Source organism: Podarcis pityusensis, assembly GCF_964106645.2.
Source record: "Podarcis pityusensis genome assembly, chromosome: 3".
Classification (NCBI taxonomy): domain Eukaryota; kingdom Metazoa; phylum Chordata; class Lepidosauria; order Squamata; family Lacertidae; genus Podarcis; species Podarcis pityusensis.
In genome coordinates, this window is record NC_138026.1 from 31,572,707 (window position 1) to 31,694,602 (window position 121,896).

The 121,896-nt window shown below is 44.0% G+C and overlaps 1 protein-coding gene and 1 long non-coding RNA gene across 2 annotated transcripts in view; both read right to left on the reverse strand.

Annotated features, from left to right (window-relative positions):
* LOC308472857 overlaps positions 1-3,340 on the reverse strand; it is a 19,123-nt gene extending 15,783 nt beyond the window's left edge. Inside the window, exons 1-2 of the long non-coding RNA XR_013983781.1 lie at positions 1,466-3,340; positions 1,108-1,219 (exon numbers count right to left, since the gene is read on the reverse strand). This is a non-coding gene — a long non-coding RNA (uncharacterized lncRNA). The remainder of the gene's footprint in view (positions 1-1,107; positions 1,220-1,465) is intronic.
* Positions 3,341-38,996: 35,656 nt separating this feature from the next.
* CYRIA (CYFIP related Rac1 interactor A) lies at positions 38,997-107,135 on the reverse strand. The gene is given in 15 exon segments (XM_080998058.1): positions 38,997-43,037; positions 43,686-43,756; positions 45,637-45,763; positions 47,447-47,526; positions 47,654-47,770; positions 48,686-48,763; positions 48,892-49,028; positions 50,025-50,130; positions 51,819-51,940; positions 58,589-58,654; positions 58,657-58,668; positions 58,847-58,926; positions 71,891-71,926; positions 76,703-76,753; positions 106,873-107,135. Coding segments are annotated over 12 exon segments (1,050 nt in total). The 5' UTR covers positions 58,917-58,926; positions 71,891-71,926; positions 76,703-76,753; positions 106,873-107,135; the 3' UTR covers positions 38,997-42,973.
* Positions 107,136-121,896: the final 14,761 nt, after the last annotated feature.

The window sequence follows — 121,896 nt, forward strand, 5'->3', positions numbered from 1 at the left end:
GGGGACAAGTTCATTATGCCTCATGACACATTCGGCTTTAAGCTGCAACAGAGAGAGCAGAAATGTGTGTGTGTGTGTGTGTGTGTGTGTGTTGTTCACATATATCAGTAGCAATAAGCAAATAATTTCAGTTTTTCATTTTGATTGCTCTTGCACTTTGCTGTAACTGCAAATCTTCAAATCCTCAGATTGATGTTTGTTCGGATTCAACAGTAAACAGCAAGTTTTCCCAGTGAAAGTGGAAGGAGAAGGGGGAAAACCTCTCTGACCATGCCTAAGAATCATGGGTCAAGCAGAATAATTCGTGGATGAGCCTGTGGAGATTTCAGCCAGTTGTATATTTCATTCATATCTCTATCTATCTATTTGTCTATCTATCTGTCTGTCTGTCTGTCTGTCTGTCTATCTATGGCGATTATTTGTGATGACTATTCACCTGAGACTAATCTCACTATCATACACCAGAGATCTGCGGATGCCAAGATGTGACACTGAATCAAATCAAACAAGGTTCTTTTAAAACATTAAAAAACCCACCCTGACAACAGGAAGGATTTTGATCTGTGAGCTTATAGGACAAACGTAAAGGGTCCTGGGACTCAAGCCATAAGGAGCTGCAATTTATCTAAAACACATTTCCTGCCTTTTAAAGGTATTAATATTTAGCCTACCCAAGTGACTCCAGTGACTGTATATTTAACAATTCAATTAGTCATTCCCAAGTGAAGCATGCTAATTGATTACTTTGCAGCATCCAGTGGTGATAAAGTTAATGGATGTTTTTGTCGAGTAAATTGGCTTCCGCTCTTAATATCACTTTCTTGATATCTCAACCTCCTAGTAAGTAGCAGGGCATATTTCTATAAATAGACCAATGGCTAGCAAAAAGAAAAAAAGAAAAACCCAACGTGCCAAGGATTTCCTGACAATGCAGGTTTCAATTCCCCTCTAATCTTTGCAAATGTACACCTCTTGAGCCAAAATTATACAATGGGAAATGGGAATTAAGAGACTGGGCAGAAAGCACAGAAATAGAAACGCATAAAAATCACCCCAGATAAACATCAGGGCTTTTCATTTTGGGAAACTCATTTTCTGCAAAGTGACTTATATGGATATATTCCAGTTTATGTGCTGCCAACAGTGGATGTGTCCTTCATTCTGTTGGGAAATAACTGAGGGAAGCTTGTTAATCCCAAAGTCCCATGTGTGTGGCAAACTGCAAAAAGAAAAAATGGATGACTATTTGAATTCAAGAAGCATGGCTTGACTCATTCTCTAGCCAAAAGTGCCCCCAACAGAGTTTTAAAAAGAAATATGTGCAGTATTTGCAAAGTGCAGGAAATACAGGTTGTTAGACTTTAAACATCCGAGTGTTAAGTGTTCCCAGCTGTGTTCCCCACACCTCTACCCCTCTCAGAGTAAATAGACCACAACTTTAAGTAAGTTTAAATGCTTTACTTACAGAAATCAGAGTTCTCACACATGCATTGTCCAATGCAGAGAAACAACACAGGGAATGTATTCTTGGTTATAAAATACTGAAGTTAGTCTTAAACAGCCTCAAACGTCTGTTCAGTTACATAGTTGAAAGTGAGGAGAGAAAGAGAGAACAGGAAAAGAAAGCTTTTCTTCCTCCCTCTCCAATTCGAGTCTTCTCTAGCAGTTAAGAACTCTGTGATCCCTAACCCGTTACTCACTGGCAATTCTGCACAATTGAGGTGTGCACATTTTGGACAGGCGTCGCACGTGTGCAGATTACAGCACCATTGACTGTTCAGTAGTGCTGCAAATGCAGGGAAACAAATCAGGTAATGCACATCAGGGAAAGACATCCCCACCACCACCGTCACCGCCTTCTGGTGTGTGAAATGTGACTTGAAATGCAGTGGGGGGAAACCTCTCTGCATTTCAAGCCACTAATGTGTACATAGCTTCAGTGGTCTCGTTCACACACATGGTGCTGTGGTCTAAACCACTGAGTCTCTTGGATTTGCTGATTGGAAGGTCAGTGGTTCGAATCCCTGCAATGGGGTGAGCTCCCGTTGCTCTGTCCCAGCTTCTGCCTCCCTAGTAGTTTGAAAGCATACCAGTGCGAGTAGATAAATAGGTACTGCTGTGGCAGGAAGGTAAATGGCATTTCCGTGCACTCTGCTGGCAGCTGAATCTGGCTAGGTAGTTTTCTATGCTCCTATGTTGTCTTCCAACTCTTCCTTTTGCCTTCCAGATTTATAGCCAGTTCCACATGCACTATAAGATATCTCCCCACCCCCCCGCCGCCGCCCCAGGTCTTGAAAATAAATATTGCAACTCTAGAGACAGTGGCACAGAAAGTGATAAACCAATTCCTAAAACCACGAAGAAGGAGTAGGGGGAATTTAGTTCCTCGTTTATTTTGCTCACTTTTGAGGTTTCTTTTATATTATTATTGCTTTATGTTTAAACTAAACTATATACACCAGTCGTATTTTGATGGGATAAATCACTTCGCCCAGTTCAGCTCTCTAGCTCGTTACCTCAGAATCGCGGAACATTCTAGCATTGAGTTGTTATATATCTTCCCTTTGTTTGCCAATAAGCTAAGCTAACAGGCACGGGAGGAGGAACAGCGGGTTAAAAAGGAAATAAAGCCAACAGAGAAATATTGCGGCACTTGCTCAAACATGCAAAGAATTCCGGCTCAACAGAGAGGAACAACTTGAACAATGTGCGTGAACAAGTTACCTCATTCCAGAAGTGAGCTCGGATTGTGTGTGGTGATTAATATATTGGGAGTGCTGACACTCACTTCACGGACTGTGTCGGGGTCATATTTTCCAAAGGAAATCGTTGCTGTATTTATTTATTTTCTGTGCAAGGAACTCTCCAGCCTACTCCTGTGTTCCATACATGTGGTTAACAATTGGACTCCATCTCTGTGTTGGTTAAAAAAGGCCTGCTTTCTGCCATGCGAACGTACACACAGACTGTATACATGCCCTGCAATTAAAACACATTTAAAACACACGTACCCCTCTAAGAATCCAGGGACCTGTAGTTCACCCCGCCCCACAGAGCTACAATTCCCAGAACCCTTTCTGGGTTTCTTTGAAATCTGCTTTAAATATATGGTGTGTATGCATTCGTATGGCAAGAGCATCTGCAAAGGCCATGCTTCCTTGCTGTCTGTGCAGTCAGCTGGTGTGTGCGAAGGAGCTCCGTGCACAAAGCGATGTACATGGATAGATTTTATGCAGTTCTATTTTACAGTAAATGCTTACACCGGTCCTGAAAGACCTGCATTGGCTCCCAGTACGTTTCCAAGCACATTTCAATGAGTTGGTGCTGACCTTTAAAGCCTTGGCCCAGCATACCTGAAGGAGCGTCTCCACCCCATTGTTCTGCCTGGACATTGGGGTCCAGCGCAGAGGGCCTTCTGGCGGTTCCCTCACTACGAGAAGCAAAGTTACTGGGAACCAGGCAGAGGGCCTTCTCGGTGGTGGCGCCCACCCTGTGGAACGCCCTCCCATCAGATGTCAAGGAAATAAACAACTATCTGACTTTTAGAAACAGGTAGGTAGCCGTGTTGGTCTGCCATAGTCGAAACAAAATTTAAAAATTCCTTCCAGTAGCACCTTAGAGACCAACTAAGTTTGTTATTTGTATGAGCTTTCGTGTGCATGCACACTTCTTCAGCTAACTCTTAGACTTTTAGAAGACATCTGAAGGCAGCACTGCTTAGGGAAGTTTTTAATGTCTGATGTTTTATCGCTTTTTATTATTATTATCATTAATTCTGTTGGGAGCCACCAAGAGTGGCTGCGGAAACCCAGCCAGATGGATGGGGTATAAATAAATACGTTGTTGTTGTTGTTGTTGTTGTTGTTGTTGTTGTTGTTGTTGTTATTATTATTACAGAAAACTGCCCTGGGATATATGGGATGCAAATGCCTAAACTAACAGATTACTCTTTGATCATCCTTCTGTCCAACTATTATTGATTGATTGATTGATTGATTGATTGATTGATTGATTGAATTTAAATACCGCCCTATGCCCAGTGCCCAGTTCTGCCTCTTGGCTTGTCTTTTAGCTCTGACTTGCCTGTGAAAGAGGACAAAGACCCTGTGCTTGCCACCAGGGGATGGCTTTTCCCACCTGCTCTGCGCACCCCTTCTGTAGCCTTTAGAGCCATTATAATGGATCCACTCAGTGCTTTTTTAAAAAGTAAAAAAGGTGCCAGTTCACACCAAATAGCACTATTTAGTGGGAAGAAACTGCAATGATAATTCTCATTATTACATATTTTACATGACTGTTTTTGTATATATTTTAAAATTTTATATATTGATGTTTTATGTTGGCCTATATTTGCAATGCCTAATAAAGGTTCGGTGAGGTAAGAAGTAAGTACAGTGGTACCTCAGTTTATGAACAGCCCTGTTTACGAACAATTCGGTTTACAAACTCTGCAAAACCGGAAGTAGTGTCACGGTTTGCAAACTTTACCTTGGTCTAAGAATGGAATCCGAACAGTGGAAGGGCACCGATGGCCAGAGGCCTCATTAGGGAAAGCGCGCCTCGGTTTAAGAACAGTTTTGTTCCCCCCCCCAAAAAAACAATTATTCATTTTATAACACAGCTAAACAACACAAACAGAAAACCAAACAATACAAACAAGTACTTGTCTTATCCTTATTTTTTCTAAACATTGTTAGGTGGGCTACCCCAAGTCCCCCCCCATCTGATTTTCATTTTACCTCATCTTTAGCAGTTTACATATATCATAATTTTTAACCATTTTTTAATCACGCTTACTTTTACCATAAAAATCTTCACATTTTATCACTTACAGATAATACTGTTTTAAATTACACTATCTTCTACTTCTAACCCTACAGCCTATATCCACTTCCAAAGCTATTCTAAGATTTAAATATTAACATATTTTTTCAAATATTCTTTAAACTTCTTCCGATCTTCTTCCACCATCTCTTCTCTCTGGTCTCGGAATCTCCCAGTCAGTTCGGCAACTTCCATAGAGTCCATATCTTCATCTGCCATTCTTCGATAGTTGGTAAATCTTGTTTCTTCCAATTCTTCACTAGTAATATTCTCGCAGCTGTTGTGGCATACAGAAAAAAAAGTAACACCCTTTTGGGGGATTTCACCCCCCCACTAGAACAGTTTTTGTTTAAGAACGGACTTCCAGAACGGATTAAGTTCGTAAACCAAGGTACCACTGTATGTAAATAAATTGACTGTAAATAAATAAATAAACTGTATGTAAATACACTGTATGTATGACTCTTTAGTCACCTTAGACCTCAGGCTCAGCCTTGACAGGATTCTCTACGTGATGACTATATAGGAGGAGAGGGACTCCAGAGTGCAGATTGCTTCTTGTAAATGTTTTATGTGGCGGCTGTTCTTCATCCACACCTAAAAGCTTCTCTGGCTCCCGGATGTGCTTGTTTTGTCATGGTGGGATGGCTGCATTTCTAAGCAGCCTCTCTTTCATAGATGTTGCTGGGAACTACCATCCCCAAGAGGCATTGTGATCAGGTGCATGCATACAGCGTGATCAATGTGCATGCAGCATAATCGATGCGCATGCGCCAACATTACAAGTCCGAAGAGAAACCTCAGAAACAGATCTTCTCCCCCCCCACGCCCCTCCCAAATGCTCAGTAATAAAACTTAGAAATACGAAATCAATTCCAAATCAGGGATTATTTAGCTATATGGGGAAGGGCCACAACTCTCCAGAGCATCTGCAGGTTCAACCCCTGGTAACTTAAGGTAAGTCCTCCATCCGAAACCCTGGAGAGCCACTGCCAATCAATGTGAGCTGAATGAACCAATGGCTAGTCCCAGTAAAAGGCAGTTTCATATCTTGTATTGCTATTGCAGCTAGGAGAAATACGTGATCCTAACAAAGGAAATCCATTTAAGTGAAGGGGTAGGAAAGAGCAGAAATGGATGCTAAATGGAATAAAGATGGTTGTTTAAAAAAATGCATTGATAAATAATAGCCATTGTGCCATTTAGTATTATATGTAAAGGCAGCAGGGGCGCTGATTTGCCCCCACATTGAGGGGGCCAGGCGTTGTGTAATGTCATATACACATCATGTGCAATTGGGATGTGTGCAAGGCAAGCTACCCCCACAGATATTCCTATATCGCCCTGCCAGTGGCAGGAGCTGGCGAGCACAGATAGTAAAGATCACCCTTCGCGTTGGTGGTGGGGGACAGGGAACGCAGAGGGTAATCTTCACCTCCTGTGTGTCAGGCCAGCGAGGGATGGGGAGCGCGGAGGGTGTGTTTGCAGGGGGGAGGCCAATCTGTTTGGGGGCACCTCAATATTGCGGTGGGGACTTGGCTCCCTGCCCCCAAATATTGAGGGGCCCAAAGCCCCTTCCACCCCCTATAGCTGGCGCCCCTGAGAGGCAGGTTCACCACTTCAGACTTGATCCAAGTGCTCCAGATGGGAATCTGGGAGCTGGCAGTGGTTTCTCAAACAGCTTGTTCATGCACCCATCTGTGTATGTGCATCGAGGGAAGGAGCGATGCAAGGATCCAGTGGCCCTGTGAATCTGGCTCATTTCCCCATTTCCCTGCGCCTGTTTTGTACATAAGAGAAACAGGACGTCGTAAGAAAATGGAAAGGAGAAGTTAAAGCCGCAGTTCCACCTCTACAGTGACCCTTCTTCTGCCCATCCCTTTCCTTTTATCTCCTCCACCCTGCTCCCTCCCTGAATAAACACAGGGCTTCCGCATCTGCAGCTATTCACTGATGCCCTTCAAGGTATACCGAGTATGTGGGTGTAGATTGCATAACAAAACAAGCAATTCCAAGCTTGAACTGGGCAGGAAATACAATCCGACAGCACTAAACGCTATCCTTGATATATGCAGCTCAGCCACCCGCTCTGTCTTATCAGCAGAATATCGATTGTCACATCTTACTACCGCAACAACAACAAAATGGCCTTTGTCGATGAAAGCAATGCAGACACCACCACCACCTGGCCAGATGGAGGAATGGGAGGGAAAAGTTAGCTAGCTGTAACCACTGCTTCTGAAATAACAAGACTGGTGGGTTCGTGGTGTTGCTTACTGCCTTCCTCACACAGTGGTGATACACAGTGGACCAGACACTGCGTCTTAAGGTTTTTCCATCTGGGGACTGGAGCCTGTGCGGCTAAAATGTATATTTACACTTTGGAAGGGGACTGCTTGAGATTCGCAGGCAAAAAGAAGCAAGAGAGACAGATAAAGAATCACCAATTCTCCAGAGAGGGCTTTAGGCAAACTACCCAGCACTATGTGGTCCAAGGGTTTGTTTTGCTGTATGTTTCAAAATCAGGGCAAATGCATGCTCGCATTCTGCTCCAAGAAAAAGCAGCATTTATAAGCTGATCGCCAGAGAATTGATGCTTTTGAATCGTGGTGCTGGAGGAGACTCTTGAGTGTGCCATGGACAACTGCTCCTTGGGAGAAAGGCGATAGCAAACCTAGACAGCATCTTAAAAAGCAGAGACATCACTTTGCCAACAAAGGTCCGTATAGTTAAAGCCATGGTTTTCCCAGTAGTGATGTATGGAAGTGAGAGCTGGACCATAAAGAAGAAGAATTGATGCTTTTGGATTATGGTGCTGGAGGAGACTCTTGAGAGTCCCATGGACTGCAAGAAGATCAAACGTATCCATTCTTAAGGAAATCAGGCCTGAATGCTCACTGGAAGGACAGATCGTGAAGCTGAGGCTCCAATACTTTGGCCACCTCATGAGAAGAGAAGACTCACTGGAAAAGACCCTGATGTTGGGAAAGATGGAGGGCACAAGGAGAAGGGGACGACAGAGGACAAGATGGTTGAACAGTGTTCTCGAAGCTACCAGCATGAGTTTGACCAAACTGCGGGAGGCAGTGGAAGACAGGAGTGCCTGGCGTGCTCTGGTCCATGGGGTCACGAAGAGTCGGACACGACTAATCGACTAAAGAACAACAAAAAGTTCACTGTTAATGATTTTTCAAAAATGGAACATGTATGGTTTCTTGTCTGCTTTTTTAATCGGTGGTAGGTGGTGGCTCCCCCTTCCTAAAAAATGTAGCACTGTACTTTGGCAAGAATGCTACTTGTCCCAAAACAGAAAGAAGCAGAAGTCCCAGTGTAAAGGAAGAATGCATACAAAAACTTATGGAATATGCAGAAATGCCAAAACTTACCGGAAGAATAAGAAATCAAGTTAACAATTTTTTAAAATAAAATAATGGAAATGGTTCATTGAATATTCACAGATAAATTATAAACAGGTGAATACATTGGCAGGATTATTGCAACAACCTACTGTTTTACAAGAGTATATATTTTAAGAAGATGAACAAATGAGCAAATTAATGCAGAAGAAGAAATTAAAAATAAAATTTAAGGAACTGCTGAAAGAGGGGGATGGAAGCCAAGTTTTGAAATGTCAAAATGAATGTAAAATTAGTGAAATGTATAAAACTAGTGAAATGTATAAACTTGAAAAGTATGTATGTATGTATGTATGTATGAATAAATAAATATTGTAGCACTGCAAAGGTTACTTTCACAGCCTTGTTCTCATCTTCCCTCTTCCCTCGTCGCATCCAGGTAAGTTGCCTCTCTGGAGGATGGCTCTGTGGCATCACTCCTGAGGGAGAAGCGTGTGGGCTCCAAGTCATCTTCCTGAACGCCATTGACTCTAACATGTAAGACCTGTAGTCCTCCATTGGTGATGGGGATGGAGAAGGCCCTGCTCATAGTCCCCCCCAATGAGCCTGGCTTATGGGATATTCATACCTGCAGCAGGACTTTGTGATGATTCTCCAATTGTCGAATTGACAGAGATCCAACTATTTCCCATGCTATTTTCCCTCAGGCAACAAAAAAATAATTTTGAGGCGTTTTTTTAGTCCAATTATTTGCCATCTGCTGTCTTGTTATTGTAGTTCATTACCGTATTGTATTTTTTGGTGTTATATTTTATTGTGATTTTGCATTCCTTTTACTGCTGAATAATTACTTGATAGCATGCAATCTTGATATGTGGCTTTAGTGTTTTAGGGTTGCCATACGTCTGGGAAAACCAGGACATGTCCTCTTTCGGGGGGGGGCCAACATGCCTCTCTGGGGAGGATTCTTACATTTTAAAGGAAATGTCCAGGGTTAGTTTTGGGGGGGGGGGCGGAGGGGGTTGGGGCTCAAGCTCGGGTTTTCCTCTTTTTTGCTCTTCAAAATATGGCAACCCTAAATTACTTCCCCCCAATGCCTAACTTGTTTCTAATCTTTGTTTTTAATTGGTATTTTAATGACTGTCTATTGTAAACCATTTAGAGGCCTTTGTTCTAGTAAGCGGCATATAAATGTTGATTTAATAAACATGCTGCTGATTTTATCTATGTGTAAAGGTTGGGTTTAAGTGCTAATAATAACAACTAAAAAAAATCAACTGTGGGAAAGTAAAGCGTTTTGCATATTCTCAGAGGCACTCTTATCTTTTCCTGTTTGGCTTCTTTGTGAGATCTGTGTCGTATGAATTACCAACAAGGCTTTTCTGCATCACAACTTCTGCGTGCATCACTTGACCTCCAAACTGGCAATGCCTAGGAGCCATTTCCTGAAAGAAAAGGTGCTATGCAACATGAAACCAGGGTCAGCGCTGGCAAATTCTGCCTGAGTCAGGATTTGGAGCTTCTGCTGAGTCAGAACAATTTTATCAAATTAGGGATGGGGGATTTATAGATTCTGCCTGGTCTCTGTCAGATTCGGAGCAGTTTCCTCTTTACTGCTATGTTTGGCTTTCTTTCTTTCTTTTTTAACATTATGCATATTGGATACCTGCACACATGCATAGACCAATTTGAGCTGCACTGCATCATGGACTTCGTAGTATACAGCTGCTGCTCTGCATGGCTACAGTGTAGCTCTCATGTGGACTAAATTAACTTGGAAATTAAAAAAAATATTTCTCTGCCATGTAAATGGAATTAATTGATCTAGTCTGGGGAGGAACAGACACAGCTGGATTCAAGAATTCATTTGGATGTTTGTTCAAACAATGCGGAATGTGACAACCAAAATCTCATTTGTAGTCTCAGCAGCACAATTACATTCAAATGTGTATTGTCGGCTCTAACCACTCCAAAAGTGTAATATGGATACGATTCTCCTCCCCTCTAGAACTTGTAACACAAAACAGTGCTTAAGGTTTTTTAAAAAATACTTGCCAAGTACTCATGCAAGTGCTGGTTATGACTTAATGAATTAAGGTAACCGAATGCATCCAGATGTGAATGGCACAGCTTAAACAAATAGATTTGAGAGTGTCCCTTCTAGTTTTTAATCATTACCCACCAACATACAAAAAGACAAGCAAACATTGGATGACAACTGTTCAAAGAACGCCTAGCAATCAGGAAATTGATTTTACAAGCAAAAACAATAGAGATCTTTTGACCATCACTGTGCATTTCCAGTATGGAAGAATTACCGTATTTTTCGCTCTATAGGACGCACCCAACCATAGGACACACCTTGTTTTAGAGGGGGAGAACAAGAAAAAAAAAATCTCCCCCGCTCTGCGCAGCGCCCCTTCAGAGAAGCGGCAGGAGAAACGGAGCCCCTTCCATTTCTCTTCCCGCTTAGCTGAAGGGGCGCTGCACCTTAGCTGAAGGGGCACCTATCCTTCAGCGAAAGGAACCCGAAGCCTCCAGAGCACAGTAGGAGCTCCCGCTGTGCTCCGGAGGCTTCAGGCGGCTATCTTTGAAGCCTGGAGAGCGAGAGGGGTCGGTGCGCACCGACTCCTCTTGCTCTCCAGGCTTCAGCAAAAGCAACGCAAAGCCTCCGGAGCACTGTGGGAGCGCTCCCACTGCGCTTCAGAGGCTTCGCGTTGCTATCGCTGAAGCCAAGGAGCCTGCATTCGCTCCATAAGACGCACACACATTTCCCCTTAATTTTTGGAGGGAAAACTGTGTGTCTTATAGAGCGAAAAATACGGTATGGCTTTCAAGTATCAGAGGTGGCATGCCAGTCGCTGGGGAACAAAAGTGGGGTGAGTGCTCGTCTGCTCATGTCCTGCTAGTGAACTTCACGCCAGTATTTGGTAGGCCATTGTGAGAATGCTGGACTAGATAAGCTTTCGGTCTGGGAAAGAAAACAGGTAACGTACACCAGGTAAACAGATGCCCCTCTCCTCTCTGGTGTGCACACCAGTGTGCAAATACAACTTGAAATGCACCAGGGAGAAGCACCCTCACTGCGTTTTAAGATGGTAATCTGCACATAGCCTTAGATCAGATTTAATCTTCTTGTAGGGCTGGGTGAGGCCTCTGTCAGAAATCCCAGAAAGTCACTGTGTGGAGTTTGCCCGTTCGTTTGAAAATGTCTGTACAGGGGGAGAGAAAGAGTTAATAAGTAGACCAATAGAAAAGCCAGAGGCGGAGCCTATCTGTTTATAAAAGGGCTTAGCCTGAGGTTTGGGTTGGTTGGTTTTAGTGGGTTGGTTCGTTGGGAAAGGCAGTTGGGAAAGCAGTTGGCAGACAGTTGGAATTAGAGAGACAGTTAGTGCAGTTGGTTCTTGTGTGAGGGGAGGTAGAAGAGTTAGAGACAAGATAAAAATAAGAGTAAGAAGGTAAAGAGTAACAACGTTTTGAATGCAGTTAAAGTTTATTTGTGTCTGCAATAAACTACCCTCTTCTTTGTTAACTTAAGAACCTGACTGAGACTAAGTGATTTACCGGGGAGGACCTGGTTGGTGGCAGCGGATTAGTGGTGTACAGGTCAATAGTCCATGAGACGACCAGGGGCTCCGTACGAACGCCACACACTGAAACTTGAGGGTTCATGTCAGGGGGCTGTCAGGGGGAACAGGTTCCTCAATAGATCAGAAGGGAGACTCAAAGTAAAGTTAGCTGTTCTATTTAGGAAATCAGTATACAACCAAGATCTCACAGGGCATGGCTGCCTCCGTGAAGACATTGCCAAGGCTGGCTCTGGACGCTTGCTAGCGCTTCTCTTCCAGATGTCTTCCCAGCAGACGCAAACTCTGGCAGGAAGGAGGTGGCTCCCCGCTTGGGTTTTTCTAGCTTTCCATTCAGCTACATGTAAAGTTCTGCATGACATTGGAGTCAAAGGGGGAGGGGAGCTCAATGCAGAGGGACTGGGCAGCTGCTGTGAGTTGTCGCAGTGTCTGGCCCCTCCCTGTCCTGAGATCCTGAGCTTGAAACATGTCCCATTGCACCCAAGTCCTGTTCTTGGAGGGCTCCCTGCCTCTGTCTTTTCGTGTTCATTCAAGCCTCCTGTGTCTCCCACCTCCCGGCTTCCTCCCTCCTCTGATCTGTGTCCTGTGTCTGATCTGACCCACCACCACTGCCCTGGGTCTGAGCCTTCCTCTGTGGCTTCCCTAGGAGCTTCCTCAGCTGGATCATCTTACTACTCTTGGTCATCCAGTCATCCCCCTGACCGTGCACAATGAGCTGGATGGACTACTCTCATCATCCCCAGCTGTTGACCACGCTCCCTGGGGCTGATGGGAATTGGAGTCCAGCAACATCCTGAGGGCCACAAGATCCATAAGTCTAAGCTGCCTGGACCCTGCCCATTGAATGCCCATTGCAGTGCTGTGGCTTGAGATGTTCTAGGTACATTGCATTGCATCCCATCCTATCTGTATATGACAAGCAGAAGACGACGAAAAAAGGGGAAAACTGAAGTTGGGGGGATAGGAATAGGGTTACATGGCCACCTGGCAGGCTACATTTTTATTTTGTCTTCTTATTGGCTTATGTGTCACAGAAAGATGTGCCTCCTCTCTGCTCCCCCCGCCACAACCGTTCGGCTGAGGAGGAGCCTCCGAGACGGATGCATTTCTTCATTTCCTCACACACCATCTGCCTGTTGTTTATTCGATCTCCATCTGTTACCTGAGATTTTGCTTCTGCGTGTTTCTAAAGGCTTATTACTAAACACAAGCACGCTACAAACAGCAAAAAAAAAAAGAGAGGTCTATTTAGCAATGAGGTTCTTTTAGTCTCATCTTAAAACCTCCCTTTCTTGGACAAATGTTGTTGTTGTTGTTGTTGTTGTTGTTGTTGTTGTTGTTGTTGTTTTTCCTCCCCCTCCCAAGCCCACCATCACTCCTCTTCAGCCATGATTATTTAAAGTCTGCCATGCAGTGTTCATCTATAATTTATTTATTTGTTTGAATATTTATGACCCTCATAACATATATCGAGGTGGCTTACAGAATAAATACTCATCAACAGGTAGCTGCAAATTCTGATTTTAAAACATCAGTAAAACAGCAAGAGATGTGTGTTGGCTAAATGGCAGGGGGGAATCAAATTGCGAAGGCGTGTCTAAAAAGTACCGTTTTTTAAGAAACGTCTGAAAAAAGGCAGGGACTGTTCCTGCTGAACCTCTACTGGCAGGGAGTTCCATCATCATCATCTTCATCATTTTATGTGTATGCCGCCTTTCCATAGTTAAAACAGTGCTCAAGGTGGCCTACAACATGACAAGATTTACATAATTACCAATATAACAAAAGTCATAAGCAATAAATAAAACACATCAAAAAGTATGCAACCAAATGGAAAACAATTTCCACATAAACCATAAAATCTAAAACTAAGAATACAACATTAATATCAATCACCATTTAAAATGACATAGATAAAAAATAAAAGCAATTTAAAAAACAAAAACAAAAATCGGAGCCCTCTCTGCCCAGCAGCAGCAGCAGCAGCAGCAGCAGCAGTCCTTTATGGAGCCTGTCAGCCCCCCTCCCCCGCCCCAAGCCAGGTGGAGAGAAGAAGGGCAGGGCCCTCAGGTTCCCGGCAGGTCAGTCCTCAAAGGAGGCGTCATTGCAGAGTATGAAATTTCTGATTCAGAACCTTATCAAGAAAGTTGAAGTCAAAGATGCAGCCACCTCCTGGAACAAAAGGAAAACCTTGAAAGCATTCAGATTAAAGAGAGCGAGCATTTCCAGGAAAGAGAAGCAATGTATACACAAAATGTCCGACCTGCACCCCTGAGGCACCTGCCGCTCGGGTCTCGCTGAGGGGCCGGTGAGCGCGTCACTCCCTGCCTGACTCTCTTCCTTCCCTCAGGTGAATTTCGGCACTGCCGGCCCCTCCCCACCCTGCACTTCCCGGCATCCTCTGTGAGAGAGAGACTGAGGTTAGCGAACAGACGCCTTCTGTCACAGGCCCCGCCCACTTCGCGTGCTTGGGTTCTGGAACTCTAGGGAGGGAGGACTGTTGAAGAGGAGTCCAAGTGCGTTGGATGACTCAGAGAGAGACGGTTGCCTGTTTAGATCAGGGGTTGTCAACCTGGTCCATACCACTCACTAGTGGGCGTTTCAGGATTCTGAGTGGGTGGCACAAGCTGAATCCTCCTTCCATTGTACACTGGTGGGCAGTAATGACATTTTACCATCAAAAAAGATACGTTAGTGGGCAGTAGGTATAAAAAGGTTGACTACCCCTGGTCTAGATCCTTTTCGAAATGGGCTGTTTCTTGTCGAGAGACTGAGAGAGTGAGCAACTCCCCATCACCACCAATCTTTTTCTGTAGCTCTTCATTTTGGGGGAGGCATTCTGTTTTTCTAGTTCCTCAACTTTCCTTTTAAGTACCAATATTTTTCCACGACTTGCAGCTCTCTTTTGCTTGGATATTCCTTCTTGGATTTCATCTCCTGGTAATTGCTTTTTGAGTTGTGTTGTTAAGGATATTACTTTGGCTTTGTTTTGCAGCTTTAATTTGGAAATCTTGGTTTTCAGTTGCTTCTTTTTCTTTCTTTAATTGTTGTTCTTTAAGGCATAACTCATTATCCTTTTCCCTGACAAGTTCTTTTGAGTCATGCTACCAGCTGTTCATTTTGTACCAGCTTTTCTGTCAAATCGGTCACTGACATGCTTGCTGCTTGAAATGGGCCATGAGCTCCAGATTTAGTAGCTGAAACATCACCGTTGCCCCTTTTCAGCATAGTTTTAAAAGCATAGTTCCAGAGGGCATGGCCTGCCACAAGAAAAGCTCAGTCCCTAGTGAAGGCCAGCTGAACCTCAGAGGTGTGGGAACCACCAGAGGTGCCCCGTGAGAGGATCTTGGTGATCAAGGTGGGAAATACAGGATCAGACCGTCCTCAAGGGATTGCTCCAAAAGCAATTATTCTCTTGGGATTGCATGTGAAACGTGGGGAATGCAAGGAACCTCAGACCAGAAGGCTGGACCTTGGGACACCTTCCAGGCCAGTGATGGCCAAACTTGGCCCTCCATCTGTTTTGGGACTACAATTCCCAACATCCCTGACCACTGGTCCTGTTAGCTAAGGATGATGGGAGTTGTAGTCCCAAAATAGCTGGAGGGCCAAGTTTGGCCATCACTGCTCTAGGCCATACACGCTCCCCTGTCATGAACCAGGAGAACAGCACCATGAAGGTGAAATGACCTCCACCTGCAGCTAGTCAGCCTTCAAGGACACAGAGGAGAAGGCGCTGATGAGAACCAGCTGGCTTCAGCCTTCTTAAGCAGAGCTCCCAGCAGCAGACAGATGCTGGAAACAACGCCTGTGGTTCCCGGTTCTACCTTGTTGCTTCTTGCTCGCCATCTGGACCCTTGGCTTCATGATCATCGGATTCCCTGACCGCTGGATTGTCTGACTATGTGGATTGTTGTTTGCCCAACCCTTGGAACAGACTTAACATTGCATGCCGACTCTGCCAAACCTATATCGGAGACTCTTCTGTTTGTTTGGCCTCACACACTGCTGAGTTCTACACACTGTTGCTCAAGCATATCCGGCACCGTGGTGCAAAGATCCCCCCGCAACTCCAAAACAAGGGAGGGGGTGGTGGTTGGCACTTGTCGTAGCTTCCAAATCAGGCACAAGAATAGCCCCACATGCAATGCATTACAGTACTCCAGGTGTGAAGTTACTAGTGTGTGGGCTGCTGTGGGAAGGCTATTCCTGTCCTGGACTGGCCATAGCTGGTGAACCAACCCAAGCCACCGGCTGGGAGTAATAGGTGGTCCAAGCCACTGATGTAATCATGTGGTACAGAAGATGCCTTTCCTGAAGGAAGACTTTGGATTTGATATCCCACTTTATCACTACCCTAAGGAGTCTCAAAGCAGCTAACAATCTCCTTTCCCTTCCTCCCCCACAACAAACACTCTGTGAGGTGAGTGAGGCTGAGAGACTTCAGAGGAGTGTGACTAGCCCAAGGTCACCCAGCAGCTGCATGTGGAGGAGCAGAGACATGAACCCAGTTCACCAGATTACGAATCTACTACGCTTAACGACTACACCACACTGGGTCCCAGGAAGGTGTGTGCAAGTGGATGCCCCCATACCACTGCTTCCTGGCTGCGAAGAAGTCTTCAGTCTAAAAGTTGGCAACCCCTGTTGTAGATAATACTGAGTCTATAAGAATAAAATAAAATTATTATAAATTAGCTTGGAGATGGTATTTAACACCAGTCAGATTAAATCAAATAAACAAGGAATATTCGATGTTATGTTGGAGGGGATGCCAGGAAACCGGGAATTACGCTCACATGTGGTGGGGGTGTAAATATGTACAATTTTTCTGGCAAAGGATGTTTAAGGAGATAACAGAAATCACTGGGTTAAAGCTGACCGAAAGTCCAGAGGTAGCATTATTATCAGTTTACGATGGAGTGGAAGTTTCGCAGGCTATGAAGGACTCGCTCACAAATTTATTGAAACAGTTACAGATAGGTAGCCGTGTTGGTCTGCCATAATCAAAATAAAAAAAATCCTTCCAGTAGCACCTTTAAGACCAACTAAGTTAGTTCTTGGTATGAGCTTTCGTGTGCAAGCACACTTCTTCAGATACACACTGAAGAAGTGTGTATCTGAAGAAGTGTGCTTGCACACGAAAGCTCATACCAAGAACTAACTTAGTTGGTCTTAAAGGTGCTACTGGAAAAATTTATTGAAAGCTGCACAAATTATGATAGATAGGAAGTGGAAGGGGCAAGCAGAATATAAAATGGCAGAATGGTATAAAGAGGCGTGGGATATAGCTATTAATGGTAAATTAACATGTGTCATTAAGGTAAGATAGGGAATATACAGGAGAAATGGTTTTGAGGAGATATGGAGGGTGTTTGTAGAAGTACTGTTAAAACAGAAAGGGGTCAAACAATCACAAGAGGTCTTGAGGTTTTGGGAGGTTGGGTAGTTACAATGGAATGGTCTTGGGGGTGGGGTGCACGTTTTTATTCTTAATTATTTATGATTAGTACTTTGTCAAAATAAAAAATAAAAACAAAAAATTGGGAGGGGGTGGAGATAATACTGAGCTACATAGACCTAGCCTGTGGTTTGATATAAGGCAGCTTCCTAAGCGCTGACAGAGATTGCACAAAACCATGAATTTGCAAAAGAAGCACAATGGCATTCCATCCTCGTTCTTTGCTGAGCTTTGGGTGTGTGTCTGTGTGTTTTTATTTAAGATAATGCCCCGCTGCTAAACAACAATGGGAGGTGAAAAATAAAGAGGGGAATCCTGTCTCTGATCATTTTCGGTCCACCTCCAACAAATATTTAACTGTTAACATAGCTCTCAGATTATGCCTCACATCTTCAGGAAATGTCAGCTCGCTAGTCACACAGCTGACCTCTCCAGCATTCCTGACATTGCTTCCGTCAAGCTTTCCTGGCCGAGATCCATAAACAGTCAATTTAGCTGACATGAAGAGGGTTCCTCTTGACACCTCAGGTTAGAATTCAGGCAAGGTTTTGCTAATCTAGGTCATAAAACATTTTCTTAGCTTGTTGTTCTTAAAAAGGTGCCCAGAGTGAGCTCCACTTCCCTCCTGACCTAATGATATCAGTCTGTCAGAGCTAAATGGGAAGAGGAGCAGCCCAGCTTTTCCCTCAAATTTCCCTCTGGTTTGTTTGTTTTCACAAATCATCTGTTGTGATTGTGACAGACCAGTTTTTATCTGAACATCCAAGTGTCCCTATTTTCCAACAACATCCCTGATTTAGAGAAGCTGCTCCAGTTTCTGATTTGATCCTGGAATGTCCCACTTTTCCTTAGGATGTCCCTATGTAGGTTATCTGAAGGCAATTCTGTATAGGGAAGTTTTTAAAAAGGTTTTATGTTATTATATATGTTGGAAGCTGCCCAGAGTGGCTGGGGCAACCCGGTAAGATGTGTGGGGTATAAATTGTAAAATTATCATTATGGAATGGGATGGCCATATTTTCGCTGGATAGATGTTGGAGGGTATGAAAAAATATTTTATTATTTGTATCCTACCTGTCTGACTGGGTTGCCCCAGCCACTCTGGGCAGCTTCCAAGAAAATATAAAAACACAGCAAGACACTTAAACATTTAAAAATTGCCTATACAGGGTTGCCTTCAGATGTCTTCTAAAACCCTGTGATAAGAATTTTAAGGTCTTAGATATGTAATAAATGTTCATAAATATACCAAGCAAACATGTACATAAATATATAAACCATATGTCTGAAAACCCCACAGAAAAAAAGGCCTGAACAAACTTACCTCAATTATTTCTCTGCAAGGTCAAAGTGGGAAACCTCCCCATTGTCTTTTTCCTTCACAAATCCTGTCTTAAGGGCATATTTAAGATATGAATAGGGTGTGAGCCTGTGACCTGGCTCAGGAACTAAGTATTTATCATTACAAAAGACTGGCCAGGCTCCCCAGGTGATCCAATCAAATGACCATTAAACAGGTAACCTGGCAGACAGGAGGTAAACAAAGCACTCAGATTTCTTCTGTAGACCACCCTTTCTGTGATGTAGGTATGATGTATCTGGGGGTGTCTTGAGCTACACCCCTTCTGTGATGTATGTATGATGCTTCTGGGGGTGGACTTGATCTACAGGGTGGCAGTTTCAAAAGTCTATATAAGGGCTTTTACACCATTGTTCGAGGTTCCTCCTCCCTCCTGCGTGTGGTGAATGAGGACCCTGTTGCAACTGATCAATAAAGATCAGGCTTACTAGCTGCTTTGCTTCTCAATATTTTCTGGTGCTCTTGGATACCCCATAAGGGAAAAAGGGCAGATTTTTTTGTTTACAATAACCCCAAGAACACTTCATGCAAATTAACTTTAATGGAGCCCATCAAATGATTCACCACTGTCTACGGAACTGTTTTATGCATAAAACTTTTTTTTTAAAAAAAGAAATCTTCACATGCAAGGTGCAAATTGAAAGATGAACTTCAGGATGAGCTAATACACATGTGAACTTGTTTTTTCAGTTATTTGGCAAGGCAGGCCGAAATTCAACTAGTGAAGCTGTTCTCTGCATATACAACTCCCCTATCAATGTGTTGTGATGGACTTCCAACTGCTATGCATAAAGAGTATAGACTAGAGAGCCTTTTCCTGGGAAGCAGGTAGCAAGTAGACTGCTCTATTAAAGGTAAAGGGACCCCTGACCATTAGGTCCAGCTGTGACTGACTCTAGGGTTGCAGCGCTCATCTCGCTTTATTGGCCGAGGGAGCCGGCGTACAGATTCCGGGTCATGTGCCCAGCATGACTACGCCGCTTCTGGTGAACCAGAACAGCACACAGAAACGCCGTTTACCTTCCCGCTGGAGCGGTACCTATTTATCTACTTGCACTTTGAGGTGCTTTTGAACTGCTAGGTTGGCAGGAGCAGGGACTGAGCAACGGGAGCTCACCTTGTCGCGGGGATTCAAACCGCCGACCTTCTGATCGGCAAGTCCTAGGCTCTGTGGTTTAACCCACAGCGCCACCCACGTCCCTAGACTGCTCCATTATCCTGTGCAAAAAACAAACAAACCACTTGTGGAAAGTAACTTGGTGGGAGACAAAGCAGCCAAGAGAATTGGCCAAGAAGGTGACAATAGAGATCAAGACCACCAAGGGAGTCTGTGGTTGAGCTGCAATTTACACCCAGGTCAAAAGTCAACAATCTCTCTCTTCGCCCACACTGGCTTTCTATAAATCATGTTCAACAGACAATTTCACCCTAAGCAGAAAAACATGGATTTATTATTATTTGGGGTGGGGTGGGGGGGTGTAAAATGAATGCTACAGTAAATGAGAAAGGTCCTTATAAATTTGTGAATTGCACCGTCTTGTGTACGAGGGTCTGGCTGCCCAGTGCAAGAGCTGAGGTGGATCACTACTTCGCAAAGTGCTGCTATTATCAAGCTGCTTTAAGGAAAACTGATAACTGGAGAACAAAAGGATGAATAAGATCCATCTTTCCTGGGAGGCGGCAAACCTCATGGCTTTGCTCTGAAAATAGAATGGGTTGCTAGGCAGAGAATTCTGTAATCAGAAAAGCTTCTGATAACTGAAGGAAGGGGGATATTTGGTATAGTTTTTGTTTTTTTTAAAGATGCCTGCAGTGATCCCCTTAAACCAGGGGTGGCTAAACAGTGGGCCTTCAGACATAGTTGGACTACAACTCCCATCATCCTTGCTCATTCGCCATGCTTGCTGGGGGTGATGGGGGCTGGAGTCCAGTGGCATCTGAACGACCACTTACTCGAAGCTTGTGTTGTCACACTCGAACAGGCTAGAGAGGCAGAGAATCCCATCTCCTTGGAACTGCATACCTTCAGGTGCCTCATCGCTTCCTGATTCTGTTTACTGACCTTGCAATTTAATGTGACAGAATCTTAGAACCTTAAAAAAAGAAGACAAAACCTGTGTACACACCGTACATTTAAAGCCACCACTACCCCAAGGATCCTGGGAAATGTAGTTTAAGGGTACTGTGAATTATAGTTTGCTAAGGAGTAAACTACAGTTCCCTAGATTATTTCAGTGTACAAGCAAAGGAATGTGCTTTAAACGTATGGCGTTTATGCAGCCAGAGGAGGTGAGATGTTAGCAATCTAAAACATCCATGAAATTGTTGAGCATCTTCTTTTGAACAATTTAATGCTCAGCAAACATAAGAAAAGCTGTGTTTGCTTTCGGATTGCATTGGTGAGCTAGTAAGCAGCACATAGCCTCACCACGCCGTCGCAAAACAGCAGGTAAGAAAGCTTTCAAAAATGAAATGAAAATGGTAGTTCAAGCATACAGGATACAGCATTGACCGTATTGGTCCCTCGGGCAGGGGAAGGAACGATGCGTGGCAGTTGCCGCTTAGGAAAAATCCCGGGTTAAAATAATACAGGTGAAGAGGAAAAAACTCCACGGGTCACGGAGCCTGAACATGGCTTATGTTTCCAAGCCGTCTTGGCTCTGCGCTTAACGGCACCTTTTGCTGTGTGTGTCTCTGGAACGTCAGAGCTGCTCCCTGTAGCCTCTCAGGAAGTTGCGTGAGGTTCTTTCACAGTCCATCTTTCAAATGACCCCATTGGTCTGGGTGCAAAAGGAAGACACAGGGAGAGACCACATGCCCCCAGCTGCCCTGTTGCTGATGGGGAAGAGATTAAGCTGAGAAGCTGAGCATCTCTGTCTCCTTCTCTCTCTCTCTCTCTCTCTCTCTTTTACAAAATTGCAGCAGTTAAAAGGAATGTTTTCCTTGACAACCCCCCTACTAAACTGGGATTAACTTCAAGGCTGCAAAGTGGCAACAGCTCCAGAGTGACCAGTAATCAAGACAATAGACAATGCTGCTTTCTTTAATCTCAGGCCTGTTGAAACAGCCCCTTGACAGGTGATGGATTAGCAGAAATACACAACTTCCTAATGTCTTCATAGAAACACTGTATGGTTTATCTTCAGGCACACTGAGGCCATTATTTTGCCTCTTGCAGGGCCTTCCTTCCTTAATCCTACTCTTTTCCTTTTGCTGTGGATTCCTTCTCCTTGGTTTACCCTTCTCTCTCTCTCTCTCCCTCTTTCCAAGGCCGCTAGAATCCCCTTAATCAGCATCTAGCCGGCTGCTGTCACAGCAGGAAAATGGATAGGATCTGCATTGCAGATGAATCGCCAGAGAGCCAGATTAAAGCTGTTTCGACTGACTGAGGCTGGGGCTGGGGCATCCTCCTTTGCGAATGTTGTCGCTGGAGGCACTTTCCTTTGTCTTCAGCTCTGTGTGTGCAGTCTCTCTCTCTCTCTGTGTGTATGCAGTTTGATGCTTTCAGCTGTTGGTGCCAGCCAGTTATACTGCAGCGGACAGATGGTGCAGGCTTATCCCCACAGAGCAGCCACACAGCACCACCAAGCTAGATATCAATAAAAAAGCGGATGTAACTCTGGACGGGCGATCGGCATGCCTGCTGGACAAAGGGAGTTCAAAAGGCGAAGCTGTTCTCAACCAAAGCCAAGACAAACGGTATCAGGCTAATGCAGGCTGCCTATAGGAGGAGAACCTTGTTGTAAACAAAATCTGCCCTTCTTCTCTTATGGGGTATCCAAGAGCCCGTATAGAGTCCTTAAGTGAGTTCCCTATTGGTAGGAGAAAATAACAGAGGCCAACCAGAGAATATTGAGAAGCAAAGCAGCTAGTAAGCCTGGTCTTTATTAAAGCTGTTGCAACAGGGTGCTCCCCTCACACGCAGGAGGACGGAGGAGGACCCAGAACAAAGGTGTGCCTGCCCTTATATAGACATTTAAATTCCCTGCCCTGGAGCTCAAGACCACTCCTCCATACATCACACATACATCACAGAAGAGGTGTAACCCAAGACACCCACACACAAACATCATACCTACATCACAAAAGGCGGTCTACAACAGAAATTTGAATGTTGTTGTTTTCCCTGTCTGCCAGGTTATCTGATAATGCCTTATCTGATTGCCTTTCCTGGTAGTCTGCCCATTCCTTTGAGATGGTGATTACCCAATTCCTAAGATAATGGGAAGGTCCCCTCACACACACCCCCTCCTTGCAGAGGAAACATTTGGTCGGTTTGGGAGTCAAAATGGTTTCAGGGCGGGTCTTCCTGTGCTGCTCCAGACATGTGGTCCACATATCTATGCACGTGCTTGGTCGGTACATTTATGAACATTTATTATATATATATAAGACCTTAATTTTTTTATTACAACCTCCACATCTGGGTCTTCTTCTTTGGTGATCACTCGTAGCCGAGTAAGATTGTCTTCCATGAACAGTGAGTCTGTTAGTGACTGAGGAGGTCAATTCTGGATCCACGCATCCTTCCACAGTGGGGGACATAGGTTTCCGGGAGGGAATTGATCACAGTAAGGGTTTGCCAAGCATGCCTTCCTCTTAGCACGTTTCTCCCTTTCATCCTGAGTTTGAGCATCTTCAAAGCCCATGACACCTTTGGTAAAGGCTGTTCTCCAATTGGAGCGCTCGCAGGCCAGTGTTTCCCATTTGTCAGTGTTTATCCTACATTTTTTTAGATTCGCCTTGACAACGTCTAAACCTCTTTTGTCGACCACCAGCATTATGCTTTCCATTCTTAAGTTGGGGAAAGAGTAGTTGCTTTTGGAAGACGATAATCAGGCATCCAAATAACACAAGCAGTCCAACAAAGTTGGTGTTGTGTTGCAATATTTCTAAGGTCTCAGATATAGAATAAATATTCATAAATGCACACATATCTAAATATATAAACCATGTGGCTGAAATAGTACAGGAGAAGCCATTTTGACTTTCCCAATGACCTAAAATATTCCTCTGCAGTAAGGGTTTCTATATAAAAACAACTCGACAGTTTTGCAGGTGTCAGGTATTTTACATTCTAAAATATGGCACCCTATGATTACAAGAATGAGGAACAAATTTTAAATACAAAAATATTCAACTTGGGAATCTTAGGAGCAATTATTCAGGTTTTGCATCCTATACTGCCATCCATGGAAGGAGCATAGCACTGAAGGCATTTTGAGTTCAGTGGCCATGCTATGGGTTGTATTCAACATGGTGCCAAGTTGAATGTGCCGTCAGCGCAAGGTTTTCTCTTTGTGCAATGGAACATTCTCCCCCTCTTCTTCCATCCCTTCCCACTCCAAATCTGTTCTGGGGTCCCCCCCCCAACCTTCTGGAAGAGATTTGGGGGCAGTGCAGAGCATGCAGAGGGAGAGGAGAGGGGAAAATCTCCTTGCACTAGCACATAAGATTAGTTTAAGGGTACCAGATTTTTTTCAGTGAATCCGGGGACACTTTAAATAAATAAATACCACACGTTCAGGACGTTGATGCTGCAGCGAGGGAGGTAGCAGAGGGGCGGCCGCTACCTTGACCTCAACTGCCACATTTCCCCTTCCTCCGAGGCTTATATCTCCTTTCTCCATGAGCCTGGGCAGCCCCTGAGTTGTTGGTTCTTCGGTAATGGTGGAGGTGAGGAAGTGATACACAGTGGGTCAGGCATGGAAGCATAGCTGTCAAGTGTCCCTTATTTGGAGGGACAGTCCCTTATTCCAGCGCCATGTCCCGCTGCTGTCCCTTACTGATGGATGTCCCTTAAATGATGTCCCTTAAATTTCAAAGGAAGCAGCTCCTCTCCCTCCCTCCCTGCCGGCCAGGGAGGAGGGAGGCTCCAACTGTGTTGCTTGGCTGTGTTTCTCACCCAATAAGAAGTCTAAGAACGACTGGGGGGTGGAGCTTGCATGCCTTGTGCTGATCAAATCGGCTGCGTTGCCTGGGGACTCGCCTTTGCTCAGCGCTTCCCAGCGGAGAGGTGACGGTGGTTTTCCTTGAGGCTTCATTTGGTTGCTGGCTGGGCTTTCTGCCTTTGGCTCAGAGGGGCTCAGAAGTTGAACATACCTGTACTGAGTGCTTGGATCGGAATCGGATGGATACGTCATCGACGGCCCACTTACCCTTGCCGGCAAAAAGGTCTGTCTGGAGCGGGGGCACATGGTGGGGGTAAAGGAAAGGAGATCTCGTGGGAAGGGGGGATTTTGAATTTGTTTTGGAGGCTCCTTCGATTGACTTATGGGGGGAAAGAAAGGAGATGGTTGACTAAAATGGAGGGCGAATGGCGATCTCGTGGCAAGGGGGGAGGCTTTGTGTGTGTGGCTAGTTAATGCAAGCTGGGGGGGGGGGTTGAATGCTGGACGCCATTTTGTTGCACGTGCTGCTGCAAACTTTGCAGTGCAAAGCCAGGCCTGGGAGCCATCTTAAGTTGAGGCTGCATAGGCCTTGTGGTGCATGTGATTCAGATTCTATTCAGTTGAACCTCTGGTTACAAAGTTGGTTGGACAGTGTTCTTGAAGCTACCAACATGAGTTTGACCAGACTGCAGGAGGACAGGAAGACTGGAGTGCCTGGAACAGGTGAGGCTGCAGGTCCCTTATTTTGGCTGCTGGTCCCTTATTTTCATTATCTGTAAATTGACAGCTATGCATGGAAGGCGGAGAAGGAGGGCCGAGAGCGGTTGCGACGGTGAGGCTCGGGCCGCGCGATGCCTTCCTTCCCATCGGAGCAGTCCCAATCCCATTCGTACTTGCTTGCAAGCAGGAGGGCATGGGGATCCCTCAGCTGGGAAGGGAGGCTTCCCGTTGCCTAACTGAGAGATCCCTGCCCACTCCTGCTTGCACACAAGTAGGAGTTGGGAGGCTGCTCCGATAGGCAGCATGAAACCTCCCTTCACAGCTTAGTTGCTGGGGTCAGGGAAGATGGAGGCAGCCCGGAAGCTGCATCTTAGAGCCCCTGCACCACCATCATATGGGGACTTCTGAGCAGCTCCTGAAGCCAGCCAGAGCCAACTGCTCCGGGCTGCTGAGACTGCTGCTGCTGCGTTTCCCGGGGGCATTAGATGAAATCCATGGACATTCCGGGAATGGAATTTGTCCGGGGACTTATTTGCAAATCCAAGGACTGTCCCCGGAAAACCGGGAAGTTTGGTAACCCTATCTTAGTTAAATGCCATCCCATACTTCCAGAAAATCAAAGTGGGATAACTTATGCTTTCAGAAGCATAGCAGTAGGATTACTCATGCAGCCTTACTTCAAATTATATATTAGATAATATTAGTAGTACAGGAAGCTTGCAACTTAAGTGCACTTAACTTGTACACATTCAGCGCTTGGCAAAAAAAGGAGGTGGAAAAGGGGGTAGGTGTCCAGGGGAAAGGATTTTGGCACAATTCAAACAGGAAAGGGTTTAGGTGATTGCAAACAAGCCAGGTACTTACATGAGTATAAAGAGTAAGAGTAAAACAGGAATGAGACATTAAAATATTTGTACATTTATTTGTTATTAAAATTTACCTACTGTTATTTTCTGTGTCACTTTAAACTGTTTTTTTTTTAGCTGATTTTATTGCATTCTGCCCTGAGACATGTGTGATTGAATTAATTAATAATGCAAGATATTTTTAGGGATCTAGATCGATACTCTTGCCAGGAACTGGATAATGTACCACAAAAAGTGTCTCTCAGTATGAGCGAATCAGCTTTTATTACATCCCTCATATGCAGCTGAAAACTGAAAGCTTTATAGAACTTCATGGGCCGAAATGAACCACTATTATTAATTCGCGTCTCATCCTATTTTTAACATTTTATGAGCGCTCTGGCCACGTTACAACCCGGAGAACTTTCCGGGCCTCGTTTCCTGCCACAAAGGAGAATGTGACCACAGCCTCACCCCTACGCTTGCCCTTGTCACATTATTCTGGGAGCGGTGAGCTTTTCGGATGGCCACATTAGGAATGTTGAAAAAGTGATGGAAGCACGAGTCAGAAAACGGGAGCTGCGGAAACAAGGCATAACACTGTTATAGGAATTCTAAGGTCTTATATATATAAAATAAATGTTCATAAATGTACAAGGCAAACACATACATAAGTATATAAACCATGTGTCTGAAACAGTACAGGAGAACAATCCTGAAGCCATTTTGACTCTCCCAAATTGACCTCAAATATTTCTCTGCAAGGAGGCAGGAAATGGGAAAATCTTTCCAATTGTCTTTGGACTGTAGGGGCTTATAAAAGGTAAAGGGACCCCTGACCATTAGGTCTAGTCGTGCCCGACTCTGGGGTTGTGGCGCTCATCTCGCTTTATTGGCCGAGGGAGCCAATACAGCTTCTGGGTCATGTGACCAGCATGACAAAGCTGCTTCTGGTGAACCAGAGCAGTGCACGTAAACGCCGTTTACCTTCCCGCTGGAGCGGTACCTATTTATCTACTTGCACTTTTGACGCACTTTCAAACTGCTAGGTTGGCAGGAGCAGGGACCGAGCAACAGGCGCTCACCCCATCGCGGGGATTCGAACTGCCAACCTTCTGATTGGCAAGTCCTGGGCTCCGTGGTTTAACCCACAGCGCCACCCACGTCCTTGTAGGGGCTTATACCTCCCTGTAAATACAGTCTGGCAAGTATCTGTTAAGCTGAGCACACTATCAATAGGAGTAAGAGATTCAGAAACTATTTACCATCTCAAAGGAATGGCCAGGCTACCCAGAAAAGGCAAAGAGATAAAGCATTATCAGGTATCCTGGCAGACAGGAGAGAAGCAACACACTCAAATTTCTGCTGGGGACCACCTCTTTCTGTGATGTATGTATGATGTTTTCGGAGGTGGTCTTCAGCTACAGGGAGACAATTTCAAAAGTCTATATAAAAGTTTGCACACCAATGTTCTGGGATGTCCCTCTCCTCCCTGCTTGGGGTGAGCAGGGGACCCTGTTGCAACAGTTTAATAAAGATCAGGCTTACTAGCTGCTTTGCTTCTCAGTACAGTGGTACCTCGGATTAAGAACTTAATTTGTTCTGGAGGCCCGTTCTTAACCTGAAACTGTTCTTAACCTGAAGCACCACTTTAGCTAATGGGGCCTCCTGCTGCCACTGCGCTGCTGCTGCACGATTTCTGTTCTCATCCTGAAGCAAAGTTCTTAACCCGAGGTAATATTTCTGGATTAGCGGAATCTGTAACCTGAAGTGTATGTAACCTGAAGAGTCTGTAACCCGAGGTACCACTATACTCTCTGGTTGGCTTCTGTTATTTTCTTCTACCGATAGAGAACCTACATAAGACTCTGTACGGGCTCTTCGATACCCCATAAGGGATAAAGTAGCAGTTTTTTCTTATAACAATACAACATGGCTGCCACAGAAAAAGAGACAGGGCCACAAAAAAGTGGGGATGACCCCTATCTGCTCTCTCATCAGTGAGAAAAGACTCCTATTTTAGTTACCACCACACAAAGCTTTGTACACCTCAGTGTTGTTCAGAACAGAAGGGAGGGTGGGCAGGGTTTTTTGGCAGTTTTCCTTTTTAAAAAAGGTAGAAACTTCTCTTTGTCCCCCCCCCCCAAATAGTTCAACAACTTTTGTGTCTGGATTTTCACTTTTTGAAATATGGCAACCCTGGTTTAAGGGGCACACTTAATGTAGACAAGGCTGAGCCCAAAGAAACAGGAACTGAACATGAAGAACAAACAGTATCTCACATAAACTATATTTTTCAGGGGACATTTGTTGGTGTTTGCAACGTAATTTCATTGGGAATATATTTCACAAAGAATAGATGGTGTCGGGGAAAGGAGCTGACAATTGGGAGTTGCTAGGTTATTTCTGTGAGTTCTTTCTTAATACTCGTACTTCAAGTAAAAAGATATTATTGTTATTATTATTTATTTATTAATATTATTCCACTCATCTGACTGGATTTCCAGCCACTCTGGGCAGCTCCCAACAGGATATTAAAAGCACCAAACGTGAAAAAACTTCCCTAAACATGGTTGCCTTCTAAACAGTGCAATGACTTTTGTGATTCAAGAGCTGAAGTACCTGTGGGTGCTTTTTTCCAGCTCAGTGTGTTAGACGCAGCAATGGTCCTCGCAAATAATTCCCTCGAGCGCTTTTCAGAGCAGAAGTGTTAACACTTAAAACATGGCCAGAGTCCAACTCGGTAACTGTACCACATACACGCCCAAGTATAATTTCAGCTGCAATGAGAAATCTCCTTTGTATCCGCCAGAATTAAACCAGCGAGGTTTCGCTCAGGAGCAATCCTGTGGCCATCAATCAAAACACATCAAAATTAAATGAGAGTAAGGTTACTCCTGATAAGGCAATAGCTCTTCATAAATAGGGTTGCCAGAATCTTACCAGGAAGGAGGCTCTATGCGCCTTTTAACTGCTGACAAACATTTTCCCTTCAGTTTTGTGGTGGGGAAAGTTTCAGCTGTCATTATTTCTGCCTGTTAAGTCAATCTTGATTCTTTGACCATTTCTGCATTGTCTTTATCCTGAAGAGTGCTCTCATTATTAAACAAGCCCTTGTAACATGGGAGGTGCCGTGAACATGGAAGCCAGTGCTGGATTTAAAAGTGTAGAATTGGCTGGTTAAGGAAAATAGTTGACACAAACATTGAGATTTGAATTATCACTTCAAACGTTCAGGGCTGCTGTTTTCATTCATTTTAGAAGCGGGGAACGGATGACCCTCCTTATGTTGCTATTCAGCTGTTGTTGGACTACAACTCCCATCATCCCTTGCTAGGGATGATGGGAGTTGTAGTCCAACAACAGCTGGAGACCCAAAGTTGAGAAACACTGCTAAACTACAGCTACCATCATCCCTGACCATTGGCCATACAGGCTTGGGGCTGATGGGGTTTGAAGTCCAAAAGACGTCTGAAGGGCCTGGGGTTGTCCTCTCTTGCTATCCAGATAAGCTTAATGTAGGGAAATTTGGAGGCTGCCATGGGTGGTTGCAGTTTCCAAACACATATCATTATGAAGAAGCAGACCTATGTGTGATTTTTTGGACTTATAGGCCTTCTTGGTAGTGGTGCCTGCCCTGTGGAACGCCCTCCCACCAGATGTCAAAGAGATAAATAACTACCAAACTTTTAGAAGACATCTAAAGGCAGCCCTGTTTAGGGAAGCTTTTAATGTTTAATAGGTTATTGTATTTCAGTGTTTTGTTGGAAGCCGCCCAGAGTGGCTGGGGGGACCCAGCCAGATGGGCGGGGTATAAATAATAAATTATTATTATCTAGACGTCTAGGTCTAGACTTCAGGTCTATGCAGGTGAAGCGGATCTTCTTTGCTAAGGCAAGACACCAAGGGTTTTCATTCTTCTCCCTGTATTATAATATCGCTGTGTGGCTTGGACAAAGAGAATGGGTCACACGGAACGTCGTCCAGAGAAGCCAGAAGCAACAAGTACCAGTCATTTAAACCCTTGCTCTCATTTTCCAGTCAAATGTCGACAGCTGCAAGGACAGGTGAAGAGCATATCTGGTTTGCCAGCTAGCAGCTGATGCCGCTGGGCGGGAGCCAGACGATTACATTTTATGTGTGTGTCGGTCCATGCTTTCTTGGGCTCTCTGGGCCATTCCTATGCTAAGAGTGAGCAAGCTGACAGAATGCCTTTATTCTATTTGCATCTGTGAGTGCCCACACATTTTTTTCCCCCAGCGGGCAGAGGAGATGATCCCAAACAGCTGAAACTGCTAGCCTCAAAGAAGCTCAGTTTTGCTTAAGAGTTGTAAAATAGCCAGGGACAAGTACTGTATATACCACGGGCGGGCAGGGTGGGTGGGGAGTGAGCAGAAAGTAGATTGGGATCTACCAGCAAATATTTGGGTGGTTTGCAGAAGATTGGCAACAGCTTCTGACTCCTCAGTTGTTCAGCAATGGCAACAACAATTAGGCATTGAAATTAGGTATTAGGTACAGTGGTACCTTTGGTTACATACTTAATTCGTTCTGGAGGTCCGTTCTTAACCTGAAACTGTTCTTAACCCAGTGGCGTAGCGTGGGTTGTCAGCACCCGGGGCAAGGCAAGTAATTTGCGCCCCCTAACCCCTAACCCACCGGGCGACAGGTAGGGGCAGAGAGCTGCGAGTGCGAGTGCGCGCCCCCCAGATGTTGCGCCCGGTGTGGCCGGCTCCCCCCGCACCCCCCACGCTACGCCACTGTCTTAACCTGAGGTACCACTTTAGCTAATGGGGCCTCCCACTGCTGCCGCAGCGCAATTTCTGTTCTCATCGTGAAGCAAAGTTCTTAACCCGAAGTAATATTTCTGGGTTAGCGGAGTTTGTAACCAGAAGCGTATGTAACCTGAATCATATGTAACCCGAGGTACCACTGTATTAGGTATTACAATTAGGTATTGAAATGAAGAAAGCTTGGCTTAACCAGAAGTGGAGTGTGTGACTTCACAAATAGCATTCTGGTATTCAGAACCAATCACAGTTAATTATCCTGGCTTGGAGGGTACTCATAGGCACTCTCTTTTTCCAGTTCTACCTGTATCTTTTGCAACATGCCTTGGATGGTAGATCTTTGGGTTCCAGCAGTGTAATTTTTCTAGAAGAAGAGGTGCCGGAACTCACCATGAACACCTCCCTCATTTTCTTAGAATGTCAATGGCACCTACCTGAGAGGTGCTGGAACTGAGTTCCGGTGAGTTCCGGCTTTTAAAAAAGCCCTGGTTTCTAGTAAGAAGAAGTTCCCAATTAGATCTGCCAAGCCTGAAATTTGTCCACCCCTTCTCTATACCAAAAGCATTGCTTGTGGTATCCGACATCAGGGACTGTGAAATCCGTAGCGCATAGGTGCCATTTGGTCAGAACAGTCTGGAATGCAAATTTGCTTCATTTACCTCCAAGCGTCCAAATCAGGTACATTTCCCGCTGCTGAAACTGCTGTTCCCGTTTCCCCATTCATCAAAGTAGCGGCAGATGGTGTCAGCGTTTATGAATTAAGCAGCCTTTCAAGCACAGCCAGACATTAAGGTGGAATATTTCCTGGACTGTCAAGCTTGCTATAAAATTTGTCACCTTCTTTGCCCTGTAGCTGTTAGCCGGGTTGTTTTGTTTTATGATAAAATCCCTGAACTCCTAAGTGAAAGCAGATTTGCTACAAAGGCCAGTAATTAAGCACATTAAAGCTAGCTACTGAGAGATACAAAATATGAGCACACCAATTCTGTTCTGAAAACGAGCTTCTGTGAAATGCAGCTCTTTGATTCTGCATAGTCCCGTTTTGTTATTTGTAGAAGGCTTAAAAGAGGGGGCTAGACAGTACCACATCTATCAATTAGACATCACATGTGGGGCCTTCAACAAAATGTTGCAGTATATTCACACCCCCTGAGTGCTCCTGTTCAGGGTTCTAGCCAGGCAGGCCTTCCTCTGGGATACCTTTAAGCCCAGCATGGGTCCCCCACTGTTGTTGAACTAGAAATCCCACCATCCCTAGCTAGCAGGACCAGTGGTCAGGGATGATGGGAGTTGTAGTTAAACAACAGCTAGGGACCCAAGTTTGAGAAATATTGTCGTAAGCTGTCAAAAGCTCAAGCAAGCAAATGTATTCTCTTTCCATTTCCCCCTTGGTGGTTTGTTTGGTTTTGTGTGTGTGTGTTTGGTACTTTTGCAAAACTGATACTCTGCTTCATTAGTGGTTCCATTTTGTTGCCATGTTTGTTGGTGCTTACTACGTGAACTTGCTATTGGTGGGAACAAGGAGCTGTGTGTAAGCTATCCAGAATTGGCCTCCACAGTTGCCTACAAACACATCATTAAGACTGTATTTGTGGAAGACAATATTACTCGGCTGCGAGTGATAAAAGAAGAAGAAGAAGAAGAAGAAGAAGAAGAAGAAGAAGAAGAAGAAGAAGAAGAAGAAGAAGAAGAAGAAGAAGAAGGAAGGCACTCACAGTTTAGGCCACAAGCAATGAGCATCTCTCAAGAAATCCTTTGCATGTGCTCGTGCTGCTTCTGAGCATCAGTAGAGGGGGGGGGGACCCAAGGGATTTTGCACCAAGTCTTTGCCTCCAAGTCCTCCAAGTCTTTGGTTTTAGTACAGAGACCTGTAAAAGTAACCCTGTAAATATGCAGTGTCAATATATTTATCATTCACATAGCCTCAGCATGCAAAGCCGTGAACATGAAAGAACAGAAAAGGTGGAGATAAGAGGCTAGGAACTGATTAATGAGTAGCCAAGAAAGGCAGAGAGAGAGAGAGAGAGAGAGAGAGAGAGAGAGAGAGAGAGAGGTGTAAACATTGGAGAAAGGAGCTAAGATAGGGCTAAGGTTCTTCAGGGAAGGTGTGATCTAGGAACTGAACAATGAGACGGCACAGAATGGACTTTTGAAGCAATGCAATAGCCTATCAGGTGACAAAATAAATTTTGTCAGCAGCATTATCCAAGCAGACAACTAGGGTGCAATAACATCCACAAACCACAAGCAGTTTTGTTCCATTGTTGTTGCTAAAAAAAGAAGGGTGCACCAAGGGGTGAAGCAGGTGTAGCAACAGCAGTGGGATCTCAGGAGAGATGATCAGAGGATTACAGTGTTCTGCCTACTGAAAACGATTCTAAGGGCTCTAATAATAAGAATAATAGTAATAATAATATGCCGCCCATCTGACTGGGTTGACCCAGCCACTCTGGGTGGCTCCCAACAAAATATTAAAAACACAATAAAACATTAACCCTTAAAAACTTCCCTGAACAGGGCTGCCTTCAAGTGTCTTTTAGAAGTCAACCTTGACATTTCCTTGACAGGGCGGGCACCACTACCAAGAAGGCCCTCTGCCTGGTTCCCTGTAATTTCACTTCTTGCAGTGAGGGAACCGCCAGAAGGCCCTCAGAGGAGGACCTCAGTGTCCGGGCTGAACAATGGGGGTGGAGATGCTCCTTCAGGTATACTGGGCCAAGGCCATTTAGGGCTTTAAAAGGTCAGCACCAATACTTTGAATTGTGCTTGGAAAAGTACTGGGAGCCAGTGTAGATCCTTTAGGACCGGTGGCCAGATCTGTTGTCTTTACCTTATGTGAAAGGGCGCCACAGAACATAGCCATTGCAACTCTCTGGAGTTGGTATTTTTTAAGAGGAGGTTGACTATAGCGGGCAGACTTGCTTTCTAGGGGAGCCCCCTGACTGCTACGACTGACCATCTTGTCAAGATTCCCATGTCTGCTTTCCCAAAACAGGTTCCAAAACACTTTTGACACAGCAATGTGTCCCAGCTGCATCAGACCCTAGAGGAATGAAAGATGGCTGTGACATCAAGGGAGAAGCACGTGGCTGTTCCAAACCTGCTCAAAGTTATGTAGGGAGAACTCGAGATAAATTCACTCCTGTATTTTCAGCAAAACCTTGAAAATAGTCCTGACGTACTTACCGGGGAAAATAAGAAATCAAGATAACAAACTTTTTATGAAAGAATGGAAATGGTTTCTTGAATATTTTACAAACAAACTGCAAACAGATAAGAACATTGGCAGGATTATTGTAATAACCTACAGCTTTATTTTTCTGAAATAATTTTTAATTTGACTTTACAAGTGTAGAGTTATAACAATACAAAATGCATATCCAAATTTAGAGATTTCACCGAATCTCTAGACTTCCCATCTTCCCCTTCATTGGTCTCATTATAAACCTTTTCAACAGCATATTATTTCATCATCCAAATTTTATGTCTCTCCATTTTGTCCATAATATCTTCTATATTATAGGTATCTGAAGAAGTGTGCATGCACATGAAAGCTCATACCAATAACAAATTTAGTTGGTCTCTAAAGTGCTACTGGAAGGATTTTTTTTATTTTGTTTTTTACATTACAAGTTTTATTGTAATCCTGCAAATGTTCTCTTCTGGTCTCTCAAGTAAATTATAAATTTCCCCCCTTCTTTATTGAAGTTTTGGTCTTCTTGGTTCCTGAACTTTCTGGTTAGTTTTGCCATTTCGGCATTGTCCAACAGGTTAGATTGCCATTCTTCTCTGCTAGGGACTGTGTCTTCTTTCCATCTCTGATCTAGTGTAACCTGCAGCTTTATAAGAGTATACATTTAAAGTAGATCAACAAATGATTAAATTAATTTGGAATATGCAGGGTAGGGACTTTGTCTTCTTTCCATCTCTGGGCTAGTGTAACCTGCAGCTTTATAACAGTATACATTTAAAGTAGATCAATAAATGATTAAGTTAAGTTAATTTGGGATATGCAGAAAATATAAAAAAATAAATTTAAGGAACCACAGAAAGAGAGGGAAGGATGTTGAGTTTCGAAATGTTAAAATGATTGTAAAATTATTAAAATGTATAAAATTGAAAATAAAAAAAATAAAAAATTAAAATAAATAAAATAGCCCTGACTTTCTTTTATTTCCTGTAAGTTGTCACCTTGTCCAAGGGTGGACTTTGGTAATCTTTCATAGTATGGCACCCTGTACAAGGCCAAAATTTGGTGCCCCAAAATGGTCTTCAATCAAGGATCTTCTCAATTTTGCACCCCCTTGGCTCAGCACCCTGTGCAGAGGAACCATCTGCGCCACCCTAAACCCAACACTAACTTGTCTCCTTCTTTACTGGAACAGCACCCTTTTTTGTCATTATTTGAACTTTTGATAATAGCTTACTCCCTGGTGCTACAGAACAGGGATGCGGAAGCTTTTTGCCCTCTAGATGTTGCTGGATTCAAAGTCCCATCAACCCCAGCCAGCACGGCCAATGGTCAGGGATGATGACAGGGGATGGAGTCCAAAAACATCTGGAGGCTCTAGAATGGCTACATTAAAAATAAAAAGGCACTGATGTAGACTTTAGCAAGAGCTGAAAATAGAAGACCCTTTATTTCTACACAGCACATAATACACTAAATTATTATGTCAAAGCAATATCACAGCAGCATGCCAGACAGTTTTGTTGGAACTCACAAAAAAATGTTCCGTTGCTTTCCTTTCCTAGGTCACTCGTATTCCCATTTCACAGCCTGATTTTGCTGCATAAAGGGCAAGGAAGTTTGCCGAACAGAGAGACCTTAAGAGTCTACAATATCAAACAGAGAGATGACCTTAAAGGAAAACATATTCTTTCTTGGTTGGGGCAGCGGTGGGGCTGAGGGACGCACACAGGGAAAACTATCCCAAACATAAGTATGGTTTCTTTGCCACCCTTGGTTATTTTACTCACCTATCTCTGCTTCTGCGGCAACACATGTTTCACATGAATTTATATTGAGATGAATTTTAACCTACAAATAACTAGATACAGCTACGCAGGAGGGAATTCCTCCAGAATGATGTCAAGTTTCTTAAGCAGTCAAATTAAAAATAGCACATAAAACCTGACCAGTCATCTTGGCTCTGAATCCAACCAACACATTTGGGAAACATTATCGGGCTTATCAGGGGGAAACATATCACAGTAAATCTGCTTCTGTTTAAACACCATTTTATTATTCATTTTTGACATTTTCCTTTTTTCTTCAACCAGTTCCTCCTTCGCCCCCAGCAGATAAACATTAAGCCTCAGTTGAAATGCAAAACAACAGTGAAAGATTTCCTCCATGCTGCCCATACTCCCTCCTTCCCCCAAAAAAGTTCCACTTTGAAGTATATATGAATTGAAAAAGTTACCATTTAGATAGAAGCTCTAAGCTTCTAGGAAATGCAAAGCTAAAATGTTTTGAGGTGGACTCAACCGCTCCCCGATGTTTGATGGGAAATGGATAAAACGGATTAAAAGTAACCCATGTTATGCATACAGTAAATTATGGAGTACAAATCGCTATAGCACGAGACAAGGATCCAATAGGATCTCGTGCTCTTCTACGTCAACAACAGATTTTTCTTAAAAGCGTGTATACTGCAAACTCTCAACCTACATGATAAAAGTGCATCAAGCCAACTGACGCAGACCAGATAAAATATTGATCGTAGCTAATATAGAAGGCTTACATTGTAAGAATTTTTCTGCAGGCAAATGTGGGCTGGTAAGAATACAGCCATTTTCAGGGTAAACAGCCTTCCATCCCCTATATAAAAAACCACTGATCTGTGCTAATTTCATGACAGCTGAAAATGTCCGTGCCTTGACACATGCCAGTTAGATAGTTAAGATAGTTTTACTGGGTCAAAATTTGTAGCTAGCAGCAAAAAATCCTAACTGGGTGTGTATGTTCAGGGGGTGGGAAAGATGATAAAAATTGATGGGGAAATGAGACCACTTCATCAATATCTTACCACATCCTTTCATGATGCATGTCATGTGAAACCAGGACTGAATCTACACCTATATTTTTAAAAAAACCGCTGTGAAAATGCTTTTTTAAAAAAGTTTTAATATATATATAGAATTTGCCTTTAGCTCACCGTCACCATCTAGTGTCACATTTGTATAATGCACTTAAAACACACTTAAAGGTAAAGGTAAAGGGACCCCGACCATTAGCTCCAGCCGCGGACAACTCTGGGGTTGCGGCGCTCATCTTGCTTTATTGGCCGAGGGATCCGGCGTACAGCTTCCTGGTCTAAGCCACGTCTGGCAAACCAGAGCAGCACACAGAAACACCGTTTACCTTCCCATTGGAGCGGTACCTATTTATCTACTTGCACTTAGATGTGCTTTTGAACTGCTAGGTTGGCAGGAGCAGGGACCGAGCCACGGGAGCTCACCCCGTCACGGCGATTCGAACCGCCTACCTTCTGATCGGCAAGTCCTAGGCTCTGTGGTTTAACCCACAACGCTACCGACGTTCTTAAAATAGAACTTAAAACGTTCTATTTGCAGCTGTATATCTGAGTCCCTGCTCCCAGATTATCTTCCTGTGCGGAGAGCCTTGCACTATGCAGTGAGGATCACACACCTAGACACTTCTGTTATTGCGCACAATGAAAACAGGGTCTAGGTGTGCAGGAATCCCACACACCTACTGCCGAGAACCTCGCACTTCAGCACAGATTCTCTACCTTGGTGTTGCTCCCTGTTCACACTTCCCCACTCTGAGTGTGCCAGTATTGCCAAGAGCAAGAAAACACAACAACAGTTGCTTCCACTCGCTTTGCCCTCGCGGGCAGTCTCGGTCTGAAGGCACAAGGCAAATGAACTTGCAATGGTGGCAGTGACAAGATGGTAGACCCCACAAAAGATCTGGAGCTTGCAGTGTGTGTGAAGGCCTATTCCAGAGGTTTGGGGGTCCACGGCTCCCTTGACCAACTGCATTCTTTCTGCGGCACTCCTGTGGGGCTCAGGAGCCCAGTTCTGTCACCCCTTGCCTGCAGAGCTGGCAGCCTCTCACCCTTTTTCAGACTCCCTCCCTTGTGGAGTGTTCCCTCAGCCTCCTCTCCTTTCCTTGGGAGTCCTCTGGACAGCAGCTGCTGCTGCCCCTGGTCTCTGAGCTGCCCCCCCTGCCCCAAAGAGAGGTGCCTCAAGGGCCTGGGACTTGTCTGTCCATTCCCAACAGCAACGGCTGGCTGGCTAGCTGGGCTCCCTTGCCCGCTTACTTGCTTATTCCGAGGCCACCTCAGCTCCTGGCAACCAGCACCCCCTGACCAGCCCCAGAGGTACCATTCGCTTGGAGCCAGGGCCACAAACAGCCACACAAGCCTTTGGGAGGCAGAGACGCAAGAGGGCATCAGAGGAGGGAGGGAAGAGGGGACAGAGGCCAGTGTTGCCTGCAGCACCCCTGACCATCATTCAAGGTACCCCAGGGTGCTGCGGCACACTGTTGAAAACCACTGGCTTAATCTATGTAATCATTACCCCAAGAAAGTGGGGTCAATGGTCACCTGAAACAGACCTTTATGACTAGGTTCCTATTCCAATATGGCCTCTAACATGTCAATTATACACAAGCCAATCATAGGGCACGTTTTGTAACACCACCATCGCAAACTCTATGCATGTATAGCTACAGATAAATAAGCAATGCCACTGGATTTTAGTCATTGTATTTTAATTTGATCCAGAACAAATATGGATAACTTTGTGATGATTTCAGACCATTGGTTTACCTCTTAAAAATGTGAGGTTTCCCCCCACACTCAGCCCAAAGCAGCAATTCACATGTGATCAGATCATGGAAAAAGCTTGATGTTACCATCTTGTATGAGAACCAATTCAACAGACCTCGATAATGCATTTCTTGAAGTTCTGAAACTTGAAAATAAACTTGCAGCGGCACAGCCAAGTGGGTACTTGATACTAACAAGCTTTAGATGAAAGTTCTTTTTTTCTCGGTACGTCATTTGTGTTTTATCCATCCATCGAATTATATATTATAAAGTAACATTCCAAATAGATAACTCTTCGTTAAGAAGCAATATAAGCTTCACCTCAAACCTCTGAAATAAAATTGCAACCATCAAACAATAGCTTTTTGAACTTTTTTTTATTACACAGAAGGCAAATAACTCTCTTCTTTTGGCTTTTATAAACAGAACTCCATTGTTAAAACATTAATTCCAAATACAGGTAAAATCAGTCCTCAACCATGAATAAAATTAAGGAAATCTGTCACATCTACTGCATGTGTCTAGAGCTGTGCACTGTCAATTTCCCCCCTGATAGGGAATATGTTACTTTGGGCATGTATGTACATTTGTATGTAATTTGAGCAATGAACCTGCTTAGGATGTGTGCTGACCACATCTTGTCCTGGGTTGAGCAAAGGAAAAGAACAGGGCTACACATTTGCAGCAGAGCCTGGCTGTGCACAAATGTGATTGGCTGGAACCAGTGATGACCCTTCGCCGCCTCAGAGCCATTTTCAACTTTTTAAAAATAGAAAGTTGGATGGTCTGCCTAAAATATAGGAAAAGGGGCAAGAGATTTGGTGACTTGAGTTTCCAGTTCACTGAGGGGTGCAACAGTTGCCTTTGAACGAGGCAGGAATTTGCCCTACAGGGGAGCAATGTGCCGCAATTTCTGTTGGTCTGTCTGTTTGTGTATGCACGAACTGTCTGTCTTTTATTATTATTACTACTATTATTATTATTATTATTATTATTAGTCTACTCTCACATATAAAATCAATCAAGAGGATTGGTTCCAAAACATTAGAGGTTGGATCAATGGGCATGAAGAACAGCCAAGACTTTTGAGTTCTGCACCCAAGCATTACCAGCACCCTACAGCATCAAGTACGGACAGTAATTATTATTTAAAACATACTTCAGATTCAAGCTGCATAGTGCTAAATCATATCAAAGATATAAAAATAGAAAGCTATTCTTGCCCCTAAGCACCTAAAAAGGCCGGATCCCAAATAACTTAATGTGGTCAAACCAACTCCAGAATATTTAGTTTCTGGATTTGTAGGAAGTAACTTATTATCCCAGAACACTTTCTGAACCCTTCTGGGCCAAAAATTTCCCTAAACTCATACACACTCTAGCCAGCATGCACAAACCTTGTCTAATTCAGACAAATAAAATACAAAACAATCGAACGAAAACAGAGACTCATTGCGGCACAAGCGGCACAGGGTCTAAATATATGAATACCATATTCCATATACACAAGCAAGGGATGTTATTTTTGAAATCTTATAAGCTAACCACCTCACAGCTGCTGCAGATCACTCAGAAGATGCAGTCAAAAGAGGAACTGGCAAAAGGTTTTCAGTATTCCTTGAGTTGGGACTCCAGTGGGAAATAAAACAAATGCAGATCACAGTGAAGAATCTTTGTTTCTTGGAAGTGTCACACTGGGGAACTCTGGACAGCCAAGAAAAAATAACGTAAACTCTCAGGTTTCACACAGTGGCTAACAGCCGTAAAAGGAATTCGGTGGCATTTGTGTAAGCAACTGGGCTCTTTGCTTACAGTGGAATCCTTGCTTTCTTCCCCTCTATTAATGTCTACGCACCTTCCACTTCAATGTGGTGAAACAGCACACAACAATGTGCAAACCCCAAGAAAGACAATGCTGTGCGATGAGTTTGGCTTACATAAGCTGGCCCTCATTTCCAAGTGTAAGAAAAACTGTATTTTGTCTGTAGTAAGTAGGTTCTCATGTCATTATAAATAGGTAATATGAAACATCCCCCAAAGATCCGGAATTATTAGCAACTAGACCCCACTTGCAACTGCTTTCTAAACTGTATACAACTTTGGGATTTGTAGAGTATGGCTTTTCACATGTGCAATCTGGGAGTATTTCCTTCCAGTCGGTTTCCCCCATCATGCAAAGTGTTGGCATGTGTGAATGGTAATCCCGTGTTTGTTAGGCACATACATACAATGGCAGGAAAGAGGCCTTCCTTGTTTGTTTAATAATATGTTTGAGTGTCAAATTCGTATTATGTTATCTCTGTGACACAGTTTCTGCCGGGAAAGGGATTCAAGTGAACATTATTTCCCCCCAAATTAGCTTTTTGTTGACAATGAGCTTTAGGCCAAGGATTTAACCACAGCAGTTCAGGCTATGACAAAAAAGACCTCTGCTAATGTGGTCAATGCTTATTTTTCTAAAAATATGTTTAGGGGTACTCTCATTTTGACTCAAGAAAAGATAGTTCAAATTGGGAAAAATAAATACAGTAAATGGACCAAAGTACAAAGATTCACAAAATGTTTAGGGGTATGCGTATCCCTGTGTACCCCCAGAAAAAAAAGCACTGGATGTGGTCAGTACATCCTGCAAATTATATGGAGAACCAGTTCCTTGCAAGCTTCCTATGTGGTTCTACAGCCATCCAGTTCCCTTTCTCGGCCAGCCATAAATTTACGCCATAAATATAAGTGGGACTTTACCTGCCAAATCCAAATGTAGTAGCGGAGAAAACAGAAAGCTGCTTATTATTTATTTTGCATTTATTTTCAGAAACTTTCCACATGGCTCAAACTGAACTGTAAGGGCGGCTGTGCAGCATTCAAAATGTACAAAACGATAACAAAGAGATTACTGATCTGGACTCATTCAAGTAGCTCAAAGTGAGCCTGAAATAATGTGACGTTCATGCAAGATAAATCCAAGAAACAGTGTCCAAAATAATAGCACCTAGCCGATCTCTTCCACTGGGGGTTATATCCCAGATGAGCAAACCCTTAACTTGTGCATATCTGTGGGGTGGGGAGGGGGAAAGGACACAAATGCAAACCGCAACATTGGTGTGTTGCATTGTTAAAAGTGAGTGGCATCCCCCCATCACATGCATGATTCTCTGAGCAGCAGAGCAAATCCCTAAGAGAAAAGCAGGGAACCCTAAACACAACAAAGCCACTCTCAGTGCCATCAGTATGATACAGAGCATATAAAACTAGGCAGAGATATATATACAACAGCATTGCCTGTCTCTCATTGGTCCTGATTCCAGTGTACATCTCAGGTTATTAAACCGAGGGAAGCACAAGCTTTGTGCCTGAGCATTCCCATGTTTGCACTGGCCCTTCTTGCTTCTTGTGTGAAGTCGGTTTAAGATCCTAGCTTGTTCTGGTCCTGGTTTCGATGTAACAGGAAGCTAAAAATCCACGCAGGAAAAGTGTCGACAACTCTGGCATGCCAAGGAGGTGGGAGCGAAGAGGCCGGAGCACGCCGACATCCTTGTTCGATAAATTGAGATAAGTACACCCAAACGGCACCGTATATTTTTTATATCGATAATTTACATTCCAACTATCTGCCCAAAGGCACACTGCAGACGCAACGCTATGTAAATTTTAAAACAGCTTAAAAAAAATATTAAAAATTAAACGTGCATGCACAGGTTTCAGTGCAAACCCAGCGAAAACTCTGTCAGGAGTCTTTCTCTGCAAGAGGAAAGTGTCCATGGTTGGAACGTGTTGACCACTCCACAGTGCCTGCAATCAATTGCTCTGAAGATCTGGTTTGAAGGGAGAGCAGAAGAGCCTCCCAGAATCCTTGGCCATTGGCCATGGTGGCTGAGGATTCTGGGAGCTGGAGTCCAGCGGCATTCACAGAGCCGCAGGTTCCTCAGCCCTGTTCTAGAAGCTTCCACAGCGAGATCTTCACTGGCACGTTTCCATGTGTGGAACGGTTCGAAGACGACAATACAGAATTACTGCATACATCCACAGACAAAAGCCAACCAATAAACACATAAAAAGCAAGGCACATAGACCCCTTTTTTGTCATTTATATATTCAAATTAAGGTACCTCTTTAAACTGCCAAGTGGTAAGACTAGCATATAAACTGGACGCTGTACCATACGGAGTCAGTCGGTCAGGTTATCGATACAAGTCCACAGACTGCATCAAGGAGAATAAAACCAGCCATTATGTTATGCAAAGTAGGCAGATGTATTAACACCACACACTATTAAATTATGTAAACAAACATCTTTTTTTTCTAAATAATACAAAAGTCCATTTGTCAAAAGGAGGGGGCTACTGAAGCATAGCTCGAACTTGTTTCGAAGTAGACTCGTCGTTCAGATGTTTCGTGGTGAACCTGGAAGTTACAAAGACAGAGTCAAAAGACTATCCTGTGAATTTCAGGCTCCGTCATGCACCTTGATAAAGCAGCAACTTTACAGAGCAATGCTTATGCACATAAACACACACACACACACACACACACACACACACACACACAACACCCCCCAGTCCCGTCGTATTCAGGATTGCAGCTCTGAACACGCAAAGTGCTTTAGATTATTCAAATTAATGCTCTCTGTGGTTGTCTTAGCAAGTTTGGTCCCAGAAGCTATGAAAGGCCCAACGACATTAAATAAAGGCAAGCGAAGTTAAATGAGTGCATTGTTTAACAGCAACAATGAGGGAAACAGCATCCATCAAATTAAATGAATAAGGTAAATGGTATTAAATAAACAAATACAGGAAGACCCATGTATGAACATACCTGCATAAAAATACATAATATAAAATGGAAGAATGGTATAAAAAGGTGTGGGATATAGCTATTAATGATAAATTGACATGTGCTATTAAGGTAAGATGGGGAATATGCCAGAGAAGTGATTTTGAGGAGATATCCAGTCCAGCAACTTTTATTATTTTGTTACACTTCCGGTGTGGTAAATCAAACACGATGGACAATCAGATGGTCAAAATGAAGATGGGCAAACATAATGGGTACCTGAGAGCATTCAAAAGGCCTTCAACTGTGTCTGCTGGCTCTTCCCTTAAAACCTTTATGCAGCCTTTCATCTGCGAAGAAGAGAAGACATGGAAGAATAAGGGCTACTATTTGGATGCATGCATGAAATACCAAAAAAAGCGTAAGAGAACTGAACGGACCACTTTTAATCTACAGGTCAGAACGTGTGGACCTTCCTTGAATGTTGTTTCCCAAAAATGTGCTAGGTCACAGCAACACCTCCCCTGCTGGGAGAGAACAGATGGGAAAGTCATACCCATAATATGCATAAAACCTGAACCTGGTGCCTTCAGAACTTGTTGCCTTCAGAGCCAAGATTTACCAGCCACTGTATTGTGCAAAGCCACTAAGTACACACAGTCATTGTTGAGTTTTGGGAAGGGGAGGAACATTCAAGTTCTCCCAAGCCTGCTGATACCTTGCTCATGTGTGCAAATGACACTGTTTGGGTTACAACAAAATTCACGCTCACAGAATGGATTTGCTATTAGTATGCCTGATGGGACGGCAGAGTCTTTCTCAAGGAGTGCATTTCAGCAGTTTCCAGGACAGGGACAACTTGATTGCCATTCTTCATGCATTGGTAATCGTGAGACTTAATTACTGCAGTGCGCTGCCTGCAGGGCTTGTTTTAGAAGATGAAGATGCAGAACGCAGCAGTTAGACTGGTGGGATGGCTCCATTGGCAGAGCACGAGACTCTTAATTTCAGAGTTGAAAGCCCCACACTGGGCAAAAGATTCCTGCATGGTAAGGGGTTGGGCTAGATCAGTGTTTCCCAACCTTGGGCCTCCAGCTGTTTTCGAACTACAATTCCCATCATCCCTGACCACTGGTCTTGCTAGCTGAGGATTATGGGAGTTGTAGTCCAAAAACAGCTGGAGGCCCAAGGTTGGGAAATGCTGGGCTAGATGACCCTGGCGGTCCCTTCCAAGGATTCAAACTGGAGTAACATGTTCACATCTGCAAGTTAACACCTGCACCAAGGGATCTGTGCTGGCTGTCAGTAACTACCTGGACAAACTGGACATTACGTTAGCTATGTAGCTATGCCTTGAAGTGTAGTCACCCTTCGGTTTATCTAAGTTGTCAGTGTGGGCTCCCTGATCTGGATCAGGACCTTCCTTGGGGAAGCTGTGGGTGGAGCTTTAATCCTCTACCCTCAACTGCAGTCCTGATTCTGGTCAGCCCCCTGGGCCTGCAATTTGCACTGGGGGGAAACCCTGTTTACTTCAATGGTTGTTTCCACCACCCAAGTGAAAATCATAAGCCCGAGACCCTCAATTTGAAACAGAAAAAAAAGGTTATAGTCTTCCTTATCCCTACACTAGCATCCTATCTGGATCAGGGGCAAATTGTGGGTGGTGGGGAGTATAGTTGAGCCTTTGGTGGAGACATGTATTCTATAGAAGTCATTTGTGGAAGAAGGCTGATGTTTTTAATTATTTGTGTGTTTGTGTGTTGGATTTCAATGCCACATTGGTACCTCTGGTTGTGCAGGTGCGCGACGCAATTCAGCCCTTTTGTGCATGAACGAAGCGCAATTTAGCGCTTGTGCGCATGCGCGAGCGGCAAAACTCGGAAGTAACTCTTTCCAGTACCTCCGGGTCGCCGCGGGACACAACCTGAAAAAACGTAACATGAAGCAAACGTAACATGAGGTATGACTGTATTACGCTTTTATTCAATGTCGCAGGCTACACTGAAATTTGCGCGGGACCACGTGCCAAGCTCTCCATTGCAAGTTAAATTTGCATCCTGAAAAGCAAACGCGCAAAAGAAGTCATTTTCCAAAGGCTACAAGTATGGCTCATGTGACTGATGCCTCAAACCGCTAGTGAAGAAGACAACATGAATTGAAGTGCTTCCTTCAGAACACCCCATGAAGCTTTTGCAGGGGATTGCAACACCTTGCCATTCATTATTCTTACATCAATCTTTGAGGCTTTGGAGAACGCTCCCACGGGATGGACGTGGTCGTAGAGAATGATGACGCCAACCATCACTCTCATGCAGAACATGAGGGTTTCTTCACTGGTGAACCTACTTCTGTATTCTCTGCGGAAGGGAAGAAAACGCTGTTATTCTGCCTCTACTCAAATTAAAACCTTCACTTTCAAAGCAGCACAGGAACCTTGAGACACAATCTAATAGAGTTAAAAGAAAACTGCCAATAAACACGGCTGACAGGGCAGACCATGGGCAAATTGACACATCTACTGCCGCTGACCCCATGCTACGCTGGCACAGTTGTCCCACCAGCAGGGATGAGGGGTAGCTGTTGGAAGGGGGTGGGGGTCTGGCCTTTCCATTCTAATACTTGCACCCCACCCCGTGGCTGTACAGAGACTTCCTCCATTGCTGGACCCTGGGTCCAACTGGCAGAGTCAGAGGTCTCAGCTTGCATGGTGGGCTTTCATCACCTTGTCCATCACTGTGCCTCTCAGAAACAGCCACTGCCAGCATAGAGGTGCCTGGAAGGGAGACAGGCCCATTGCCTCAGGGGATGCCAACATCAGGCTCCAGACTTGGCCAGCTTTCTTGGGACTGGGAACAGGGTAGCAGAAATCAGTGCCTTCCCTTTATTTCCCAACTGATAATGATGTCTCTGTTGTTCCACAGGTAATGACAAAGGGCGCCCGAGGATGCAATAAAAAGTCCACATCTTAGGTGACCTTTTAAAGAAGAGATTCAAAGCATGGCTGAATCTCCAAAGACGGAGGTGGGGGAATCTGTGTGTGCCCCTCTGAGTTTTCTTGTGCTCCCCACGTCCGGTGATTCCTGACAACTGGCCATGTTGGAAGCGGCAAATGGGAATTAAGAGTCCGGCAACCTCTAGATGGCCACAGGCTCCCCACCCCTCTGTCCTAAGATCAAAGGACTGTCCAAAAAATTACTTCTGCCACACATTCCAACTGAGGAGGCAGCAAAAGGCGCAATTAAAAATAAATTAAGAAAAAGATGATGATTGAATATGTTTGCATTGTCTATGTGTAACCATGTCAGCCTGGGTGATGAGTGCAAGGTTCATTAGGTTTCCCTGACAGAATGACCAATCTTCAAACATCAAAGCTTGTAAAAATACACAATTGACCAAAAGGGTAAGTCATGTGGAAAGTGACCTGTTTTAAAGATATTTGACCCCTCCCTTTTTTTTTTGGTCCTGCCGTAACTTTTTTTTCTTTTTTCTTTCCCTCTCCAACTTTAAATATTTATCAGAAGGACAAAGCCAGAGCACTGTGGCCCTCAGAGAAAGTGGGGAAAAGAAAGACTTTCTTCTTCTTTTTCCAATGATGCAAAAGCTCGTCTAAACCGGGATGGATTTGTATTTTAAAAAATAAACCATGACACATCATGGCACTATGACTATCCCTAGATATTACAAGGGAGAGAGAAGATGATGACCCGGAGCTGCTGCTTTTGGTTTAGCTCTACCACATATGCAGCAGACATCATTACCAGCAGCGTGTAAAGATACACTCATTTCTTTTGTTCCACCATAGTCTCTGCTCAAACATGATTCTAAAGTCACGCAAAACCAGTTTACCGGAAACGACAATGGAGTAAAAGTACATGGAATGGTCTTTTTCATAATCTCCGAAATAATGGCTACCTGTCTCCAGCTTCCCCAAAGGTTATAAAAGTAGTATTCAATTACAAGCTTTCGTTAGATTTCTTTGAACTATTAAAACAACAAACAAACAAAGCGACATTTATTTTCCCTGCTCATATCTAACTTACGGCGTTTCCAGCATGACTTTACATACACTGGCCATCGTACTTAGACAATCTGTCGTATTCTCGATTGGTAGGGTTTTGTTCTGCAGAGGTTAAACCAAACCAACAACAATAACAAAAAACAAAAAAAATTAGGTCAGTTATTCAATATTTCTCTGTAATATGCTATTGGTTTTTGGTTTTTTAAAGAAATATTAGATCGTCACTCACTTCTGCAACAAACTGTGTTGTGGCATTGCTCAGTGTTTTCAGCACTGGTGTAGCTTCTGCATAAAACAGGGACATTCTGTTAGCCATCTCGTTGTTCACTTCGCTCTCAATGCCGAGCTGATGAAAACACAAGGGAACACTGATTTTTTTTAAGAAGAAGTTGCTGTGTGCGTTTGCACATAACGCTAAGCCCCAGCTTAGTAAACAAACCACGAGTTGTCTCCTTGATGAGCAAACAAGGCACCGCCTCTTTCTCAAAAGCTTTGGTTTGTTTTCCAGCTCCTCTTCTCTCTGTAGCTTGGAGGGGCCACACAAACCATGGGTCGTGCAAGACTGTTGGGTTCAGACGTGACACCAAATGATAGTTCAAACAAGCCACGGTTTCATGTCAACAACAAACCCATGGCTTCAAACTGTGGCTTGCTGCCAGAAAGCAAACAAACCATGCTTTGTCTGCTGGGCTAGGTTCAGAGGTTGACACCACTTTGCCTCAACCAACTGTGGCTTCGCCTTATGTGCAAACCACATGTGCCCAACCTGTTGCCCGAAACAAGGGATGTGCTGTTACCAAGTTCTTGTGCAAAAAAATGAAATCTGCCTTGATTGCAGATACAGCAAGTGAACAGGAAAACACATGGCATTGCAAAGTAAAATACATCATCATCATCCCTTCTATCTCCAGACAGAACAGAGAAAGACTCCTGTTGAAACCCTGGTGGGCCACTCATGCACCTGGTGGTGCAGAAAAACTGAGGTAGATGGACTGTATTTAGTATAAACCAGCTTCCCACATTGCCAGATTGTCTTCTAGTGAAGCAGCAGCCCCAAATGGAAACCAGGTTTTTGGCCATTAAATAATCTATGGCCTGCTGAATGTGGGGTGGGGTGGGGACTGTTATTATGATTATTTTATTATTATGCTTTTGTGCAGTGCTTTTTATTACTATGCTCCGTAAATTATGTACTGGGATCTTTGAATAAAGGGCGGTATAAAAACTGAATTAACAACAGCAACGACGACGTTTCACTTACGTGCATATTGTTTATTCTGTTGCGATTCAACGTCCTCCTATAATAGCTGAAGTCATTCTGTATTGCGGGGTTTCTCATCTTGGTACGAAAATAAAAGGGGAAAATAAAATTTAAAAATCAAGAAAAATAAGCTTCCGGCGCTCTTAACCCAAAAAAGCCCCTTAAACATTTTATGTGTTAGCTGACCATCCCGCCCTCGTCCTTACCTTGAGTTCGTCAAAGCGGAGAGTGAAATGCAAGATCTCTGCAAACTGCTTTGCTAGGGCTTGCTCTCGCTCTAAGTGCTGAGTTGGTGCATAGGGAGGGCAGGTCAAGGATTCCAGTAAACTCTGCAGCGCTTTCTCTGAAGACGAAGAAGGGAGGAAAGCAAAAACAAGTGAAATTGCAGATATATGTCTCACATTTCTTTAAAAAGAGAGCATTTCAAACAAACGTGCAAACCTATTTTTCCACTAGCACAAGACTCATGGATAAATATTTTTTACAAACGGAACTGTTTGGCCTTCCCTAAACTACGTAAATGTGCAAAATATCTTTTACACATGGAAAAACTTAATAAAAGTTACTTCTGGGTGAAGAAAGCCTATCATCTTAATTGAGTTAGATTGCTGGGATAGCTCAGTTGGCAGAGCACAATACTCTGAATCTCAGGGTTGTGGGTTCGAGCCCCATGGTGGGCACAGAAGGGGGTTAGGCTAGATGTCCCTCGGGGTCCCTTCCAACTCTACAATATGGAGACGTAATGAATAAATTAATTTTTTTAAAGGTATGATATTGTTAGTGGAATGGGCATCTTTAATTGCCTTTTCTTCACCAAATGATGATTGAGAGGTATAAGTCTCTTGCTTACGGACGTCTGGCAATACAGCCCCATTACAAACAATATCAAAGGGGTTTTTAAGGTTAAAAATAAGCCTCTAAGGTCAGAGTTTCCCAAACTTGTTTTTGGACTACAATACCCATGATCCCCGACTCCTGGTCCTGTTAGCTAAGGATGATGGGAATTGTAGTCCAAAAGCAGCTGGAGACCAAAGTTTGGGAAACATTGCTTTAAATGAAGGGCAGGGGAATGCACAATTGCTTCGTTCTAAGTGCAAGACATACACCAAAGGGCGGAGGGAACCAAATGCCACCATCGAAACAGCAGAGCAGAGGGTTGTTCAGCAACACACTAAACCAGGTTTCCTGACCTGTGGTCCCTCCAGAGATGTTGCTGGGACTACAGCTCCCATAATCCTTAACCACTGGCCATCCTGGCTGGGGGCAGCATGTTGGGAAAGGCTGCACCCAAAACATCAGAGGTGAACAAATTCTTTGGAAACAATAGGCAGATCCTCACCTAGCCGGAGAGAAAACTCATAGAACCGCTTCAACCTCACAACCAAAGGACACACTGAGTTCCAGGCTCTCTCCTGAAGTTGGATATCATTGGGGTTTTGTATTGCCTGGAAAACAACGATACCTTGATCAACATCAGGTGGCTGGCAAAGAACAAAAAAGAGGACTTGCTGCTTGCCTCTATATTTAAATATAAAATATCTCAAAATGATGCTTGTATAACAAGAGCGGAAAGTTAGGGGCAGGTGGGGCTTGTCAACCTCGGGAGGTAGCCCATCTAGCAGAAGGAAAACTCAAATCTGCTGTCTCGCATGATATCTTTGCGAGAAGGAAAGGCTAAGGAGTGAACCCTACACAAATCCAGAGTCGAGTCCCTAAGACAGCTGGATGGTGCCTTGTACGTCTCATTCCGGCAACTCCTGCAGCCAAGATGGTGCCAAACGTATTGCTCTGCTTTCCTTTGGACCACATCAGGCCAAGAGGGGGGTCTTGTCAATCTGGGAAGCACAGGTCCCCCGTGCTCCAGGGAGGTCCCTTCGGGGTTTGACTTCACCCCCAGAGGTGCATTCTTATTCTCTCGAGACAGACGGATGTCAACAACTAAATTAGAGGAAGGGACATAGTTCTGTGGAAGAGCATCAGTGTTGCATGCTTGATTCCTGACATTACCAGGTAGGGCTGGGAATGTCCCCTGCCTGAAATTCTTGAGAACCATTGTTAGTTAGTATAGTCAAGATGGATCAATCACCCAACAGCTTCCTATGTTCCTGTAAGATATTCCAACCATTTCATCTGATTCAGCCCCATTTCTCCTTCCTTCCCCTCACCTCGATTGGGTCTACTGCCCCCAAAGAAGCTTGCAAGCTCGCTGGGGCAGGAACCTACTTAGAGGTTTATTTTCTGCACATGTTACTCCGTAACACTTCATGCACGGATGGCGTCGTATAAATTAAGAACAAAACCATTCAAGAGGTTTTGTAAACGCCACACACAGACCAAAAGCCGAGCCGCTTTTAAGTCCATCTTTGACGTCGCACCATTTAGCACTGGAAAGCTTTCAGCCAACGTGTAGTCCTCAGACTCCATCATTCATCTTCGGGGTCATTAATAAATAACAGCCTTCGCAAAAGCTCTTTGCAATCTTGTCTCGCCCGCATGCAGGGGTAAGCATAATCCACACCACATGCATGCGGAGATACACATAATCGTGTGTTCTGTGTGCAGATATATGCGTGCACAAGCACATCTAGAAAATCTGTTTTTAATTTGGAATCCTAAGTTTCAATGAGGTTCTTGACTTCGTTCAGTAGCCTGATTGCATCGATAACCGTTTGTCTCCAGAAGAGATTTGTTCAGTAGGCAGGAAAATTCTTGTCATTTTTAGTTTTAATTTCACATAATTATGACCATTTTTTTTATAAAAAAAAGAAATATTGTATGTACAGTGGTACCTCTGGTTGCGAACGGGAACCATTCAGGAGCCCTGTTTGCAACCTGAAAGGAACGCAACCCACATCTGTGCACACATGGGTCGCGATTCGCCGTTTTTGCACATGTGCAAGACGTCATTTTGCGCGTCTGCGCATGAACAAGTGGCGAAACCCGGAAGTAACACTTTCCTGTACTTCCAGGTCACTGCGGGACACAACCTGAAAAATCATATCATGAAACAAACGTAACAAGAGGTATGACTGTATTTGCTTGGGTATGAAAAGAAATATTCCAGACTAGTGTTTAATTTTTCCTTCCTCGGTTTTTTTTTTTGGGGGGGGTGCCATAGTATGGTTTAACGCACATCTCTAATTTCCTGTCCCGCTCCTTTGTAGGACTGCAGGTCTGAAAGCATGCTCTCCGAATCTTGTAAGACAGCATTGACTTGGTTCCATACTTCCCTCTCTCCATCTGTAGGCTGAGCATCTAGGTGAGATAAAAAGCAAATATTATTTTAAGAAATGTTGGTGGCAAATAGAGCTAGCATACACACTCCTGTGGTTTGCAGTACAACAGCCCTTTGATCCATATTTTATTATGTTGCAGACAATTCAGGCAGTGCTTCATTGATTTCCATATCTATGCCTTAGTATTTAGCTCCAATGTAACTAGGATTAAAACTGCTGCTCCCCACCCCCCATCAAAAATGCCTCATGCAAAATGTACTTACATTAAAATAAAACAACAAACCCCCAAACCAACTATATTGACTTCAGCAAATTCCATGTCAAAACGTATCATGGACTCCACTGAGACAAGATGAGTTGGATACATTTTTTAAAAAACCTGTGAAAAAAAATAATCTTGCTGCAATCCTTCCCAGTTGGAATTTCTGAGTAAGAAAAAATGAGGACAGCAATCCATAAAAGAATTAGTCCTCTGTGCAGAAGCATAGCTTAGCAAAATGAAAAGCTGTTTTCATCCTCACCTGCTATATTAAAACCCATGAATGATCATGACTCTTTCCCCCTCTTTTCCAGTTTTAAAACACACCATAATTCTGTGTTTCTTCCCCCTTGGCCTATCTTAGACTTATATGTGAATCACTAGGAAAAGTTATCGCGGAAGATGGACCGTTGCTAGAGACACTCAACCCCCTCTGTCTTTGACCTGCCGATGGACTCATCATTTCAGTTAAACATTACAGCCACTTTTGCTTGGGTCCTCTTCAAAACCCTGTTCACAAGTGTCCAACTTAACAAAAGCACACACATTCTACCCTGCCTTTCTTCGGGGAGATGTTAGACCCAGATCCGTTCCAACGATTCCACAAATATTCATGGATTCAGGCGGTCGTGTTCTAGCCTCTCAGTGAATAATATTGAAATCACTTTAAGTCGGTCTAGTCCGGTTATCTTCAACCTGCTGCAGTCTATCTTACCCAAGCCAGTGATGGAAGAAATGACAGCGTGTTTCAAAGCCTTTGAAATGACACTCACTGTAACTGATGCTGACGCACTTCAGAAGTTTGTTGGAGCATCGTTCACTTGGGTTTGGATAAGAGGGGCTCCCTCTCCCTGTATGGGCCCAGGTCCTCCCCCCCCCCCACTATTTCCTATTTGTTTGCCTTTCACTCTGGGCCTAATCCAGGCATAGGCAAACTCGGCCCTCCAAATATTTTGGGACTACAAGTCCCATCATTCCTGACAACTGGTCCTGTTAGCTAGGGATGATGGGAGTTGTAGTCCCAAAACATCCGGAGGGCCGAGTTTGCCTATGCCTGGCCTAATCCATCTCTCCCCAGAAGAAGACAAAAAGGTATGTATACGTTGCTCCTCCTGACTCCTCTTACTGATCGCTTACTTCAAGGGGGAAGGTGAACTGGTAGAAAAAGTAAAGCGGGAAGTCCTGCTGGATAGCTCAGCTGGTTAGAGCGTGGTGCTGATAACGGCAGGGTTGCAGGTTCAATTCCCACAAGGGACAGCTGCATGTTCCTGCATTGCAGGGGGTTGGACTAGATGATCCACAGGGTCCCTTCCAACTCTACAATTCTATGATATGACCTGAAGGGCCAGGAAGTTCCAGGGACTGGCAGCGGAGCATGGGGCCAACTGGAATAGATGTCTCAGGAGGTTATCTGACAATGCCAATCCCTGATGCTGTCCTGGTTACCCTACCAGCCGTTGGACTACTGCAATGCGCTCTACGTGGGGCTACCTTTGAAGGTGATTCAGAAACTACAACTAATCCAGAATGCAGCAGCTAGACTGGTGACTGGGAGTGGCTGTCAAAGGTCCAGCTCCGAGGGCCTTCTGGCAGTTCTCTCACTGTGAGAAGTGAGGTTACAAGGAACCAGGCAGAGGGGCCTTCTCAGTAGCGGTGCCCACCCTGTGGAACACCCTCCCATCAGATGTCAAGGAAATAAACAACTATCTGACTTTTAGAAGACATCTGAAGGCAACCCTGTATCTGGAAATTTTTTATGTCTAATATTTTACATTTTTTAATGTGCTGTAAGCCACCCAGAGTGGCTGGGAAAACCCAGCCAGATGGGCGGGGTATAAATAATAATATTATTTGTATTATGATTATTAAATTGTTCCAAGACATATTTATTTTGAGCAAGAGATGCATGGTCCAGAGAGGTATAGGAAGAGGTCAAAGTCCTGAGCATGCTGCTGTGTAATGCTGCATTGACTTTTTAAGTCTCTACAGGAAGGCCTACCATATTATTAGAAGTCAGTAGAACAAATAACTGAGGAGATCTGTGGGCAACATTCTGTTGAAGCTAAACAGAACTGGACAAAAGTGGGACTATTCTTAGAAACTGCAAGTTGTATGAGGAGAGGAAGGGTGGAATATTATCACCTATTATGAAAGGAAACCAAAGTTTGGGGGGTTTCAGTATGTTGGCTGGTTCCACCAGCTGTACAAAAGACAGCCACCTTTCCTCTGTGTGTGCATGCGTGTGTGCATCAGGTGTTTTGAGGGTGTGTGCACACTATGCTCAGTCTGGGTACCCCCTTCCCTTTTAAACAGGAGATTAGTAGATCGGCATTGTTGTCCTCTGAAAGCAGTGACCACATCAGGCGTTTTTGAGCATGCACTCCCTGACAACATCCATCATTCTGTTACACTCTGGGTTCTCTAAATCAGGAATTAGAGGGCCTGTTAACATTGTAGGCTAGAAGGGCTTCTCTTGCATACGATTTTCCTCTTGCTTCATACACATCAAATAAAAGGCTTCTAGTGCAGCCGTAAAATCTAGCAGGACACATTTTATGAGAAAAATGCCTGCTGTAAATGGCCCGAAGTGTTCAAAATTCAGCTCACTGGTTATTAATTTAGGCAGGTACAAGGCCTTAAAAAAGAAAGAAAGAAAGAAAGAAAGCCTAGAGAGATCCTTAGTTTTAAAAAGATGCATTGTGGTGAAATTCACTGCAGGTGCAAAGAAAAGCCTTCCTGAGAGAGGTGGGGGGAGGGCAGGGAAACACAGGCCTGCAGCACCCAAACTGAGCTAAGGTTTTGAACTGAGCTAAGGTTAGCAACCCTGGATATCAGGATTTGGCTGGCAAAATGATGTGGTTTCTTAAATCTATTTTAAATATGCAGCCAGTGCTCAGATGCACAGCCTCTGCTTGCCACACATTCACATGTGATGTGTGTAAAATCCTCCCTGATATTTGTCACGATGAGAGAAATGGTCAAGCTACTCAGTGAGTCATCTGTTTGGGTGGAGAAGGTGGCCAAGAAACAGAAGCCACAGCTGACTTATGCAGAAGGGCACCGCTTGAACCTCAATGGCTGGGATCACCAGGGACTGGGGAGTGTGCTTAGCTTCCCCCTGAACACTGTCCAAAAGTGGATCCCTTCACTCTCCCCCACGTACAAAATCATATAGCTGCCGCTCATCCCTGCAGGAAAAGTTTGAGTGCGGCGCTTGGGAATTGCTGCTGCGGGAGAAAAACCCGACCACTGCTCCTGACAAGTGGGCCAGCCATTAGAGAGAAAAACGCCTTGTGGGAGGAACTATGGTGCTCCACTTCCTTTGATTGGTGGGAGATTCAGCAACCCTCTTCTGATGCATCAAGTTTGACAGGCCTTTAATACTATTGAATTAATGCAAAGCTTTAGTGCACAGTAATCCCAGAACGACTAATGTCTGAACTCTCAAGGCTATACATTCAATACTGCCTATGTAATTTTTTCCCCCATGGGGGAGGAGTTTCTGGTGTGAAGGGTGCTTTCAAAAAAATCCCCTTCATTCTAGTGGTGCGGCAATAAAAACTGCGGGCACATTTGCAAAGCTAAGCAGGATGTGGAATGGTTTCGAACTGGATGTGTTGAGATTCCTGTATTGAGGGGGTGGGGTTGGGCGAGATGGACCTCGTGTTCTTCCCTTGCAACTCTACAATTCTATTATTCTCATACGCATTCTGTAATGGGATCCTGCTTTGAGAGGACTCCACCATACGAGGCCTTGCAAGCTTGGAAGTCATTCTACAACTTGTTTCCAGGGATGCAAAACTTACGCAACTCTCCAGTTCCTCCTCATCTCTCCCTACTGACTCTTTGGAGCAATGGTTGTGGGGTATTTTTTGGGGAGAGGAGAGTCCTTCAACCAGAAGTATTCTATTAACTCATTCTGAGGTTATGCTTTTGCCTCACCTCCCAGCCACCTTTGTGGACCCTGCCATTTTCTTATCAATTTGAACGGTGCCCCTCAACATAAATGCTAATATGCAACATTTCACAGTTCTGCTGCCAATAGCGGTGTGTCTGCAGGTACGGTCCCTTGTGAAATGCTCTTCACCAGAACTTCTCAAGCCTTCTACCTCCAGGGCCCACTTGAAAGCGATGAAAGTTACTGGGGCCCGCTAGTCACAAAATTATGCTGTGGGGCAGGACCAGTTTGTTGGTTTGTGAAATGCTGCTCTTCAACAATGTACAGAAAAAGGGTTGTGCTCTTGAGCGATGCAACCAGAGTCTCTCATGCACCTTTCAAACACAAAATCATTCTAGAATGTGGCATAGATTGCGCAACATCAGGAAATGCCTATTTCCATAATGACTCCCTCTTGATGCATGTTGTCCATGAACTTCAGGGAAATGCAGTTGTTGCTTACTGGGCCATTTTTCTTGCCTGCGATTCTGGTTGCAGGTTCGATTCCCATATGGGTCAGCTGCATGTTCCTGCACTGCAAGGGGTTGGGCCAGATGATCCTCAGGTCCCTTCCAATTTTACAGTTCTACGATTCTACCTCTTCCAATTTCTTGACAGCTACCCCACTTTTTTTTTTTGCAATGAAGTTAAGACATTCAGCAACAAACCTGGCTGACACAGAAAGGCCCTGAACGTTGAGCTAAATACCTGGAATCTAGTGCAGGTATTCTTATGCATAATTATCAGGTAGCTTTGAGAAAATACAGATATTAAGAAAGACTTATAAAAGGAAGTAGGGGGACTGGGTTGAAATTGACACAGTGGCTTTCGGAACGTTTTCCCCATGGTGTATTAGTTATGAAACACAGCAAGCTGTGCCGAACAACAACATACACCTGTCTTGTCCGTGTTTAAAGTGCTATTATGAAGCAAGCAGAGCAGAAATGTATCTTTAGTGGATGAAGGGAGTTTTAATGCATTTTCTGATCACTTTTCAAAGAAACGCTCAGACGACATGCATTTAGCCTGTAAGCAGAAGGATTATATTAGCTGTAAGATGTGGTTAGAAAATTAATGTGTGAAGTAGATTACATTTCACCAGATGATAGATCCAAGGCTAAGGGGAATGCAATCGAGCGTTTACTTCAATTGCCATATTTTGTTTCTGCAATTAATGGAGGTAATCACATTAATTCAACAGTGAACAAAGGCAATTCCACACGGAACAAAGGCAAGAAAAGTGTCGTATTCACTATGAATTAGTGCTTTCCTTTAGAGTACAGATATATTCAAAATGTTTTAAGTCCTTCAGAAAGTGTTGAAGGGTCAATGGGTACGTATCAGAAAACTTTAAATTTGCTCGTGCTCTTTGGAAACAAACAGTGGTACCTTGGTTCTCAAATGCCTTGGTACTCAAACAATTTGGAATCCAAACACTGCAAACCCAGAAGTGTTCTGGTTTGCGAACGTTTTTTCGGAAGCCGAACGTGCTCTGTTTTGAGTGTTAGGCTTCCTATTTGAGTGCCACACTTCCGTACTGAGTGTTACACTGAGGTCTGTCTGTTTTTGCTATTTATTTTGCTTTTCATTTTCGCGGCTCTTTTTTGTGTGTGTGACTGTGTGGAACGCAGTTCAGCTACTGGTTGATTGATTGTGTGACTGCAGTACATTCTTTATTGCTTTCATTTCATGGATCAGTGGTCCCGTTAGATAGTAAAATTCATGTTCAATTGCTGTTTTAGGGGTTGTTTTTAAAAGTCTGGAACGGATTAATCCATTTTGCATTACTTTCTATGGGAAAGCACACCTTGGTTTTGGAACGCTTTGGTTTTGGAACGGACTTCTGGAACGGATTAAGTTTGAGAGCCAAGGTACCACTGTATAGGGAAAAAGAGGTGTTTACTCCCATATGCAATACTGAGACACTTTTCTGCCCAGCGGGATTTTAAGAGTTTCACAGTGCTATGCTCCTACACATTTTAATAAAGTGTAAAGGGCAAGGGGGGGGGGATTGCTTGCAAGTTTCTTTGAATACAGCACAAGCCACTTATAATGACCAACTTGTACAAAGCATGCAACCTTGAGGCTCACTCCTACACTCTCCATAAGTATAACTCAAGGAAGAAATTTATGTCTGAACAGTGCCATGCTAAGATTCACTAAAACCTCTCTCAACGGGCCCTGTTCTTTGTCAATAAAAATAAGAATACCTTCTAAAATGAAGGTTGTTTGACAGAGGCTGTTTGACAGAATGCATGGCAGTTCTTTTAGCCGAGCAATGCTAACATTTGCAAAAAAAAATATTGTTGGTGTTTTGGTTGAACCGAGCATCTGATTTTCAGAATGAATCAGGAAAAGTATAAGTGCCATACACTGTACTAGTTGTATGGTAGATTAATACATGCAATTGATTAGGATTTTATATATAAGAAGGAGAAAAGAATGCAAGCCAGGCAAGGAGTTTTGCTCACTTTCAAAGTCAAGGAAAAAATTTGGCCCTTGATCAAAGTCTGTGCAAGTGAGAACTTTTAAAAGATTTCCCATTTGGTTCCTGAAAAATAGAGAAAAAAGGAACAGGAAAGTGGCTCAGAGAACAAATCTTGAAAGCATCGAGTCAGATCATTTGCACTGCTTGAACATGTTTATCTGTCAAAGCAAATCAAGCTTAAACATTCCTTCTCAACCAGTTCCTAAGTCAGGGGGAAAGGATGTTCCAATCTTGAACTTACTTTCAAAATCCAGGAAAAAATGTGGGTAGTTTTCAATTTCCCTGGTAAGGACTTTAAGAAGATTACCCATCCCAGCAAACCTAGTGAATGCAACAAAATCATAAAGAGTTATATATGCAAAATTAGAATGTTGAAAAAGTAAGGGTTTGACATTCTCTGCTATTCTTATTTCAAATCGAAACCATGAAAACACAGCCTGTTTTCTAACGCTACATTGAAAGTAAGCGCCAAAGGGGAAGACTCATTGGGAGCAGTTCACACAGCAACCAGCGGCCCAACAGAGAGAACCCAAATATACAAAAGGAGATGCCAAAATCAACCTTCATTGCTGAGATTGAGGACAGGTAGTATTTCTGTGAGTTTGAAGTGGGGCAATAGAGGCAGACTTGCACTGTCTCTGGTCAGAAAGCTTTTGCAGGTTTTTAGTGCAGTGCGAAAACCTGAAAAGTGTGATTGACCAGAGGTGTGAATGAAAAATGTACCGTATTTTTTGCTCTATAAGACTCACTTTTTCCATCCTAAAAAGTAAGGGGAAATGTGTGTGCGTCTTATGGAGTGAATGCAGGCTGCGCAGCTATCCCAGAAGCCAGAACAGCAAGAGGGATCGCTGCTTTCGCTGTGCAGTGATCCCTCTTGTTGTTCTGAGACTCAGAATATTTTTTTTCTTGTTTTCCTCCTCCAAAAACTAGGTGCGTCTTATGGTCTGGTGCATCTTATAGAGCGAAAAATACAGTACGTACAACATTATGACATATTTTCCTCCCTTTTTGTTTTTTTGTTTCAGTGTTACTGTGTTGCATTTCATCCAAGAAAAGCAGAACTGTAAAACTGTTCCAATTTGTCCATACAAAATATATCCAAGCAGAGTTTTGTTTCTTTCTTAACCATCTTTCTATTCGGTGACACAAAACAGTTTGCCTTATTTCTAAATTCACTTTTGATTACTTGGGAGTGCAAATAATCAATAGCTCATTTACAACCAAAGAGAGTTGGCTGGCTTGTTGGGAGTTTTTTGCCCCTTTCAGGCTACTGGTATGTCATAAATGGCTTACATTAAATACCGGGCAGTCAATCTAGTAAAATTATTTCTGTGTGAGTATCCAGATGGGCGGGGTATAAATAATAAAATGATGAGATGATGATTCTCATCTGTCCAACTGATTTAACTGAAAATTAATTTACATGTAAGAATTTGTTATATGGCCTCCTAAATGATCAGATTTCAGTAATGAAATAATGGCCGAGAAGAATTCAATGGAGCACATTATGAACAAATGCCGTTATAATACAGACATACGTTGGAGATTTTGAGGGGTTTGGTTCCACATCACCGAAATAAAGCGAGTCACACAAATTTTGTTGGTTTCCCAGTGTGCATAAAAGTTAAATTTACACTATACTGTAGTGGCTGTACAGGGGAAGGAGGGGGGAAAAACTGGTGGGAGCATGGGTGTAACCAGGATTTTTGTTAGGGGGCGTCAGGCTTTTGTTAGGGGGGCAAACCTCCAATTTGTATTGATTTGTATTGATTTTTCTTGATTTGGGGGGGGCAGCTACCCCCCAACCCCAACCCCTTGGCTAGGCCCATGTCCATCCCTAGCCTGCTCCACTCCCCATAGCTGTCAACTTTTCCCTTTTCTTCCAAGGAATCCTATTCGGAATAAGGGAATTTCCCTTTAAAAAAGGGAAACGTTGACAGCTATGCCACTCCCATGGCCAGAAGAGGGGCAGTGGTGGGGTTGGGGGGGCTTCCTTCTCATGGAAGCAGCTGCACCCGCATCCTTGTAAGAACCCATATCTGCACAGTGCAGTAAAACAAGGCATTATGTTTACAGATAGAAGCACAATTTTCCTGTATTTGTAGCAGCTCTGTTCATTGCTGAAAGGGCTGGGAATGATACGGGGCTTGACCAAACCTGCGGGTGAATTTAGCAGTTGGTCCAGCGCCTTACTGAGTCTTCTTAAAAACCAATTTACCACTTTCAATGTGTTTTTAGCTCAGCACGGCTTAAAACCAGCACCTGAAAACCTTGCTGGACGTACTGCATATTCCCTCTCTAACAGCAGGTATGTCAAACCCTTTCAGTTAGTGACATTTTGCATACAATGTATTAAAACATGCAAGACCACCATCACTTTAGGAAAGCATAACCGGTTTATATGAAAGTAAAGGGTTGGGAGGCAACAGAATCACACCTGCGTCTCAAATCAAAGTTTGCAATACGTTGCAACTAGGTTAAAATAAATCAGGATAAAAAATTAACCTTAAAAACACAACTACACCTCATTCAGTAAAAATATTTATATACTTTCAATACCATCAAAAGTATTCCATTATCACCAACCTTGTCATGCATAAGGGTGAGTACACAGAACACAACATTCATGCTAAATAATTTTGAAGGACATTTACTCTCATATTATAATATAATGAGGGATTACATGTTTCCGACTTCAGTTAAAAAACAACTTACCTCATCATAAAAATGAAATCAGATTACAATATCAAAATGTATTTTAGTTCCAAATGTATTTTAGTCTCCAATGTACTTTAGTAACCACCCTAGTTACTCTCAAGGCATAAAATTAGAAAAGGCAAGCAAGCTGATCCCATAAATCAGCATTTCCCAAACTTGGGTCTCTGGCTGTTTTTGAACTACAACTCCCATCATTCCAAGCGAACAGGACCAGTGGTCAGGGATGATGGGAACTGTAGTTCAAAATCAACCAGAGACCCAAGTTTGGGGAACCCTTTCATGCCATATACCTGCAGGGATTCCTGTTCTCTACACCAACCAAGACAAATGCATCAGAGCTGAATGGCCCATGTTTCAAACAAAACTTGTACCACGAGGAAAAGCTGTAGTTCTCTTTCAAGTGCGCGCTTGATAGCAAACCCTGGATTAACTGCCGTGTAATGTGCAAAAGGGGGATGCGGGTAGCGCTGTGGGTTAAACCACAGAGCCTAGGGCTTGCCGATCAGAAGGTCAGCGGTTCAAATCCCCGCGACGGGGTGAGCGCCCGTTGCTCGGTCCCTGCTCCTGCCCACCTAGCAGTTCGAAAGCACGTCAAAGTGCAAGTAGATAAATAGGTACCGCTCTGGCAGGAAGGTAAACAGTGTTTCCGTGCACTGCTCTGGTTCGCCAGAAGCGGCTTAGTCATGCTGGCCACATGACCCGGAAGCTGTACGCCGGTTCCCTCGGCCAATAAAGCGAGATGACTGCTGCAACCCCAGAGTCGGCCACGACTGGACCAAATGGCCAGGGGTCCCTTTACCTTTACCTAATGTGCAAAAGGGCCTCAAGTTGCTCTTGAGTACTTAAGAAATACAGGAACAGGAAATGGGGGTGACTCACACTTCCAGTTCCCTACATTTCTCAGTAACCTCTGCCCCCCCCAAAAAGCATTTATTTTTACATTTTGAAGAAAGAAGAAGAAATGTGCCAATGTTTATGCCAGGTTTGATGTTTTCTCGGAAATCTGCTAACAGCCCAAGGCAGCCTCCCCAGAAGGTGGAGCCGTGTTTCTGTGAAATGTATGAGACAGATCCTTGTGCTTCCACTGGGAACATACATTCGTCGCCCCCATCCTCTAATTCTGTGTGTCATGCCCAATTTATTTTCTTTGGCATTTAACGCACCAAGATAGCTTTATGACTCAGGGATTCAGAGCTCCCTTTCTTATCAAAGAGATTTCAGAGAGCGGTTGGGCTGATTGTTCAGCCGGGTTTTGAAAGAACCTGTTTTCCATATTTCCCCCATCACAATATACAGCCGTACCTTGGAAGTCAAACGGAATCTGTTCCGGAAGTCCATCCAACTTCCAAAACATTCGGAAACCAAAGCACGGCTTCCGATTGGCTGCAGGAAGGTTCTTACAGCCAATTGGAAGCCACGGAAGCCCTGTTGGACGTTCCACTTCCCAAAATAGTTGGCAAACCGGAACAGTCACTTCAGGGCTTGTGGTGTTCGGGAGCCAAAACATTCGAGAACTAAGCTGTTCAAAAACCAAGGTACAACTGTACATGCATATATATTCTGCATATATCTTTCAGTGCTCCACTATGTGACCTTTTGCAGTTCTGCCTGTACTTGGCGAGTTTGCAAACTGGGAGCCTGCCTTGTGAACGTGGGTTCTTTTACTGCAACCCTTGCCCGCTGGGAACAAGTTCTCCCTTCCTTGCTGTTTAGCCACCATCATGCTTAACAGAGTTATTCCACCTGGCCTTTGGCTTGGAATCAGCTTGATCCCCTCTCCCTCTTTCCTCTTTCCTTTTTCCTTTCTCCTTCTGTGATGGAACTCCTATTTGGGGACTTCCCTAGCTTTTTTCTGGTCCACGTAGGACCAGTCTGGATAGTTGGCCTTGGTGAAGACTTGACATTTTCATTCCCCCCCCCCCAAAAAAAGTGTTTGATTTGAGTTCCTACTGAAATGAGGCTGCATTTTAATATTGTATTTTAATCTTGTTCTTAAGTTGTATTTCAATCAATTGTTTTATACCTGGTGTTAGCTGCCCTGAGCCTGGTCTTGGCTGGGGAGGGTGGGGTATAAATAAATAAATAATAATAATAATAATAATAATAATAATAATTATTATTATCTAGGTTTTCATAAGGGACATTGTCCTTCAGACATGGTTTCAGATTAAGGAAAATCCTGGTTAGCCTGAACCACAATTAATATTAGAGCAGATGAACTGCACCCATCAGAACAAAACACCAAAAGGTCTGTCTGGTCCAGCATTCTGTTTGCAACTATGCCCACTCCAGTTTAAGGCCTCTGGGAAACCTATTGCCGGGGCACAAAAGCAACAGCCTTCCCCCACTGTCAATTGGTATTCAGGGGCATATACCATGGATTCCATCTCTTTAGCCCCACCTATATAGCTCAGTTGATTAGACCAGGGTGCCGATAAGGTTGCAGGTTCAATCCCCGTATGGGACAGCTGCATATCCCTGCATTGGACTAGAGATGGTCCTCTGGGTGCCTTCCAATTCTACAATTCTAGGGGGGGCAGCGCTCCTGTGCTTGAGCCCTGCCTGTGGGTTTCCCCACCTGCATCTTGTTCATTTGTAAGAGATAATGCAGCGGTCTCCTGATTAGGCATTTTATGTCTCGTCTACGTAGGCCCACAGACTAATTATAAAGGACAGATCTTCCAAGACTTCCCTTCCCAGCTTCCACATGAATATAGATGGTTCCATTCACCGTGAGGACTGGAATACCCCTGTTCTGTGTACAGCGCTTCCAAAACAAAATGACCAAGGAAGCTCCATGTGTGCATTTGAGATCCCGCAGAGCGGGGAAGGGGAACTCCTCCATCTTCTGTGGGCTCCTAGGACATCCTGAATAACCCTGACATTTTCGTTTGCTCTGTTTAAATGTCCTCTCCATGGGCCCTCCAAACCACACATACTTTTTTTTATGGTGAACAGATCACATAACAGCTGGACACATATTAATGAGCAAAAAGTATCACCTCTGCATTATGTCCCAGCTGAAACAGTAGAAATACTTGGGCAAGACATCAATCGGGCTTAACTACAGAAAGGCTTAAGATCGGCCAGTTCTGCTCAATCAATTTACAGGGCAGAAACTCTTATTGTGCTGTAGAACAAGGGCCTATTGCCCAGAACGTAATGGCTAGTCTGCAATAAAAAAAGGCCAGCGGCTGATTAAAAAACAAAAAAATGCTCTCAAATACAAGCAAGCACACATTCCAAGTTTTGAAAAAACTGTAAAATGTAAATAGTGGGCTTTTTAAAATTTGAAAAAGTGGTGCATTTAACAGTAAGCAAGTAGAAACTAATCTCGACCCAGCACTAAAACCCATACAGTAACATCTTGTTAAGACAATTAAGTTTATACAAAGTCCCACTTATACATTCAAGATCCAGTTTGTCCAAAAGCTGCTCGTTTTAAGCCATGACAAATCCACAGGATGATTAATCACACACAGAGACACCCTTTATGGCAAATATCATTTGCTCCTTTCATAATACTAGGTGCACGTGACTAAAGTGATCTATTATGCAAAGAAAACAGACATTGTTCAGCGATGTGAGCAAAGTTAAACATATGCACAGAAGTGGACATTGTGCAGTTGTTTGGACAACCCTGCAGTGCTACACAGTGGATTTCCTGTAAAGGAGACATTTAAAACTCGCAGACCAGTCTAGAGACATTTGCTCATTCAACATGGCTTCACATGAAGCAAGGGGTGGGGGAGAGAAACAGAAGCTCAGAATGGGTTTTATTAATCCCGCAGTGCCCTCTGCTGTTTGACACTACAACTTAAAGAGAAATGTCTCTCTCGCACATGCATACAAAAATGTGCATGCATGCGAGCGCGCACAGTGCTTTTCGTTAAGCATTCTGCATTTCAGCAAGAAATTATTTTTACATGTCATGCTTAGAAATCAAAAATGGAAAGGATTTCTGAGTAACTTCCACATCAGCAATGTGTAGCATGGGCAATTTCATAGAAAAATTCAAATCGACTAAGGTTGGAATTTGAACCAGATCACTAATGAAAATACAAAATTCGCACTATGGACAAATATGGAAAATGAATAACAATATATAAAATGGAAGAAAATAATGCGATAAAATTATATGTGATATAAAAAACCAGAAGAAGGAAGGAGGGAAGTCAGCTCTGAAGAGCAAGTATAAATGTAAAATGTAATACAATATGTGTATGTGGTGTATCTAATTGAAAAACTAATAAAGATTATTTGAAGAAGAAAAAAAGAAAGAAAATTCGAACAAGTCTCATGTACCGTATTTTTCCGTGTGGTAGTCTAAAATTGGGAGTCATACACAGATGGTGAATGCACAGGGGCTCAAAGTTGTTCTGTTTGATGTTTGAAATATTGATTTATTTGGGGTTCAAAAAAAATAGGGGTCATGTCGTAAATGGGGGTGTCTTATACAGTGGTACCTCGGGTTAAGAACTTAATTCGTTCTGGAGATTCGTTCTTAACCTGAAACTGTTCTTAACCTGAAGCACCACTTTAGCTAATGGGGCCTCCTGCTGCCGCTGCGCCGCTGCTGTGCGATTTCTGTTCTCATCCTGAAGCAAAGTTCTTAACCCGAGGTACTATTTCTGGATTAGCGGAGTCTGTAACCTGAAGCGTATGTAACCCGAGGTACCACTGTACATGGGAAAATATAGTAATATCCATCAGGAAAAACATCAAGCTTAAAAAAAAAAAGTGAGAGGGTGTGGGCTAATTGGCGCATCCATTTTAGAAAACTAGCCTACAGAACGAAAGGAATCATAGAACCACAGATTTGTAGAGTTGGAAAGGACCACACGCGCTACCTAGTCCGTCCCACTGTGATGCAGAAATCTCTCACCCAACATGGGGCTCAAACCCACAACCCTCAGATTAAGAGTCTCGTGCTCCACTTGTTGTTGAGGAAAGTTGTTCCCTGTTGTCTATTCACACCCACTTATTCTGTGCAGCGCTGATAGGTAGCAGCCCAACACAAGTCCTCTGTTTTGTTTACCACCCACCGCTGAAGGATTTCGGAGGCAGAATGCCACCAGTTGTACTGGCAAGGCTAAGAGACATCAGCCCGGTTGCAAAAAGGATGCTGCCAGGTCGTCTCAGGCAGCTATGATCTTGCAAATAATGGGGCCTGAATGGCAGAATGTGGGTTCGAGAGAGGGGGGCAGAATTTACTAAACTACTGTTGAAATTTTCCTGTATTAATAGCTGTAATAATAACGCCCAGCTCCCCAAGGGTGTGTAAAGAGCAAAACAGCAGAAACAAATGCTAGCCTATATATTCATGCATTCACCTGCATCTCATATGAACAGTGTTAGAAACTGAGATATGAAAGTTAGGAGCTACCGGTAAATGGCAGCTTAAAGCTTAGTTGTGGGTGCAACAACAGAATGTCTAGATGCACTTTTTAATGACAAAAATACAAAGCTGAAAATGAAAGAACTGCAGCTAAAATATTATGTTCATTTCCCACATGCTCTAGTCTTTCCCCTGCCCACCTCCCTAATATTCTTAAGAGGGCCTCTTTTCCCGTCTTTGAAAAGCAGCTGGAAGTGGGGAGGCAGAAAAAGGTCCTCCTTTCCTTCCGCTCTGCAGTTTTAATCTGAAATCTTAGGTGCAGTATTGCGCCCAGAGCTCAGAAACGACTCGCGCTAATGAAATTCCATGTCACAAAATGCACCTAGAACAATGGGAGTTTCGAACGCTGCGTATGAAGTTACGTCTTGGGCTCTTGCTGTGCACTTGCTATCTTCCCACACCGGCAGGCTCCCCTGCAAACATCCACATATTGGCGTCAGGAGGCCCCTACAGCAAAGGCAATGGAAACCTCAGATTTGCCTCCTGAAATTTGGTTTTGTATATAGTCTACGCTCTCAGATGTCTAGAGATGGGAGCAGTGCATCTTAGATACTCACAGGAAAGTGATTTTAGAAGTGGTTTTCGTTGTCATTGCTTCCATCCCATTGGTCCCCATTCCTTCTATTACAGGAGTATTTTTCCCCTCTAGGTATATTCTTGGGGCTGTTGGGTGAAAGTGTGTAGGGTTGGGGTCTTTTTTTGTTACATTGTTACGGCTGAATCATGTTTACATGATTATTCTTTGAAACATTTCTTAATCTAATGATCTAATAAAATGTTAGTAAAAAGGCTCCTTAATCTTGATTTTTCTATAATTGATAAGGAATCCTTTTTCCTTCCCTGTTACACATTTATAGCTTTTTATACGACAGTGGTACCTTGGTTTGCAACAGTTTTGGATTACAACCACGTCAAACCTGGAAGTGCGTGTCCCTTTTTTTGGATTACAACCCTTTTTCTTTTTTGGAGGACCCATTGGCGAAAGCACGCCTTGAGTTACAACCTGTTTTGGTTTACAACCGGACCTCCAGAACGGATTATGGTTGTAAACCAAGGTACCACTGTATTGTTCTAATGTTGGACATGTCGTCAAGACATGCATGAGATTTAGTTGAGATTGCTGCATGGCAGGGCGTTGGACTAGATGAGGGACACAGGTGGCGCTGTGGTCTAAACCACTGAGCCTCTTGGGCTTGCCAATCAGAAGGTCGGTGGTTCGAATCCCCATGGCGGGGTGAGCTCCCGTTGCTCTGTCCCAGCTCCTGCCAACCTAGCAGTTCGAAAGCATACCAGTGCAAGTAGATACATAGGTACCGCTGCGGTAGGAAGGTAAACAGTGTTTCCGTGTGCTCTGGTTTCTGTCACAGTGTCCCACTGCGCCAGAAGTGGCTTAGTCATGCTGGCCACATAACCTGGAAAGTGCTGGCTCCCTCGGCCTGAAAGTGAGATGAGCGTTGCAAGTCCATAGTCGGTTTTGATTGGACTTAACCATCCAGGGGTCCTTGACCAACCTTTTACTAGATGGCCCTTGGTGGTCCTTTCCAACTCTATGATTCTATGAGTTTCTTTATAACCACATAGAAATTCAATATGGACATGTTGGGCAAAGTCTCCATTTAATTTAAGAACTTTGGCAACCAAGGCCAAACATGCCAATCAGCAACAGGCCTTCCATTTATCTTTTGAAGATACTGCAGTTAGAGGAGTCATCCACTAAGTGGCAATATTTGCCTTCCGAAGAGCAAAACGGAAGCGGGGCAAAAAGCGCATTGCAGATACTTGCATTCTCAAAAATGTAGGTAGGCAGGATAGCCAATACTTCTCACTGTAGGTAGCGATCTATAGCAGGCTGTGTTTTGTACAAGGATCAGCAGGACTCAGCCACAGACTTCCGGAATTAATTCAGTTATGGCAAGGAGAAAAATGTAGTGTCCATAATGCACAGCAACACAAAGGAAATTCCAGAGCTTTTTGACAAAGAGGAAGCAACTATGTTTTAAACCCAGGCCTTATGAGTGTAATTGGAAGGTTGAATAATAGCTGTGAAGACAGATGATAGATAGATAGATAGATAGATAGATAGATATAGATAGACAGACAGACAGATAGACAGACAGAAAGACAGATGATAGATGATGATATAGATGATAGATAGATGATAGATAGATAGATAGATGATAGATAGATAGATAGATAGAGATAGATAGATAGATAGATAGATAGATAGATAGATAGATAGATGATAGATAGATATAGATAGATAGATAGATGATAGATAGATAGATGATAGATAGATAGATAGATAGATAGATAGATAGATAGATAGATAGATAGATATAGATGATAGAGATGACAGATAGATGATAGATAGATAGATAGACAGACAGATAGATAGATAGATAGATAGATAGATAGATAGATGATAGATAGATAGATAGATGATACTTTGATAGATAGATAGATAGATAGATAGATAGATAGATAGATAGATAGATGATAGATGATAGATAGACAGATGATAGCTGATAGCTAAAATGATGGCAAGTCCACATGAATTTCTAGTTCTCATGTTTTATTCAATATTTTAAAAATTGATAAAATGTTAGTGCTGGGGTTCTTTTTACTACACAGCAAAATGAATCAATAATCTGTCGCTGTGAATCAAGGAGATATCAAGGTATTAAGTGAACAGCTCCCATGTTTACGTTATGAATGCAGGGATGCTGCCAATGACTGCCCTTGCCAATAATGGGGGAGCCCTTTTGATGCTTTGCTCAGGATTGCATCACAAGATGCCGCCCCCATTACCATCAGGTGACACGACTCAAGAATCAGTAAGCGGCAAATAGCTGGCGACCAAAAGGGGAGAATGTTTGCCTCATGCCTGGTTCCTCCACACAAGTCACAAGCTTATTAAATCTGTGTGGCATTTGTTTTCAGGGCACACATTCAAGCTTTTAAGGCTGCAGTAGATGAATAGCCCCTCTTATCTGTTGCATTTCACACCAACTGGCAAACAAAAAACAAAAAAACCACAGTGCTAATGTCATGAAGAGTTGGAGCTGACTATAAAAGCTTGGGCACCTCAAATCATAAATTCCTGAGATCACTTTTGATCTACAGAAGAAACTGGCAGCTTAAAAGAAATTAAGATCCGAGTGCTGGTCTTTATTGCCAGCATTAATCTGTAGTTCTGTCTAAAACCCTCTGAAGTACTTTTTGCTTCCATGTTTTTGGGCTTTATTAGATTTTTGAATTATGGAAAACTTTATTTACAAAGTTCTCACTGGTTTTCTTAATTTTTTCACTGCTGCCTATTAGTTCCAGCAGATAATTTGCTATCACTGTTGTCTGGCATTACATTCCTTGGCATTACATTTTCGCTCTTCTGCTCCCTCCACCCAAAAATTTTGTTAGTTGTGTCACACACGCTTTGGAAATCCCAGTGCTGGGGTTCTTGGGTGGGTGGAAAACTATTTAAGTAGGGGTCTGGTGGCTATAGCTTTCTGAGGGAGGACCAAGGGCTTCAGAATACAGAGTTATTTTATTGTACTGTGACAGTTCAGGTTTTTAACAACTGTGATGATGACGGCAACTGCTTCTACTAATAGTTATAGGAAATGGAGATCAATTAAATTTCTGCTTTTCACCTTCATAATTATCACTGCTATTTAGCAAAAGGCTTTCAAAGCTCACCTAAAATGCTCACAAACTAAAAACCCAGAGATGTCTCCAGTGCAAATGGAACAGTATACAGCCAGAAAAACAAAACAAAAAACCACCCTAAAAATTGTTTACTGTTATGCATGGGGGCGGGGGGGATTCACAGAAGGAAAAGTCATTTTTTCACTAGCTAAATGTCTGAGTGACATTTTATAACTGCGGTATTCAAAAGAGTCCACTACTCAGTATTAAGAGAGCCTTTATAAAAATACCACAGTGGACATTTATCTACTTATAAGCAAAACTGTTCTCCATCCCCCTGAAAGAAGCATCAGGTCTATGCTATTTCCAGATGCTGTTCGCACACTACGGAACAGCATCCTGTTTTTTAACTTTGCCTGGGTGTGGCTCCAAGTACATTTCTGGCAACATGTCCTGCAATAGTAAGCATCCAGATTTGTTCCTGCTACACAGGAAAAACAGACCGGTCTTTGGCTCATCTGCTTCTTTTAATGTACCATATAGGCTAGTTCTCCACCAATCTACAAGCAAAATGCTTCCCTGCAGACAGAACCCTTTGCCTGAGGGTCTCCAATGTGCATCACTGCAGTGGTACTCAAACAATGAGCATTGCCAAATCAAAATGTCAACAAATAAGGGTCGATTTGAAGCTGCGCTGTCCGAGATAAAGGCAGCCATTATACAATATGGAAATGAGAGGCACCCCTAATATCTGAGAAGACTGGTGCTCTGAAAATAAAGGGATAACTTTTGAAAATAAGGATAAATGGGACTACCTATTTATTATGGATGGCACAGCATGATAATACTGTTATCTCATTGGAGACAAATGTCCAGTTACTGGTCTTACAATTATGTCTATTTCTCCATTATATCTGAATCAGGAGTGGCCATATAAGTTCTGGACCAGGGTCCAGATGAATGAGGGCCAATAAACTTAATTCTAGCAAGATAAAGGCCCTGTGTTGCTAAGTCTAGGATATACATCCGTCGCCTGTTCTGGATGGGTTTTCACACCAGTTTCATAGTCTGAGGATATTCCTAGATGCAACTCTCATCTCTAGGTGGCCAAGGGCCTCAGGGGCTGAAAGTGTCTTTCTACTAGTTTTTTGCTGCTTCACCAGCTACAACTTTCCCCGGGCCAAGATAACCTGCTCAAAACGGCCCTATAAGAACACTGAATAGGCTATGCGTTATGTAAATGTACATTCTCCTCCTAACTTAAAAATGACTTTTTGGTGGTTCTGAGGAGCACCCAAGTTTCCAACAAACTGAAAGGGTACCTTGGCTTCTGGCATTCCCTTTGGTTGAAGTCATAATTATGTAGCGCTCCTCGTGTGATTAGGTCCCTACAGAACTTTAGCCCATGGACAAGTGTATTTATATATAAATGAAACACACAATGCTAGATTTACAAAACAGACCTAAAAATATTAATCGGTATGCTACGTAAGAAAGCATTTGATACACCGAGTAATTTCTTACCTGGAAATGTGTTTGTCTTGAATCTGGTTCGGTAATCTGCAACAATGGAATCAGGGAGTCAGTAATCATCTTATGCGATACTTGAGGTTTACATATACACAAACCCTGTTCAAGCAACTTCTCCTTTAGCGTCACAGTTTAGACTTTCTTCTTTGTTCTTAAAATCCCAACTGCTAACAGTCAATGAAAAGGGACTGCAATTTCAACATTCATCGAACGTATGGAAGTATAACATATATGGGTAGAGAGAGAAAGGCACAGAAGAACCTTCTCACATTTAACACCAAATAGGGCAGGGTGATGGGATGCGGGTGGCGCTGTGGTTTAAACCATTGTGCCGCTTGGACTTGCCGATCGGAAGGTCGGCGGTTCGAGGCCCCACGGCAGGGTGAGCTCCCGTTGTTCGGTCCCAGCTCCTGCCCACCTAGCAGTTCAAAAGCACACAGTGCAAGCAGATAAATAGGTACCACTCCAGTGGGAAGGTAAACAGCGTTTCCATGTGCTGCTCTGGCTTCGCCAGAAGCGGCTTAGTCATGCTGGCCACATGACCCGGAAAAACTGTCTGTGGAAGCGGACAAACGCCGGCTCCCTCGGCCTGTAAAGCAAGATGAGCGCCGCAACCCCAGAGTCATTTGCGACTAGACTTAACTGTCAGGGGTCCTTTTACCTTTACCTAGGGCAGGGCAATATAGCGATATATAGTCCCAAACCAGTTTGAAGTCCATATCGTGATTTTTGATCTGACAATATATTGTGAATCATGATGTGCCTGAGTGCTATGCAAAAAACTCACAACGTGGGAAAAAGCATGAAGCCAGCCAATGCCTCTACAGAGCTCCATCCTTATTTCAGACATTGTGATATATTGGTATATCACGATGTTTAGCTGGTGATATACTGAGATGTTGATATCGCCCAGCCCAAATACAATGTTGGCTTAGAGAGAGGCCAAGGCACAGAACACCAAACCTAAATCTCATATCACAATATCTCACCTATATTCCTAGCCACTTGAAACAAGCAAACAAACAAAACCAATTACATTAACAATGTAAAGAGCACCAGAATCAATGCAACTTACTCGCAGGTAACAATGTTTAGTGACCCGCAGTCACTATGCCCCTTAGTACCTACTTCCCCGACATTATGTAGGTTTTAGTATTATCTCTATCTAACCAAGTACATCTTTGGGACTCCCGTCAATTAAATTAGAGCTGCACATTTAAAGCAGCAATTACAGCCTACCAACAGTAGGCACGTCCCATTTAATCAGAAACCAAAGTACAGCGATACTTTTAAAGTGACACTTCATTTCAACTTGTCTTAGTCATCCTCTTATTGCATCCATCTGCAGACACCTGTGTTATTTTGCTCTAAAAACCAGAACACAATTGTTACATGATTTGCCATGTAACCTGCCTTCTGTTTGAGTGACCTCAGAGACATCAAAAATTTTATATGGAGTAAATATATTGTGAACATAACTCTGAGTGACCAGCATTTTTTAAGGCTGCTCCTCATCTGCGTGTAAGTGGGTGTGAAAAGCAATCATAAAAAGCCATTTCCACAACTTTTCCGAAGGTCGGGCCAAACCATTCAGCCTATAATTCAGATACTCTGAATGTCAGATGCCTCACAGACAAGCAGATTCAGACACTACTCAGCCTTCCCTTGGGAGCAGAATAAACTCAGTGATGCAGTTAGGGTGGTACGATGAATGTTGCGATTATATTATTTATTTAGTTTCGGGACATTTCAGCCTCTTCTTTCAGCCCCCGAGGCAGTTCCCATATTTAAAACACACACACAAAAACCAACAAAAATAAATGAGGGTGGAATTCAATGTATCAATGAAGGCTCCAGGTCTTAACTGAGCAAAGCATCCTTGAACTCAGTGGGAATTACATGCCTAGGACTGCAGTGCATATCATTAAGATAGCAGTTTGGGTGAGGCATAAAATAACCATGTCAGCTTCAAAATACACGGTCAAAACAGGAGGTTGAAACGGATGCACTGTGTGATCCTATGCATGCGTACTCAAAAAAGAAGCGCCACTGAAGTCAATGAGCCCACCTCCAGCAAAGCGAGTACAGGATTTTAACCTAACAGCACAGTGGAATAAACAAAGTCTTCGCCGCCTCTCCTAAAACTGAAGAGAGAGGGAGCCAACCAAACCTCTTTCAGGAAAGTTTTCCACATTCTGTTTTTTTTTTATATATAATTTTTTATTGGTTTTACAAAATTTTTAAAACAATACAAACATATAAAAAGACATACAAACACGTATAGTTTCATGACCTTTTTTTCCCATAAACCTTCTTTCTCGGACTCCCCCATACCTCCCCTTTCTGCATCCCAATGTCCAAAATTTTCCAGCAACTTCTAAATAGTTCTGTCAAACATATGTCTTCTTAATCTTTCCTTCAGTCTAATCTTATATCGCTGTACCCCTTTCTTTCTCAAAACCTCGACATTCTAACATTCATCAAGTTTATAATAGTCCTTAAGATAGATTTTAAATTTCTTCCATTCTTCTTCCGCCGTCTCCTTCCCCTGGTCGCGGATTCTGCCAGTCATCTCAGCCAGTGTCATATAGTCCATCACTTTCATCTGCCATTCTTCCAGAGTGGGTAGGTCTTGTGTCTTCCAATACTTTGCGATGAGTATTCTTGCTGCTGTCGTAGCATACATAAAAAAGATTCTATCTTTCTTTGACACCAATTGGCCGACAATGCCCAAGAGAAAGGCTTCTGGTTTCTTCGGGAAAGTACATTTAAGTACCTTTTTCATTTCGTTATATATCATTTCCCAGAAAGCCTTAATCTTCGGGCACGTCCACCAAAGGTGATAGAAAGTACCTTCAGTTTCTTTACACTTCCAACACTTGTTATCAGGCAAATGATAAATTTTTGCTAGCTTGACTGGGGTCATGTACCACCTATAGATCATTTTCAAGTTTTCCACATTCTGGGTGCCACTACAGAGAAGGCACTCAATGCTCCCCGCTTTCCCTCACAGAACGTTAACGGCGCACTAACCTCAGACTTACAATTTGATTTGATTTGACTGATGGTATCGCTATGCTGCTTTCAGAGCTGGGAGATATGTTGATAAATTGCTTAAATGGCATTCAGATCGCGATACTGTTTCAGACCACTTGAGTGGGCAATACATTGCGCCAGGTCAAATTGCCTGCAGATGGAGTCTGAGAAGGTTCTGGGTGTACACCTGCCTTTGAGGAAGCCTCCCACCCCTCCAGCTCACATGAGCCAGAGCGGTATGGGGGCTCACTCAGCTGAGGGGCAGGAGGCTTCTCGCCCCCCCAGCTGAAGAGTACAACAAAAACCCCAATGCCCCTCAGGCTCGCACGTGAACCGGAGAGGTATCAGGGCTTGCTCACTATAGGGCTGGGCGATGTATCTCGGCTGCTTCTTCCTCCTCTACGGCGAAGGAAGCGGCCAGGATACATTTCAGACATCGTGATATATCAGCATTTCAAGGTATTTAGCTACTGATATATATCACGATGCAGAAAGCCAGATATCACCCAGCCCTTAGCTGCTTTTCATTCAAATGACTCCCAAAGCGGCTTACAAGCAATAAATAACAAATACTTAACAGAACATCACAATTGCAGCACAAATCATATGAAATAATCAACAAATAATCATCAATAAAACAATTACTTTATATAAAACACCATTTAAGAGACGCAGACTGATCTTCCTACAACAGGGATGACGAATCTCCAGCCCACAGGTGCAATTAGCTTCACCAGATCTGCCCCAAGCCACGCCCATCTGCTTTACACCTGGCGTCATCTAGGATGTCAGGTGTGGGGCAGGTAAGGGTGGGGCTTGGATGAAAGGGGCTTTTCAGATGCTGCTGAGCAGCTGCCCCTTGAGCAGAACTTCCAGAACTGCCAGCTATCAGCTGACAGAGGTGGACAAGCACTGTCCCTAGGGCTTCCCCAGCGCGGAGAATCGGTCAATCGCCAGCGCTCGCAAAGCACTGCACACACTTTTCAGTCTATACAGTTTGACTGCAAACCAAGCAGGTGAAAGAAAACCTGACATCATTGCAACATCAGATGATTGACAGCACTGGCCCACAGGAGGGGGGTGGAGATACGGATTGGGCCCACGAGCCAGATCCCTTTCCCCACTCCGGTTTTGCAAGGCGTCCAGTGAAAGGACAGTTCCAATTGTGCGCACGATGAACCATGCACATGGTATGCTATTTTGCAATTATCAAAGGATTCTACGTCCCCTCAGGTTACCAAAAGTCATCAGCCTCTGCTGTGGAAACGTCTTCCCAAGGCATGTGGCAAGTGATGCCCTTAGTAAGCCGCTGACTACGATGCAAATTTTAAGGATGACTTCACTGTACGTTATTTTTTTTCTCCCACTTCTCAAAAATGAAGCAGTTTCCCCCTCCTGCCAGAAAGAGGAAGGGTGAATTTCTTTATGACTGCTACCCCAGTTTGAGCCTGCCCATCAGCATTCCCTATGAAGCGAGTCGCAATGGAATCTGTGAAAGTAGCTGGAAGCAAAGCATGAGAAATAGAGAACTGGGGTGAGGAGGGGAGCAAGAAATCAAAGTTTTCACGTCTTTGTGCACTTTCAAAGTTCCCAGAGCAGGGATTCCAAAATAGTGATGACTAACTATTCCAGTTAAAACAAGTGGTGGAGGTCAAAAGCTTTCTAGGTACTGAAGTAAGCAACCAACAAAAATAGATAGATAGATGATGATAGATTAGACAGATGATAGATAGATATAGACAGATAGACAGATGACAGATGTGATCTTACCTCTTCAGGAATTCTCCAAAGTCTCCTAGAGATCTAAGCGAAGAGTGAAACCTGCCAATTTTAAATCCAGAACATTGTTATTAAATAATTGCACTGTAAGTGGAATGCTGCTCAAATAATCTGTCATGTACTACTACTACTACTTATAATAATAATAATTTATTATTTATACCCCACCCATCTGGCTGAGTTTCCCCAGCCACTCTAGGCGGCACCCAATCAAGTGTTAAAAACAATACAGCATGAAATATTAAAAACTTCCCTAAACAGGGCTGCCTTCAGATGTCTTTTAAAGATAAGATAGCTGCTTATTTCCCTCACATCTGATGGGAGAGCGTTCCACAGGGCAGGCGCCACTACCAAGAAGGCCCTCTGTCTGGTTCCCTGTAACCTCACTTCTCGCAATGAGGGAACTGCCAGAAGGCCCTCGGCTGTGGATCTCAGTGTCCGGGCTGAACGATGGGGGTGGAGACACTCCCTCAGGTATACTGGGCTGAGGCCATTTAGGGCTTTAAAGGTCAGCACCAACACTTTGAATTGTGCTCAGAAACGTTTGTTTGACGTTTCTGTTTTTCCATGCAAAGGTGGACTAACGAAGAGGCCAGAACGCCCCCTGGGGGTCCCTCTCATGCAAACTGTCTGCTGTGTCTCTTTTCATCATGAACCGTGGTACACATTTGCACCTGCACCAAGATTAATGCTCTTCATAGTTAGCTTTAAACCACAGTTTGAAGACAAGGCTGCAAGGCAGTTTACAATCCTTGGTTCAAGTTACAGACAGCCCACCCTCTTTTCCTCAGCTGAGGAGAAATGGCTGCCCCCTCTCTGCTCCTCAAATGATTGATATGTATCCTGATCAGGGAACCTCAGCACGGCTGGGCCCAGCCACTAGACAGGGTGAAGCCACTGCCTCGGGCAGCCCCACTTCCCCCTTAGAGGGGTACCAGTGCTTCAGCTGCGACCGCAAATGGGTTGTCACCTTTCATATCCACATAGCTGAATTGAAACAACCAGGTTCCTCCTTTGTCCTGCTTGGTTACATTCTTGATCAGCCTTTCTCAAGCTTGGGTCCCAATATGTTGTTGAACTACAACTCCCATCATCCCTAGCTAGCAAGGCCAGAGCTCAGGGATGATGGGAGTTGTTGTCCAACAACATCTGGGGACCCAAGGTTGGGAAACACTGTTCTTGAGAGATGGTGCACCCCCTCCATCAATGCCACACCTATAAGAGCCAAGGATGAACCAAAGCATGCCCAATAGGTTCAGAAACGGGATATTTTTGAATACTGTCTCTTTTGCAAAACAGCCTGGCTTAAAACCCAAATTGAACACAGCCACGTTGAAGTCCACAGCCTCTGAAAACTGAATCTGTTCAAAAACATGAAGTAAAAGGTTTCTCCTCAGAAGGACGCTTTCTCGTGAGGAAAGTTATCTGACCTTTGGGGTCAGCCATGGCATGAAGCACGTACACCATGGGCACACAGGATTTTCCATTGCAGCAGGAAAATTTTGATGTATGTATTGTTTTAAAGTAGAAGTGATAAAGCCAGATTAAACTGGGGTGGGGAGATCTGGGACGGCATTCTGAAGAGGACAACATCGTGGAGAAGCTGTGAAAAAGCTGCAGGCCTGAGCAGCATGGATTCTACAATAAACTCCCATGTGGAAGCTCCCAAAGATCACTCACAGAAGCCACCTAGATAGTCTTGGACTCACGTTTTCATCGTCTACATACAGCCTGCTGAATATGTATTACTTCCAGGCCAAGAAGACAGACCTTTGTTTTCCATCTCATGGAGGAATACCATGTCCCCCTGCCGCTCTTGCTTTTGAACGATTCTGTCCATACAGCCTTCACCTACATTTAGAGTTTTGTTTACCATCCTCATAACAGATGTGTGGGATGCAGGTGGCGCTGTGGGTTAAACCACAGAGCCTAGGACTTGCCGATCAGAAGGTCGGCGGTTCCAATCCCCACGATGGGGTGAGCTCCCGTTGCTCGGTCCCTGCTCCTGCCAACCTAGCAATTCGAAAGCAAGTCAAAGTGCAAGTAGATAAATAGGGACCGCTCCGGCGGGAAGGTAAACGGCGTTTCCATGCACTGCTCTGGTTTGCCAGAAGCAGCTTGGTCATGCTGGCCACATGACCCGGAAGCTGTACGCCGGCTCCCTCGGCCAATAAAGCGAGATGAGCGCCGCAACCCCAGAGTCAGTCACGACTGGACTTAATGGTCAGGGGTCCCTTTACCTTTTTACCCAAACATGTACTTTAGTCATGCCCAGCCATTTTTACTTTTTTAAAAAAAACTTTTTTCAACGAATAGCAGGTCCCCATGCCACATTACAAATTGCTTTTGAAATTCCCTAGGATTTCAAAAGTGTTTGGCAGTGTAATAAGAGAGAGAGAGAGAGAGGCTTGGGGCCGAGAAATGCACAGCCCCTCTCAGATGCATAGCTTTTGTTTCCTAGTCAATATATTCCAGTAAAGCAAAGAGAATTATATACGTTACTGTTTAGGAGCCATCTAACAAAATTGTTTTAGCCATAGATAAAGCACACTTCTTTTTTTTAAGGAAGCTAGTTCAGTACCTATAACTCAACTGCCCAACTGTATGTTCTGGGAGAGAAGCTTATCACACATGCCAAGTTTGAGCAATCGCACTTTACAGTCAATTTAACTTAAGGCAATACACAGCTGCTTGCTTTGGAAGTTTCCTGCTGAGGAAGAAATAATGAAGGCCATATGATCAGTCTTCCAGCTTGCATTAAAAATTAAGTCATGGGAGTGGGAAGAACTGCGTAACAGCATGGTTAAAAACAACATCGACCACAGACCAGCAAGATAAAAGGCTCCAGTGACTTTTCTTTTTTAAAAAAATCCGGTCCTCCGCTATTCTACTCTTTAATTGTTATGATGACATGCTGAACGGTGGAAGGCAGAAAATAATTATCCTGCAAATGGGTCTTCCAAACGTACTGACCACTGCTCACGTCTCATGAGGAAATTGCAACACTGGCTGCACAGAGGAGAAGCATCCGGGAACCTTTAGCTGACACTGGAGGCCCACGTGGTCTAGCAATTATAGTGTTGGGACTTGGGTGATTTGCAAAATGTTATGCAAGATCACCCTGTAGAACTCTGAGCCGTGCTTCTTCAGACTGCAGGTGAGTAGGCACTTTTCGTTCCTGAAGGCAATCCACAGAAAATACAGTGGTACCTCGGGTTAAGTACTTAATTTGTTCCGGAGGTCCGTTCTTAACCTGAAACTGTTCTTAACCTGAAGCACCACTTTAGCTATTGAGGCCTCCCGCTACTGCCGCGCCGCCAGAGCACGATTTCTGTTCTCATCCTGAAGCAAAGTTCTTAACCCGAGGTATTATTTCTGGGTTAGCAGAGTCTGTAACCTGAAGCATATGTAACCTGAAGCGTATGTAACCCCAGGTACCACTGTACTCATAGACTGCATACCATAGATTGAAAGCACTTGGCTTTCCCCAAATAATTCTGGAAACTGCACTTTGTTAAGGGTGCTGGGAATCACAGCTCTGTGGGGAGTAAATCACAGTTCCCAAGCTTCTTCGGTGCTGTGTATGAAGCCCCTACGTGCAGGAAACCAGAACATCAGGGGATTAGAGCTGCACTAACCTATTTTCCTTGATGTCCTGGTTTTCTACATGCAGGATTTCTAAATTATTACTATTAACTAACTCCAATCAGAAGTGATACTGCCCGACAACTCTGCAGTCTCATTCTATCCTCTCATTTTAGGCAACCTAAAATTAATGGTGAAGGATGAAGGGAGATCTACAGACGTGGATCATAGAATAGTAGAGTTGGAAGGGACCCTGATGATCATCTAGTCCAACCCCCTGCAACGAGGGAACATGCAGCTGTCCCATAAGGGGATCGAACCTGCAACCTTGGCATTATCAGCACCTCTCTCTAAGCAACTGAGCTACCCAGCTGACGACGAATAAATTATACAAATAAAAAATACATACACACACACAGCAGTCTGTTGTTTTTGTATGGAAGTGAGAGCTGGACCATAAAGATGGCTGAACACCAAAGAATTGATGCTTTTTAATTATGGTGCTGGAGGAGACTCTTGAGAGTCCCATGGACTGCAAGAAGATCAAACCTATCCATTCTTAAGGAAATCAGCCCTGAGTGCTCACTGGAAGGACAGATCCTGAAGCTGAGGCTCCAATACTTTGGCCACCTCATGAGAAGAGGAGACTCCCTGGAAAAGACCCTGATGTTGGGAAAGATGGAGGGCACAAGGAGTAGGGGATGACAAAGGACGAGATGGTGGGACAGTGGTCTCAAAGTCACCAACACGAGTTTGATCAAACTGTGGGAGGCAGTGGAAGACAGGAGTGCCTGGCGTGCTCTGGTCCATGGGGTCACAAAGAGTCGGACACGACTAGACGACTAAACAACAAACACACAGCAGCAGATGGCATGGTAGGCTGCCACCACTCACCTGACCTCCGGCCTGTTGCATAGTTGCTGCTTACTGGGAGGGAGAGGGGCAAATGCATCAGCGGAACCAATCTGGCGTTTCTGTCAATGTGTTTGACATCAACCTCGCCAAGCCGTCCACCACTACATTATAGGCTGACGATCCCTAGCAATGTTTCAAAGTAGAAGACCTGGAAAAATGACTGACACCTCCTTGGGAGTTTCTGTGTCGTCATGAAATTTAAAAAATGAAGTGAAATGTCTTGAAGCGAAGGTCTCAGATGAAATTATCTTCCTGAATTTCTGCCAATAGTATAGAATCACAGAATTGTGGCGTTGGAAGGAACCATGAGAGTAATCTAGCAATGCAGGAGTCTTTTGCCCAACATGTGGCTCCAACCCACAACCCAGAGATTAAAGAGTCTCATGCTCTACCGACTCCACTATCACAGTAATTCACTAGTGGTCCAAAACAATCTCAGCAGTCATTCCAATCATAATTCCAGGAGGAACGTCTCCCAAGTAAAAAAGAAAAGAAAAGGTTTGACTTTGCTTCGTCCCCCTGCACCCTAAACTACTCCCTAAATCTGAACACCTCCTAGGCAGCATTCGAAACTCCCCTTGTTCTAGGCGCATCTTGCAACAGGGAATTTCATAATTAGCACAAGCAGTTTCTGAGCTCACCTAAGATTTCAGATTAAAACTGCAAGGTGGAAGGAAAGGAGCACCTTTTTCTGCCTCCCCACTTCCAGCTACTCTCCGAAGACTGGTGAAGAGACCCTCTTAAGAATATTAGGGGGCTGGGCAGGGGAAGGACTAGAGCATGTGAAAAAGGAACATAAGGTTTTAGCTGTAGTTCATTCATTTTCAGCTTTGTATTCTTGTCACAAAAAAACTCACCAAGACATTCTGTTGTTGCGCCCATAACCTTGGTTTAAGGTGCTGTTTAGCGCCTAGCTTTCATATCTCAGTTTCTAACCCTGCTCCTAGGCTTTAGCTCAGTGGTAGAGATTCTGTGTGGCATACAGAAAGCCTCAGTTCAATCCTCGCCATCTACACAGAGAGGGTGGTTTAAAACCCAGAGATGTCTGTCTAAAACCAATGGCAGCTAGATGGACCAATGGTCTGATTCGGCATAGAACACGGTCTAATTTTTGCATGCAGCAGATATTTGCCTGGACTCAGGATAAGTAACAAAACCTGCTTGCAAATTAGCTGACTAGACCTACCAAATTGGGCCAGCTTGCCCCTGTGACTTAAATACACATGCAAGCAGGCTAAATAAAGGGTCCCACCCTCACCCACCAGTGGTCTTAAATAATTCCAGAAACACGAAATTATTTCATTATGCTTCCTCATCAAGATGCCTTTCCCAGAACTGAAGGTTACTCAGGACTGTTGGTTATTATGGCAATTCAGTGGAGCCCTCTGCCACTGTACCAATAAAATATTACATCAAAACAGTCAGAGCAAAACCATCGCTTATGGTAGAAACAGAAAGGCCGTGTGAGGAAGGCTAACAAAGCTGGAGAAAACATCTCCGAGTGACAACATACCCTCAGAGACTAGCACAAAAACCAAGAGCAACAGCTCCTAAACGCCAGCATCAATGCCTTCTGAAATAAGACAGGGTTTTGATCTTGTGACTTTTTTTTCTTCTTCCACGCACTCTGCAAGTCACATGGTGCTGCTTTTCTCCTTTTATGGGCAAAAAAAGCAGAAGAAAGCCAGTGCAGTTCAGTTGGGGGGGGCGGTTGGAGGCTCACTTCACTTTTAGCCGCATGAATTAGAAACACGGCAAGTTGTAATGCAAGTCACCCTTTCGCACCTCGGTGTGAAAACACACACACACACACACACACACACACACCCTGAAACGAAAAGCAAACTCCTTTGCTTCTCTTCTCAAATGTGAGCAAGCTACAAATCGATATTCATCATCTGAAGCGTAAAAGAGGTTTTCTTTAAAAACAAAACAACCCACAAGTGACACATTCGGTGCTGATATATGCATGTGCCTTCTTTTAAATTCATTGTCGAGCAAATGTGATGATCACTGCTTATATCACTGGCCTCGTTTCCCCCCACCCTGCCGACTGTCACAGAGCAGCAACAAAAAAACTCATGCTTGCATAATATGACATTTCCATCGGTTTTCTACATATGTCCTAAGTTTCAGCATCTGCCTCCTACTACTGGTTGGTTAAATTTTGTTTTCCTGCTTTTTTAAAAAAGAAAAAGGAGCTCAGCGCAACTGGATAATAGCTGGACAGCTTGCTAAAAAGCTACCATTCTTCCAAGCTGTCCAAGGATATGTATTTTAGACTGGCTGGGATTTTATTTTATTTTTAAAAAAGATTTGTGTACTGCTGTATCAAAAAGGTATCTATTGTGGTGGGTTTACAACAACATTAAAAAAACACAAAAACAAACAATAAAATATTAAAAACAAGTGAAACGCAAAAAAGAAATTAAAAACAAAAATGATGTAAGAATGACCTTGGTAAGTTTGTGATGTATAATCCACACCATCTTATTATGATCCTCAGCTTTTATTACATATACAGTCAAACCTCAGTGGTTGAACGTAATCTGTTCCAGAAGCCCATTCGTCTTCCGAAATTTCGGCAACCGAGGCGCAGCTTCCGATTGGCTGCAAGAACTTCCTGCACTCAAGCAGAAGCCACGTCAGATGTTTGGCTTCTGAAAAACGTTCGGAAACCGGAGCATTTACTTCCAGGTTTTCAGCGTTCAGGAGCTGAAATGTTCCAAAACAGAGCCATTCGGGAAGCAAGGTTTGGCTTGCAGAAAAATTAATCTCAATAAAAGATAGCAAAAATCCCGATGCAGCCCATAGTACAAGACAATTTACTCAAAAGGAGTAAACAAACATCACACCCACATAAGTAGCTTGATCCCATTCCTTCTGGTCTCCTAGTTAACCCAAGGAGGACTTTTAATTTATTTTTAAATGTGCATGGTGCGTGACAGAATTGAAAGTATTATGTTCATTGGATGGCAAGACGGCGACTTTGCAGGTTGCTGCATTTGCCTCATGACTGAATACTGTGATGTTGGATTTGATCACGCAAGGTTCGGTGGCACTAAAGGACCATTCATTTTGGAGCAGACAGCAACGATTTATTTCTAAAGAGTTTTCTTTACCCACTTCAAATGTCGCTGGATTTGGCCATCGCTTCTCTCCATTGAGTCATAAATTATGGACTCCACTACATTAGGAATAAAACAGCAATTTGAAAGCACTATCCACATGCCACGCCAGATGGCGTCAGAGAGCAGCAAATTTTTATACGCGATTTTCCGTAGGGATTTTTTCTTTCATTATAACCATCTAATTTCTGACTTATTTATAGCGTTTTCCCCCTGTGTGTAGATCCACCCTAAGTCTCAAACACTTGCATGCTTGCAGACCCCCTAGAGTAAAATGGAGGCAGCACTTCAAGACTGTCTTGAGGACAAAAGGTGCTGGATGAAGGACAAAGAAGAACTGCTCCATGCAATATATCAATTCCTGTCTGATATCCCTGGAAACCGTCCAATAGCACTGATGCAACTGAATCTGCTGCTCCTGCCCCACACAGGTAATGGGGAAGGATAGCCTATGTCTCTAAAACAGTGATTCTTAACATTTTGGGGGGTCACAAACCCCTCTGAGAATCTGCTGAAATCTTTGGACCCCATTCCCAGTATTTTCTCCCTTCACAAATATACATTTCAAAGCAACAGGAAGGAAACTGAATGAGGGAGGGAATTACATTTTTTTTGCACCTGGTTCACCCCCTGAAACCCATCCTAGGGGGCATCTCAGGTCAAAAACCCCTGGTCTATAGGGACCCCTGTACTAGTAGCCTAGCTAAAAAAAGGGGGGGGGGGGAATCCAGCTGAGGCAGCCTATAAATATACTTATTAATCAACTCAGTTACATGCAGGGCTTTTTTTCAGGCGCAACTTGCCAGAGCTCAGCCCTGGCACCTCTCAGGTGGGCACCATTGCCTTTATAAGACAACAAGAGAGGCGTTCATGGTGAGTTCCAGTCCTTTTTTCCCTACAAAAATAGCAATGCATTACATCACCAAAAAATGATCAATGTAAACGTATAAAGAACACCTGGGTGGAATCTTCACACATATAAAAACCGTTCTGAAAATGCTTTTTTAAAAAGGGGTTTAAAAAATACATCGAATTTTCCATAAGGCTTGCCATCTAGTGTCAGATTGTATATTGCACTTAAAACACACTTTAAACGTTTTATTTGCAGCTGTATAGCTGAGACCCTGAACATTTAATAAAGGTAAAGGTAAAGGGACCCCTGACCTTAGGTCCAGTTTCGAACGACTCTGGGGTTGCAGCGCTCATCTCGCTTCATTGGCCGAGGGAACCAGCGTACAGCTTCCGGGTCATGAGGCCAGCATGACTAAGCCGCTTCTGGCAAACCAGAGCAGCGCACGGAAACGCCGTTTACTTTCCCGCCGGAGTGGTACCTATTTATCTAACTGCACTTTGATGTGCTTTCGAACTGCTAGGTGGGCAGGAGTTGGAACCGAGCAACGAGAGCTCACCCCGTCGCAGGGATTCGAACTGCTGTCCTTCCGATTGGCAAGCCCTAGGCTCTGTGGTTTAGACCACAGCACCACCCGCGTCCCTTGAACATTTAATAGTATCTGCTATATGGACAAAACAGCATAGGAATGGAAAACTAAACAATCCCCCCCCCCCCTATAAAAAAAATGGATGACAAAAAGCCACTTGAAGATGAAAGGGAGTCTTTAAACAAACCATTCAATGATTCTACGACTCCTGGAGTTTCCATAAAGGCTGTGACTTTGCCTTTCAAAGTCCACCTACACAAGTTTGTGCAGCACATTAGCTACCTGCGGTCCAAAACAAAAGAAACACCCTTTTTTGTTGTTGCAAAGCTCCCCTGCCTTCTTGCTTGAAAGTAATCCCTGCTCACCAAAGGTAAGAATCCTCTCCAAATCCTCTGGTATTAAGCAGTTCTCCACGGCCACCTTTTCAGAGGGCCTGCCTCTAACTCTCCAAGCCTGTTCAGCAGCTGAATAGCTAAGTGGGGAATAATTTCAACTAATGATTCACTCAGTGTTTTTATTCGTGCAGTTGGTGTTCTGCAATGCTTCAGTCAAGGGCTGACTTACACAAAACTTCACTATTCTCCATGTCGGAAGGAGCATGCTCTTAACGCTTAAATTGGTGGCAAAAGAGACTTTTTGGTGCAAGCTTCAAAATCCGCATCGTGCAGGGGGACCCAAAAGGAGGAAAAGGACGAGGCAGGCTCTCTAAGCCAAGTGGAAAAATAGGACACAGTTTTGACGCTTATAGCTTTCTCACTAATTTGGCGTAAAATAAGTTGGGACGCTGCAACGCTGCCGCCGCCAGCCTGCCTAGAGGCAGGAGAGACTGATCCAGCTCATCCGCTGCGTAAAGCTGACAGGGGAACAGGTGATATGAGCAGCTCAGGTACCTGTAGCCACCAGCCAAATATGTGGCTGGAAGCCAGTCCTCAAGTGGTGGCAAAAGATACAAGCTACACCTCCTGAAATAATTCATAGAAACATAGAATTGGAAGGGACCATGAGGGTCATCTTCCTGCAAAGCCGGAATATTTTGCCCAATGCAGGGCTTGAACCCACGACCCTGAAATTAAGAGGCTTGTGCTCTACCAACTGGGCTCTTTATCTCATTCCTCTTCTATACAGTGGTTCCTCGGGTTAAGTACTTAATTCGTTCCGGAGGTCCGTTCTTAACCTTTCTTAACCTGAAACTGTTCTTAACCTGAAGCACCACTTTAGCTAATGGGGCCTCCTGCTGCCGCCGCGCTGCCCGAGTACAATTTCTGTTCTCATCCTGAAGCAAAGTTCTTAACCCGAGGTAATATTTCTGGGTTAGCAGAGTCTGTAACCTGAAGCGTCTGTATCCTGAAGCGTATGTAACCTGAGGCACCACTATACAACTTTTAAAGGTATACACTGTCCTAAGTACCCATGTTAGATTAGCTTATAGTAGGGCTGCCATACATTTCAAAGATGGAATTGACGTTCAAGGCGGCGCTTTGTCTTGGATCTTAGACAAGTCAGCCGAACAATTTATTCTTTAAAAAAAGCTTAACAATTTTGCTGTCTTCCTATAAAAAGCTTAACAACTTTTGGGGTACAGTTGTACCTTGGATCTCAAACACCTTGGCTCCCGAACAAATCGAAGTAAGTGTTCCAGTTTTCGAATGATTTTTGGAAGCCAAACTTCCAGTGCCTTGGTTTTCGAATGGTTTTGTGAGTCGAATGGACTCCCAGAACACATTCTGTTCGAGAACAAAGGTACAAATGTATCCTGGTTTTTACCTTTTGAAATACGGCAACCTTAGCTTATGGCATCCAAACCCAGCATTATTTTAAGGGACTCTTCTATAGGGTTTCTAAAGCATCAGTTCATAGTGTGAGTCCTTTAAAAGAGGCCCTTGAAAAGACTCACCCTGTACATAAAGGTAAAGGGACCCCTGACCATTAGGTCCAGTCGTGGCTGACTCTGGGGTTGCAGCGCTCATCTTGCTTTATTGGCCGAGGGAGCCAGAGTTCAGCTTCTGGGTCATGTGGCCAGCATGACTAAGCCGCTTCTGGCGAACCAGAGCAGCACACGGAAACGCCGTTTACCTTCCCGCTGGAGCGGTACCTATTTTTCTACTTGCACTTTGACGTGCTTTCGAACTGCTAGGCTGGCAGGACACCCTGTGCATACATACATACATACACACACATAATTTTATTAGTATGCTGCCTTTCCACAGTTCAAACTATGCTCAAGGCAGCTTGCAACATGGAAAAATACGGTACATAACTGCAGCATAACAAAAGCAGTCGTGAGCAATAAATATTTTTTTTAAATGCACAACCAAACTGAACAATTTCCACATAAAGCAGAACAAGATCTATAGTAAAGATACAAAAAAAAAGAAAGAAAAACCCAACAGCAGCAGCAGCAACCACCCCACAACAACACCCCAGTCCAAAAGTCTGTTCAGCAGCCTCAGCTTTTGCAGCTGGAGTCAGTCAGGGCTCCCAGGCAAGGTGGAAAAAGACCTGCAAGGCAGGGAGCAGGTCTTCCAGGACTCACAGCCTCTTCCACGAACCCCTACAACAACCCTGTGAGGTAGGCTGAGAGATATTGACTGGCCCAAGGTCACCCAGTGAGCTTCATGGCTGAATGAGCTTCAAACTCTGGCCTCCCAGGAGTTTTAGTCCAGCACTGTAGTCATGACGCCATGCCAGCTTATGAACATTATGGTATCATGAAGAATCCAGCAGCATGCAGTGAAATTCTTCATAGGGAAACAGTTAGGGTCACAGTCATCAGATTGTGAGGGGGGCAACATCGCACCAGTGATATCGCAATGTCCTGATGTTGTGCGCATGAGCATCGTGCTTCCCTCCCTAAGCCAAGCAGAAGCTTCCTAGGCTTAGGGAAGGAGGCACCGGGCTCCTAATTTATTGGGAACATTTAGGGGACTAGCCTAGTCCACTGGCAGCACACGGCTGAGAAAGTAAAACGGAATAATAACTTGAACCCCCTTTAAGAAAAGCCGCTTTGCTATGAAGAAGGCAAGAACTTTAAGCCTGGTTGGGCCAATCTGAAGGCTTGATAAAACTTCATTCTAGCTCCATTAACTGATAACCAAAGAACTCAGCAAAGAAAGAGAAGCACTCTTACTAAACCGGAAGTTAAGAGTGAGTGGGTAGTTAGGTTAGCCAAAACACATCAGGGACGAACAGATAAGTCTATTTCTGGTTTGTGGCAGATCCAAGCATGTTCATTCACAAGTTTGCTCCGTTCTGCTTCTATTCACTTTGCTTTTAAAAAAAGAAGAAGAAAAAGTGCATTATTTTGGGCCGGTCTTTTTTCACCGAAATATGAAATTTACTTCAAGACGCACACATTTGTAGACATTTTTACCCTAAAAAGGCACTTTTAATATGCATTTGGGCACGTTTATTAAGCCAAGAACAGTAAATGTGCAGAACTGCAAAAACTGATGGATCATGATGTTTTGATCCGCATATTCGTTCAGGTAGGGTGAATCAGGTTGGTTTGCACAGACTCAATGAAACCCATAAGAATCCCTAAAACATACACAGTCTGTCTGCCTAGATCGGACCCTTTTGTCATTTTAACTGGAGGCATGGACTGATGGGAGACAGTATCCAATCTGGGTCACCCTGTTAGTCTCACTCCCACCCCCGCAGAGCTAAAATGGCGCTGCTGGCTCAGCTGCCAATAAGCCCACAGCCAAGATGCCATGGTCTGCACTGTAATTTTCATGTCACTCACTGCACCCACAATTTCCACCTGTTGCAAGAATGACAGCACAAAACAGCAGTCTGGTAAGTGGGCTGCTAACCATGCTTCTTGCAGCCAAGCTGACACTCATGATACAATTCAGATGTTACGAAACCCAGGACCAAAGGAACATGCTCAGAGGCCTCCTGATGCCGTCGTGCCACCGGAGCACGATTTCTGTTCTCATCCTGAAGCAAAGTTCTTAACCCGAGGTACTATTTCTGGGTTAGCGGAGTCTGTAACCTGAAGCGTATGTAACCCAAGGTACCACCGTACTTTTTTGGGTGGGGCGACAGGGGGCTGGTGGGGTTGGGGCCCCTGAATGGAGTAACTGTGCCCCCGAAGGACTAGGTGCACAGCCAGGAAGTCATTTGGGACTCACAGCTGTCCATGGAGGCGCAGGTCAATTCTGTGTCCAGGGCAGCTGTTTACCAGCTCCATCTGGTATGCCAGCTGAGCAGTGTTCGAAACTCCCATTGTTCCAGGCGCATTTTGCAATAGGGGATTTCCTTAGAGTGAACTCTGAGCCCAGTACTGCACCTAAGATTTCAGATTAAAACTTCAGAGTGGAAAGAGGACCTTTTTCTGTCTCCCCACTTCCAGCTACTCTCCGAAAACTGGAGAAGGGGCCCTCTTAAGAATATTAGGGGGGAGGGCAGGGGAAGGACTAGACCCTGTGAAAAATGAACATAATATTTTAGTTGCAGTTCATTCATTTTCAGCTTTGTTATTAAAAAAGTGTGCCTAGACATTATGTTGCTGCGTCCATAACCTAGGTTTAAGGTGCCATTTAGCTCCTAGCTTCCATATTTATTTTTAATTTACCTTCCTGGTTTTCAAATGACTGAAGATGTTGGCAGATTCCCCCACCCCACCCCGGATAACCATTGTTGAGACATTTCATTCCGAATCTGCTAGACAGAACTACGCAGAGGATGACGACAGGTGGGAGTCCTGCTCTCCCAGTGTAAATCCTGGCTACATCCATGCACACCCACCATCAATTTGGAGACCACAACCACTTCTCCCTGAGCAAATTCAGCCCTCAAGGAGCAAAAGGTTCTGCACCATGTATTCACTCCAAAAAGATGTGATTTTCTTCTCATCTTCCCCCCCATCCCCCAACTCTCTGGTCCTCAACCATCCCCAAGTAAGATCCATCCCTTTGAAAAAGCAATCCATTTCTTTAAAAGGTAACATGTAAAAATGCACATGTCTTAAAATATACAATGCTAAAAAAAAAGCCCCAGCATGGTTGCCCTTAAAGAGGGGAAGAGAGGAGGGAAACGGTTCACTCTGCAGCAAGGAGGCAGGGGTCACAGGAGTCTTGCCATTTTCTCACCTCCTTATTTTAAAATGCTTCGTTCCCAGAGGCAGAAGTGCTACTGGATCGTCTTGCTCACAATGTATCACAGGCCACAATTGTTTAAAAGCCTATTTACTACAGCGATAATGCCAGCTTAAATGTCTACACATGCTAACATGCTGAGCAAGATGAAAGGGGATGGGAACATTTAAGCCCACATTATTACTTGAGTCACCGGCTAATTTAAATGATGACCCATCCTTTTAAGCTCAAGGCAGCTTCACAACCTAATGACAACATGCTTGGGATGCTGCAAGATGACCAGTCCCCTCTCTGGTCCTCAGCGCTGATTCACCCAGGGATGTGCTACCCTCCTCATCTCATATTTGGATGACTTAACCACTGAATACATTTACTATCTTGAGCCAAACGCAGCTGCTGCAAGGTCTGCCTACAGTGTTCAAGATGGGAAGCTTTATTCACAGTTGCGAGTCATCTTTCTCGCGACCCTGCAGTCATCTTCTCGTGAACACAAAGAACTATGGGTGGATTGACAGAACGCATGTTCATGACTAGATCCCTGCAGCATCCCAAGAGATGACTTGCATGTGTGAATGAACTCTCATTTGACAGATAATGCTTACAAGGGACATTTTGGCCCATAACTTTCTCTGTAGAAGGGCTAGAGAATGTGTGTGTGTAATGAAAGCTCAGCGCACCTTCCCAGGGGCACCACTGGAAGCTGTGATGGGAGAAGCAGAGCCCATGGGCACCAGGTTGGTGAGCCCAGCTGTAGCTGATAGCATATGTTGGATTAAAATAGCATTCAATTAACAAAAAAAACCTTTTGCTTTAACATGTTGTATTAAGGGATTTCCAGTTCACACAGGCTCCAAAATGCTGGGAAGTTAACCTAAGGGCAACTCCTTTAACAGATGCATTATTTAGGTGTTATTGATACGGTATGGTGTCTAACCCTGTGTTTAGTTCCAGCTTCACCAAAATCGTGGAGCTGCATGGCTGTTGCAGTGGACACAAGTCTTAGATTTTCTGTTAAGTGGAATAAACACATGGAGTCTATGCAACTGAAGCTACCATTCAATATTATCAAAGTGGCAACCAATATCATCCTCATAGAATGATGGGTGGCTCAACAAATCAGGATTCAGTTCTTGAACACAGCTTCCTGTGGCATGCCAACCCGGCGGTGGGGAATTAAACCCTTGTCAAGTTAGCTATTAATCCATATTAAACTTTTGGCTATTAAACTTTTGGTTGTGGATATTACTCAGCAAAGAGTTCCAAAAAAACAACAACACCCCAGGTCTCCTGGAAGTTGTCTTTTTATGTTTAGGAAGCAGAATTTTTGCTGCCTGCTAACTGCAGGAAGTCTTGTATCCAGTTTTCTGAGCTTGGTATGGTCCATGCTTTCCAATGCTGTTGCTTGTTTGTTTGTAGAATTTGTAAGCCACTTGATAAAATGAAACTTTCCCAATGGATAAAACGTTGCAGATTTGTCAGTTTCGCTGCTAGCATGGCTCAATGGAACCATGCTGTAACAGTCTATGTATGTCCTAGGATGCTCAAACGCCCCCCCCCCCCAAAAAAGAAAATACTTCATTTTTCACCAACCACGTTTAGTTATTTTCAAGGGTTAGGGGATCATGCCTCTGCTCTTCCCAAATCAGAAATTCTCACCACTGTTTAATCCAGGAGTGAGCAACAGGCACACTGGGCTCTGCATGGAGAGCTCTGGGTGATTTGTGGTAGACCAAGGGTTTGACACCCAACTGTTTAGCAACAGCAAAATGCCTTTTTGCACCTAAATTGGGCTGCTGTAAAGAAGAAGGCTAACCAGAAGAGGACCTTTGTGCAAAGGCCCTGTGGGCTCAATTCAGTTCTGGATCTGAAAACAAATTCCTAGGTTCTGAATGTGCCTCAAGGCACCCCGTTCTTTAATTCTAATTGGATGTCTTTTGCACTTGGCTCTGAACAATAGATTTGGGGGTTTTAGTGAAAAATATAGCAGATACGTCAAGAAGGAAGTCTGCCTAACGTATTCAACATCCTTTCCATTCCACATAATGAAGACTTTGCTACTTACTGACTTTGCTAGCCATCATACTCCTATATGGCTTGATGAGAGGCCAGTTCTGTGGTCCAACCCCACCGGCTGCTGCTGCTAGCAGATTGCCATCTCTTTCATGTCTGCATGAATAGGTGCACAAACTTGCTTCTAAGGAGAAATATTCTTGCAAAGACATTGCCGGTCTGAACTGATGTTCACTGGAAAGCACTCAACAAGACATTAAAAGCTGCTGAACTATAACCGCAGGTACTCTTCAGAAAGTACAAAGGGAGCTTTAGCAATCGAGGAATTCTGAACTAATTAAAACATGGTTTCGATATGCTGAAGCAAGGATGAATCCCACCGCAATCTATCTCTCAGCATACTACGATTAGTACTGCTGGGATATTCAAACTACAAGATTTGGCTTGTATCTGTGCATTAAAAAATAAATAAATCCTAATCTGTTTCTGAGCTGTTCTGTGCTTTCTTCACTTCCATCTGTAATCTGGGTTCCAAGCTGCTTAGTATAAAATGGATAAAATGTGCTTCCTTTTCACTATAATGGGAAATCTAAAAAAAGGACTGTAACTTTTTTCTCTTTTAGCCAAAGCAGATTAAATTTACAGGCATGTGAGCCCCGCCCACCTGTGGATTATCCTGCTAGTATCCTGCAAACTAACAGGTCCAGGGGCTTTTTGTGGGAGAAGTAAAAGGCACTTATTTTCCACCGTAATCCTTTACAGGGAAGGGAGGAGGGGCTCCTCTCTTGTTCTTTCTCACCTTAAAATAAACAAGAGGCAGCAAGTGGTGTGTATTTTTGACTGCCCGTTTTTATAGCCTTTCCAGTGGTCGCTTGTGTTCTCAGAATTAGACTTTACAGGCCTCAAATAAGTCCTTAAAATATGAGACTGTCTAGAACTCTGCCTGCGAAGTTCTGAAGAGCTCTGGGTTTTGTATTTTTATTAAAGCAGAGCAACACATAAATTTTTTAAAAAACAAAACAAAACCACACACACAAACACAACTAAGCTTTTAACATGTTAGAAAGTCATTTGCTGCTGTGGTTGAACAATGAACAAATTGACAGCTCTTGCAGTGCTCCCCAGCAACATTTTGGGTAGCCTTATCTCTTGGAAAGAACCTGGAGCCAGAGAAACGTAGAAATATAGGAGAAACAGAGCTACACAGTGCTCACAATTACAGAAACAACAGTGCCACAAGGCTTCGTGGAAGCCCTAAGCTGACTTGTCTGGGTGTGAGTGTGGGTGACCTTGCAATCTCCAAATAATCTCCAAATAACCCTGATGTGAACACTTAGTATATTCACATTATCAACGATGCTTGATAGAGGGAACCTTAGAAATGGCCTTAGCACTCAGCCATACGGACCATGCAACCAGTTTTAGAAAACAGAGCCTGTCAGAAGAGGTTGGCTTCGGTGAAGTGTAAGCTCAGAAACCGCAGAAATGAACAGCAACCAAGCAACAACCCAGAGCATTCATTAGAGAGATGGTTCCCTCTCCTCACTGCCCACCCTCTTTAAAAGCTTTTGATTAATCTGACATGCTGGACTACATTTTTGACTGCTGGCAAAATGGAAGCGGTGGCAAAACAATTAGTCCGTACTTACCAGTCCATTAGTGAGAAGACTTCCCCCCCACACACACACACACAAATTACCACAGTTACAGATGCTTCAGAGCAAAGGGAGCAGTAGCTAGCATGACTCTCAATTCTCTCATGTTTAATGATCACTCTTGTACCATGAATATCCAATGACCTAAAAGTCTCCATGAATAGAGACAGTGTATAAAATTATTGTAGTCTTTTGGGGGGATGAAAAGTGATTTTATAGCATGATACATAAATACACCGCAATTAAAAAGCGCTATAAAGATGTCTGCAAATGTGACATGGAGCCTGGCAACATCAACCCCACCATGTGGGAATCCCTTGCAGATGACCGCAGTGCCTGGAGACAGTCAGGTTGTACCAGCAGTCACCAGAGAGGAGAAATAACTGCTGGGAGGAGCACAGACAGAAGAAACGTCGTGGTGCGTCTGTAACAGAGAAACCGGATGCCTTCATCTGCCCCAGCTGCAATAAAACATGTCTCTCCTGTACTGGCCTCTACAGGTACAGCAGGCGCTATAACTCTCCAGTGGTTTGACTTTAACCCTGATGGAGCATTTCACCATTGTCTCAAGAGAGTGACGGATGCCAACTAATGAACAAGCCTAAAGGTTTACGGTTCCATAACATGAGCCACGAGACACGGGTGGCACTGTGGGTTAAACCACAGAGCCTAGGACTTGCCAATCAGAAGGTCAGCAGTTCGAATCCCCGCAACAGAGTAAGCTCCCATTGCTCGGTCCCAGCTCCTGCCCACCTAGCAGTTGGAAAGCACGTCCAAGTGCAAGTAGATAAATAGGTACCGCTCCGGCGGGAAGGTAAACGGCGTTGCCGTGCGCTGATCTGGTTCGCCGGAAGCGGCTTAGTCATGACCCTGAAGCTGTACGCCGGCTCCATCGGCCAATAAAGCGAGATGAGCGCCGCAACCCCAGAGTCGGTCACGACTGGACCAAATGGTCAGGGGTCCCTTTACCTTGTTAACATGAGCCACCACGCTTGGAACAAAAAGGAACTTTGAGCGAAGCAGGTTAACTCTCTGAGAAAATTCTCAAGGAAAATATTGTGGTTTTCTAAAGATTACCTCTCATGACTAAAGTTAACTTCAAAACAAAACTAGAGCACAGCCTAGCATACACAGAGGGGGGGGGGGAGGGAGAGAGATCTTGTTTTCATGTTCACATATATTAAAATCAATCGCACTACATACCATAAAATATACCTCAACGATAACGTAAATACAATAAAGGGGAATATTGTTTAAGATTATAAATCTAACCATTAAGCATAATAACAGCTCGATACCATTTTGAATTTATTTTACAGTGAATATCTAATCCATATATATTCCTCTTAAAGTTTATCAATCATGTCATTGTCATACAGACCATTTTTTCCCCCTGCCATCCCATAACTGAATGAACTCTGTAACCTTTGCCATTTTTACAATACTCTGTTCAGATTTTAATCAGCCACAGTTCCAGCATACCCTGTCGCCTCCAAATTGTAGCCATGAACTTTTCTGGAGACGATCATAGTTTCCATACTAGCTTGTAAGCAGAGTACAACCTAGTTAGAACACTCGCTGCATTAAGGAATACAGGGAAATAATTACTATGACCCTGTAAGTGTTGCTATGGACCCATCACCATTAACTTCAAACTGATGCAATTTCCAATCGTTAAAGCATTTCTAAGGCAACCTGCTTCCAGAGAAAAACAAGAGAGCCAATACAGCCCTAAAGCTATACATGCTGCAGAAGGCAAGACTTCACTAGAATTCACTTCTATTTATCAGCTCAATACTTTTCCATTGGAAAGCTTAGAGGTGCATCAGTCATCTGAGCTCAGTTTGCTTAAGTGTAGCACCAGTGTGCTATGGATGCTAGGCTAGGCAGTCTAAAGATGTGCATAGCAAAAGGAGGGAAATGTGTTAAAAAGAAAATCTGTGTCCTGACTTTTGAGCAGCTTCATGTTTTTATACAGAGATCATTCTCCACATAGCCTGTGATGAGGCTGCATTTTAATGTTTTAATGTTGTATTTTAATCTTGTTTTTAAGTTGTATTCATTCAACTTGTTTTTATTATTGCTTGTTAGCCGCCCTGAGCCCAGCCTTGGCTGGGGAGGGCGAGTATAAATTATTATTATTATTATTATTATTATTATTATTATTATTATTGCTGGAAACGTATAGAATGCAAAGTTTAAAGTGATGTTGCCTATCGCAATATTGACATTGGAAAAGCATTCCCACCGCCAGATGCATTTCCAAGCAGCCACCACAAGGTAAAAGCAGTCTTGTGATTCAACCTTTTTTCCCCTTTATGGCATCAGCTGATGTTGCCCTCTTACAATCAAAACCGCATCTCAGTTCCACAATGATTATTACTATGCTAGCACAGTACTGTCTAAAGTTCAAGGGTGCAACAGCTGTACTGTGGCACTGCACAAGCTCACAGAAAAGCTGTCCTACCTCAAATTCAAAGACTAGAGTCTTAAGTATGCTATTAAAAAAATATGCAGAAACAAACTCTATTTATTTCCAAGTCACCATTTGTGTTGGACCCTGAGGGCAACTTGCTTTGATTCACAAAAGCTGAAAGAAAGGTGGATCCCCAATGCTATTTAATTTTATAACAAAGTAAAACAGCCCATCCCAGATTTACAACTTGTCTTTCAAGCTTTATTCACACATGGATTTGCCCTCCTATTCTTACATTACACAGTAGTTAATTGTAACCCAGGCATTTTAATATGCTTTCTACATTTGCCGTAGAACAGGTATGGGGAAGCTTTGACCCTCCAGATGTTGCTGAACTACAACTCCCGTCAGCACCAGCAAATTTGGCCAATGGCCACAATTCACTTGAACCTATACTCTTATTAATAAGAGTGGTGCAACACCCAACAGTTAGGGACACGGGTGGCACTGTGGGTTAAACCACAGAGCCTAGGACTTGCCAATCAGAAGCTTGGCGGTTCGAATCCCCGCGACAGGGTGAGCTCCCGTTGCTCAGTCCCAGCTTCTGCCAACCTAGCAGTTCGGAAGCACATCAAAGTGCAAGTAGATAAATAGGTACCGCTCTGGCGGAAAGGTAAACGGCGTTTCCGTGTGCTGCTCTGGTTCGCCAGAAGCGGCTTAGTCATGCTGGCCACATGACCCGGAAGCTGTCTGCGGACAAACGCCGGCTCCCTCGGCCAGTAAAGCGAGATGAGCACCGCAACCCCAGAGTCGGTCACAACTGGACCTAATGGTCAGGGGTCCCTTTACCTTTAACATCCAACAGTTATACCAAGTATGATTAATGTAATGGCCCTAAGTTCATCAGAGAGAGTGGAAATCATGGAAGAAATTGGGTCACATTAAAAGAGGCACTGATAACTTTGATCAGCAAGATGGCAAGCACGCAAATGCCTGCAAGAGAGAAACCAAAGCAAGGGAAACAAAAAGATGTGAAAAAGGAAACTGATTATCAGTATGTATCAGTATGAAGAATTGGTTTTTGCGGTGGTGCTTTTTTCATCCAGAGTTTCCAAAAGAATCACTTGCCTTCAACTATTCATTATTTGCATCAACAATGGCAGCTGAATATTTAGATGTGAATGCAGATTGTGATTGATAAAAAGAGCTACTCTTCTCAGGCTAGTTGTTCATCCGCACCTTAAAAAAAGCAAGCACAATATTAAGATGCAGGGAAAACCACGTTTATGTACTGTGTAGCCTGGTTCTCTGAATATTTATTTTTAGTAACCACTTTGCATAACATTTGGGTAACAGAACATACGGTTTTGCAAGCATGCAAATTTGGAGAAAATATATTTTGAGCACAGAGCCTGGCAGCAGGTAAGCCACGTTTTAGGTGCATCTTGTCCCTCTGAACACACCTCAATCCATCCTGGCTCAGCTACTGCACTAATAACCATTGGGTAAGCCTCTTCAAACAGGGCTCCAAATAATTCTTATATTCTACCATAAGTAGGCAAAGTCAAGCAAGTGGCACAGAAATGTGATTTACAAAAGGCAGATGGGAAAGAAGGAGCAAAAGCAGCAAAAGTCTCAGTAAAAATTACAACATGGATTTTTTTTGCACACAACTGACCACAAGTTTGGAGGATAAATTTGTTCCATGGAAGTCAAAAACCAAACCCTCCATCATTTTGTTTTTAATATTCAGGGTTTCAGTGACCAGCTGCACCCACCCAGTGCCATGATGTCATAATGAGGCATTGGCAAGGCTTAAAAAGACCAAATGGTGCCTGCCTGTGTGTGAGAAGCCTTCAAGGGCGGAGTTCACACAGCAGAGGTCCTCTCCTACAAGAGATGCTAAGAGACTTCGTACCAGCTCAGCAACTGCAAATGAGTACGGCCACTGCAAGTCAGATTCAGCCCAAATATTTAAAGCACACCTATTATGTAAACCACATTGACAGTGTGATGCAACAGCAAATGAAGCTAAGGCTATTCTAGGCTGCATCAACAGGATTCTAGTGTCCAGATCAAGGGAAGTAACTCAATTCTGCCTTGGTCAGACCACACTTGGAGTGCTGTGTCCAATTCTGGGCACCACAGTTTAAGAAGGGGGTTGACAAGCTGGAACGTGTGCAGAGGAGGGCGACCAAGAGGACCAAGGGTCTGGAAACCAAGCCTAATAATAACAATAACAATAACAGCAATAATAATAATAAATTTTATTTATATCCCGCCCTCCCTAGCCGAAGCCGGGCTCAGAGCGGCTAACAACAGCAAAATAATACAGCAGTCTAAAATCAATTCATTATACAGTTCAAATCAAATTAATGGCAACCATTGGGCCAGAGTTCAGTGAGGATTACCAAAGGAGGGGGTCAGGCTGTGCCTTGGCCAAAGGCCTGGTGGAACAGCTCTGTCTTGCAGGCCCTGCAGAAAGATGTCAAGTCCCGCAGGGCCCTAGTCTCTTGTGACAGAGCATTCCACCAGATCAGGGCCACAGCCAAAAAAGCCCTGGCTCTGGTTGAGGCCAGCCTAACCTCCTTGTGGTCCGGGACCTCCAAGATGCTTTTGTTTGAAGACCGTAAGGTCCTCCGTGGGACAAACCAGGAGAGGCAGTCCTGTAGGTACGAAGGTCCTAGGCCGTATAGGGCTTTAAACCAGCACCTTAAACCTGATCCTGTACTCCACCGGGAGCCAGTGCAGCTGGTATAGGAACAGTTGAGGGAATTTCCTATGTTCAGCCTGGTAAAGAGGAGACTGAGAGGAGAGGTGATAGCCATCTTCAAATATCTCAAAGGCTGTCACAGGGAAGATGGAGCAAGCTTGTTTTCTTCTGCTCCAGAGGGTCACACTCGAACCAATGGCTTCAAGTTACAAGAAAGAAGATTCCGACTAAACATCAGGAAAAACTTTCTGACGATAAGAGTTGATGGTCAGTAGAACGCTCTCCCTCAGGAGATGTGGACTCTCCTTCCTGGGAGGTTTCTAAGCAGAGGTTGGATGGACACCTGTCATGGATGCTTTAGCTGAGATTCCTGCATTACAGGTGTTTGGACTCAATGACTCTTGGAGTACCTTCCAACTCTACAAATTATATGCTTCTATGAAAAATACAGCGAATACTACCAGGACTGGCAGGACTTGCCCACAATTGCCTATGGAGCGGTTTGTGCCCATTATCCTCTGCTTTCACATGGTCAACAATTAACATAGACAGCCGCGCCTGTCATTATCTGAATGGCAGTGCAAGTGAGCAAAACAATTGGGTATTTCTGAAACTGTGTGCATGTTATGCATGCACAAAAGTGAAAACAGAGCCCAAAGAACAGGGAAAATGTGGCTTTCTAAAAATTACTTTTTAATCTTGGAGGATGCAGTTCTTAATGTTAGGCCAAGTTTACAAACCTCGATTTACTTAAGCTAAACAAGAATCACAGGGTAAACACATGAGAGAAATTTTATTTTGACCTGACCTGTTTTTATACTTCAGAGACACAAGTGTAAAGGTAAAGGTAAAGGTACCCCTGCCCATACGGGCCAGTCGTGTCCGACTCTGGGGTTGTGCGCCCATCTCACTTAAGAGGCCGGGGGCCAGCGCTGTCCGAAGACACTTCCGGGTCACGTGGCCAGCGTGACAAGCTGCACCTGGCGAGCCAGCGCAGCACACGGAAACGCCGTTTACCTTCCCGCTAGTAAGCGGTCCCTATTTATCTACTTGCACCCGGGGGTGCTTTCGAACTGCTAGGTTGGCAGGCGCTGGGACCGAGCAACGGGAGCGCACCCTGCCGCGGGGATTCGAACCGCCGACCTGACGATCGGCAAGTCCTAGGCACTGAGGTTTTACCCACAGCGCCACCCACGTCCCTGACACAAGTGTAGCCCATCACAAAAGGAAACACAAAATGGAATTTCATAGTAACACAGGGAAGGAGAGTATGAGGTTAACAAGTTCATGAGGGGGTTTGTCTTTTTCCTGCTATGACACCAAAGGTGTATGTAAAAAGAGACACGCTGGTGTGAAATGTATTAACAGCTTTTTTTTCTGCAGCAGGTGGGAGGGGTTTACCACCAACTTTTGTTTCTGAGGAAGAAGGTGGGAGCATCTGAAAAAGGGGAAAGGGGTAGGGAGCGACACAAAAAAAGGAGACACAAAAATAGGAAATGTTATTTTCCTTTTTTACATGTGGCTCCATGCAGAGGTGATTTTTTGCACTCACACTTATTCTCACTGTACAACAATGGGGGGGGGACACAGAAAAGCACTCTCTTAACAACACGGGAGTGGGATGCGTAAAACTAACTTGGGCAATTAGGAAAAAAATGCTAAAAGTCAACTTCAAGTACGAAGACAGTCCAGTATAAAATACAGTGGTGCCCCGCAAGACGAATGCCTCGCAAGACGGAAAACCCGCTAGACGAAAGGGTTTTCCGTTTTTGAGTTGCTTCGCAGGACGAATTTCCCTATGGGCTTGCTTCGCAAGACGAAAATGTCTTGCGAGTCTGGAGATTTTTTTTCGCTCCCCCCCCCTTTTTCTAAGCCGCTAAGCCGCTAATAACCTTTTAGCAGCTAAGCCGCTAAGCCGATAAGCCTTTAATAGCCGCTAATAGCGCTAATCCGCTAAGCCGCTAATAGGGTTGCTTCGCAAGACGAAAAAACCGCTAGACGAAGAGACTCGCGGAACGGATTAATTTCGTCTTGCGAGGCACCACTGTATATAAATGTAAGGAAAGGAATATGGGGTACTAGCAGAACAGAGCTAATATTATAGAGAAGCTCCCACAATGTGAACTGTTATCACTTATGGCAGGAATGGGCAGGTTTGCAGGGCTTACTTTGCCTTTACCGCCTCTCCCCACCTAAACCATCCTGGGCTCTGCGTTGATCACCTGAGGCCCTTTTTTGTGTGCCACCTTCACATGAGGTCCAGAGGGTGGCAACACAAGAACGGTCCTTCTCTGTAGTGGCTCCCCGTTAGTGGAATATAAATATTTTAGACGCCAAGTGAAAACATTCCTCTTCAACCAGGCCTTTGGCTGATTGATATTCTATAGACTTTTAAACATGCAAGTAAGGGATGCGGGTGGCGCTGTGGGTTAAACCACAGAGCCTAGGACTTGCCAATCAGAAGGTCGGCGGTTTGAATCCCCACAATGGGGTGAGCTCCTGTTGCTCGGTCCCTGCTCCTGCCAACCTAGCAATTCGAAGCATGTCAAAGTGCAAGTAGATAAATAGGTACCGCTCCGGCAGGAAGGTAAACGGCGTTTCCGTGTGCTGCTCTGGTTCGCCAGAAGCAGCTTAGTCATGCTGGCCACATGACCTGGAAGCTGTACGTCGGCTCCCTTGGCCAATAAAGCGAGATGAGCATCGCAACCCCAGAATCGGCCACGACTGGACCTAATGGTCAGGTGTCCCTTTACCTTTTACCTTAGGAAGCGAGTGGCTATTGTTTTGCTGTTTTGTTTTAATGATTTACTGCTTTTTATCCTGTGTTTTTATTCTGTAAACCTCCCTAAAATCTTACAATGAAAGGCAGTACATAAATCTAACAAACAAATAAAATAGAAACAAATAAAATAAAATAAGCCCTCCTTGTGGAACAACTAAAGCCTGGTGCAAATGGCATATGCTTAGAAATAATGAAAATTCTGAGCACGGGCATTGGTTTTGAGTACAGCAGACCCACAACTTACACATACTGGTATTTAACTTGTGCACATTCAGCTCTACATGCTTGGCAAATTAAAAAGAAAAAATAGAAAGGGGTCAGGTGTCCAGGAAAAAGGCTCTGGCAATCCTACTAGCCATTGCACCCAATGTGTTTTGACTATATGGGGTTTTAGCTTTATGCGCTATCCCTGGAACATAAACTGAGAGTCTCTTGTACCCAAACAAATAGAGCCTACAGTCCTTCTACACAAAAAGCCAGTCCTGCTACCCCAAGCTTTCAGCAGTATAATTTCAGGAGGTGAAATCACATGTATACTATACGTGCCATTTTGTTGCTGCTCTTGCTAAACAGCTGGAAGTCAAGATTCCTCCCTGCGAATCGCGGCCCACCATTGTGCTTCAGGACAAGGAGAGGTTGGTTTGTGCCCACAGCTAAATTCTAACAGCTGCCCAAAGAGAGAGGGGGGGACTAGGAGTCAGACTAAGATACAGCTGTACATTTTAAAAGAAAAGTGGGTACAGTACACAGCTAGTGAGATTTCTCCTCCTTCCAGGAGGAAAGTGAAACACAGCAAAAATACTGAAATCTTACTGAAGCACACGAGATCCATATAACATGAACAGGATCCATATACATGAAGAAAACTGAAAGTCGACACACCCAACAAGAGTTTGGGTCCTCCTACTGAGGACACAAGAGGAAAGAAGACCCAGTGCTTGAAGCAGGCAATGGCTCTCTTTTAAAGTGAAGCAATTCTAATTGTGCAGGATTTGATTGCATTGCTCGACCATTCTCTGTTTGCCTTGTCCCTCTAGTATGGCCTGGCACAAGACAGTAAGCTGTCTGGGAAATGGATTTTTCCATCTCTTTGCCAATATATTAATGAAGATCCTGGAACACAAGAGCCCTTGTTGGCACCGCAAAGCAATACCATGACCCAAATAAATAGCAACCATTAGGAAGGATCCCAGCCACATTACCAGCTCATGACACCCCTTCCTTGGGGGGGCAGCCTCTTTTTGTATTTGAAAACTTCTGTGAAGTCTTAACTGCCGAATCAAACCTTGTTTTGAAAGCTAAGGCGATTTTAACCCTCATGACTAAAAGGGAGAATGCAGGTTATATGGAGGCAGAATTAACTCTGCCAGCTCCTGTCTTTCTAAAAATAATTTTCAGAAAACGCTTTTAAATCCATCGGAGCTTCTAAAACATAGCCATAATTTGGAGTAATGCTGCAATTAGTGGCAATTTGCTCCATACAGTGAGCAAGAGCAATGGGAAATGTGTCGTGCATACAAGCCTACACAGTAGTTTCAGATGCTTCTGAAATTTTTGCTACAGCCTTAGTGTAATGACAGCCATACACTGCTCTCATCCAAAACCTGACCACCACTTTGAATAGAGGACAGAACCACTGAAAGTTAACACAAATCGCTATGTACACAAACACACCCTTTCCCAATTCAACCGGCAAGCTCAAGAAACCATCTACTGTGTGCAGCTTAATTTCACGTGCAAAACTTCCGAATTCCAAAACTGAGAATGGGGGGGGGGGGGCACAAAATGTACAGCAAGTGCAAATATTCAACTTATACCTAGATCAGGCATCCCCAACGTTCGGCCCTCCAGATGTTTTGGACTACAATTCCCACCATCCCTGAGCACTGGTCTTGTTAGCTAGGGATCATGGGAGTTGTAGGCCAAAACATCTGGAGGGCGGCAGGTTGGGGATGCCTGACCTAGATCTTTCCATATGCATTAAAAATGTCATGTGAAGTAGGCCCAATCACAGTATCCAATCTTGCAGCTGAGTTGGAGCAGTGCTGTTGGTACAGAATACAAGGCGTTCCAACCAGCTCCAGGCGGGGAAAGGTTTGGATGACGGAAACAAAGCACCGCCTCCTCACCAGCCACCACCGTCCAAACTGAACTTGCATGCACACACCCCTGCAGCTGATTTAAAGTAGAAACAAAAATGTATCAGGAATCATGGATTTACCACAAGTGGCCTTTCAGATGCAGTTGGACCAAGACTTGGAACATCTCTGACCACTAGGCATGCTGGCTGGTGCTGATGTGAGCTGCAAGTCCCTTGCTCTGGACGCAAGGTACACTTTTGACCACTTTCAAACTGCTATCTTTTTTTTTTATCCTCACCCTCAACAAATACCGTATTTTTCGCTCTATAACACGCACCCGACCATAACACGCACGTAGTTTTTAGAGGAGGAAAATCCGTAGGCATGCCACCCGTAGGCATTTCCTCCATAACACGCACAGACATTTCCCCTTACTTTCTAGGAGGAAAAAAGTGAGTGTTATGGTGCAAAAAATACGGTACTTTTATTTGTGTTAATGCTTAAGCTGTATTTATCTTTTCCCAATGAGTGTTTCAAGAATACTCATTCCGGCAGACGGCAGGTCTGTCATCAGAATACAGATGGAACATCTTTCTGAAAGGACTGTACCATGTACTCATTCTGAGAGGACTGCACCATTCGCCCTTCCTAAATACAAGAACTGGTTCTTCTTCCCCAAGCTTTGTACGTCCATTCCTTTTGTGTTACCTTGGCATTCTCTCTTACCTACTGCCCCTCACAATATTGCTTTAGGCACCTGCTGACAAACACTTTGCTGTTTGGGAAGCAGGTTCAGGAACACATGCATTTAGCTACCTAAATGGGCTTCAGTTTTTTCCACTGATTTGCTATTTGTTTCTTCACGATGATGGTTTTACATATATTTGTTTTTGACGGGTTCGTGGATTTCAGCTATGTTTTATCTTTGTTTACATAATTTCTAAGCAAGGACATTTATGAACACCTATGCAATCCACCCCTTTTCCATGGTAGGTCCTCCCCAGAGTTTGGTGGCATCATTACGCGGGGTTAACACAGGAGCCACATGGCTGCCACTCAAAAGAGTGCACACAGAAAGAGACGCATTGGGCGGCCAACAACCATAGCTTGATTGCAATGATCTGAACGCAGTTTCAAATGCATGCCGTTTATTTATTTATTTTGCCAGGCCTGAAATATCTCCACAAAGAACATCAGCAGGGTCAAAGCTGCTGGATACCACCAGTCCACACAATCAGATGCCGGCAAAAAAGCTATCCAACCGATATATGACCTCCTTATGTCGCAGAGAGAAGGATAACAAAAATGAGAATCGATACCAGCAAGAGGGCATCCTAGGCTGCACATGAGGGGAGAAAACCAGGCAGAACAGAAACCAGATTTTAACCGATAAAAGGCCAATCCACCCTCAACAGGGTGGGGGGTGGTAAGGAAGGAGTATCAGAGGCAAAACACTTGAAGTCCGTCTTCCCCAAGATCCACAACAGGCATGGACCCCCAGTCCCATATCATAGAATCATAGAATTGTGGAGTTGGAAGAGTCCCATGGCTCACCTAGTCCAACCCCCTGCAACGCAGGAACTTGGCTTAAAACTAGGAGCGGGTGGGTTGCCGGAAAGGCACGTGAGAAGGCATCGCCATCTCTTTAATCCCTTTAGCAAGCCTTCCGTCCAAATCACAGTTCAAGCCGAGGTCACGGAGGAAGGAAGGAGACGCGGCAGCAGGTGCCTTTCGCCACCCGGGCTCAGCAACCCCCCACCGCCCTGCGCGCGTTTCGTTTTGGAGGAACGCAATGGAGGCTTACTCGCGAGTAAACGCGGCCGCGCTTGGGATTCACGGGCGGGGCGCGGGGCAACCAAATAACCCCCGGGGTGCCAACTTGAATAAAATATGGACGGAAACATCGCGCCATCGATCACATGACGGGGAGCACGACCCACACCATTTGGGGACCCAAATTTTATGGGGGGGGGCAAAGGGCCCTCGGCCCCTAGGACTTAGTTCCTACGATCCCAGGGAAAGAAAGAGCAAGGCGAAAAAGGATAGAAACAAAAACAGGCCCGGGAGGAAAGGGAGAGACGTTGGGAGATGCCCAAACCCCGCTCGAGGCAAGAGCTACCCTGCTGGCCGGTGGCACCCCAGCGCGCGCTCCCCTCAGCCCGCCTTCCAGCACAGCTCCGCCGCAGGCCGGGCCCCTTCCTTCCTCCCTCCCTCCCTTTCTTCCTCCCTTCCTTCCATCCAACGCAGCGCTTGATTCCCAGTCCGGAAAGCGGTGGCTCCGGGTGCGCCTCCCCGCGCCAAACCTCGCTGCGCTGTGCGCCCCGCGCGCCCTCACCGGCTCCTGGCGCGCTCCGCGCTCCTCCACGACACCGCAGCAGTCAGCGGAGCACTCAGCAGCCGTGCCCAGCCAGGCTCCTCGGAAAGAGGAGCCCACCCAGCTCCGCCAGGGAGAAAAGGGAAGAGGAGGCGGCCGAAAGAGGGAGGAGAGGCGGGCGGGACACTCCCCGCGAGCCGCTTCTCCTCGTCCTCCGGCGCGCTCGTCGGCGAGGGGAGGCGCTCCGGATTGCCTGTCAGCGATGGAGCGCCGCCGCAGCCCGTTGCCAAGGCAGAGTGGGCTTCTCCTCCTCGGCAGGCGATGTTTCCGTTCTCTCGCTCTCACTCCCTCACACACAAATACGGACAGCTAACACCCCCTCCCCCACCTGGTGTCCGGGTTTCTTGGCAACAGAAAGGCGCAAGGCGGCAAACTCCATGGGATTAATTTAATTAACATTCAATTTATTAAATGTGTAGGTAGGTAAAGGTAAAGGACCCCCGGACTAAGTCCAGTCAAAGGTGCAGCGCTCAGCCAGTGTTTGTTCACAGACAGCTTTCCGGGTCATGTGGACAGCACGACTAAACCGCTTCTGGTGCAACGGGATACCTGACGAGTGCCAGAGTGCACGGAAACGCCGTTTACCTTCCTGCCACAGTGGTACCTATTTGTCTACTTGTGCTGGTGTGCTTTTGAACTGCTAGGTTGGCAGGAGCTGGGACAAAGCAATGGGAGCTCACCACCGTCACAGGGGATTCGACCCGCTGACCTATCCATCAGCAAGCCCAAGAGGCTCCGTGGTTTAGACCACAGCGTCCCCCACATTAAATTTGTATACCGCCCTATACTCGTGGGGCTCGGGGTGGTTCACCACACAAAGCAGGGCCAAAACTAGGCTTTATTTCACCCAGGACAAAGACCCAGTTTGGCACCACCCATGTGCGCATTTTATACCCTCCAACATTTCTCTGATGCAAATAGGGAGTCCTATTCAATAATAATAATAATACCCCACCCATCTGGCTGGGTAGCCCCAACCACTCTGGGCGACTTCCAACATATATAAAACATACTAAAACTTAGGGTTGCAAATGTCAGGAATTTAATGGAGATGCTGAAGCTGCAAGCAGCGCCTGGGCAAAAATCTTCAAAAACAGCTCAAAAACGTCTGGTTTTGCAAACAAACAAACAAAAAAAGCCAAAGAACTTTTCTGTCCAGATTTTCAGTTTTTGAAATATGGCAACCCTAATTAAACATAAAAACCCCTTCCCTATACAGGGCTGCCTTCAGATGGCTCGGGGGCCACATGACGTCTAGTCAACATTTCAATGAAAGGGAAGATGTGACCAGTGACTAGAATGCCGATTGTCAATATTGACCCCCTTAGATTGTCATATAGTTCTGGCAGCCCACGGTTGAAAGCAAGTCTGACAGCTGTTTACAAACCCCTCACTACATGGTTTCGCTGGGAAGGACTAGGCAGATATATGCCGGCTTGTAATATGTGAGATAAGAGGGGCAGCCTCCAGCATACAATGGGCCCAGAGCCAAATGCCATCTAGCTCGGAGATGATTACGCAGCTCAACATAATCTCCTTATACAGCCTAAGATCAGAAGAAGAATGGGGCAGAAGAAGCGCAACTCGGCTGATTTGGGATGTGGGATTGGTGTGCTGCGTTAGGAGCAGGAGCCGGGAACCAGCATATGAGTGTGTGAACATCACCAGCCTTTTCTCCCCAATTATATTTTGTTAAGTTTCAACCCTGGGCGTAGCAGCGGCCCCCCCTCCCTGATCAAGTAAACAAATAAAAATACTTAACAAACCAGTTCTGTATTGTCTATTATTTTACCTGTGCATTCTTCTTTGGTTGGAACTTCTTATTCCTCCCATTTCTGTGCATATAGAATCCTAGCTGGTGCTGTTACATACATAAACAACTTTTGATTTTAAATAAATAAATAAATTCTGCCCCTATAATCCCTAACAGAAGTACTTCGGGCCCTTTTGATATACAGTGGTACCTCGGGTTAAGTACTTAATTCGTTCAGGAGGTCCGTTCTTAACCTGAAACTCTTCTTAACCTGAAGCACCACTTTAGCTAATGGGGCCTCCCGCTGCTGCCGTGCCGCCGGAGCACGATTTCTGTTCTCATCCTGAAGCAAAGTTCTTAACCCGAGGTAATATTTCTGGATTAGCGGAATCTGTAACCTGAAGCATATGTAACCTGAGGTACCACTGTACTCATTTTAAACATCTTTCTTTCTTTTCTTTTTTTGGTCTCGTCATGTATCATTTCTAAAAATACCCTTGCTTTCTTGCAAGTCCACAACATGTGTGTGGGGGGGACCCCCCCCTCAGCCTGTTTGCAGAACATCAGCAGCCTAAGAGGCCTAAAGAAGTGAGGCAAGTGGCGGGTGCTTGCAGAAACTATTTCCCTGCTATTCGCATCTGCATTAATCACCCGTGAAAGGAAGCTCCAGTTCTCCACACATCAGCAAAGTTTTCCTCATTTGGTTCTGGGGGTTTCTCCCGGGTTTCTCAGCCTGGGTTTCCCCCGAGTTCCTCATTCTGTATTCTTCTTTGCCTGGTGTGGATTTCCCCTGGATTTCCTTGGCCAGGAACTCCTTATACAGCATCACGATTCCCATACATTTGGCCCTTTGGCAAGTCTTGCATGCCTGCGGTTCTGGCTGATCCGCTCTCCCCTATTAACATGTCAGAAGTGAGCTCTCTGTAAACTTCACAGAGTAGGCAAAGGCAACTCTTTATTAGAAAAAAAAACAACCCCAGGATCTGCTCAGGTAACCAGGTCTAACAAACACAGCAACTCTCTTTGGTAGGTCTTGCCCCGGTGAGGCAGTTGCAGAGACTAAAGGTCCCCGCCTTCCCACAAATGCCTAAATCTCCTCCTCTCCAAGGTTTTCCCCAAGCAATCTGAGACTGTGCCAGCATGCCTACCTGCCTGTGCTCCTCTCCCTTCATTCCTCTGGGAGAGGGGAGGGGAGCTTGTCGTAGCAGAAGGGGGAGACCCCCCTGTGCTTCTTCATCAGCCTCTGGGCATCCCTTCTCTCCCGCTTCCGTTTCTGATTCTGGACTTCTCTCTAGCACAGACTCTCCCTGCTCACTAAACCCTGTCACCTCTTCAGCTTCAGATACCTCCCCCTCTCAGTCTTCTCCCTCTGACCATTCATTGTCGTCCCACCCCCTGGGCTCCGAGCCTTCTTTCTTTGGGGGTTCCCCAGCTGATGCCTTCAACCATTCCTCTGCGTCCAACCAGTCCATGACGTAACATTTCCCAGCCGTCAGCACAGTAGGTTGCACACTTGCAGCAGATAGCTGTTGGCAACAGCATTTGTTTAAGCATCTCGTCTCCCACACAAAACCATTACCATGCACCATGAAGTGATCACAGCAAACCTGTTTGCAGAAATATAACATCAAACCCCACAGATGCCATGGAACGTACCTATGGGAAATAACAGAGACTAAAACAAGATGCCTTCACAAACAAACAGAGAAGGAGCTAAAAATATTGCCTATCGGAACCTTCCACATTGGAACCACGGGAAATAATTGTGCCCTACGAAGGGCTATTTCTATATATCCCACATTAAGCAATGACAGAATCTCTATTGTATAAGTAAAGTGCACTTGACCAAAAATACAATTATGCAATGCAATGATAAGGACAGCCGTCCTGGGCATTTTGACATTTCACAAAATATATTTGGTTACAGGTAAAAGAGATTTCACAAAAACTGGGCAACATTCTTAATACGATCACCAGTTGCCGAGATCTCATATTTACTCAGATCCTGTTAATATTACTAGGCTACCAAAATGATTTCAGCTTCTTGGTGGAAACGCATTTTCAGTTGCATGGTAACCTTGGCAACAGTATTATATTTTTGGATCCCTAACAATGTATTCTGTTTATTGTAATCAAGTGATTTCAAGATGCTAGCTCTGGGCCACAAATATAAGACCAGAGATTTGAGCGCATGGCTAAAATAGACTTTAGACATATGAATATTTTTAATGGGATTTGTTTGTGTGCATTCCTGCACACATATATACAAATCTTACATACCCATTAAAAATCAGGTCACTTTAACAAGTTCTTCTCTATTTGAGCAGGAATAAATGTGAATATTTACTGCTTACCGTACCTTTTTTTCAAATACGGGACACCCAAGCAACAGATAATTTAGATCCCATCCAGCAACCCAGCCAAATGGGCAGGGGATCATCATCAGCACAATTTATTTATTATTATTCATATTGTTACACTGGTAGTTGCAAAAAAGCGTGTCAGTGCTTTATTCAGAGAACCATCTGTAGAATTAATAGAAGTATAAAATTAGTATGTGAGCATGCAGATCCTTTTCTTAACCTATGGAAGTTTGAAAATGTCTGCCTTTGTTAGAAACACAATGTGACCACAACATCAGAGCTATGGATATTCCAGCTGATAGCCAACACTGCAGTAGAATGATCTCTGGTGGGATTGTACGTCTGCCGTCTTGCACTGGGGGAAGAGGAGCATTGATTTAGGGTGTGCTGATCTGACATCACACCACAATGCCACAATGAAACAATGGCAGAGAGAAGAGCAGCACCTTTTGAAAAATAGCTGCCCAAAATGATTTAATAATATCTTGGCTACCTTGCCTTACAACGACAGATAATCTATACGCCATGTGTGCTTTTGAAAGAAGAACTCTGTGTCTATTTCTGATTCCATTTTATATTTTTAAAGGAACATTTTGCATGCTTTTAATCCTAGCACAATAGATTAAAAGGGTTTGTTGGAACGATGTTTTCTACCTTTGAGAGATCTACAGACAGAAAAGACATACTTGACGGAAAACATTAGCCAAAGATGGAGAATTTCGGAAAGTTTGAGTTATGCAGTAACATAACTTGTTCTTTTGATGTTGCAACAACAAAGTAATTTGAGTTTTGCCTCCTTGCAGGCGATCAACCTACAGCCTTCTCACAGGTAGCAAAGTGAGGTTCAATCACTGGTGAACGTTCATAAGTTACCAAGCAAACAAGGGAAAAGGCAGAAAATAGCTCTATTATTTTTCTGAGCACCTGCCTGGTGTCAGCTTCAATGGAAAAGACCCTTTCAGTAATGGATACCCTAACTAAGACAGGTGGTAGCAGCTTCTGGTCGTGGAATTGATACAGGTGCTGTCAAGAACTGCACTGCAATGTTTATTCAAGTACCATGGAATTGGCAGGATAGCACATCTTCTGATGCAGCTGGGGACTCATATATAGGCCATATGTTGTTCTTCCATCAAGCTGGGTCAGGGCCAGAATTTCCACATGGATTGCAAACATCTGCGCCACTTATAGCAGCCCAAAACCTCCACATTGCAATGCCTGAATTCACTTCAGTGTAACTGATATCAGCAGAGGACCTGGAGAATTTGATGGTGGGAAACATGGCCGTAACGTGGCTATATCTATCATAGCAAAAAACCCGAAAATGTCTGGGAAGGTAGGGTAAAATGTTTGCCGAAATTTTAGGATGTTTATTCCAAGGATGAGTACAAAACCTATGTATGTTCTGGCTTGGTTCTTTAACTGCAGCTTACCTCCCCTGGCCTGTAAACACACAGATACACAAAACAGGAAAGGAAAGAATAAACTTCCACTCCCAGAGTATATATATATATATATATAAAATTCTCCCATACTTTCTGACATCATCTCTCATGCCCATGAATAGAAGTACCTCAAAGTAAACTAGACAGATTTTCAGCCTGTGGTGTAGTGGTTAAGAGCGGTAGACTCGTAATCTGGTGAACCAGGTTCACTTCCCTGCTCCTCCACATGCAGCTGCTGGGTGACCTTGGGCAGTCACACTTCTTTGAAGTCTCTCAGCCCCACTCACCTCACAGAGTGTTTCTTGTGGGGGAGGAAGGGAAAAGGAGAATGTGAGCCGCTTTGAGACTCCTTAGGTTAGTGATAAAGCGGAACATCAAATCCAAAGTCGTCGTCTTCTTCTTCTTCTTCTTCTTCTTCTTCTTCTTCTTTTCTCATAATTACGATTTCTGGCATGGTGTCCTTGCAGACCCTTCAAGTGTCCGTATTTTCCAGGGATGTCCTTGATTTAGAGAAGCTGTCCTGGTTTCTGATGTGATCTTGGAATGTCCCGCTTTTCCTTAGGATGTCCCTATTTTCATTCGAGAAATGTTGGAGAGTATGGAGTTATCTGCCCCCCCCCAAGCTGTCTGAAGGCAATCCTGTATCGGGAAGGTTTTTTTTAAAAAAAAAGTTTAATGTTTTATTATGCTTTTATATATGTTGGAAGCTGCCCAGAGCGGCTGGGGCAACCTAGTAAGATGTGTGGGGATATAAATAGAGAAATTACCATTACGGAATGGGACGTCCCTATTTACATTGGAGAAATGTTAGAGGCTATTTCCTTGGTGGTGCTAACTTGCAGATACCATGTTTTGAGACTGAAGCCAGGGGAAGAATTTTGAGCAAACTGTTGTGGGTTGCTGTTGATTTTGCATGCTATTTTGCATGCTATCTGCTGCAAGACACCTGCCGCTTTTAAAGCATTTGCAGCGACATTCTTGCGGAGTCCTGTGTGCATCGTTATCAGCTTTCACACAACTACAATTGCCTTCAAACATGGTAAAGGTAAAGGGACCCCTGACCATTAGGTCCAGTCATGGCCGACTCTGGGGTTGCAGCGCTCATCTCGCTTTATTGGCCAAGGGAGCCAGCGTACAGCTTCCAGGTCATGTGGCCAGCATGACTAAGCCGCTTCTGGCGAACCAGAGCAGTGCACGGAAATGCCGTTTACCTTCCCACCAGAGTGGTACCTATTTATCTACTTGCACTTTGATGTGCTTTCAAACTGCTAGGTAGGCAGGAGCAGGGACCGAGCAACGGGAGCTCACCCCGTCCCAGGGATTTGAACTGCCAACCTTCTGATTGGCAAGTCCTAGGCTTTGTGGTTTAACCCACAGCGCCACCCACGTCCCTCAAACATGGTAGTATATGTAAATTTGGATATCCCACCAGAAAGGGTTCATCAGATCATTCTGTAAGAAAACAATGTAAAACTGTGAAAATCGCAGCAGATGCAGTAGGTGCTAAGTTTTGGACTAAGAGGGCAAGAACTATGGCAAAAGATGTCTTGATTAATCTCTTTATCTTCCATTTAGTGTTATAGGTCTAAAAACACCCTTTTCAAAAACATTTCCTTTCTTTTTTAATTTCCCCTTTAATTAAGCGTTAGTTCCGATTAAGAAAGGTACAAAGGGCTGATGGCTGCCAGCTGCTGATCCTGTAGGTTCACCATGGACTCAGCTACACAGCTGCAAATAAAGCGTTTTAAATGTGTTGTAAAAATGCAACATACAAATGTGACACTAGATGGTGGCAGTGAGCTATGCGAAATTCAATGCCTTTTTAAAAACGGGGGTTTTTAAAAGCATTTTCACGGTGTTTTTTAAATATGTGTGTAATTTCTACCCATATCTGTACTTGAAAACAGGAAAAATAAAATTACAATATAATGAAATAATTATCGCGGTTATCATCAGAAGCTTAAAAAAAATTCTTTTTTGCTTATTCAATCATAAACATATAGTTCAATGACATATTGAAATACAAATAAAGGGGAAACAATACTGCAGAAAAATGAAAAATAATTATACACACACAAGATACAAATAACAAATAATATAGTTTTGCTCAGGAAAAAAATTATGCTATGTTATATTCTTTCACAGGCCAGAACTTTTAGACCCAATTCCAAGAAAAAGCTGATAATAGCATTTTTTTTAGTGATATCACTTCAGACTGTTGGTGAGGATTCAAAGGCTTGAATGTTCCCACACACATTTCCCCCCACCCCAAATCCCAGTGCATAGAAAATAGGATGACACTAGATTTCTAGGTGAGCTGTGTTTTTTTAATTTTCTTTGGACGAGCATCCAGTCAGGTAAAATCGCACCTGTTGGGATTTCATTCCTCCCATTGCAGGATGTGTGATTGTTTTCACATGTCTGTGTTGACATTCCATAGTGTTGGAGTCATGAGAACGGAAGTTCAGTTACACTGTTCCGTTATGTTGTACTTTTGCTTTTCTGCTCTCTCGGAGATGAAGGAGAGAAGAGCCATGATTTCCTTTGCTCTGTTTTGTACATAATAAAGTAGCTTAGAAATCCACACCTCCAATGCCTAGCTTCTGCTTGGACTCTGCTTTTGTATTGCGGATATGTGTCGCAGAAGCGCGTCGGGAAAGAAGAGTGATGAATCATCCCGAGGGTCGCTTGTGGGGGAGAACACTCCTGCCTGGCGTTCTCTAGATGGTGCAAGAAGCCCAGCGAGGTCTTTCTCCATGTACCCAGGCACCAACAGCAGCTGCAGCTTGAAGTGGTACAGAGCAATTATAGGTAGGTTACAATTAAGCTACCATGACTGCAGTCACTGAGTTGCATTGGACATAGTTGAAGGAGATCATTCCATCAGTGCAAAGCCTTTCTACTTGCCTGATGGAATCACCTCCCCTTTCCTCCTCTCTGGCACCACCTTGCTATTTGGAAGGTTTTCCCCACCATCTCGAGCAGATTTGGGGAGGGCATGTGAGCCGGGAGCAGAGGGGGAAATCCAGTTGTGCTAGGAGGAATTCTGGCACTGATCTCTGCTGGGAATAAGTCTCATTGAACTCAGCAGGACTTGTTTCTAAGTCAAGAAGAGACATGAGACTCTTAATCTAACGGTCATGGGTTCAAGTTCCGCTCTGGGTGAAAGATTCCTCCATTGCAGGGGGCTGGACTGGATGAGTCTCGTAGTCCCTTCCAGCTGTACAAGTCTATGATTGCACTCAGTGGTAAGAGTTGGTTGCTGGGTGTCTTCCAAGGCAAATCTAATCACAGCTGTGTCTTCCTTTTTGCTTTGCTTTCTCAAACTTTCTACTTCCTGCGTTAGGGTTCCTATATCGCCAAATTTGCTGTGGTCGATCCCTGAAATGGGCAGAGTCTATCAAACAGGAGTGAGAGTACAATAAGAATAGGATACCCCTTTCCCGGAATGAACTTCCTCCTACACAGTCATTACATTTGTCATGCTAACGTTCCATATCCTGACCATGGGAACCTCACCTCAACCAGGAAACACATGTGCCTGTGCTCTTGTCATCCTAACAAAACAAAAATAATTAGACCAGCCAACTCTTGTGTGTATTGTGTTTTTTGACAAGATGATGCATCCGCAAATCACAGAGAGAGGCTGAGGAGAGAGAGATGCACATTCAGTGATACATTTTTTCACGGTGGAAGCTTCTGATTTTCTTGTGGTACACATCTTCCTGGTACACATCTTCGCCCCCAATTTATCTGTGCCCTTTCTGTGTCACTCACCTAGCTGCAAAAAGTCTGGTGTGTGCGTTTTGTAAGTGGATTTGTTGAGCTGCAGTCACAGAGACCCTTGATCCACTTTGCACAAAACCTAATGTTCTGGTGTGCGATTGAATCACTCCCACAAAGTCCTGACAGTCTGGAGGCGTTGAGAGACAGCAGTCCTATACAAGGTATAAATATAGGCTGAAGCTCTCTTCACATGCAAACTGTGAATCTGGATGCACTAGATGTGCACATTTTAACCCACACAAAAAAGAAAAAGGGGGGGGGAAGGAACATGCAAAATATGCCTGAATTTTCTCTCTCTTTCTCTCTTCAAGTCTAATACTAAAGCAAGCAAGCTCTGATGCTAATTGGCCTCTTACCATATATGCATTCTTATTCACATTGCATAGATACGGGCAAATTGTTCAGACTCCTCTATGACCTTTAGAAAAGGCAGCAGCAAGGTAGCAATCATCTTGTTTCATCCAAAATTGGGGTTAAATTTAGGTGCATGGCAAATAGCGCCATCTGGTGGAAATGATAGGATTTGTAAATCACTTTGCCCTTTTTTAAACTTCATTAACTAGGCTGTTTTGTTTTGTTTTGTTTTGTTTTGTTTTGTTTTGTTTTGTTTTGTTTTGTTTTGTTTTGTTTTGTTTTGTGTTTGGTCAGGCACCAAAGTATTTTCAGAGGCAAGCGATGCAAAAGAGAAGATTTAAAAGTCACGTGCTGAAATCCTGGCACGAAATAAACTTCCCTGCTTATTTCACTGTGACTCAGATTTGGGTGGTGGTTGGTGCAGTAAAATGATTAAAATGCAACTTCAATATTGAAGAGATGTTGTTTTTTTGGCTCATTTGCTATTGTCGCTTTCCAAAAAAAGAAGTTCAATTTAAATAAACACAACACCATTTCAAGTAAAGGTGGTTAGGGCAGGGGGATATGGTAAAAATATTTAGCAGCATATACCATATAAAAATGCTCTTTTTTCTTATTAAAGGTAAAGGTAAAGGGACCCCTGACCATTAGGTCCAGTCACGGACGACTCTGGGGTTGCGGCGCTCATCTCGCTTTATTGGCCGAGGGAGCCGGCGTACAGGTCATGTGGCCAGCATCACAAAGCCGCTTCTGGCGAACCAGAGCAGTGCACGGAAACGCCGTTTAACTTCCCGCTGGAGCGGTACCTATTTATCTACTTGCACTTTGACGTGCTTTCGAACTGCTAGGTTGGCAGGAGCAGGGACCGAGCAACGGGAGCTCACCCCGTCACGGGGATTCGAACCGCTGACCTTCTGATCGGCAAATCCTGGGCTCTGTGGTTTAACCCACAGCGCCACCCGCGTCCCTCTTTTTTCTTATTAACTATCCTCTAAAAAACAACAACTGGTGGATGCTTGTAACACATTGGGTGATGTTCAATGCCCTTCTTCCATTAGCACAACATTTTGCTAGAAATGTCTGGAGTGAAGAATTAACTCTTTATAGTCAGAAGTGCACTTACAAGTTAGGGCATGTGCATCAGTCCTACATGTCTCAGCTGTTCCTAGGGGTGCACCCTTTGAGGCAGTGGCCGCAACAGAGAGGCTCCACCCCCAACCTCAGCTTATTTATATCCCTCACCCAAGCTGCGTGCAAGCAGGTGAAGACTGCGCCTGCGTGTCACCAGCTTCTGCTCCTCCCTCTGCAGTCCTCTCTGAGTCCTGGGAAAGAGTGTAGCAGGAGAGGTGGTGGGAGGAAAACTGCTCATACACATGCTCTCTAGCAGAGCCATAGCTATGGGAGGACTAGCCAGGTTTTTTGGCCTGGGTGAAAGCTCCAGAGAGACACCACTGAGGCTCCCAGCCTGTGTGTGTGTGTGTGTGTGTGTGTGTGTGTGCACACGCACAAATGCATGCAAGGGGATGCCAATTGGGTCTTTTCCCCAGGTGAAATAAAGCCGAGTTTTGCCCCTGTTTTCTAGGCACGGAGAAAGCTGAAATGTGAAAGAGCTCCTAGATGCTCTGCCACTGAGCTGAAATATATATTTTTTTAAAAAATGAAAAAAAATTGTCCAGGAGCACCTTAGAGACCAGCAAAAATCCTTCTCACACACGCAAACACTTTGAAGTATTGTTTCATACCCTCCAACATTTCTCCAGTGAAAATAGGGATGTCCAATTCAATAATGATAATTTTACTATTTATACCCCATACATCTTACTGGGTTGCCTAGCCACTCTGGGCAGCTTCCAATAGGGTTGCCATATATCCCCTTTTTCCAGAGCACGTCCTCTTTTTTATAATGAGAGTAGTCATAGAGATCCATTGTTAAAAGTAGAAATTTTCAAATATGTCCTCTTTTTTGCTCTTCAAAATATAGCAACCCTACATATATAAAAAACATAATAAAACATTAAGCATTAAGAAAAAGCTTCCCTATACTGGATTGTGTTTTGGACGGTTCAGGGGTCAGATAACTCCATACCCTCCAACATTTCTCCAATGAAAATAGGGACATCCTAAGGAAAAGCAGGATGTTTCAGGATCAAATCAGAAACCAGGACAGCTTCTCTAAATCAGGGACGTCCCTGGAAAATAGGGACACGTGGAGGGTCTGCCGTTTCTGTCATGCTGTTGCTAGGATATTTTAGCTTGGCATCAACTGTTATCTCAACATTACTGCTTGTGAACTGCTTCCATTATTTTGCCAAGTTTTAAATTTAACCAACATTTTCAAAATGAAAGGATAAGGAGCAAGACCATGGTATATGTTGTAAAAGCTTTATTGATCACTTTGTTGAATGTTCTCAATCCCAGATCAGGGGTCAAAGTAATGAAAAACAAATAAAGAGGGGGAAACAATATACAAAAATTACAGAATCATAGAAACGGGACCAATAAACTAAATGATTTGATCCTGAGGTAAACAAGCATAAATAATGAATACATTGTTGTCATATATGTCACAAGCAAGCATTGAGTCACTATGTTGCCGAAAGCAGAAATTGGCCATTTCTAAATGGGATCTTGGATTTATTTTGACTTACAGAGTGAATATGAGCAGCATGCTTTTGTGGAAATTAAACTGTGGAGACAGAGGGAAATGCCAGTTTGGATTAAAATAGCAGAAGTAAGGCATACAAGTGAAGTCTGTTTTTCTTTCAGCCTGACAGGTAAGATCCAGAAGATGGCAGTCACTCCACATAAAATATATAAAGAGATGCTCAGGAGACAAAGTAACCGACTCTTCCTCTCTTTTTAACTGATAATTACTTTGATGTCATCATCTAAAAATCTTATCTGCCTGTAGCCAGCTTACATACTGGCTGTGGTTGGCTGAAACTGCAGTCTGGAGGGCCACGGGACACTTCCAGCTCTTACACATGCTCATGTCAATCAAGGAAATCAGTGTTTGGCTGTTTTGAAAATCCAACTTCCTCTCCATTTCCTCTTTTCCGGGCAAAACATACGCAACTCCCTCAACTATTCCTAATAAAGCTCAGGGTCCAGACCCTTGATCCTCTTGGTTGCCCTCCTCTGCAAATGTTCCAGCTTGTGAACATCCTTCCTAAATTGTGGACACAGTATTCCAGGTGTGGTCTGACCAAGGCAGAATAGAAAGGGAAAGGGAAAAGACCCCTGACAGTTAAGTCCAGTTGCAGACGACTCTGGGGTTGCGGAGCTCATCTCGCTTTATGGGCCAAGGGAGCCGGCGTTTGTCCACAGACAGTTTTTCTGGGTCATGTGGCCAGCATGGCTAAGCTGCTTCTGGGGCAACGGAACACCGAAACAAGAGCAGCGCACGGAAACACTGTTTACCTTCCCGCCGGAGTAGTACCTATTTATCTACTTGCAGTTTGATGTGCTTTCAAAATGCTAGGTTGGCAGGAGCTGGGACCGAGCAACAGGAGCTCACCCCATTGCAGGGATTTGAACCGCTGACCTTCTGATCGGCAAGCCCAAGAGGCTCAGTGGTTTAGACCACAGCGCCACCTGTGTGAATAGAGCAGAATGGAGTGGGACTGTTACTTCACTTGATCTGGACACTGTACTTCTGTTGATGCAGCCTTAGAATAGCATTCTCTTTCTTTGCTGCTACGTCACCATCTGGACTCACATTAAGCTTGTGGTCCACTCAGATCCCTAGATCCTTTTCACATGTACTACTGGCAAGCCAGGTGTCCCCCCCACTGGCAACCCATGCTATGCCCTTGCATAGCTCTATGCAGTGCCTGATTTATGTATAAGCTAAACAAGCTATAGCTTAGGGCCCCACTCTCTTGGGGTCCCCCAAAAAAAATTAAAGGAAAAAAATGGATGTACATTTCCAAAATATAAGATAAAAAATAAAATAAAATAAAACCTCCATACAGCAACAGGGTTTTGTGTTGTGTAGGCTCCTGTGATATAAGTAATGGGCCCCGCCTGCTAGCCTGCTCCCTAAAATATCACTGGTTTGATCATTTATATATATAGGGTGCCTACATTCTGCATAGACTTTTCAACAATTACTTTGATAAAATACATCTTTTGCTATGTGCAAATGGCTTTAGATAACTATTAGGTCCATCAATTACCATACAGTGGTACCTCAGGTTAAGAACTTAATTCGTTTTGGAGGTCTGTTCTTAACCTGAAACTGTTCTTAACCTGAGGTACCACTTTAGCTAATGGGGCCTCCCGCTGCTGCTGCGCCGCCGCCGCCACGCGATTTCTGTTCTCATCCTGAAGCAAAGTTCTTGACCCAAGGTACTATTTCTGGGTTAGCGGAGTCTGTAACCTGAAGTGTCTGTAACCTGAAGCATCTGTAACCCGAGGTACCACTGTATAGCATATATTCAAAGCAAAAAACAGCGGCAATTTGTTGTTGACAGAGGACAGCTGGACATATAAAGGGCCCCATTACCTTCAGTAGCTTCGGGCCTCATCAAACCTAAATCCGGTCCTGTATCTATGTCCCTTACATTGCAGGGAGGCACAGCTAAACTCCTGTAATATTTATCTGCATACTGCCAGAAGCCTCACCTCCTAATTTCTGCAGATCAAGGCACTGTTAAAGGCACAAGAGTACAGCCTTGCTGGGGGTTTTCCTGGTCTGCCAGCAATGCTGGTGATGAATGATTGTGTTTGACCAAAAAGATGTTTAAGAGAAGGGATGGAGCTGGGAGCTAGAATAGAGAGGAGAAGGAGGGTAGTGGTGTGGTATCAGTATAATTTACATCACTGTTGCTCTTCCTCTTTTGCTTTGCTAATATGGCTTCCACGGTTTCCCCTGAAAGACACTTTGTGGCTTTGACTATTGCATGAAAGGCAGAAATTCAGCAGATAAAACTTTCCCTTGCGTGGAGCTGAAAGGGAAACTGTATCTTCTGAATGTTCTGTTTGCTGTGCAAACAAAAAAATAAATGAATGAATGGGTGCTCTGCCAGGCCCTATCTAGCCTGTGTATGTTAGTTAGTTATTATTATTTTTTATCAAACTGTTCTTTTTTATTTAAAAAAAAAAAGTTGCAAAACCCATTGCACAAACTAATTATCAACTTTTCTGACCTTGGAGATACTATGAGTACAACTCAGCAGATCTTAACCATTGGTTTAACATTTAAGCTGTTCACCACTCCTTTTTTTATTTTATTTTTTGCTTCTGGACATTAATCTGGGCAGTTACACACAGAAAGAGAACT